Raw genomic sequence first — 142,369 nt, 5'->3', positions numbered from 1 at the left:
GGTGGTGGTGAAATCTTTAAATCACATTTAAAAAAGAAAAAAAAGGAAAAAGCAGACAAGGAGCCCTTACATTATCCATCCATCCATCCATCCATCCATCCATCCATCCATCCATCCCTCCATCCATCAACAACATTTAAAAGTCACAGAAAAAAAAAGGAGGAAATGGGAAATAAAAATATGATAGAGGGTAAGGGAAAACATAACAGAGCAAAGATGTGACCAAAAAAGTAGCTGGTCCCCATACATAGCTGCATGCATGAAGCAGTTTTCCTCACTTGCTGGTTGTAGGCATGGGGAAGGCTGCGAGCAGCCCATTGGGCTTGCAGTGCTTGCTCTGAAATTTGCCACTGAACCTTGTCCATGGCCTAAAGCAAAACCAAAAAATAAATAAACAAAAAGAAAACCAGAAAAGGAGTGAAAATGTTACACCACAATGTTATGTAAAAAGAGAAGCACAGCTGGAATCATTTAGAGAAGATTTGGGGTTTGTCCTGTGACCCATTCATCTCTGCGGTTTTTCTCGGTACTGATGCAGTGTGAAAAATGTACAGCTGTACTTCCCTTCTTAAAAATAAACATACAGTCCTAAGCAGAAATCGCTTGGTACACAAGGGAGCCAATTCTGCCTGATGTCACCTAGTAGTACAGGCAGGAACTTCCCCAGAAGTGCCATCACTTTGGTCCCTGTGAGAGCCACGTATGGAAGATGACACACTGGGACAGTGTGATCTCACCTGGAACTGGGCCATCACACCCTGGATACAGCACAGGGCCAGAGAGGCTAGGTCTGGACAGAAGACATGAGCCATGGCACCCAAGGAAATGCAGCTCCTGCAGCAGGGTACCAAAATTTCTCAGGAGCTCAGCAGTCCAGCAGACACCTAAACACAGGGCTGGTTTTTCCATAGCTCAGCACCATGCTCTTTGGAAAACCTGACTCACAACGTTACAAGCAACATCAGCAGCTCAAACCCTGTTATTTATCTGTAGGACAACAATGTCTAGAGGCCCGAGGCGTGGCGTAGCATTGCTCTGTCCAGGCACTGCACAATCCTGCTGGATGTGAGCAGTAGCTCCAGGAGAGCTGACCTGGCACTGGCAGCTACCATCAGCTTCCCAGGAAACTCTTGAGCAGACGTGGCTGCCCGCCAGCCTGAAGCCATCCCATTTCTCTTTTCTGATCAATAACAGCACTGCAGAGAACATTGAGCTTTGAAACCACGGTGCCAGGCTCCAGCAGCTCGGCTGCTGTTGGTGAGGCATCCCAAGCACAGGTCTCTTGGCTTAACTCCAGCCCATGCAGATTTAGCCCTGCTAGGTTTGTATGACAGACAAGACAGACATGGGCAACCAACATATTTTTCTATGGGTCATGTATGTGCTCCCAATCCTCCATCAGCCCTTGGGGGAGAAGCTGCCACTCCCTCCCTGAGCTCATATTTTCTTCATCAGGAGTTTTCCCCCAGCTTGCACTTAGGAAGGCAGCATGGGCTTTCATTCATGCTGTCCAAGGCTTCCTGAAAAGTTCCAGCTGTGACTTCTCGTATACACAGACATTTAATGGGGACTTTGTAAACAAAGCTCATGCCAATAGGGACACAGCCAAAATTCATCTGGCATCAGTTTCACAATGAAAGGAGCACAAAGCAAAATAAGGAGGGGGCTTAATCTTTTAACAGGGAGAGAGAGCTGACTGGTAGCCCTCACCCCAGGAGGGGACAGACATTGTTTAGTGACCGGCAGCAGTGATTCCACTGCTCAAGAAGCCCCAAGCAGAAGGAAATGCTCTCTGCAAAGGAAGAAAGGGACTTCCTCAAACAGAGAAGAGACAGAAAGACTGTGGGTTTGGACCAGTGTAGCATATCAAGGTCTAGATTTACTTCTGGTTTTCCCCCCACCCCAACCTTCCCTGTGACTTTAGACAACCTGTTCTAATCTTTGCAGAAGTTGTGAGTGTTTTGTGTATGCACAGAAAGGGCCAGGGCTCATCAGCCTGGCAGACAGGCTGCATGCCCACCTGGTTCCCACTGGTCATGCCAAGGACAGTGTGGCACCACAAAGACATGGAAAGGAGCCCTGACCAGAGTAAAGCCACAAGCAGAGGCACCTCTTGCCTGAAACACTTCAAAAACCAAAAACATCTCATGCTGCCATCATGAGAGGACTGAAGTCAAGCTCTGAAAACACAGAGGAGCTGTCTTTCTCAAATCAAACAGTCCTTCCCCATTCCCCAAACTTAAATGCACAAGAGAGGAGACTGATAGCAGTGCTATCAGACATCATAAGTCTTTAAACCCATCTGGCCTGGAGCAAAACAGACCAGAAGAAGAAAAGCCTTGCTGAACCATAACTAATAGCACAGCAAGTCCCTCTGATCCAGACACAGGCTCTCAGCCCTTTCACCAAAATTATGGGATAGCTCCTTAGCTTACTTGAGTCAGCAGGAGCACATGGGTTTCTGTGGAAAGGAGGAACAGTTCCCAAAGGATAAACATACCTTCATGCTTTTTGGTGAAAAAAGTACCAAAGAAATAAATACTCATAGTAACCTGTTAGCCAGAAACCTGTGCTGGCTAACAAGATATCTGAAAACAGGCCTGCAATTCAACTTTTGGCAGAAAATGAGCAATAGAATAGGTCCTTGTTTCAAACCCACACCTGTAAGACAGGTCTTGGACATTTATTACCAAATGTGAAACTCTTAGCTCCAGCTAAACAATAGAATTAAGGAAGTAATTTGAAGAATTACTTATTATATAAACACTGAAGTTTCAGAATACACAGTTGGGAACAGACACGTCTCCAAGGGCTACAGTTCATGGGTAGAGATCCCAAATCAATATTCGCTGTGCACAGCCAGCCATCATCAGCTTGCTCACGTTTGCCTTGTGCCCTTCCCAGTCTCTAAGGAGCAGAATATAAGAATAAGCCTGTGCTATCAGATGGAGATTTTTGGCTTCCTTGTTTGGGGGCAGTGAGACTGCCCACCCAACTTCATCTCACTGCAGCACACGGACATTTGAAATTTGCTTTTGCCCCACAAACAGGAACAGTTCTCTTCTGATTCATGCTGAAAGCGACAGGGGATTTTCAGAATTATGACAATACAAGACGTCATCTTCCTCTGCTGGCAAGAGGGAGTGAAAATTATTGACCTGATTTCATAAAAACATCAGCATGTGTGTGGTGTGTGTGGTCTGTTACTCTTCCACACTCCTGTGGTTTCTGGGCACACAGCAGCAGCCTGCCTACTACAAACTCTAAAGCAAAATACAGGTTGGGAAACTGAAAAAGTGGAAGAGGAACAAAACATAAATGCCTGGACAGATATGTATCCACTGTAGACCAGCTAACATTTGAATCAGAACAAAAGTAGTAACTGAATAGGAAAACATTCATTTCCTGTCCTTCTAAACCAGCAGTAATGTGAGGCACAGGAAGTACACATGCTCTCATGTTTTGATTTTCAAATAAATATCAGATGAAATGACACCAAAAAGAAATTGAATAAGTCTGGGAAAGTCCTTTGTTTATTTTTTTTTCCTCTGCTTTCCTTTGCATAGATGGAAACTTTTGGCTTATTTCTACATTTGCAGAGTCACTGAAATAATTTCAATTGTACCTGAAATTCAGGTCACTACAAACTATTCAGCAACTGGACTGGAAAATATTTTTATTACTTAAAACCACAGGTTACTTCAAAATTGAAGTGTATTTTCTCCTTAAAGCATTTCAACAAGACAAAAAAAATAACAAGACCCAGTGCACAGGTATTAATGTCTCCAGTAAAGGCATAAAAATAATTTTTTTTAAAGTTATTTTTCCTTACATAATCCACACCCTGCCCTCAGCTCACTTTCACACTACTGGACCTCATGGCACCTTTCCAAAGCTCTTCACTACTTTAAAGTGCATTGAATTTAACAGACTTGGTGCAAAGGCACTGTTTTTACATTTTTCCCTTATTTTTCTTCAATTCCTGATTCAGCCTTGGGTGACTTCCATTCCTTTTCACTCCAATTTAATGTATTCCAGAGTATCATTTCAACTCTACACATTCAAAAGCAGCTTGTATGGACCCACTGACCTGTCTCTGCTCCACTGTTGGGAAGAGGGAAGGAGCAGAGACCTCTGGCTGGGAAGGAGCCAGCCTTGTGGACAGCAGGCAGTGAATCAGAGGTGAACTCATCTCCAGTAGTTCACACCAAGCAGCAGCTGCTGGAAAGTTTCTGTTTCACAGGCTTGCTTCTCATGGATGCTCTGATCCTGTGGGGTCTTAAGGCTAACACTGAAAAATCCCATTTTGGCACCATGAGGCAAAATACAAGTAACCCATGGATAGCTGAGGTTGTGACACACATCACCAGAAGCCAGAAATAATCTGATTTACTCCATTCTGCTCAACCTCAGACAGATAGATAGCCAGTGTGCACCAAGCACTCACACTGATAACCATCAGAAAGGATAAGTACAAAAATGTAACACTGATGACAATGTTCCAAAAGTCAGCCTTGCATGTAGAGAGCTAGCACTGCTCAGGAGGCACCAGCATCTTGAAGGAAATATTCAGCAGCATCTTGCTCCCTGCATGGTCTTCTCCCCAGTGCAGCAGGTTAGGGAATGTCTTGTGAAAAACAGATTAAAAGACTCATACCCCAAAGCAGATTCTATCCTAAAAACTAAAACTAAATTCTGGCCAGATTCACTTTTTGAAGATCAGAATAGGAAATGGGATGGGGCCCATTGTCCTACAGGCTTGTTCCTGGAGAGTTCTTCACTCTTCCAGGCTGGGGTGGCATCTGTACTGACTGCAGCCTGCCCACATGCCAACCAATTTTTCTATCAGAGGATCCCTCTTCAATGTGTTTACTCCCTAGTCAGTGCTGAAGCACTGTCAGCTTCTTTACATTCATCAGATGGCAGAGGTATTATTGCCTTTAAAACTGTGAGCACAACCTCTGTGCAAGGTTAAAGCCATGGCAGCTCTACCTGGGCCAGCAGCAGCAGCCCTGACAATCAGAGTAACTCATCTCTGGGGAAACCCTGATTCATGAACCAGCTATTCTTAAATTACAGTGCAGACACCTCTTGCTTTTAGGAAGCAGCTGAAACGTGCATGTGTCTCACCTATTTCAAGGGAGCTCTTTCTGAGTAATTCTTCCCCAAATTAGTTTGCAGCAAGATGGCTCACCAGGGTCTCCTACGTCATGTAGTAGCATGCAGTGATGTTCTTTGTCAGACAGCACTTTCTGTTCTTAGAGAGAGAGAAACCAAGAAGATCACTCTCATTTTTCTAAGACATATTTATTGTAAGTGATTTCAGCAGCGTTGTAAACTAACTTCAGAAAAGCAGGTTGGGTGATTCAACCAAGTCAAGCATCTCGGTAGTTACTGATTTTCCCTTTGTTCTTGTCACTTCTTCCTTTGGAGGAATTTATTAATTTTAAAAGTGATGGATATTCTTCTATTTTAGAAGGTTAAAACCAGACAGAATTGGGGTTTTCTTACCCTTTTGTGCAAGTTAAACAGCCTCCAATGGGCACTGGATTTGAAGAAGCCTGCTGGAGCTGGGGGAAAAAAGCATCTTCCAGTAACATGAACATCCTGGTATGAGAGGTGGAACCTGCCTACACACAAGGCACTTCTCTAGCACATCAGAAAGAGAAAGTGTGAGTTGAAAAGGCAGGGTAAGTGCAATATTGAAAAAATATCCTTGAACCAGTCTGCTTTGGAATGTACTGCTCAGCATCCATAGCAAGGCAGCTGGTGTATGGGGGTCTGATCTCTGTCCTTCTCATGGAGGAGCTCAGCTAAGCCCTTCAAAGCCTGGCAGTGCCCACATTGGCACCTCACACTCAGTCTAATTCTCCTCCTTCTCCCTGCACTTGCCTGTGTATCATGCCAGTCTCCTGGCCTCAAGCAGAGGCTCTCCAGCAGCCAAGCACTGCGAATGGGACTGACTCAACAGATCTGTGGGGATTGCTCTGCACACCCACAAAAGAAGATAGCGAGGCTCATTCCATTGCAAAATCCTGTCTCTTGCTCTCCTCAGCTCAGTGCCTGACTCCTCTCCATGGCAGGACCAAGGAAGTGGCTCTTGTCAGTCAGCAGGCAGCACTTCCAGCACTGCTACAGCAACACAAGCTCTGAGGGAGGATTTGTCACCTCAAGGAATTGTCACCTCACCTCCTGCTTGCTGTCCACAATGCACCATGCCAATCCTTTTCTGAAAGGGAGTTATAAAAACCCCTTCCCATGCAAGGAAGGAGGAAGAGAAAAGCTTCAGGGTGAGCTGGTGGTTTGAAGCAGGACACAAAGTGATCCCTGGTCCACCAGCAGCTTGCATGCCAGGCAAAGAGCTAGAGGATGAAGGGACAGTACTCCACCCCCTGCTCCCCCACCATGCAGGTTTTAGGGCTCCTGGAGCAACTCCAGGCCTGTGTGGGCCTCATTGGACTGCTACTAAAGGAAATAAGAGAAGAAAGTGGCCGACAGCACAGCTCCTGAGCTTGGATTGATCTTTCACTTCATGTTGCGGAGGTCTGGCTCCTCTCCCTGCACACCGCTCTGGTGCCACTGTCCTCACCTCATCAGGAGCTGCTATGGCTGCTGCTCCAAGATTCTCTTCCCTCTCCAGTTATACAACTGCCAAAGCTCTTGATAAGAGTGTGAAAACTGCTATTGTCTGCCAAACTACTCAGATGTATCTGCTGCAATGATTAAATATTTTGCAAGGCCTGATCATTTTTCTGCATAAATCTGGTTTAGATGAGAGCATTTTTCACCACCTCTGGGAAGTGAGCAGAACATTCATGGAAGCAATTCGTCAAGTCAGGGTGAAGTTCTCTGGCCTTACTTTGACCAGCAACTCCTGCAAACCACATTAGGCATGTCCAGAGAGAGATGAGGTATCCTTCAACAATCCCACAAACACCATCCCTATCAGAAATAATGGAGTTATGAGATTGGTAACCCACTGGGCATTTTCTTCTTTTCCATCCTCTGCTCCTGCCAGAACCCACTCCTCCCTCTCTGTCATGGTGCTGGTACTTCAGCATAGCCTCATGATTCACAAGCACATTAGAGCCACTGAAAGAGCTGTCAAGGGGAATCAAGCCTGAGCACTGCTTCAAGGCAGATCTGCATTCAGAGCAGCAGGCTGCATTTCAGCCTCTCCACCTGCCACATCCACAGGTGTGTTTGCAAATTTGTGTGTTTTTGGAGGAAAGTTCATCCTTGAGTCAGAAATTCATTAGGCCAGTGTTGAGATAGTTTGAATCATCCCAGTTTGCTATGGCCAGCTTATTTTCTCCCTCAGAAGCATCTACGCATGAAAAGTTTTGATTTTAATTCAATTACCAAGTGATATATTTTCCTGCTGTGATAAATTATGACCTTTCATCAAAATGTGCTTTAAAAGTTTGCATTCCAGGCATCTTCTGAAAAGGAAACTCCTTGATATGTGACTTCTGAGTAGAAGACAACAGACTCTAACCATGACATCTTCTGCTATCTGGAAAGGAATCTCCCACCCAAAAATTAGTTTCAGATGCATAGAGACCACTGGTTCCTGATTAGCTACTTGTAGAGGGAAATTCCAGTGTGCTCCCCTTCTTTGCTCCTGCTAAAACTTAACTGTGAAAGCCTCACCCAGAATACCAGTTAGGAGGAAAAGTGCAAGATGCAGCTGTGATATCTCCCAAGTACCTTAGGGTCAGAGAGGGTCAAAGATCAACCCCAGAAATTATATATTCAATAATGAGAAACTATGGACTCCCCAGCAACACAATTGCTGCTTTCATCACAAACAAGATAAGCAACTCTGAGTTGTGAAATATCTTGTTTGACACTGAAACAAGGAAAATACATAAGGATCACAGGCAAGAATTCAAATGGCTTTGGTTGGCATTCCTCATAGACTTGTCACACAGCCTATGGGAATCCAAACAAAGACATCAGTGTTGCTTCCCATCAGATGCAAAGTCATTCTGCAAGTTAAAATATCTGAAAGCTCAGGGTCCTCTTAAACTACCATAGGCACTTGAAGATTTGCTGCCTTTTCCTCATTCACCATTTAGAAATACAAACAGGCACCTTCCCATGGCTGCAGACAGAAGCAGCTTCTCATGTTTCCAGCCCAAAACTGCTTGGGGTACATTCCGCTGCTACACATCACAGTCCACTCTAGGTCTGGAGTTATGGAAGGACGAGACTTCCACATCTTGCTGTGTCAGCTCAACAGCTTAGCACCACAACATGCTCATAACCTGCTTTCCTCCTTAACACACTGCAGCCCCAATGGGTTCATTCCAAGAGTTTAAACAGCTAAACAGGGCTGCTTTCATCTCCAGTGGGTTACAGATAACAAGTGGTTTTGCTGGCAGATCAAGTCAGGGCTTCGTGTTGTCTTCCTGCCCAGTAGCTTGCCCTGCACCTCATGCTGAGGGCAAGCTCTCAAACCACCAGAGGCAGCTGCTTGCTCTAGGCAGGAAGATTGTTCCTGGGAAATGCTCCCAGGGATCCCACCACGACACACCGGAGAGGGCTGTTGCACTTGCAGCTTCCTCCCTCTGGCACAGAAGCCAGTGGGCAGGCAATGGTAATATCTTCCTTTAGCACAGCTGGTTCAAAGTGAACTTGCCTTAAATTATAACTGAGTAAGCAATATGCTTATCAAGATATTTTAAGGCAAAAAAATAAGGCTTCTCTGAAGAAGTAATCAATTTATAATCCAGCTCTTTCTTATACAATTACAGCTTAAAATTGAGTTTTGAACTTAGAGGTCCTTTTGTTCAAGATTGAAACGTCACTCTTTACACAATATTAGCTTTGAGCTATGAAGTGAATATATTATCTAAGCTAGACAACACACTGATAAATATCTAAGAGGATGGGGCTTTTGACAAGCACAATTTCTCTTTTTCCACTGATGCAACAGAAATTGCTTTTTAAAGTACTGTCTAATATTGTCCAAACTGAATATGCATCTCAGACCCCTATCTTGAGGCACACAGAATAGATGATCCCTAGTTCCAGGCTCCTCCAGTGATTTGCAGATGCTCCACATGCTCATGACACCCACAAGGTGATCAGTGACTGTCACCACCAAGTGTGGCATGCAAAATTCCACAGTCTCTACCCTTTGATGAACCATGGGCCAGACACCACCAGGCTCTGTCAGGGAGGCCATTTCAGAGTTGTCAGTGGCCTCCTGAGGCACAGACAGCACCTAATGTCAGTTCCCCAAGAATGAGCTGCTTCACAATACTGACTGTAGGTAAAAAAGCCTTTGTCTGGAAAAACCAGACCAAAACCAGCCAAATAAAAATGCGAGTGAGGTTAAAAAGCAGATGTGCTTGTGAAGGGTTGGGGAGGATCATCACATACTAATCTTGAGCTAATTTTAGGCATCTAATTTAAAGGCTCGTATCAGCCCTAGGGAGTCAGTAGAGTATCCAGAAGGTGACTAAGATTTCCAGAGCCCACCACAGGGTTGTGCCCCCCTGGGTGGTCTGCCTGCCTGCACCCCTGGCACCTCTGATGGCTGTGATTCTGCAGAGAAGCTCCCACCCTCTAGAAGAGCATCATGTTAAATTGAGGCTGCAGGAAACAATAGGAAAACACACAACACCCAGACCCAAAGAAGTTACCGTGTAAGCAGACTGGTGATTGCAGAACTAAAGGCATATGCTTCCTCCCAGCTTTACAGGAGCCACTTTTTAGGAGGTGAGACTTCATCTAACCACCAGTCAAGTTCCTGTCCAGGATTCACATGTTCCTATCCCAGTTTAAGAAACAGATATCAGATGCTGGACTGCAGCCATAAAATCATGCTGAAGAACCTTCTTTTCAGGAATAAACATTATTCTCTCTAGGCTGGATTTAAGCTACTCAGTTACAAGAGAGATATTCATTATCAGTGCCCAAAGCACCTACTGGCATGTGCAAGTTTGTTTTTCATCTCTTCTGTGTACACATACACATGGTCACAGCTCCTTTCTCCCTCTCCCAGCAGCACCTGCAAGCACAGTCCACGGGCAGCAGCCACACGTAAGACAGCTGATCTGTGACTGTCACCCTCAGGTGTGGCACACAAATGTGCAACCCCACAGTCTCTGCCATTCAATGAGCCACAAACCAGATGCTGCCAGTCCCTGCCAGGGAGACCATTTTAGAGATGTCAGTGGAGGTGATCAACTGGCCACCTCCTGAGGCAGACACAGTGCCCTATGTCAGTCACCTTCCCCTGGGACACTCTGCATGGATCCACAGTGTGAGAGAGAGGAGAAGAAGGATGACATTTGATCTATCTGACTTAGAGACTTACCACTGTAAGGCAGGAAAGGCTTTTTTGCCATCACAAAGCTGGTCAATGCATGGAAAGCCCTCCTTCCACAGGAAAAACCTCAGCAGAGATGCAATGCAGGGCTCGGCATTTGGTATGACTATGGTGAGCCCTAGAGTTCCTGAGCCCAGAGGCAAACTGTTATCCTGACTGGTCTGGACCATCCACACTCTAGATGAATGTGAAGAGTACGGGAATGCAACAGAACTGCCAGCCCCTTTCCAAAGTGACAGAAAAAAAAAATGTGGAGGAACAGTGCACTGATTTGCAACAAATCACCTTAATTACCCTACAGCCTGCTTAAATAGTGAGAGCTTCCCTGGAGCACATTCTGGGTCTCCAAGTGCTCATGAAACAAAAGCCATTGGTGTTTCCTATGTCTTTTGGAACATAGCATGTTCCTGCTGCTATTGTAAAACAACAAGGGCTGGCAGGAGTCAATGGAGACCTGCCATTTCATATCAGCTGGGAGGAGAGCACCTGAGTTGCTAAAGTGCTGTTTTTCTCACATGACTGCTCTGTATGATAAAACTTCTAATTAACTGCATAAATGCTATGGGAAGACTCTTTTGCTAATTATTTCTATACCTTCAGGCAACAGAATAAAATCAATATGTAGCAAGAAAATGATAGTTAAATAACCTTGGCAACTTGTGTTTCAGGTAAATTAACAGCATGGCAGCAGATGGGAATGCCTTCACAAATCAGGGTGTTGGTTGAAACCAGGCTTCAGATGTGTGTCACCCACCAAAGCTGCCTCTGCCTCCTTCAGTACAGCCTCACAACTCCCTGCAATGGGATCCTTCAGCCCCCTCCTTCACAGCTGCACTGGGGAACCTGCTCAAAGCAGAGTAGACTTGCTACACTTTCTTGTATTGAAAAGTCTAGACTACATTTACTTGCTTCAATGCCACTGGAACAGCCAAAAGGAGGCTAAATTATCTTAGGAGCTATGCAACTGGCACAACATTTCTTCTTATTCCTTACAGGCAAAAAAGTTTTAGGATTCAGTCATGTTTGTGTAAAACCAGGACTCAAAACAGTACAGTTCTATTACCCCTCATCCATAGTTACTTTTCCCACATGCAAGGAAAGACGAGATTTTAAGGTTTAAACCCAAGGGATTTGTCATTTTGGATCTCTGTTTTACTGCACCCACTTTCATCATGCTTGAGGGGATCTGTGTTTCCAAGAGCCACTGAAGGTCTACTCAGAGCTGGGCACCCAACCTGGGAGCTGCGCACATCTGAAAGCCGTAGCACCTTAACTCTGTTTGTCGGCCACAGAGCAGTTTGATTGATCTGGGAGTGAGATAACGATTTACAAAACAAAACCACAACCACTTGTTAGCTGCAAGTGCCTTCATATAGGCTGCATTAATTCAAATGTGAATTAGACATGGAAATGCAGCCGAAGCGCTGGCTGGCTGCTGCCGGAGCGGCGTTCCCTTGCAGACTCAAGTCCCATCCTGCCGCATTCCCATGCCAAGCTGGCAGGGGATGGAGCCGGCAGTGCGCGGGAAGGCGCATGCACAGGGCATGCCTGGCAAGCCCGCTCTCATGACTAACGCTGCGTTCCTGCGATAACAGGCTCGGCCACCTACACAACTAGCCCTCGGAATAAATGCTGCGCTGCACGGGTTCCCATGAGCGGCAGACTGATGGGAGAGCGAGATAAGCCTTCGCTGTCGCTCTCACAAGGGGTTTCTAGGCCTGGCCTATCTTCTGGATCTCACACACAGCTCTCGTAACTCTGTTTGCTATCAGGCATTTTGGTCAGGTCCACTGCTTCACTACCGAGGCACTGCTTTTGTCCATACCAGTGTATCGTTCCCAAAAATCCCCCATGAGCACAAACTGCAGCAGGGTAGACAGGAGAGCACAGTGAAACCCACTCCCATTCAACCACAAAATCACATCCAAAAAGACACAGATTTTTCTGACCTAGTGCTTAGCAGCCTCTACCTGGTAAATGCATCGTCCCCTTCCACCTTTTCCCTCCCTCCACAATGTCCCAGACTGATATACTTTGAAAGGCATATCGCATGGGTACAGTATGGTACTGTCATTACACACAAGAAAAAGCCTTTGCAGCTCTCAAATCTTCAACAACAGAATTTTCGTGGCTTTCAAACCATCTCAGTCAGGCTTGTTCACAAGAATGAGTTTACATCAAAGCAAGCTGTCAGCAAAATTGCACTAACTGGCACAAATCCGGCACATCCAGCAGTTGGTTTTTCTGGCACTAGTTGTTGCTTCCATTTCCTCCACACTGTGCTCTTGGCAAAGTAAGCTACTCATTTGTCCCAGGTCCTGAACCCCTTAGGATCATTTCCACAGTCCATGATTGGCTAGCTAGGAATAGCCATGTAAAAATTACTGCTTCCCACACTGGGGGTCACACCTCTGCCAAAGAGGAGTTGAACCGCCCATCCACACCTGGGGAGGGGGAAAGGGAAAAGCAGGGAAACCCTACAGAGAACAAGGGTGGGTTAAGGAGGAGAGAGGCATTCCATAATCACTGGCACAAAAGGAGCTCATCCTCCAAAATACATCATGCATTTGGAAAAGCCCACAGGGTTTGGGGCCAGTGGGATCCCAGCATGGACTGGATAGGCAGGAAGATAAGCTAAGCAGGGAAACAGATACAAGGCTGCAGGCAGGGTACACCCAGAGGGACCAGCCCCAGAAAACAGACTGGTAGAAGGAGCTTTTAAGTTAGGTTTTCTAATGCCTGCCATCAGTGGGCAATGATTTGCCAGCATCCACTGAGCCTAGGCTCTGTGCAGGAACCAGGGGGACCACCATAAAAGTCATGGGAAGATTTATTTCTCAGGGCCCTGTAAACTAGAACCACATCACCTTTTTTTTTTTTTTTTTTTGAGGAGCCTCCTTGCCCTGATATCTTTAATTAAGAGGGTTGTGTGTTGTTTTCCTTTTACTGTGTGGTAGCTTTTATCTAACAGGTATATGTAAAAAGTGTGCCTGGGGAAAATCATATTCATGGGAACAAACTTAGCAAAGCCACTTTAACCCAGCTGCTTTTTTAAGAAGCACCTGAGGGCAAACCCTTGAAGATATTTATGCTGTATGGTGAGTTAGAGGCTTCTGAAAACTCCCACTAATCCCACTTCCCTTTATTCCCCTGGGTACAAGCAGTGGGAAGCGCCACTGTCCCCCTGCTCTCAGTCTAGAACATTCATAAGGAGCTACTTTAAAGCCAGATGATGGGCTCCACCCTCTAAATTGCTGAGGGCCCCAGCCCCTCACAGTAAGTTGTGAGTGCCCCAGCAGCTCAAGGGGTTTGAATGTGATTGTGAAGCTCATGCAAATCTAAATATCTGCATGAAACATTAACGATGAGCACATTATGGCTACATCACACAGGCCAGGTACACATCACCAGGCTGGGGGATTTTTGGCCAGAGAGGCTGTCAGTCTGCAGTTGGGATGATGCAACCAGTGCTGGCAAAATGCAGCACAGCTGGTACCACAGTCACAGAATCCCAGGATGGATAACGTTGGAAGGGACCACTGGAGGTCATCTGGTCCAAGCTCCCTGCTCAGTCTGAGTCCCCCAAACATATTACTCAGGATTGTGTCCAGACAGCTTCTGAATATCTCCAGTGAGGGAGAGTCCACAACCTCTCTGGTCAACCTGTTCCAGTGCTTGGTCACCCACACAGTGAGGTGAGTTCTTCCTCATATTCAGGTGGAATTTCCTATGTTCCAGTTTCTGTCCCTTGCCTCTTGTCCTAGCAAAACTACAAGAGAAACAAAGATTTTATGTTTCGGCTGGATATTAGAGAGGTACAGGGAATTTTTTTGCTATGCTTTGTCATTCCTTTAGTATAATATCAATTTGCAATGTCATTTCTAGATTAGACTTTAGTTCTGTTAAAAAACTATACAAGCTATCTTAAAAGTTTGATCCAGCTCCTCATTAAGACCATGTGAAAAGGGTTTTCTGGATGGATCACTCCCTTCCTAAGCAGCTCAGGTCTGTTGTGGAGAAGACTTATCTACATCAGAAGGAGGGGTAGATGTAGTCACAGTGAATAACATAGTCCTGTTGCCACTTTCACCAGCCTTAAGCATTCAGAAATTAGGGACAAGACCCTTTCCTCTCCACAGCACAGATCTTTCCCACACCAACTGAAAAAAATCCCCACGAGGCTAGCTTGTAAATTCAGGTCTTCAAGAAAAAAAAAAAAAGAATTTAGAATAACAAAATCAAAAAAACCAAACATCTGGGCGGTTTACCTCCAGGTGCCTGTGTGTGGGGAGTTTTCCAGCCACAACCCCAAATGCTTTCACCACAGCCCTGGGGGCCAACAGAGCTCCCACTCAAGAAACAGAGCAGGGCAGGCAGCTGGTCAGCAGCAGTTCCTTGGCAGCCCAAACCCTGGGCTGCAGGGTGCCAAGGAGCAAAGATGAGCAAAACCAGCCCAGTGCAGCTGCTGTGAACTGTGACCCCATTTACAGAAGTTGGCACGGCTGTGTGGGATGCACTGGCATGTTTTTTCCATCTGTGGACAAGAAGCCCTAAAGAGAAAGGGAGGGAGAGGAGGGTCCACTGGGCATTTTTTCTCAGTGGAAGTTGGTGAAGTTAAAAATTGCCAAGAACAGGCCAAAAATAGGGAGGGTTAGACAATGTAAATTCAGGGTGCATCAGGCAGCAGCTCTAGCACAACCACCTGTATGGCACTGCCAGTGAGGGGAGAGGGAGCTGGGGTGTGAGGGCCCCACCAGCCCCACTGCCACTGGGTTTTGCCACCTGCACTGCACCCAGACAGCACAGACCTCAGGAGAAATAGTTCCAAAAAACTTCCAAAAATGCATACAGGCCCTTGCTGCCATGCAGGATCATGAGTCTGCCCCCGTGCCTGTGCCTGGGGCAGCACTAGGCTCAGTGTTTACTGCTGGGGCATGATCCCAATCCACACAAGCCCTGCCAGGATGCACTGTCACCTGGCCGCAGGACTGGCAGCATTGGGGGAGCAGCAGTGGGGTGCAGGCTGCTCCCTTCAGCTGAGTGTACTGCAGAAGGGGAAGGTTTGATCTCACCATCTTGGTCTCACTGCCCCTGCTGTGGGGCAGGAACAAGTCCCAGAGCCAAGCAAACCTGTGGTCTGGTCCCTTACACATGTGCCTTGCATTCACATCTCTGATATGAAACAAGCTCTGATTTTCTGCTGAAAATTCCAGAGGAACGAGAGTGGTTCCTTCAAGACAACTCCCTTCAGTTGTTTTCCTGTGTTTCCTTTTCCCTTCACCATGGCACTTTCCCTGCCCTTTCTCTGGTTCTGGCACAGTAAGATTGGAGTGAGAGGGAAGGTGCAGAGGTGGGTTTTGCTGTGACAGGGACATTTCAGACCCTCTCTAGCTGCCAAGTCATTTGGACATGGGCATGTACCATGCCCTGGCATTCACTCAGTGCATGGCTGTGCTTGCCACATGTGCAGCACCAACAGAAGCAGACAAATCTCCATGCGTAGTCTGCGTGTGGGAAGGGAGTAGAAGAGCATGAATGTGATAAAATAAAACCATTGAGTACTCACACTGCTTTCTGTGTCCTCATTTACACTGCAAACATGAACAGCCAAGGCTGGTCACTTTGATTTTGGCTAAGCTAAGAAACAAAAGGAGTCAGGGCCGGAGGACAAGGGCCAAGCCTTGCTCCCTGCAGTCAGCCTTTCTCTTCTCAGCCAGGAGATTGGGACCCATCTGCACTGCCCAGGGGGACAGCCCCCAAGGATGCACTGCCCCTGCTGCCCCAGGGCCAGGGCTGTTCTCACCAAGGCACCACTCTGGCAGTGAGGTAGGTTGCCTGCCCAGGGGACATGCCCCTGAGCCTGCTCTGGCCCTGCTCCTGTGGCTGGTGCAGATACAACTCTTTTCCCTCTGTTTTTGTGCTGGACATTTCACATAGGAACCTCTGGGGACCACTTTGGGAGCCCTTTGCAGCTCCCATCCCTGCCTGGCGGTTCTGAGCCTGCAGCATCACCTTTGAGATTATATGAGCTTAATTCTTACTGAAACAGGCAGAGTAAAACTATCCTATAGACCCCCTTGCATTGCTGAAACCAAAGGTAACAACCTGGCAACACAAACAGACTTCACAAGAGGCCCAGAGCAGCTGATGCCATTCCAACACCACTTCTCTATGGACTGGACAGGGAGCCTGCTGAGGTTTCCAAACTGGGATACCAAAAGGCGAGGATGTGGATATTGGCCAGGTTGAGCATTTTGACACAGAAGGTGGAACAGTGGAACTATTATCATTATTGTTGTTGTTGTTGTTTAAAAAGTACCCGTTCCCAGGAGGACTCAGGAGTTTCAGTCTTGCTCTGGACTCCATATGTAATAGGAGGATGTCCCAAAGAGCTGCTCAGCTCACCCCAGAGCACAAACTAGCAGCTCGAAGTAGCACAGATAAAATCACAGCTGCAAGCTTTTATTTTCTACCCCCAGCCTGGTGAGTCAGGAATGAGCATGGCTGGGCCAAATCTCCTAAAACAGGCACAGGAGCCCTTCTTGAGATGTACTTCTAGTTGCAAACTAAGAGGCAGTGGCCTAAATCACATATCCAGGTATATAACACTGCAAAACACCTCCAGCACAATGTTATATGTCAAATGTCATTCCATTGAGAGCTTTCATATCAAAGGGCAAATGCTGATTGAAGAGAAGCAGAGAAGTGCAGCAGAGAAGTAAATAAAAGGAAAGGTCTTAAGAGGCTTACAGCTACCCTGGTATAAAAGAATCATCTTTCAAGCTGATAAAATATTGTTACATGCTCTGATAAGAATAATCTCTCAGGCTCTGATAAGACTACAATGAGAACAAGCCTTTTACAACACAGCATTAGTGAACCACAACCCCATCCTGCCCAGAAATACCCTTTCTTGGTGCCGCTTCATTTTGTTCTCCAGTGGGGCAAGGACTGAAAAGAGCTACTGTAGCTTTCCTCCCTGTCTAGCAGGGACACAGCCAGGAAAGGACTCCGTGGACTCCACCCTATTGAATATGGAGCAATTCGCTCCAAAGCAACTAAAGCATGCAAATAATTGCATTGACTTCAAATGAAATTATTCCTATGTGGAAGTGCTCTACTGAATCAGGGCCAGGGTGCTTAGCACTCTGGAGTATCAAGTCTTAAAAGTTTTGGAAAGCTTTAAGTGAGAGGGAATGGTTTGGGAAATAGGGGGGAGGAAAGTGGGTGGGAAGGAGTTCTCCCACTGAATAATAGGTCAATTATCTCTGAAGTCTGTGATGGGTACAACTAGATAGAAGAATGTTGGAAGGTCTGAATCTATTTGGACATTTGTGTTAACCATGACTTAGCATCCCAAATCCACACTGACCCAAAAACTGGACTGGCTGTATGATTAGGAATTTCAGTTTGGAAATACACCCTGTAGCAGCCTATGCACACAACTTAACTTCTTTATTTCCTTATTTCCATCACAATGCAAGAAAATATCCAGTCAGCCTGCTGTTCTTGAAGGAATGGGATGACTTCCACAGCAAAAAAAATGACTGAAATCCTTCATGTCCCAGGCTGAAGAAGGTAGATACTTTTTATTGAGTGAAGCCTGAAGTCCATGAAGCTCCATGAAGCCAATGAAGCAGAAGCACCTACTCAGGCACTGGGGGACAGCTCAATAGCTGAGGCCAGGCTGTTTTGCTGGGTTAATCACACTGACAACAGCACATACAGGGATGGCTCCCCCAGAGCCACTGCTTTGGCAGGAGGGAGCAACACAAAAGCCCCGTGGAAATGACCGTCTGAGCCCAGTGCCACACAAGCATTTGGCTGCAGATATCCAAAGCAGCCTGTGGGTGAAATTAAGGAAAATATGAAGTGAAAATGGAAGGCTATAACTTGAGTTTCCTGCGGAAAGACCAGGAATATTCTTTGCTGTGTTACACCTGTGAAAGGTCTCCTCCCAAGAACAGGGACATACCAGCCTCTCCATTCTCAAACCTCTCCCAGCATCACTAGCTTCCTTCTGCCCTAACAGACACTAGTTGTGTGCACTTCTCAGGTCTGATCCCAGTTTATTCCAAAAACAACAGATGAAAGGCAGCAAGTATTAAAGTAAATAGGAGTTTTGCTCTCAACCACATTTGGAGCAGAATTTGACCCAGAATTAAGAGGACACTTTTTACTGGGGATCTAGCAGGTTTCTGATGCTGTTCCAGTAGCTCCAGGAGGCACACCTGCTCTTGGATCTGCATGGCAATTTCTGTGGTTTGGCCACTGAGGAGAGTTTTATATTATTTTTAAACATTACCATTAAAAACAAGGAGCTATTTTTCTCTTTTCTCTTCACTTTTCTTTTTTTTTTTGCAAAAAGCCTGGACGGGACTGACTAACCACATAGGTGACAAAGCCATACAGAAAATATTCTCAGGGTTGTACACAGAACATATCTCCCACAGTTGTTCTGGATACTTCACCCAGCCTCAGCCTCTCATGCAAGAGCCCTTCCCTCAGCTGCCTGCCTGCTGCCTCTCAGAACTGACCCCACACAAGCCAACTGCAGCAGAAGACCACTGGTACATCTGGTGTGATTCCAGGGGACCTCTCCAGCCTCTGTTCTGTGTTTCTGACCCACTTCTCTCTCATTAATCATGGGAATTGAATGGCAGCTGATAGACTCTGAAAGCTTTTTAATCCACCCATTACTATCCCATCTTACACAGGGAGAGTAGGCACAGCCATGTCACAGAGCCGGGCTGGGTAGGCTGTGGTCTGGTGCTTCCCACCACTAATACCCAGGATATGTCTTATGTTTTGGCCATTGCATAAAGGACATGAGATGGCATCTGCTATAAATGACCAAATCAGAAGTGGAAACATTTATGAAAACATAGGAAGCCATGTGATACTGAGTTGATATTGAAGCAGTTTTCCACAAGTGTCGCCAGTAGTGCAGAGGACAGCTCACAAGTCCTGGTGAAACAATCTTGTATGATGTGCCTGCTACAGGAGTGTTAGGCCAGGAACCTGGACAAAAAGGAGAATCTTTAAGCCATTTAATATGATTTTAAACAGCTTTGGATAATAGCAAAAGCATGTGAAATTATGCTTACACAGGCATCTGAAACAATTTCTACATAAAATGTGGAGGAGACAAAAAAAGAGCCACATATTTTAATCAGAAAAAAAGGGCAGAGCAAAGAGTATTTCACACCAAAAGAAATGAAACCCCCCTTTCAATATAACTTACCTATGGCAGGAGCTCAGCCCCTGGGGAATTTACTGCCATTACCTGCCTTTCACCAGGATATGGAGAGCAGTAATAGCCGAGCAGGTCATTCCTGCCCGGGAGCCGGCAGCAGGGCTGAAATTGGACCCAGTCATTTGCGTCATCATCAAACAATTAGTAACTGCTTCAGGTACCTCAGGCCACCAGCCAGCGCTTTTGAAAACGTCTGTGGCCGGATAAGGACTGTCATATTCCTGATGTCAACACCGAGGCTTTGCAGTGAACTCTGCACCGTCACGTAAGGGCAGCCGGGCTGGTGGAGAGAAACACCCTCCCAAGGTAAAGAACTGCTCAGATCTGGCCTGCTATCTTAGGACAGATTTGGGACTGCATGGAAGGAAATGCTGGGCAAACTCGTTTCCCACCACTAAGCAAATTTGGGCTCTGGTGGGGATTTCCACTGTCAGAGGCCATTAAGGACAGGGAATCACATTCACAGACCAAATGTCCACAGCTTGCTGATGCTCACTTTGGCCAGTAGAAATCATAACACTGGAGGTGCTCCTTTAGCCAGCTTAGTTTTTAGCATTTCACAAATCAAACTTGTTGATAAGCCATTTCTAGAAATAAGGACAGCAATAATGTAGAGAAATTTAAGCCAACAGGGAAAATTAGTTGACATTCTCTGTAATCAGACATTTTCATGATTCACCCTAGATCCAAAGGAAAACACTTCTATTATGTGTCACAAGTCAGCCAATTCAAATAGCATCAGTGAGATGTGACGTGTCTCTCTGCCTCAGCAGCAGTCAGTTATTCATTTCTCCATCATCAGTTAGACATCCAGAAAAAGCCTGCCAAACCTTTGGCTCTGAGGGAGCCATCCCTGTATCTGCTGCTGTCAACATGACAAAGAAACTTGGCAGACCCTAGTTTTAACCCTACAAAGACGCAAGTGTTTGTAAATCATATACCTAGGCAATATTTTGTACAACTTAAAAAAAAAAAAAAAAGGCAGGAAAAGATACTATTACCACCATTTCCATCAGATGTTCCTTTGGAGAGACTTGGATAGACCAAATAAGAGCTTACCATCTAGGTATGGGGAAGTCTAGGGGAGGCATTCAGTGGATTTTAGACTTTTGGTGTTGCATCGACTTGCTACACCAGATGCAAAGGCGTCACTGTGCATCAAGGACATGGGAGACACAGAAGTAGGTGAGGCAGGCTGAGGACAGCAGCTCTCAGCAGGATGGATGCAGCAGAATTGACAAGCCAGAGCTCCTCAGATATTGCTTTTTTTGTCCACAATAACAAAACACCAAATATTGTCCGGTGACTAACTGCAATTCGTGTAAAGTTTATTTCACTCCAAATTCACAGTTTCCCATTAAAAATTACATATCACTGGCATTCAGAGATGCTTTGGTGGGAGATAAGGAGCAAAGGATCAACTACCTAGTCCATATGGATAAAAAGAATAGTCGGAATTACTGCTTTAAAAGCATGGAAGAGTTACTCAGTTCCTGGTTTGGGTTTTATAATAATCCCTATTAGATTATTAGTCATCTGATCTCATAGGCAAGATAATCCTGATTTTCACAGTTTTTGGATTACATCTCTAATAGTTTTCAGGTCCTGGCCTCTGCTGTCTTGTTTACAAATAAATCCAAGAAAAAATGCTCATAAAATATTAAACAAGGCAAAGGAATACAAATACTACAGAGCTGGAAGGAAAACCATCTACTTAGTAACACCACCATTTTCCAGTAATCACCTCCAAATTAAAAAAAAAAAAAAAGTTAAAATGTGAACATATTAATTCCAGATCCCTCATACTTGCAACCCTTAGATGTTTTCTGTGGGTTAAGTCCATTGATGATGTAATGGTCTGGAGCCAAATGGAGCTCAGACCTACCGTGGTCTGGGTTCCACCTGTTTTTAGGTAAACCATGACTTCCTGCTGTTAGGCATATCCGTCTTCCAAGAGCCAGAACACAAAGATAAACTGTTTGTTTTTATTGCTTTGTCATGGCTGAATTACACTGTCCTAACACCCAGACTCAGCTCCAACAGGCAGCTAAACTGTGGCAAACAGCCTGGGTGGAGAACTGGGCCAACCAGGCTTGTCAGCCCATAGGTGCAAGTGCAAGAGCATATGTGACAGATAGACAGGGTGTGATGTAAAGGTTCAGAAAGTATTTCTGTGCCACATAGGGAATCTTTAGAGAAAGGAAGGGAAAAGAAAGAGAAGAGTGAGCTGTCGCACTAAGCTACTAGTGCCTTTCTCGAGAGGACCTTGTATCACTGCTGTTCTCTTCTTATCACAAAAGCCTCTGTTTGCGGAACTCAGAATATAAATCCACATTATTTTCCATCAAAAGAAAATCTCTCTGCAGGTTAATGGCAGCACTCACCTGCAAGCACAATCTCACAAGACTCCATGTGTCTAAACATCACCTCTAACCCTCCAACCCCTTGGTGTAAAGTAACACGACAACAGCTAATACAAAGCAGGCTGTGAGAATGAAGTCCATTGCAGCCCTGCCTTGTTACTGGAGACCCCTGCACATGCCTGGAGTCACAAATCAAGGCATTTACAGTAATCAGAGAATACCTATGCAAGCATGGAGAGATCTCTACTTAGCAAGAAGACATAACCTGAGCTAATAAGGGGGAAATGCATGCCCCTTAGGAAGATCTCTTCAGTAGCAAGTAATGAAATTCATTTGATGCAAATGTAAGCCCCTATTAAGGAATAGAAACGAGACATTGCTTGTGCATTTCCAAACCAGCACAGCTATTTTTATTTTCATTTTGCATATTTTCACAGATTTTCAGATGTTTTCAGCTGTCTGGATCTTACTAGTGACTACATCCTTGGCATCTTGTCTTTTTATGCATTGATTGGTTTGGTGTCATAAGAAGAGGTGCATATGTGCATTCTGCCTTTTCAAGTATCCAGTGTCTCTATTTTCCATAAGGAACAAATTCCTATTTACCAGTTCAAGCAAAGTATCGAGGGAGAAGGATGACCTTCATTTACTGACAATGCTTTCGCATACTTTCTCTGCTTGCTCTAAGCCTAGAGCTAAGTTCTTTCTGGGTAAATATTTTTCCATCTAAGAAACCTTTTTTTCCATTACATGGTTATATACACTGTTAGCAAACCACGCTTTAATTGGGAATTAACCCCTGCTGGAAATGAAGAAGTGCATGAAATGCTGGGAAAAGGAAGTATCTTTTAAAGGAAAATATCTCAGCATGAAAAAAAAAATTAAAAAAAAAAAGAAGGGTGAGAGTGGGGGTGGTCAATTGCTTAGCTTAAACTGACTGGAGTATTAGTGAGCATTTGCTGCCTCCTCCACTAGATAATGTTACCTGTAGACACCAGAGAAATAGACCATCTAATTGTTTCTCATCAATTTCATTTTATAGCTTCTGGCCTCGAGGATGAGGTGGGAGTTAAGGATGGCAGCGAAATCTTACCAGTATCCCACACTAGTGGACAGAGTGGGTGAAGACCTCCAGAGGTCCCCATCACCTGCACCCAGCACCCATCATCAGTAAGTAGCCAGTAAGAAACAGAAAACAGTGCAATGCCCAGGAGTGGGAATGGGAGCCCACCCAGTGCTCCTTTGACAAGACCTGAAACACTCCCCAGCCACCCAAACCCTCCCTGTGTGTGGCCATGGGCCCCCATCCTGAGCTCTGCCTAGCTCCCAGTGGCCAGGCTGCACACTGGTGTCCAGACAAAGCCATGCTCTGTCCCCAGGCAGTGCTGACCACCACCTCTTCTCTGTTGTATTGGCTGACTCGTTGCTGGAGTTGAAGCTGTGTATTTGTTATCACTCTTTACTTCCCAAGGAAACCAGAAGTGCAGCAGTCCAGAAGTTTATATGTTGAAATGGGAAAAAAACATATCAATACAGGAAACGACCAAACAAAAGATCAGTACAAAAGATAACCAGAAATAGCAGGCTATGTTTTCAGGAGAGCAAATGCAAAGAATTAAGTTTAAATCATTACATTCTTATTCTGCAAATAAAAGAGCAGTTTCTTCCACTTCAGTCCAAACAGTTTATGAAGCCAGCATATCACACACAGTAGCAGCTCCACCTCAAGAATTAACAATATAGTTCCACAGATATGTGTAAGTGTATATAAACACTTGCATTACCCAAGGTACATGTGTAGCTTGGATTATATGGGATTGTATAATGTTGCTTGCTCTTGTTCTTTCTGCCAGTCCACCTGTTAAGCAGAATCCAAATATTTATGTGATTGCATGTTATTTCAGCTAAAGAGCTGTTAGAAACATCCAGCACAGAGCACAGACAGGGCTTATTTATAATTCATACAAGTATTTTCCCCTGGCTGGATCCCACATGCTGCCCATTTGCAAATGCAGACACTGGATATCAGTTTCAGAAATGGGTGTGTAACAAGTTAATATTATTTAAACTCCTAAGGCTCACACTTATTTATTCTGAATGGGCAGAAATGAGCTAGACTTACACCAATATAAGAATTCATAAAAGGCATTGATTTGCTTTAAACCAGAATAATTAGGTCAAACCATCTACCCTCTGATAACTACATGATCACCCAGCAGCACTGATTTTGACAGCGTGGAAAGAACCTGGGGCAAGATACCATCTGAGTTGTTCAAAACACAGGCTCACTCTGCAAGACACGGCTGGTGCTTGCACAGCTCCTGCAGCCTGTGATTCACTCCAGCTATGCAGAATTTCATCTCACACCAAGCTATCCTGGCCACCAAACACAACAGTTGTGTGCAGAGCCAACACTGTGACGTGACAAAATGGCCTGCCATTGCACTGGTCAGGCAGCTCTGGTTTCTGACACAGCTTTATGAAGCCTTAAACTACATGGCAGGTTAGCAGAGTTTTTCCTGAAAAGCAAAGAGGAAGGCATGCTGATTAAGCAGGAATCCTGCATCTGGAGTCCATGTAAGAACTGGAGCAGGAAATCTCTAACCCTTTAGAAAGCCAAATAGATACAATATCCAGCACATTGCCAGGCTGCTCTGTCATCCTTCCCAACCTGCAGTGATGTGCCTGGAGACACCCAAACTCAGCCTCCACCTGCAGAGGAGCCCTAAGAAAGATGAGTTTGCCACAGCATCAGTATTGAAGTTGGGGAAATACCCAATCTAGCAACAAGAACATCACCCAGCCACCAAGAGAAGGATGAATCACCTAGTTCACAAGCTACATGAAACCTTGATTTATTGGTAAATTGTGACAAGTGGGCTGGGTTCTTCATCTCTGAACAGGCTGTGCTGTTCAGGCAAACACCCCCAAGCATCATTTGAGATGTGAAGTGCTGGTGCAGAGCTGCTGAGCTCATTGATGGGAAGGAACTGGCTTCCTCAAGTGTGGTTTTACTCTGAAGAAACTGCCTTGAAAAATTACCATCCTTCCTCAGGCTGTGTCTCAGCAGAGTGAGTCAGAGTGTAATAGATATCTTGGATGACTGATATAACTTTGCATGGCCAGACACAGGCAACATGCTGAGCACACTCTGCATCCTGAGATATGGAGCAAGACCACCCACCCACCCCTAGGACAGGCTCCTTCCTGATGATCCAGGTGGCACAGCTATGCTTCATGGAAGCAGCCTTTCATTTTGGACTGCTTTCTATTTAAAGCACCTCCTTCTGATGCATCCTGATGATTTTTACCTTGGGACATTAACCACAAAAGCAGTCACAAACAGAACACTATTAAAATGCAGGAGACCCAATTTCTGCTTCGCACAACACAGGGAAATTAAAGTAATTTGTCACTGTGATTTCTTTGGAAGCTGGATGTTCAGTCCTCAAGTGAGAGATTGTAGCAGGTATGGAAACACCCTGAGTGTGCCACCTCCCATAACTGAGTTAATAGGGACTATAAAATTTCCTCTGAAGTGTCTGGTTTTGGTTCCCTCCAGATCCACATCCATGGTCAGTGGTCCGAAGCAATGGATTACTATCACCAAAAAGTATTTTGTTAAAAGCCACCTGGAAGAGGAAGGAAAATGCAAGTCCTCAAGTTAGCTCATTTTTTGACTTGGATGTCTGGCTCACTTTTCCCCAGAAGGAGAGGTGGTGGGATTCCCCAGCTGGCTTTTGCTGTTAAACACCAGTCTTGTCTGCACATTTTTTTCCCTGAAGGCAGCCAAGCTAGAAGAAAAAGACTTGCAAAGCAGAAAAAAACTGCTTGTTGGAGACCTTGTTTTGCTGCATAGCAAAAATACCTGAAATACTTGGAAAAAATGTATTCTTGCTTTAAAAGAAAAACCTGCAGATTGCCTATCACGGTTCAAGGAAAACTAGTCAATTATTTATTTCTTCATTAAGTTCCTGAACATATTCCAAGGAAATCTACTGACATATGCAGTGTTTTTAATGTAGCCAAATTAAGAAAAAGGAGAATACTACAGGTCTCAAGTCAGTAATCTCTTTCTTAAGACATAAACTACCACAATTAAGCTGCATCTCAAGAATGTCCTCTTTTATATTTAATTTTAAAATTTTAATTAAAGTTACTTTCCTTTAAAATTTCTGAAAGGAAAAGAAATGCTTGAAAGTGGGACATGACTCTAAAAGCAGAGGGGAAAAAAGCACTGCTCCAAACTAACTTCAGATCAAGTCATTCTCCTAACTAACATTCTCCAGCTAACTCTGGGGTAATGCTGAGCTAGCAAGAGCAGCAGTCTCTATAAACCATTCACTCTCCATTTACATGTCAGGGTAAGGAAAACAGAATAGGAAAAATCACAAGCTTATATATGAGGTCTAATCTTCTTAAGAAACCAAGAGCTGGGTTTTTTGTCCTTTTCTGGTCTTCCATCTTGCCTATCTTTTGTTGGGTGCTGCTTTGGAACACACACGTCTATGTTATCCACGCTTGTGGCCCCCACTGGAGGCTCACAAAAATAAATGCAAGTTTCTGGTCTTCCGTCTTGCCTATCTTTTGTTGGGTGCTGCTTTGGAGCAACACATCTACGTTATCCATGCTTGTGGCCCCCACCGGAGGCTCACAAAAATAAATGCAAGCTTTAGTCAATTCACAGATGCAGAGGGAAGCCCAAGCCCATGCTTGAGGGCTTTGATCCATGAAGATTCCTCAGCAGGCTCTGTGGCAGTGCCAGACACAGCTGCTGAGCGTGCAGATCTCAGGGCTGGAGGAACATCCCTGCTGGAGGGGCAGCGAGGGCTTTGGCCAGGGTTTGCACATGGTGCCGTGCAGACAGGGGGAAGCCCTGTGAATCAGAATGGGCACTTTCCCAAGGGCTTCTTGGGATATTTACAAGTCTAATTCTTTAAGTGTAGTTTACTCAAGCATGGCCTCTAGCAGAGCTGCAGGCACACCACCCCCTCGTGCTCCACCTTCACATGCCTCGGGCGACCATCCCAGCTCCTGGCCATCTCTTGTCCCAGTACACCCGCATCCCAGGCTCCAACCCAGCGCCTGTAAACGCCTCCACTGTCTGGGACCCAGCCCTATCCCTCGCTTTTAGGAGCCAGGAGGTGCCCACACAACCCCTTTGCCACCAGCCATGACCCATCTCTGCACTCTGCAAGTGGGGATTGAGTGGAAAGGTGAGATAAAATTTGCCCTCCCTTTGTACCTGGTGGAAGTGTTGGACCCACCCGTAAGCACACTGATGGACTTCTCTGAGCCACCCAAAATTCTTCAACAGGACTCAACCTTACTGCCACCCCGTCCTCAGCAGACCAATGTTCCCAGAGATGCCAAACTCTCAGGAGACTGTTCAGTGCTGTACACAACTGCAGACAGGGAAAAACATGAGCTCAGACCTACTGGCTGACAGAAAGAAAGGCTGACAGTGGTGAAGTACCCTGTGCAAGGGGCCTAGACTGGGCTGTGGGAGGCAAGAGAAAGGGGAGAATCCCAAACCAGCACCAGCACATCTACAGGGGAGGGAATCATGGTGCTGGAACCAAGTATCTACATCTCCCACCACAAACTGATCTTCATCAAGCACATTTCTGAGTGAGGAGGAAGTATTGGTACAAAGCATGCTGGTGGGGGAAAAAAATCACCCTGAAAATTTGGGCAGACTAAGCAGAGCATATGAATCTTTTTCTCTGAAAACCCCATCAATGCCATTTGACAGTTTGCTCAGCCCTCCAAATTGTTGCTGACAGTTTTGGGTTTTTCAGCAGAATTAGTCATGCTGTAAATTGTTACTCTTGAAATGAGAACCACAATCACCAGTTTATCATACATCTAATTAAAACAAACCTAAGTATTTCACACTATATATACACTGTGGTGTTCATGTGCCAAACATCAAGATACAAAATACTTTGGAGTTCATATTGACGTCAGCTTTCTGCTTCAATCAACATTTACCTTTTAGGTCAATACATTTTTTGTTTGCCATAACAGAAGCTAGAATCAACATGCTTATGCATGTAATTATTTCATTTAACTCTTTCGGTGTTTGAAATAAAGTTTGTAATGAAAAGGCAAAGCTGAACACAAGTGTGCAGTGGCTTTGCCTGGCCTTTTGCTCAGTTAAAATCAGAAAAATACTATTGCAGGGCTGTTATCTGGAAGAATCACCTTGTTCTTTGCCAGCACTGGCACAAAATATACAACAACATTGCCAGTAATATTAAATACCAGTAATAGCCCACCTGAATAGCCGGGAGACAAACATTCAGTTATTAAAAGCGATGGTACAGAATTGCCTCATTAAGCCCAGTAGCTCACTGTTTACAATGGGCTAGTGCCAAAAGAAGAACAGTTTTACAGCTTTTATTGCTATTGTCTCAGTGCATTGAAGTATCTGTTTTCAGATAACTTACAAAAAAACCCCAATTTTAATCAACATGAGGTATTTGAACTCTGTGGCCACCATTTGATCCAGCCCTGCTAAGTAGGAGAATGTATACTTATCTGTTTGGTTTATACAACAAGTAAACTTCTTATACTCTGCTGCTCTTGCCAGCATTACCAGTGCCGGCTGGAGAGCTGGTGGAAAAAACATCTGCCCAGGGATGGATGATCTGTGTTATGAGTGCCACAAAGGCTGGAAACCATGACCACGGGTGCCAATGGCTTCCTCAGCACTGCCAAGCCAGGGGATGACTTTGTGTCTCCAGATATCCAAGTTCAGAACGGGCTCAGGATAAGAGGAGTGTGTAGGAATGGTATAAAATGTGCAGGCACAAAGTCACATGTGCCCTGCCAAGAAGTACACACACATATTCACATGGGAGGCTGGTTGGCAGGCTCAGTCTCTTGCTTTCTCTCTCACATGTATATGTATATATGCATATATATGTAGGTATACATACTTATATATGTGTGTGTATATATTTATCTTTTTTCTGGGCCACAAGCCTTCCTGCAAGCCTAGAATTGTCAAAACCCCTTTCACTGGCCTTACTCTAAATTGTTGACAAGAGCAACAGCTGTTCAGGGAAGTGAGGAAAAGACATGTGTGTACAGCTGGGAAGAAAAGGCATTCATGGAGAGAGGAGCAGGAGCTTTCACCACTCACAAGTAAAGCACACCATTATGGAGCTGCAGTACCCTCTGAATGGGGTAACCAGGAGTTTCTGGGCAGCTCTGTTAGCCTGTTAGCCTGCCTGCTTTCATTCCAGAGTGGGAACACCATGCCCAGTTTCTCTCTGCAATGTGGGCACAAGGTGTTTCAGTGGCTGCCTGTGTCCAAGACAGAGCCATGAAGCCAACACTGGAACTTCTCTTGTGCAGCACCAGTTCTACACCTCCCTGCACTCATCCCCATCCCAATTACAGCTCCTCAAAGGAGAAGGGAGGAGGAAGGTCAGTGTGCTCCATTGCAGACTGAAAATAAAGATAAAAAACATGCACAATTTTCTATTAGTACATGAAAGACAAACACTGTTTGCCTCACTCCCCAGTAACTCACTACCTTAATGGCAGAAGATAGACAATTAATAGTGTGGCTTCCGTGTTCAATCACGTTGGGGGCTATGGCTTTAACCCACTTTAAAGCAACTAGGCCAATCATTTTATGAGGCGTGGGAATTGTTAAATTGGGCTACCCCTTCTGCTTTATACAATTGCATGAAGGCTGGTATTGTGGAGAGGCTTTAATGAAGGCCTTATATAGCTCTAGGTCAGGACATTTGCATTTGTGAAGATTACATTGAAGACACAAGAAATGAAACAGCCTGAACAAACAGCAGTGTTTTCATCTTTAAAAAAAAAAAAAAAAAAAAAACCTCACATTCCATCCGTGGGAATATGGTACAAGGGACTGGGAAACAATAGTTTCTATTTCCAGCTCTGCTGTCAACTTTCAGGAGTCTGACCTTAAGCAAATCATTTTACTCTGGAACCTCATTTATCTGCCTCGGGTGTGTAGAGGCTCATTAGTACTCTTACTAATGAGCTTCATATAATCATATGCAAAGCACAGCATTTTAGTAGATTTTGGGAGAGTAGGATTTGTAAAGCCCTTTGAAATTCATGATGATGTAGATATGTAAAACCCTGCCTCTTGCTTGTTCTCTCTCACACACACTCTCTCTAGGTGATAAAGACAAATTCCATTAAAAAATTTCAATTCCCAAGCACAAACAGTGTAAACCCAAAGTCCAGTTCTTGAAGTTTTATTACTTCTTTGGAATAACAGCACGAACACAAAAGAAACACAAACAACAGCAGGATACTTACAAACTGAAGCAGTTGATCCTGGGCAAGCAATAAAAACCTATACAAAGTTGAACTTTGGATTACATGCCATGTTGAGTTATTGAATTTGACAAGTTAATTTGTTCATTTCTTTGACCTGATTTATACATCACTGTATACTTGCAGGTTTCCTCCTCTTCACGTGTTTCTTTTATACTTCCTACCTCATTGTGGCCTCAATAGTACAGAGGCAGTCACCTGCTCTGAGTATATGATTGCAAACCTGTCTTTTATTAATCTAATTGGTATAGGTAGGAAAAAAACAACTTGTCATGCCTACAGCCCAAAACCAAAGAATTGCCCTATTCAGAAAAAAGTGTCTTATTTTTTTTTGCATTTGTAACAGCTTGTTTAATGAAATATTATGTTTTTATCTACAAATCTTATCCATCTTTTGTCCTTTTGTGACAAAATACCAGGATAAAAGCTCTGACTTAGCCTCCTCACTGGAAATAAGAGGTGTACAGGTTTTGACTGGGATATTTGCTTCATAGCAGCTCATACAGGGCTATGTTTCAGATATGTGACCAAAACAGTGTTGAGAGCACACTAATGTTTCAGTTACAGCTGAGCAGTGTTTGTACAGCATCAGGGACTTTTCTGCTCCTCAGCCTGCCCTGCCCGTGAGTGAGCCAGGGGTGTATCAGCAGCTGGGAGGGGACAGAGCCAGGACATCCGACTCCAACTCACCCAAGGGATATCCCACACCTTATGCTGCTGTGCTTCCAACACATGGGCACCAAGGAGAGCCAGTTACACCTCCTCTCTCACAGGCAGATGTACACCCTTGCTACTCAGGGAGATGTACTCACACCTAAAATGGAATCCTTTCCCGGGGAAGAAAAAAAACCAGATTTGCTGTAGGAAAAGTGGCCAGAGCAGCCCTGTATGAGGCCTCAAGGCTGTGGTGAGCCACAGTCACCTTGCAAGTATAGCCCAGCTCTTTGAGAGTGAGGAACAGTGTTGGAAGTTAATTGCAATGGTGTGGAAATTGTCCTGGTTTGTTTGATGCAAGCTTTATGCACACTAATTATTTGCTTGGCTGGAGATTTTGGGTGTTAAAAGTAAAGGGAAATTATATTTTTCAGTGATAGATGAGCAAAGGTCCCCTTGGCAACTTAGGTTTTGCTAGGGCAAGGAAGCTGCAGGAAGACCACCACTTTACAGGAGCTAAAATCAGATTTTTATCACTGATCAGTTTTCTACCATTTGTTTTTTCATTGAACATAATTGCATTACTTTGCATTTATCCTTGGGTAAGGCAAAGTTTAAAAGTAGGTAAGATTCGATTTAAGAAAAATTAGGTCAGGCAAGGAGGTTGAAAAGCTCTAATTATAGCCTTGTCTTACCAACTGACTAGTTTTGTTCACCCTCTGCACTTGCTATAACCTCTCAGAAACACAAGGAAGGCCCTCCACACCCTTCTACAGACAGTCAAAAAACCTCACCTCCCTTCACATCCCCACGAGGCTCTCAGGATTTCACCATATCGGATCTCAAACCACCACCCAGATCCAGCAGGCTTCAGTGCTCCTTGAGCCAGCATCACTTTGCCTTGATAGGCCAAACAATCTCCAGCACAAGCCCCTCACCATGCAGTTTGGGAGAAGGTGACTGCAGCACAGCAGCCAGCTTCTTCTACCCATCACCTTCCTCCCTATGCTGCTGCTCTTCCATCCCCAAGATACAGGGCTTGTGTCTCTTAATGGGACCCCAAAGTTGTCCACGGGATCAAACCTGTGAGCAGACACTGAAGGAATCCATGTTAAAAATAGCCCCTCAAAAAGAAAGTGCAGGGGAAGAGCCATTCAACACCTGGCAAAGCCAGGGAGGTGGCATTCAGTGGGAGTGGGCATGAAGAAGGATGGGGCAGACCTCGTGTCTCAACCTTTATCCCTGCAGGAGTCAGAGCTGGGGTCCATTCCCACCACTTTCTGATGTCCTCTGTCCTGCAAAAGCTGGCACCAGCGCTTGGAAACCTTGGATGGATCAGGGCCAAGCCTTCCTTGCTGGAGACAGGTCGTTCACTAGGGGCTGGGCACTCTGCTCAGAGAAACAGTCTTCAGGACAACAAGATTTTTTCTCCCAACCATGTGCAGGCACCTTGCCACCACGTCCCTCCCCAAAACAACATATCATTGAACCACCCCAACCAGCGCCCACAGGAAGCTATGTATGACCGACACGGGGACAGCACTGGAGCAGTCACCTGGACTGCTGCCAAAGGAAGCAGACAAGCCCAAGCATCCAGCAGCCAAGAGAGAGGGTGCTGCTGGCACCCAGCACCTCAGCAGCCTTTCCCAGAGAGAGAGAGGAGACATGGCAGAGCCTCTGCATCCCCCACTCTGCCCAATACTGAGCTACCCCTGCTGCCTGGGACTTCTCCTGGGAGAGGACTCCCTTACTACCTCCATGCCACAAAGGTGACAACTGATGTCTAAAGAAATGTCAAGAAAGCATTTAAGGCCTCTCATCCCCCTAGGATGGCCATGCCAGGACCACTCCTAATGCTGTAAAATGGATGTGACCGAAATGGAGAAATCACAGCTCCCCTTTGCCCACTGCAAAAAAACATCTCTTTCCTTCCAGACAGGAATGAACCAGTGTGGGGTAGCGCCATCAAAAATCCCCGCATGGCTTGCAATTACCCACACAGTTTTGTTGCCTACTTCTGGAGCCAGGACTGACTTTGGGGTGTTTCCTACCTCTCAGGCCCAGGCAACAAGCAGGCCCACCCACTCCCTCCTGAAGGGAGGGCTTGTTCCCTGCTGGGTGCATGAGCTGGCTCTACATGCATTTACATGCCTTCTGATAGCACCCAGAGAGTCACTCTTCCAAAATCCCTGTGCTAGAGACACTGGGAGTCTACTGTGATGATTAACACCAAACTCAATTCCCATCATGCAGACCTCTATCCCTGTGCCTGCCTCAGGAATTTGCACACAGCTCCAGGCTGAGCTGTGTGTGATGATGAACTTTCCCTTGCAGAACTAACAGGATGTTTTTGCGTTTTGGCCCTTCCTGTGCACTCAAACACACATTTCCATGGACAGCTTTGCAAGAGAGCACCTTGGGGTCTGAGAGCATCCTCCTGGAGCCAGCATCCCAGGCAAGCTCCTGCATGGACACAGGAAGTGTTTTGCTGTTCCTCTGAGAGTCGGAAAGGTGAAGACAAGAGATTTTAAGAATGAGTCTCTGCTTTCCCCACCAGTGAAGATCTCTTTCACTTGCACTACTCTCTCTCCCCCTCCAAAACATGCTTTGGCTCACCAGAAAGGAAAGAAAACCAACAAAGAAAATGTGGAACGGGAGCATAGCAGCAGGGAGTGCCAGGGCCCTGGCCTGGCAGAGCAGAAGAGAGCAAGCTGAGCCATGCCACCAAGAGCTCCCAGGTTCCCATCACCTCCCACCCGCTTCCTTCAGAGCAGGCGTGCCGCTCGCTCCACCGCGGTGCCAAGGCCTATCCCCCCACGCCTGCCCCTCCTGCTCCTCACCCATCCCAGCCCACAGCGTGCCAAGGCACACAGGCACTGGGCTGCAGCCAAACACACATTTTTTGGAGCAAATTCATCCATCTTCTGCTCAGCAGCCCGGTCTCCACTTCTGCAGTTAAATGATCAGTCTCACAGCCCAGCCTCACCCCAGCCAGCACAAGGCACTTGAGGAAAAGGACACCCTACACTGATGCTCCAGGGCTCCTTTCAAGGACGTTGTGTATCATACAATCAAAATGGCCAGGCAGTTCCAAATCTGTTTAGTAGGGCCTTATTTTCTGGTTAGCATGTGTCTTGTGGAGAAAAAGCAAAAAGCTGTCTTTAACACAGCTGGAGAACACAGAATGCATTGTGAGAGTGCTGCAGTTGTGACCTCTGTAAGAGCCAAGCAGGAACTCCTCCAGCATGTGTCTTGTGGAGAAAAAGCAAAAAGCTGTCTTTAACACAGCTGGAGAACACGGAATGCATTGTGAGAGTGCTGCAGCTGTGACCTGTTCCAAGCAGGAACTCCTCTCCCACCACCACAGGTACTGCCAAGGTGCTATTGAGCTAATCACAAAAAGAGGCTGGTGGTATTAGAAACGGGACACAAGGAAAGCTACAAGGGCTGCAGGGTCTCTGTACATTGCTTTTTCCCTAAGGCACCCTCACTTGGAATGAAGTTTCCAGCTGGGCTGACCGACTTGGAAGCTGAACTTATGTTTAGCAAGAGAATAGGCCTAACACAAACTTCCCCACTGCTTTCTGATAATGACATGACAGTCAGGAGCCACACCTAAGGAAGCTCTTCCCGGGCTTGTTGCAGTCTGCAAGGTCTCTGACAGCCTTGGCAGAAGACGATGGTTTTGGGCAGAGAGGGACTGAGCCATCCCCTCCTGGGATGACCCTGGCAACAGTAACCTCCCATCTCCTGGGGTACAGCTGGGGTACCACAGGAAGAGCTGGGCACCACTCGCACTCTCAGGCACGTTTCTTCACAGACAGAGTAATTTTCACATGGACATCTTGAGAGTCTGCCGAGATTTATTGTTGAGGCACAACACATTGTGCAAGAGTCCCTGTGAGATGTGGCAGAAGCTGGCAGCTGCCACGGCACTGTGGAAGGGAAGTCAGAAAGCTGTGTCCCCCATCTGAGATATCACCAAATTTCCATACCTTATGTTATGCACCTGATGTGTTTTGAAGGGACAAGCCACTGGCATACATCCTGGTGATCCAAGATGTTATCACTTTGTTAAGAGAAAGACTGAAGATAGGCAGATATGGACATGCAGGGAATATCTTGCTTTAAAAAAAAAAGGAAGGTGGGGGGGTACAACTTTCTGTGGGAAACAGTCTCCCCACAGGAAGAAGTAGAGGTTTCTTTTAAGTGGGTTTATTTTTTTTTTAACATTACAAGAATTTTGTTTTAAAGGAATGGTGTTTCACCTGCAAAACCAGAGTTCATTTTATCTCCTCCCACTCCTCATTAATTAACCTCAAAGAACATTTTTACAATAAAGAGATACAATATTAGTTAAACTAATGACTTACACAGAGAGAATCACTCCCGTAATCTTGCCGAATGCTTGGAGCAAGCAGACAGGTCCTGAGAACTGACAGCACTGGCTGGAAGAAATGAGACTCTTGAACAAAGGTTGCTTTGCAGATGGCTCCCCAGAACCAGCAAAACACCCTGGCCTCACCAGCCTCTGTCAACTGCATCCATGAGGCACATGGCCTAGGCCATGAAACGTGGCACAGCAAAGAAAACACTTCTGGGCAAACACAGACAGCAGCCGGAAATCTTCGTGCTCCAGTTTTGGGAAAGAAAGGGCAGCACTGTGGAAATTGCTGGCCCCTGTTCTAGACAAAGCCCCATGTGCAGCGTGGGCAGGAGGGTGAGCTGCAAGCTGTGCCAGTTTTCAGCACAGGTGAACAGAGAGGCACAGAGGCTGCAGGACTTCTGGCACCAGCACATGAGGGACAGAAGCAGGCACTTGACATTTCAGCAATGGGTTATGACCACAGGAATTTGAAAAAGAGACTAAGATGGGTCAATAGATTAATTCTAGGCTCATGAACAAGGTTTATCTGTTTCTAGGTTTGATCACTTTTCATTCCTCTTCTAGTCTCCTAAGTTTCAGTTCTTTTTCCACAGCCAACACTTTAGTAGCAGCCAGCACAAGAGGAAATGCGCTGGTGGTGCTACAAAGGAAAGCTGGTAGGATTTTGGGAAGTTAGCAAACGTCAGGAGAGAAGATGGACACAGCAGTGATGCTGGAAATGGATTCAGTTCTGGGAACAACCACACAGAGCACAATGCAGAGTGGTGATGGACACTGAATGCTGTAGCAAATCAGTAAGCCTAAGCTCCATAGAGGTGGAACACTCAAAGGAACCAGGAGAGGCAGGATCTGACTGCCCAAGCACAGAAACAGTGCTCCAAGCAGGAGCCTGAGCACAAAATGTGAAAAGGCCAGGTTGGATGGGGCTTTGAGCAACTTGCTCTAGTGGAAGTTGTTCTTGCCTATGGCACAGGGGCTGGAACCAGATAATCTTTAAAGTCCCTTCCAACTCAAAGCATCCCATAATTCTGTGGTAAGCAAGTACCAGAGATAGATTTGGTGGACTGAATACAGTAAGATGGAGGCTTCTGGGAGCTGCTAAAGAAAAGGGTCCCCAAAGAGTCATTAGAACTATTCTTGAGATAATAATTGTTCTCAAAATGAAGTTTGTCAGCAAAGGGGAGGAGAAATTTGCAAAATGCATCCCACCAACGGAATAGGGACACAAGCAGAGAAAAGAAACCAAAATCCCTCTCAAAGCAAGAAACAAGAGGGATGGGGAAAGCTGGCCAGAGATCAAAGAATGCATAAAAGCAAACAGAGAAGAGAAAGAAAAGCAATAAAATAAATTGATTAACACTCTCCAGTGCCCAAAAAAGGCAGGTAGAATGTAGGTTGTGAAAGAATAAGGCAAGAAGGACCTGGCGACCAGAGGGTTGCAGTAGGACCATAAAGGCTAACAGGAAAGGACAGGAAGGATGGTCTATAGTATCAATGGAAGATACGAGTGGATGGGGAAGCAGGAGTAGGAAAAGATGAGAGAATGACCAAGACAAGCCAGAAGCAAAGCTAATGGATTTAACAAAGGCACAGAAGAGTCTCTACTAGTATGGCAACCCTAATTAAGAGGATGTAGCACTAAGATATGATGGCAGCAAATAATTAAAGGTTGTTAAGAGGAAGTAATTTAAGGCTAATAAGAGACAGTAATTTATCAGGAGCCAACAAGAATAAAGAGTTCAGGAGCAGTAAATGGAGTAAAACAATGGAGTAAAAATAAACAGGCAGAGCAAGAACCAGAGCCACCAGCTTGATAACAAGGACAATGCCACAGCAGAGCATAAAGTCTGTACACAAATGGTGAGCTGCTGATGGAGTCCCAGATGGAGTCAGGCCTCCTCCCTCTCCTTATTCAAATCTTCCCTGAACACCCATCTGCTCCAGGAGGACTTTGGGAAGATATCAAGCCAGTGATCAGGGAAGACGCATCTTTTTGAAGTTGGGCCCCTGTTGCACTTGTGCCTGCACCCAGCATCTCAAACAAGAGCTCTTGGGGCAGAGGTTGTCACAAGATCCACACCACATATGGGGTGGACAGGGTGGGAACAGACACGAGGTTGGAGGAGGGCGGCAGCCGCCAGTAGATCCCTGAAGGAAAGGGATCCATTGTTGGGCTTGCAGAGGGAGGGTCAAGGGATCTTCATAGCTGCAGCCCCAGCTATGGAGTGACAACCGAGCTCTTGCCTGGAGAGCAAAGGACCATCCTCCCATGGGAGCAGGGAAACAGGAGTCCAGGCATCAACCTGGGAGCAGGAAGGCAGAAGGAGCAGGCTACCTTCCCCACAGCTGTTGCTGCATCTTTACACCACCTTCCTAGAAAGCACATGAAGCTTATTTAGCCACGTTCCTGGTGCTCCTGCTCTGTCCCGCTCACACAAACAGGTGACTGCTACTGTCCCTGCAGCAAGGATACCTCTCACTCATGCCCAGTGCCCAAAGCCAGCCAGACAGGAGTGCACACCCATCCCACTGCTCTCCACATCAAGGATACCTCTCACTCATGCCCAGTGCCCAAAGCCAGACAGACAGAAGTGCACACCCACCCCACTGCTCTCCACATCAAGAAAATCCTAGTCCTGAGCCCAGACTGCTCCACGGGGAGCGAGTGGCCAGTGACCGCGTGACTGCTCCACGGGGAGCGAGTGGCCAGTGACCGTGAGCCGGCGGCCAGGTTTGCTCCAGCGCTCCCTCCCGTCGGCTGTCCCCGGGCTCAGCCGCAGCCACCACAGCCCAGCCTGCTCTGCCAGCTGGGGACGCGGGGCATGGAAAGGAAGGGCTGCCCTGGAATCAAGAGACGCGCCTTGAGACATGGATGCAGAGAGCGTGGGAAAGAGGCTAACGACATTCACGTTCGTCAGGAGGCAGATAAAACCACGGCAATAATAAAATTTCATTATGACAGCTAAGGAAGAAGAAACAAAAATTCTTTGTTGACTGTGTCTGTAATAAAGTACAAAGGTACCTGCCTTTGCACTACTGGTTGCACAGACAGGTTTCAGCCCTGGGAGAGGACTAGAACTTGCTGGTGCATTGTATGCTGGTTTCCAGGGGGCAGATCCACCCTTTTCAGTGTTAACACTCCATGACACAAGGTACGTGCCTTTCCTGGGGTCCTTCTCCTTATGGTAAAAGAGATCAGAGATGGCAAGACTTACTATTTCACACAAATGTCAAGATTTATGGATTTATCAAAAATGAGGGAGAACATTGGGGTCCTCACTGAGCGCCAAGGAATGTGCTTCATCCTCATTAGGCATGGGAGACTCTACGTTGGCAATCATTCTCAGGACAGAAAACCATTAGAAACCCAACTTTTATTCTTCATAGTGCTTTGGTTTTCACTACTGCATTCAATTTGCAAATTTAAGAGGATAGCATGGGAAAAGTTTCTATTTTTAACAAAAGAAGGTAAAAACTTCTAAAGTAATGAATTACTCCTGGATAAAAAGATTCATCTTCTTGAAAGAGTTTTGCTGCCTTATATACTCCCACACAATACATTTTACATACTTACATTTTGCATGCATATATATACATACAATTCTCCTACAGAATACAAAAATAAATAGATCTATATTATAAACTTACTCTACATATGCATGTATTTTATTCACAGACATGTGTGAGAAAGTTTGAGAAAATGAATAATCATACCAGCCTGAGACTAGAGCCACAGGCTAGAACAGAAGTGGATAAAAGCTGTGTAAAAATAAAAATTAAAAAAAAATAAAAGCAGTAAAGCATCCTGTCCTATCTGCTAATTTTTAAATACTTTCTTTTTCCCTCCCATGTTTATTTTTGTTAAGAGAGATCCATCTATCCCAGTGGCATAGTTATTTCCTGATGAGTCATCCATGTCCTGAGCTCAATCTCCTCACCTCTATCCCAGTAGGAAGACTTGTTTCATATAGCTCTGTCAGAGCATTCATGGCGATGTCTTAAGTGCCATTAAAACCTCAAACCACTAAGACAGACGCTTATTCCTCAGTTTGACTCATTTCCCCTTTTATTTTTTAAGAAATCCATTAATGACCAACCAACGAAGTTTCATGACTAGCTTTTCAAAATGTCTTTACATGATTTTGTCTCACTTATAAAAGGTTTCCCTAGTTTCACCTCAAGTGTTCACAAAAAGCAGCGATTCTAGAGTCATGGGTCTAACACAGAGTTCCCTGCCATTGCAGCATACTCAGTTTGCTCTGGTGCATTTTTTTCCTAATCTGGGTCTACTTTTTCTCTTCCTGTTCCAGCTATCAGGGCTTAGAAATGTTAAATTTTTCAGGTGAAAAAGCTCATTTTTGAGGCATTGTCCAATGGCTGCTCCAAACAGCCTGGTAATCCTAGCAGTAAGCAAAAGCAGTATCACAGGCAGGGTCTCCAAAGTGAGCACATAAAACACATGACCTGAACATGAATGACCTACAGAAGGATCATGAATAACCAATAGATCAGTCATTACTCATTGTGTTATTTGGCAAATTTAGAAAAAGCAGGTATCTAGAAGGATAATTGCAAGCTTGCACAGCCTTTGGATGGAACTCCTGTGGTTCAAGTCTCTTCAGATGAGCTTCTTTCCTTCTCCCTGCATCAGGTTTCTTATCTAGCCGATGGGACTGGTGATTACTACTGGCTTTTGAAGCCACCTGGAAATCTACTGATGAATAATGATAATGGCACACAACTATCTTGATGGTTTTACTCAAACTGCTCCTAAAACACTTCCCCTCAAAATGAACATGGGCTGTCACTGGTGACCCAGTTCTTACTCCTACACTGTACATCCAACTGCAGCACAGTGCAAAGGACACTGTAAGCACCTCTCAGGATCTTTCATCACTGTGACCTCAAACTTCCAATTCTTCCTATAGAAATGCCAAATTTGTTGGCATCACTTACTGGGATGTTTTTAGTGGAGTCAAAGTCCTTGGGTAAGGACCTGTGTTCTGCCTGTGGATAAACAACAAGATGTACACGCTCAGCTCTTCAGGGTTGATTGGCTAGCCATGAATAGCAGTGTTTATGGAGTCCCTGTCCTTTTGTATGGCAAGCCTGGCTCTGAAGATTACGGGGCAGCTCCGGACCTTCCCACAAAAGCCTCAAGATAAGATTGAAGGTTGTCCTAAGGAGCCATGGACTGAAATGACCCAAGTGTTCTGCCTGTGGATAAACAACAAGATGTACACGCTCAGCTCTTCAGGGTTGATTGGCTAGCCATGAATAGCAGTGTTTATGGAGTCCCTGTCCTTTTGTATGGCAAGCCTGGCTCTGAAGATGATGGGGCAGCTCTGGGCCTTCCCACAAAAGCCTCAAGATAGATTGAAGGCTGTCCTAAGAAGCCATGGACTGAAATGACCCAATTTCTATCCCTCTCCCAGGCTGAGTCAATGGAAAATACTCAGCATTGCTGAAGAAATCTGTTATTTGGGGCCAACACACAGCATTTGATACCATGACCTAGCTTAGAAAAAGATGGTACCCACTGTGGTACCAACAGGTCATCTGTGTGGCCCAGGTCATCTGAACAGAACTACAAGCTTTCATTAAGCACATGCAAAAGATGCAAAAGCATCTCTGCACTGCATCCACCAGACAGGTCACTCACTCTTCAGTCTGCCTTGCAGCCCAGACACATCTAGAGAACCAATGTGCAACTTCTTTCAATTGTCTGCTCCCAATTCTAAATCTAAAGCACCACCTTAGTCATCTTCCCATCAGGCCTTCTGACTAGCAAAGGGAAAGGGAAAAATTTCACCAGAAACTAATGGGAAAAACACGTGTGAAGTATAGGTAACTTCTTTCAATTGTCTGCTCCCAATTCTAAATCTAAAGCACCACCTTAGTCATCTTCCCATCAGGCCTTCTGACTAGCAAAGGGAAAGGGAAAAATTTCACCAGAAACTAACACGTGTGAAGTATAGGCTGGTTAATACAGCAATCACTTTCTCAAAACAGTCTAGATCACATTTTCAGAGCCAAGAGATAAAGAGGTAAAGCTTATTAGGTCAAAGAAAGATTTATTTATTGGGACAGCCTCAACAACAAAAGCTGAAAACAGACACTAGGAAAACACTGCCCAAGATATTTCACTCTTCTCCAGCAAGACTGAGATAGGTACCTGGAGAAGAAACCAGTGTCTAAATTCCACTATTATAAGAGAGACAACCTCAGGTGTAGGACTTCGGCACTAATGTGGATCCCAATTTCATTAGTGCTGCCTTGAGATTTTTTGCTATCAGGAAGCAGATCTAAAGAAATACTGCCAAGAATAGTGAGGAAATTTTGCCAGGAAAAGAGCTGACCATATAGGGTCTGTGTAAGATGAGCATTTCCTCCCAAGCCATCAATATCTCAGGCCAAGAATATCACCAAATAGATAACAATAGAAAGATTTGAATGTGTTGAAATACCAGGTCAATTTTTGGCAGATACTTAATTGCAGGAGCCTGTTCTTTATATGTTCACTGCACTTTAACCAGCCTCAGTTCTTTCCTTACACAGGAGAGCATTAATATTTTTAAAAGACAGGCCACCAGACAAGCAAATTGTCAGGTAAGAAGAACAAGCAGTTCATGTCATATCCTCACAGTCAGTTCTTCCACACCCAACCTCTCTACGAACGTATTTCCTGGGTGTGTTTTTTTCTGATAAAAATATAAAACGAGCAATAAATGTGGGAAATGTACATTTTCCATCTCCAGAAGGGGAACATATTCGCAAATCATGGATTGCCACCTTCCACAACTCCAGCCGGATGAGTAGCCCACAAAAATCAAAAACCAGCCCTTTACTGAGGTTTGGCTTACTTAGACAAACAAATCAGAAACATCCTGGGAACAAAGCACCATCTGTCTTAATATTCCTACTCGGAACCAAGCCAGTCTCTTGTCTCTACTGCAACCAGTGAAATAAATGGTGAGCCTACATCCACATCAATAAAAGCTATTCAACAGCTGCAAGAATCATAAGTTATCAGGGAAACACTATTAGTGTGCTAAATATTTAGTGTCACTTGGCCTTCAGTAAAAAGGAATTGCTTCGATTAGCCAGTTAAACTGGGTCAGATATGCCAGACCTTCCCAAGATCATAGGAGAGAAAAATGAGGCAGTTAGAGCAGGGATGCTTTCTTGTGAAATTACCTACTGAACTCTCCAGACAATGAAATCATGCTCCGGGCAGATGAAGTTTCAAACACTAGAGCCTCCCCCTAGGAATCTTCTAACTTGGAGTGCTAGGAGTACCCCTTCCAGAAGGGCACAAGTGCCACAGAAAGCACCACACTGCTTGCTAAATGCTCTCACCTCCTTCATGCTCAAGCACTGGCTGAACACGTGCCAACCTTACAAGCCCAGAATATTTAACCCCCATGTGAGATGACTCAGTCAATGCCACCCAGAAAGGAGTGCCAGGCAGCCAGATCAGCCTGATCTGAAGGGCCAGAATATCTCATCAGCAACTCTTTCTCTTGTGTAATCATCTCTTATAAAGAAAATGAAAATTAACTGGAAACAGTACTATCAGGTTCCATGCATAAATAAAAAATGTTATACCCAAGGCAGGGTCACTTGCAGTGAGAGGTGCAGATGACAGCATTGTCAACACAATCTAGACAAAATTAGCTATTCACATAAAGAGAGGCCATTTCATCTTTGCATATCCTAATAAGAAATTCAATTCTGTTTCCTGCTGCCTGCTGTGTGTGTGGTACCTTCATCAATAACTTCCAGCTCTCATGATGGAAGGGAGTTCATCCCCACTCAGGTTCTTTGGCATGTCTTGGCTCTGCAGGACTGTCCTCAACCACTCTGCTGCTCCTTACAAGGAGGCTCCTCCACACCTCTGGGCCTCTTCCAATTCCCACACTTTCACTCTCACCACAAGCAGCAGGCTGGACAGCAGGTTCATACAGTTACATAGAAGCCCTCTCGGTTTTCTTCCTTTCCTACAGATCCCAATGCTGCATCCACTTTTATCTCAGCTGTTGCCATCCCTCCAGCTCCATCCTCAGCTGGGACAGGCTGTGATGACAGCTCTTCCCCCTGAAGGGTCACTGCCAGCTCAGAACCATCTCATCACCACCTGTGAGGCTGACAGCCCACCCCCATGTGTACGGCCCAATTTCCTAACAAAGACTGTCACCTGTGCTAGAGTGACACTTGTGCCTGAGCTGATAGAAGTGAGGACCACGGCAGGGAAGCCCTGGAGGGAACATAACATGGTCAGAACTGCTATCATTCTTTCCAGTATGCAAGGACAAGTGTTCAGGTTCCAACCTAGTGACTGTTAATTTGATTTGGGGCACACCTACTACGTTCACAGGCAACACAAGTGCACAGTGCATGATGCAGAACACCAGCATCAAACAAGAGAAAGAATAACCAGCATGATGGTAAGAATTCGTTTCATCTTAGCAAATGGCTTTTCAGCCTCACACTATTAACATGCTGAATCAGTTTTACCTCAAGCTTGACTGCGTCATTATTTGTATCACACACAGTAACCACCAGAACTAAATGAGCATGTTTATTCAAACACAAGTTACACATACCCCTTCAAGAAATACATTGCAACTAAGCCTTTGCATATCAGATTTTTTCATTTAGCTTGTCTACAAGACATACTTTGCCAAAACAGCATAATCAGACTAATTAAATGGTTACAACAGAGAACTGCATGTGATGAAAAAAACCAGTTTAAGAACAAAGACCATACAGAGAACATATTACTGGATTACAGCCCAGCATGGATCATTCAGAAAATGACAGGAGGAAGTTTTATCCAAGAGAACACAAGTATACAGCATCATTAATATACATTTTCCATTCATAATTATTAAAAAATAGAAAACTGTTAATGTCAAATATTACTTTGCTAGCCACTATACCTATAAGGTAAAACCATAAATGGACTAACTCTGCTTAGGAGATGGAAAACTAAGTCTCTAGAATTAACTAGAGCCCAATTCAGAAAGCTACTTATACATGTGCTTAAGCCCCACCAACTAGTAAGGCTTAAGCCCAACCAGTAAGGCTTAACACATTGAAGTATTATAATTAACATTGAGAGATTTCAGCATGCATCAACAGTGAAGTGCAGGCCAAACACTTGCACTGAATCAGGATTAAAAGTACAAGTTACACACATACTATAAAAATAATGATCCTCCTCTCTCAATCTATTGTTCTATCACAAGACAAAACCCCTACTGGGTACAAGAAAAACTGACACAGTCCCCTGAATAAGCACAGCTTTTCATGTTTTATTACACAACTCCAAAAGTATGCACAAATCAGTGCCAGGGACAATCTATCATAACTCTACTTTCCAATCTCAGTCTTTCAGAACAACAGAATTTACCTGATTTGCACCAGTATAGTTTTATAACTCTGTATGCAATTTGCAAGTTCAAGATCAAGGAACTTGTTTCTTCAGAGCCTTCCCCACGTGATCAATAGATTCTTAGAACTATACAGCTGTACAATAATGTCAGTGACTATATACAATCCTGCACAAGGTACTGGAACAAAGCCGCAAAATTACATAAATAATGTTCAACTTCAAAAATATTTAATTTCTCTTGTATTTAAGTGTTACTAAAAACACAACAAAAATCTCTGCAATTTTGACCTGTATCAGCACTCTAAAATTAAAAAAAAAAAAATTCCCAAAGAATTGCCCTTGTCTAGATCTAAAAACACAACAAAAATCTCTGCAATTTTGACCTGTATCAGCACTCTAAAATTTAAAAAAAAATTCCCAAGGAATTGCCCCTTTCTAGAAGTTATCTGTATTGGCCGTTTAAATAAAATCAGTCTCACCATAGCTATGAAATACAGAAAATACAGGTAGCCAGGAAAATGTTCCACATACTTGGGAATGAAGCATTCCCTTTTGGCTGGAGGAATTTGATTGCTGGGTTTGGGGCTTTTTTACTCTTACGTAACCCACTATATAATAGTGAACAAAATACTTTTGTTTCACAGAAACAACTAACATTTGCCCACACCAGGCAAATGCTCTATTTACAGATAGATTAGGACTGCCTGACTGACAGTGAGTGTAAGTTGCTGAACTCCAAGAAACATGGAGCCTAAAACGGCGACACTCTCTGCTGAATCGCCTTCCCTTTGAGGATACGTCTTATCTGGAGAAGAGAAAAAAGACAGAAACATCAGTATTCATCATCTTGAACTGAGTTCTGAAAGAATCCCACCCTAGATCCAGTTTTGCATTTATTTATCCAAGCCTAGGTCCCGAGTTCAGTTACACCACAAGTGATCCCACTGTACAGCATCTGAACTAATGAAAGGCAACAGTCAGCAACCCAGCCGCGCTTAAGTTACTAGTCTTAGGTCAAGAGTCAGTTTTTCATCAAGGAGGAAAAAGTGATTTTCTACATCTGTTACTCAGGCCTAAGAACTGTCATTACTAATTCTGACAAGAGCATGAACTCAGGCCATACTGAGATGAGCAAGAGGAGTATTGCCTCCAGTATGTTGCAGGGTTACAGAAACAAAGCCTATCTCAACAGGTAAAAGCTTTTGAGATGGAAAAAATAACATGGAACCTAAAATTTCAGGTCTGCATATTCTGCCTGATCTTAGTGTTGAAGCTGAAGATCTAAAGAATAAAATGGTATTTGCTAAATCTTTTCCTTGAAAGCTGCAACTCAAAACCCCAAAGAAACTTCTGGCATGGAACACAGCTTTTGTGTGGACAGGGACTGATGGAAGGAGAGGGCTGCTATGAGTTTTTTTACCTGTTCCCCTACAAGGCCATCAGGAACCAGATGAACTGGCTGCTCATTCTCCAAGTTCCTGGCGCTGGGATCGGCTCCCTTGCGCATGAGCAGGCGCACAGCATCCAGCTGGCTCACACGGTACTGCAGGCTGGCCGCCACGTGCAGGGCTGTGTTGCCATTGTAAGCCTGGGGACCACAAAGCAACTCCATGAAGGAAAAGTGGGGCCATGAGCCTCTCTTTCTCTATCTGTATCATAGAAAAATCACCTTACCTTTGCATTAACAAAAGAGAGATAGTTGGGCAGCTCCAAAAAGAGACGAATGAGCTCCAGGTTTGCTTCTTCTGCTGCCAAATGTAAAGCGGAGCGACCACTTTTGCGATCCTATCAAAAAAAGAAACTGTTTAGTCTTTCCTGCAGGTGTCTCACCTATCCAGGGGGAACATGCAGACAAATAAAAGTAGAAAGCTAAGCAACTGCAGAGTGTTGAGCAAACATACTTGCACTACAATTCATCAAAAGTGAATCTGAATACATATATTTTAATATCAACATCTAATGAACAATGGAACCTGATCTCATCTGTAGGTAAGCTTACATAATGTAATATTTGGTATTTTGGCTAAGTAATGGTCTGGCACGGCACAGATCTGAACTGCACAGGTAAGCAGTTTTTAATTAAAATTTGCAGTTCAAGAACAAGGTGTCATCAGCACCCTACTACTATGGGTACCTCAGAATGCTCCAAACATATTCTTAGTTTTACAACACTCACTCACTGCAGCCAGGGCAGCATCATTTTTAGTCTAGAGATTAGACTGTCAGCTCCCTCCTTCCCCAGGATTCATTTGCATTGATAATACCTTGCTCTGAATAAATGGAGCATTCTCATCCCATCTGGATAAATTAAGCTGCAGGGAAGCTTTCAAATTAGTCTTCTTCCCTTGTAATAAATGCAGCGTGGGAGAAAGGGACATAGTCTGCTTCCACATTCTCTCTGGCACTTCAGACTAAGGCATTTTACTCACTTTTGCTTCAACAGAGGCTCCCATTTGTATCAGGATCTTGATGGTTTCTACCAGGCTCTTGTTTCTCAGCAGAAGCTCCTGGACCTCAGGGGAGTGAGGTGGCTGACAGTTCTGCAGTTCATGCAGCACAGCATTATGGGCCAGAACTGCACAGTGCAATGCTGTCAAACCTGAACATAAAAAAAAAAAAACCCCATAAAAATCATCAAGAATGAACAAATGCAATACAGAAGTACTGACTGGCTGCTTGTTTCAGAGGTTGGATAAAGGAGCTTCTACCCCCATTAAGCCCAGGGATGGTTCCATATTTGTAGGTGACAGTGACTGGTCCCAAGCAGCCTGAGATCTGGACTGTCCATCAACAACAGAACAGTGAGGTAGCAGCCTACTGTGAGCTCTCAGCCAGCAGATGGTGAAAGAATCAATTTCTAATATATTTTTGTACAAACTATACATTAGAAAGAGCTGTTTTATGGAAAAGGGATCCAAATAGAACAGCTTTCTACTGCCAGATTGTGGCTACTGTATCCACTGACACAATGCTGGCACACCAATGTTTTAACAATGGCCAGTTACAACCTATACTCTCCATGCAGCAATCACATGTAAGAGGAAATCACTCCTGACAGACACAGACCTAGCACGTTTTCATCTAACATATGTCAATTGCACCTGTAAATTTCCATCTGAAAAGGAAATACTGCATTCCCATCAGTAGCTATAAAACACTGTACTATCCAGTAACTCTGTAAATTATAAACTCTTAACTACTCACCATCATAGTTTGTTGCCTCAAGGTCCACATACTGATTGCTTCCCATAGCTCCCTTTTGGATTGCCTACAAAAGTGGGAACAGGTACACATTTAGGTCTTATCCAAACCACATACTGCTTCAAATTTGTTTTACTGTCTTACTGCAATAGCTGTAATAAAGTTGCAATGAATAACAGCATCCCTGGAAGTGTTCAAGGCATTCTGAATGAGCCTCTAAGCCTCTCTGGTCTAGTGAAAGGTGTTGCTGAGCACAGCAAGGGGGTTGGAACTAGAATTTGTACAAACTATACATTAGAAAGAGCTGTTTTATGGAAAAGGGATCCAAATAGAACAGCTTTCTACTGCCAGATTGTGGCTACTGTATCCACTGACACAATGCTGGCACACCAATGTTTTAACAATGGCCAGTTACAACCTATACTCTCCATGCAGCAATCACATGTAAGAGGAAATCACTCCTGACAGACACAGACCTAGCACGTTTTCATCTAACATATGTCAATTGCACCTGTAAATTTCCATCTGAAAAGGAAATACTGCATTCCCATCAGTAGCTATAAAACACTGTACTATCCAGTAACTCTGTAAATTATAAACTCTTAACTACTCACCATCATAGTTTGTTGCCTCAAGGTCCACATACTGATTGCTTCCCATAGCTCCCTTTTGGATTGCCTACAAAAGTGGGAACAGGTACACATTTAGGTCTTATCCAAACCACATACTGCTTCAAATTTGTTTTACTGTCTTACTGCAATAGCTGTAATAAAGTTGCAATGAATAACAGCATCCCTGGAAGTGTTCAAGGCATTCTGAATGAGCCTCTAAGCCTCTCTGGTCTAGTGAAAGGTGTCGTTGAGCACAGCAAGGGGGGTGGAACTAGGAAATCTTTCAAGTCCTTTCCAACCCAAACCATTTGATTAAGAGGACACTTACTGTTTTGGTTTGGTAAACTAGAGGATTCCCCCAAAATTACTCAAAAATGTTGATGAAAACCTTAACGAGAAATTCAGTCCCACTTTAAGCTGTATGTGCAGACGGACTCACAAAGCTCCCCAGAGAGAAAGCTAAAGGAAGGAGTGGTGTTTCCAGAGTTTCTCAACACAGCTAACACCAAGGGTAAGAGTCAAGGGCTAGGGCAGAGCTGTGCCTGCCTGGCTCTTACCTGGAGGACCTGGGCATGCCCCTTCTCAGCGCAGACATGCAGTGGCGTCCTTCCCCAGCAGTCTGTGGTGTTCACTTGAGCCCCCAAGCTAACCAGGTCCTGCACAATGAGATGCTGATTGGCAGCCACAGCAACCTGGAAAGCACTCTGCAAACATCAAGAAGAAAATTTAAGCTATTAGTCATCTGATCTCTAACAGGAAAGAGCAACTAAAACAAATAAAAACCCTAGCTACCTGGTATTATTTAAGCAGTGATTATGAATACTAAGGAAGCCAGGACAAATGAAGCAGAGCACATAGTTTTACCAGCTCAAGGTGATCCCAAGAAGTATTAATAGCTCAAGGTTAATATTAGTATGCAGGCTAAATCTTGGGGTTAATATTAAATAAGCATTTCACCACATCCTTCCCAGGGTTCAGACATAGAGAAGCACCCAGGTGCACACAGCAGGTGCAAAGATTTTTTTTAGATCCTCACCTGGCCATTGTGCTCTTTAATATCCAGCATGTGCAGGGCAGCCATCTTCCTTGCAAGAACATAGGAGAGTGCTCGACGGCCCTGGGCCACAGCGATGTGGAGGAAGCTGCAGGAAAAAGGGGCAACAGAGTTACACCACCACACACAAAACAGGGCTCAAGACAGCAGAGAACCACATGTACAGAAGGGGTGCTAGGCTGCCAGCTTCAGACCTCCTCTGAAGGTAGCTAAGACAGGAACATGGGTATTTTCTTGCCAGGGCAATCTAAAGCTTCTAAATTAGAATGTTTTCCTCCCTGTTTAGCCAAGTCTTAAAAATAAGCACCTGAAATTAGAAAATACATCTGCTCAAGTGTGCTTGGCATGTGCATGGCAGCCATCAGCAACACCACACCTTTCCCTTGATCAGCCAAACCACTGCACTTGTGACACAAACACTGCTATTGAACTGCTTCACTATAACCCACAGTCTGCCAAAACCCAAACAGAAACATTCCCCAACCTCCCACAACAGAAACACCAAGATAAACGGCACTCACGTGTCTCCATCAGCATCTTTTGCAAGGAACTGGTCTTGAGAGATGTTAGCCAGTTTGTTCTCCTCCTGTTCCACTTGCCACTGAAAAAATGACTTTCCCAGCTGCGTCGTGCTTCTGGCAACGTTTTGGTCAGGCAGCGAGCCATTCAGAGTAGCCAAAGAGATGCTGCGCTCCAGACTACCACAGAGGTTGCTGGAGAGCAAGCTGAAGTTGGGGCCATGAGGGGTAACCTCGGCCTGCGGGTGGGCACTGCTCAGTGACTGGAGGGGACCGGAGATGCTGTCAGAGCCTTCAGAGTCATTCAAGAGGGAAGAGAAGCTCTGTGAAGGACAGTACGGCAACTCGTGGCTCTCAAAGGTGCCCTGCTGGTAGGCAGGAGACTGGTCACTGGCAACAAACGGCCTGTAGTCCAGGGAGGCATCTGAAGGATAACTCTGGGACAAATCTTGGTTCTGGGACGCAGGGAACTGGTAATGTTGGGGTGGCTCAAGCATATGCTGGCTGGTGTGGTCTTGGAATGCTTGGTACTTCTGGGACGGGGAGAAAGCCTGTGTTCCCGGGCTGTCCTGGTACTGCTCAGCAGGCGAGTCGTGGCTGGAGACCGAGTGCAACCAGCTCACCTGCACCGTGTTCAGGGAGATGGGGCTCGACTCGTTCTTGATGTTTATAATGTTCTGAAGCAGATCAGAACTGCTGTCGCGCTTCGGGTCAGTTTTATGGGGCTCCTCCATGCTATCCATAGAAGTTGGTGTCTGGGGTGGGGTCTGATGGTGGGGGAAAAGAAACAACACAAGGCAAATCAAAACAAGCCCCAGAAAATTAGAGGTATAGTTGTATCTGGTCATACAGATCAAACTAGTTTCGGATCATACAAAGCAAACTGAAAAATAAAGGCACAGAAAAAATTACTACACACTTACCAGGAGATGTGGGTGAACATTCGCTTGGCGTTTGAAAGAAGGTCCATCAGAAAGGAGTTCAGGAGCCTTTCTTTTGCCACTGTGGCCCAGTATGTTCTTCAGTTCTGGTGAAAAGAAAATAAAAAATTTAGAATCCATTTAGAGATTACTCTTACAATTGATTTAAAATGTTGCTGCAGGGTATGTATTAAAAAATGGTCTACCTGTGTATGGTTCATAGTTCACCAATCCTCCTTGTGCCTGTTAAGAAAAATCCAAATTTTTCTGTTATTATAATGCTATTTCTGGGGGAAAACAAACAAAAATAAATAAACACAAAAAACAATCCACCCAAAAAACCCCAACAACAACAAGAAAGCAGCCATGACTTCCTTCTATAAACACAGAATATATCTTAGAATAATTCTAGTACGTGGTTGTTTAACCCTAACTTAATTGCTTTTAATTAAGGTTAGAAAATGGAAATAGTTTAATGAAACTTAAATAAAACCCACTGTTTTTCTTTAGGCTTTTCAAGCCATTTGTTATAATACCACAAAACTCCAGAAAATCTAGAGAAAGGCATTATTACTTCCAGAGACCAGAGGATTTTTTTGAAACATAAATAACCCAGCCAATTTTACACTTCTTTAGTGTCATGAACTTTCCTATGCAAAAATCTTCCTCTGAAAACACTAATCTAGGAAGCTTTCAAACACACACTCAGAAAAAAAGAATCTAATCAAATCAAAAACACCCTTTCATCTTTTCCGAATTTCCTGTAATTTTGGTCCTTTCAGACTGAAAGGGCCCACTTTTACACTCTGTGCTTTGCACAGAGACACAACAGCATGACAAACAAATCTGAGAAAAATCCCTAACCCTTCCAATGAATGATCTCATTCCAGCCAACACGGAATTTCTGTGGTTTCGCAACACAAATGTATCTTTATCCAGACTCCCTTTAGAAAACAAAGCTTCGCAAGAACATTTTTTAATGCCTCCTTCTCTCACGGTAAACCTTCTTTCTGATTTCTTCCCAGCTGCATTTTTCCATTATGTGTTGAAAAGGAAAAACACTGATTCCATCCACAGCAGATAAAGCAGACGCTCATTTCTAGCATTACCGCAAAGTGCTTTCTTGCCAGCTTCAGCAACCATTAAAATCAAACCTGCCAATGCAGAAAGCTGCCGCTTACCTTGCTTTCCTCGGTGGCAGGACCCGAGGACATCTGCTTGCTGCTCCTGAAATGCAGCAGCAGCTCCTTCACCGAGTTCTTCACACGGACCCCCTGGAAAGGTCCTCTGTGCTGCTTTCCTCCCCCCATGTGTTGTTCAACTGCGGAGACATGAAAGCAAAACCCGAACTTAGGCCACCTATTTCGTTTACGTTTCACAAATAATACATATTAAAAAAAATCTTTTAAAAATTAAAAAAAAAAACCACAAAAAAAAAAAAAAAACCAGAAACAAACTAGAAACTCCCGAGGAAAGGCCCCCAAAGCCTGATCTAGCAGAGGAGCCAGAGAGCTGCTCCGCGTACCCCTTCGCCATTCCACGGCCGTGCGGCTTCCCCGGGACCGCCGGGACCGCCCCGCCGCTCCCGCTCCACGGACGGGAACACCGCGGCACCGGGCACGAAGCTCCGGCCAAACGCGTCCGCTTTTCACGGCTCTGGCACGCAGGAGGATCCCGGCCTCGCCCCCGAGGGCACGGAGCGGGACCCGCGGCTCCGCGCTCCCCCCGCCACCCCCCGGGGCCGGGGCCGCCGCGGGGACCCGCCGTACCTTGCAGCGCGGGGCGGGGGCCGCCCCGGGGGTCCCTCCGGCCGCCGCCGCGGCTGCTCACCGAGAGGTCCGAGTCGGATCCCGGCGAGCCCGGGGCGGAGGAGTGCGCCGGCGAGCAGCTACCCTCGCTGGAGTGGGGCGAGGCCCCGTAGAAGTAGGCGAGGTTGATGGGGCTGCTGAGGGCGCCGCCGTCGCCGCCATCGGGCGCCGCGTCCCGGCTGCTCTCCACGATCACTGAGCGGGCGGCGGAGCGGGCTCTGGGGGCGCGGGGCCGCGGCCGCGCTTATACGGGGTCCGCCCCCCGCGGGAGGGGCCGCGCCGGGCGGGGCCGCGCTTCCCGTAAGGGAGGCGGGAGGAGCCTGGCCGTGAGGGCCCGCTGCCGCTCCCTGCGGGATTCCGGGTGGGAATCGTGGTCTGGGGTGCCGCCGCGCGCCTTGTGGTCCAAGCTTCCCCCCGTGGGCTTCGCGGGATGAACAGACTATCCTGAGCTGGAAAGGCCGCGTGAGGACCATCGAGTCCAAGTCCTGGCCCTGCCCGGGACATCCCAAGAACCAACCTGAGAGCGTTGTCCAGATGCAGCCTTGGCAGCCCTCACTCACAATCCATGCAACCATTGATTGCCACCCTCTTATGGAGCTGCAGAGGTGGGAATGAGCAGAATGCCCCTCAGCTTCCCACCGCTGCTGGTGCCACCTCGTGTGGCCATTGGCACGCTCCCTCACACTTCGCCCCAGTCCTGCCAGTCCTTGGCTCCAGGACACAGGCATGGAAAACAGAGACTTTTTGGTCATGTGCATCCCATGAGCAGCATCCAGCAAGAAGGGCAACATGAGCAGTTGCTCACAATTGAGATGAGTCATCTGTGTTCCTCTTCCCCAGTATGGAGTAGGCAGGGGCAGACCAGGAGTGATTTTGGTTGTGGCTTGCACCATACTGCGGTGGCAAGAGGCTCTCGGTCGAGGCCACCTCAACCTTCCTCTTGGAGAGAAGCGGGAAAGCGATACGATGCCAAAACAAAAACTGGGCGAAACCATGCGATTACTGTCAACAGTACTGAGTTATTACCAATGTTCGCAGGAAGGCTTCTCAGGTTTCTATTTTTCAAACCAATATTTCTACTTTCCCATTTCCACTCACTTGTATTCTGTTGCTCTACCTGAGCAATTTTGTCCACAAGGTTGAGATTAGGATGTTTTCAGCACTGTGGCTGCTCCAATAAATATGTAGTATAACAACATGGTCTTACATGGTCTTTCTAAAGTATATTATGCAAACTGGAGGTCTATAATTTATATGTTTTAATTGTATTGAATAGCATGGGTCAGGTGCAAGATGAAATTATATTAATCAGCCTACGAGGAGGCAGGAGGGAATTGCTTTATATTATTCAAATATTTCTCCCACCGTCAAGTGAACGAAGAGTTTTGCTGAGAACTGTCTAGGCAGGTTTCTGCTCCAAAGATTGTTGTTTTACACCATAGACTGAATCTATGCCGCCAGAGTGAAATGTGCAAGCAGAACCCATAAAACAAAATCAGATGCCAAGTAGTGGCAGAACTACCCCAATAAAGGTAAAAGTTCACTTGTTCCCTGAGCAGAAACTCACCCCCAAGCACACCTTCTCCCTCATTTAACAAAGCACTTTACGCAAGTGAGGATTTTTTAAATCAGGCTGTGTGTTTTAAACAAGCAAAGAGATGGGTCCCAGTTCTCCAAACCTCAGACCTCAGTTATGATACCTTAACCTTTGGCAGATGCTTTTCTCCTCATTGAAAAGCACTTGGTGCTCAGAGATCTGGAGCTGGCACGGCCCGCTCTTTACACATTTGGTGGCTGTGAGGAGGACCCACAACTCAGCTTTCCAAAGTGGATCCAACTGATGGACCTTTTCATTCTCATCCCTGCCAGGGAGCCCAGAAAGCCTCTCATTTCAATCTCACAGGAGGGTCTACAGCTACTACAAAATGCATCTTGTCTTTCAACAAGTGGATGGTAATGCAAATCTGAGAAGTTGATAATCCAGAAAATTAGATTTGTCACCACAGTTGCCTGCCATTCCCTTTAAAATGTTGAGAGTAAAAGAGATTTCAAACCAAAAGTGTCTTTGTCTCATTGTAGTTCTTCTGTGTCATAGAAGGTTCCTAAAACACATGCAGGCAGGGACAGGCAGCACCTTTATCCTTGCTATTCAATAACAATTTTGGAATGGATTTAATTGGAGATTAGTCTCTACGTATGAATGAAAACTCTTCTATAAAACAATTTAATGACTTTGTGTTTGCTTTTTTTCCCTAAAGATGGCATAGAGTTTCTTTTTCTCTTCTATTCCAAACTCTCTACTCTCCTGAAGGCTGAATTGCTGACTTGATCTCCTTTTACCAAGCAAAATCCATTTCAGGCAACAATTTGATATCTCAGCTCATACTTGTTTCATCGGTGACATCTTATTTATCAGGGCTCCTGGCATAAATCTCAAAGCAGATTAAGGCAAGTCTAATTCCACCAAGCTCCATAACAAAAGGCTCTTTCAAAAATATACACACACCCATTGGTTGCATAAGATGTGCTGGCTCACAGCAGCCCTGTGTTCTCAAAGTATTTCTATGAGAGTTACTGGTAAATTATTGCTACATCCACAAACTGTAATTATTAATGCTGCAGACCTTGAGCATTAATGGATTTTGGGTTTTGGCCCAAACACTACGTAACATCTGTGGTGTCCAAAACCCTGTGAGGCATCTTCAACCAAAGTAAGTTCCTCTGGGGGAGGGTGGTGACCAAAGAAAAAAGCACTTGTCACCTCGTCTCCTTGGGAAGGCATCCAGTTGGTTTCAGCCTTATTTGGCCGAGCTGTAATTCAGTGTAACCCACCAACCTCAGAGCTGGGGAAGGCTGCGAGGTGAGCACAAGGCACCACCTCAGCTCCCCGCTGTGCTGTCTGCCCACGTTTTTATTGCACCGTCTCCCTACTGGGATGTATCAATAATGCCAACTAGTGGCCGCTAGCAGCAGCATTTGTCCCGAAACCACTTTTCTATACACCTGCAAAAAGTGGGATAAGCCTATCTTGGTATCTCAAATAACAACAAAAAGGAAACAGAATGCACTTATTTCTGAAAACTCTGTTTCTTCCCTCTCCTCAGAGCACAGCCCAGTATTGTAGCGATAAAAACAATCAGTCTTGGTTTAGGTTAATCCAATATACTTGATTTGTTAAATAACTTTGGAGAGTGTGACTTGTGCACACCCATGAGCTACTTCATGGGATGCGGAAAAACTTTTGTTAAGAGCAAAACCAAAATCCACTTGTCTTGAAGCTTGTGCTTGCTGGGTAGGGGTCTCATTACAGAAAGCAGAGGCTGAATACCAACACCTTAGACTTTAACCACCTGCTAAACATCTAGGCTAACCAAGGTCATGTTTATCCCCTTTGCCATCCTAATCAGAACAAGCACAGAGAAAAGATGCAGTGTGCCTGCACTGCTTGGTCCCTGGGGCACGTACTGGGGTGAACGCTATAGGGAATGTAGGCTTTAAATAAATAAATGAATGAATAAAGCAAGCCCAGTAAGTGGAGCTTTGTCTTCCCTGTAGAGTAGCACGTAGTCACTCTGCCAGGCACACTGTATAACCTCCCTCTGTGAATGAGGAACATGCCAGCTCTCAGAGCAGCCCGTGGTTCGGCAGGTATGGGAGCAGATCAAATCTCTCCCCTCACTCTCTCTCCCAAGCAGCAGCATGGAATAAGGGACAGCCTCTCGGTGAAGTGTCAGAGCACAAACTACTAGAAACAAGAACTTGGTTTTGCAACACGTTTCTGGAGCAGCATGACCTCTGTGGTATTTCTTAAACTGGACATAAAAATGGTAGTTTACAATCCAGTTGCTTAATGCAAGTGAATATTTGCGGTGTTGATGTCAAACATGGCCTATTCTCCACTGGGTGTAATTGAGGCTCCTGCTGCACACTGTGAGCTGAGGTGTGCAAACACCACTGCCACACCTCTGCACCCAGCAGCGTTTCCAACAGCACACACCTCCCAAGCCGTGCTGCTCAACACTCACTTTGCTTCTAGACTGGCATTGAGAAAAACAGAGGTAAAAATCTCAGGAACTATTCCACTCCTAGAATTCACGGCATTGAATCCACTCCTGAATCCTAGAGCATTCAGGGTCTGTACCTGCATTTGCTTTAACGGTTCTGGAGAGCACTTGTCAGCAGCCTGGAAGAGGTCCATGGCACAGTTTTACTCTAAAAGCTGGTACAGAGGATTTAGTGTTCCTTTCCTCTTTGCTATACTTGTATTGCTACATTTTTCCTAGACTTTGGTCTCCAAGACTGACATTTTGGGATTAACATGAACATCAAAAGGGGGCATGTATAATTCTTCATATTAAAGAAAAACTTAAGACTTCTCATTTAACATATTTCTTTTGGGTTTTACTCCTTTGATCCAGAGAACACCCTCAATTCTGCTTTTTTTCTCTCAAGCCATCTGATATTTTTTTTAAAAAAGTAAAATTTAAAAAAAGTGGGTTGCTCCTAAGTAGATCCTTCAACACTGTGTATATAAAACAGCTGAAATCAGTACAGAAGAAACCCTAAACCCAGCAAGTGTTGCAAAGCTGGCAGAGAGGACCTGAGTTCTGTGAAAGCAGTTTCCTTGTATATATACCTCGAGTCTGGGGACATTCCTCCCAACATACTCACTACCCTGGTTAGTCATGTTTTCTCAGCAGCTTACCTATCTCATTAGTTCATGAGTGCCTTGCAGCAGGGAAGAAATACACACACCACTGATGTCACAGCGTGTAAACAAGGAGCAGGAGGCCGTTTCCCCATAGCAAAGGACAACGTCATATGTTGCCTATCCTAAAGGATACTGTGTGTACATAGATGAGGTAGAGAGTGCATGTTCTTGCCTCAAAGTACATGGCTTGTTGTGGTATTCCAGTTCAGAAAGGGAGTTGGCACATTTCTCAGTGCTGTTAGGGAGACTCGGTGTAGGTTTGGAGGGGTCAGCATCAGTTTTCCTTGTTGCTCATGCTGAAGACATTTTTCTTCCTAAGCCAGGTGATCAACCTGGGCCAAAACCCAACATTTATAGCTCACATTAATTTCATGTTTTGCTGTCAGGTGCAGGAGCGTGTGTTACAAGCACGGTAGATGAGCTGGACTCTGGTGCACTTTGATTTCAATGTTCCTACCTTCCACAAACAAGGACCACTTCAACCACCTGTAAAACAAAACCACTGTCTAACAGGGACTGCAGAGCTGTCCTGATGCACATTGCCACGCAACACTTCAGCAGAGGAACGGGGGAAAAAATCTCAAAGTGAGATTTGAACCTAGAAAAATATGATTTTTTGAACTGCTCTCTACCTAGACACTTGCATTCCTAGACTCAGTTTGTGTGTATTAGCAGGTAACCTAAGACTAAGGTTGCCGTACATCCAGATTTCTCAAACATGCATTTTTCCACGCAAAAACATTGTCTAGGCAGATTTTGAAAACTTTTGCTCTTCTTGGACATGGCAAACCAGTCACATCTACCAGACAGCGGGTCTAACAGCTGACCAGTTCAGAAACCCCAGACACAACGTCAGTATTTATACAGCCCACCTGTGCAGCACTTGCATGGCAGGATCAACACCTGCAGGAAGCCTCAGCACTGATTTGCACAATCCTACACATCCTGTGTTCATACCATCAGCTCAAGGGTGCAGATTAACAAGCAGGAAAGTCCAGGCAGAAGCAAGACAACCAGTAAAAAGCACTTGTAGCATGTTGATGCTGTAGAGTTCATTGAAGGGAATGCCCTCATCTAATGTCTGGAGCTTATTTCACTGTGTTTTCCAGCTGATAGAGTTTAAATGCCTTCAGTTCAGACATCTATTCACTAGAGAAATGCCAGCTTTCAAAATACATGTCTGTCTGACCATTGGGAAAGTCCTGAAACTCAGCTACAGAGCTGTCCTCCATTAGTCAGACAAAAACTCAATAAACAGGAAATTTTCTCATTGAAAAAAATACCTAAATCAAGGCAGACAAATAAAATTTTGTTATAGCAGGGAAAATGTTAGGTTGCTTCCAAACAGCGATTCAAAAATTTTCCTGGTGTTTAGGATGAACTGCATCTATAAAGGCAAGTTTTATCTTCAGTTAAATGTGTGCTGGAACAGCTGTGACAATACCTCTCCACCTATGGGTCAGAATTTGCTGTTACACAAGTCTCAATCACAGATGTCTGCATAAAAGATACAAATATCACAGAAAGAATCCAAATACTCTGTTCTTTCTATTGACTTAACAGCCACCTGCTACAGGTTTAGAAAGAAATCCATGACAGCAATGACAACTTCACAGTAATATGTAAACCGTGCACGAGTTAGCATAAAACATCAAGAAAGTTGGAAATAAACTCTTTGATTTGGTGGGGCACTGTGCAGAGCTCTGTTCCCAGGCGTTGGCTCCCTCCTCCAGTTCCCAGCTGGGAAAAGACACCTTCCAAAGCCAGACACATCCTGTCTGACAGGACGCTGCTCTCCACAGAAGCCAGCCCATGGATGTTTAAGTTTCCTTTTAATTTCCTGCCAATTTCTTAAGAAGAAAGCAAAAGTAAAGGCAGCTCTTGTTTCTGCCTTGCACGTTTTGTCTCAGGAGTTTGTGACTGGGAACACACAGGGGTTTCCTAGCAAGGTTTCTCAGCAGCACCATCAGGACTGAGTTTTGCTGCTCTTGAAAGTCCAGGTGAGAAGCAAAGCCAGGTCAGACCACCAGGGCTGCAGCAGGAAGCAAAGGGATGGGATTGCTCCTGCCACCCTGCTGCTCCGAGGAGCCCAGGGATGGGAAAGGAAGCTCCCCAGTGCCCAGGACTGCTGCTGCAGACCTGTTTCCAGCAACTGATGATGATAATGATGACGATGATGATGATGATATCCCAACCACGACCTCCAGAGTGGCAGGCTGCAAGGCTGCCCCAAGCAGCCCAGGGCTGGGCTGGTGCTTGGCCCCCTGTGACAGAGGGCATTTCCTCCCCACACACACCCTGCTCCCACCCACTGCCACCAAATGCAACCGGAAATGTGCCTTGCTGCAAAGAAAGTAAATAGAAGTCTAACAAGCAAAAAATCACTTGCTGGAACGTGATCACCGAGCTGATACTGGAGTTTTGTTTGGAGCAGAAATATGGCCCCTAGATGACATTTGTCCCTGACTGCTGGTCACCCAGTCTGGCTGAGGGAGAGCCCAGGGTGTCTCCCTTTCCCTGTCCTCTGGGTGTCTGTGTGCCTCCAGCAAACCTCCACGTCTCAGCTGAAGTCATCCATCTGAAGTACATGCAAGATACCCACCCCCGGCAGCACACACGTCTCCAGTGTCATCGTGGCACACACATGTCCCCAAACATTTGGGGTCTGAAAACCAGACCCCATTTTATCCTCTGCAAGACTCTTCCTGCTGAGCTGCCCTCCTTGCCTGCTAGAGACAGGCACGGTTAATGAACCGGGGTGCTGCATAATCAGCCTCATGTGGTAAGCCAGGGAAACCCTCGCCAGGTGATGAAAAGAAGTTTATGGTTTGGTTTAATAAACCCCTTAGCATAACAAAATTTAAAGTGAATTTGAAGCTCATTAAACTTAATTATTTTCATTCCCACCGATTTTTTTTTTTAAATTACAAGAAAGTAGGTGTAGATCCCTATTTTTGTATCCTTCCCTGTGTTGTCTCTGCACCTTACAGTGTACTCCTCTCCTGTTGAAGCTGGCAGGTTCATATGCTGATGGTGCTCTGCTATTCCAAAATTACTGATAAGCTGCCAGGAAGGAATTGTAATTAAGATTATACAAAACAGCTTTTTTCACTAACAATGTTTCTTCCATTCAGTACTCTCAAATTAGCTTTCCATCCATCCATCCTCTGGAAAGCTATTTCACCCTCCCCTAAAAATGCAGATTGTTTCAGAGTCACCCAGAACAGCTAAGCTATTTAGGAGTATTTTGCCGCCAGATTCACCAAGGGTTTTCAAAAATCACACTATTCTTTGTCCTTTCTTTGCCCTTGGCTGTTACCCATTACCTTTCCAAAAGCCAACCATTCTTCCATACTAAACCCCAAAACACACAGATTATTACAGCACAAGCCACTTGTGAGGCTATTACAAATAAAATAAAAAAAAAAAACTTATTAGAAGCCAATATTGTTTCAATCAATTAGGTTTTCTAAGCAATAAATCAAATAAAATTATACCAGCATACCTTCATGTTGGAGGAGTGAAGTTAGAAATAGTTCTATGGAAAACAAGCCAGTTCTTTGCACCCCATTGCCAGCTGAGCATTCCTTATGGCCATGCCTGTGTGAATGACTGAGAAGTTCCTCTGAGGTTTAAAGGTGTGAAACAGAGAAGCAGTGGTAAGGAAATTTTTCTTCCCCTCCCTCACAAAAGTCCTGCTTACTTTGGTTTTCTGTTCACAAAAAAAAAAAAAAAAAAAAAAAAAAAATTAAAAAAACCCCACCACCCCAAAACCCTAAATAGCACCCCACAAGTTTCTTTCAGCTCCTGGCTGAGTACCCACAGGGCACCTTCAGAGCAGTGGCTCACACACCACTTATCTTTTGGCTCTGGTTAACAGGAAACGGGGATGTTGTGACATGTGAGAGGAAGCAGGGTGGAGGAGGACAGTGGCGTGAGCATGGCTCCCTGGACTTTTTCTGCATGGTGGAATTTCCCAGGTGGGGTAAGCCCTGGTTGAGGACATTCCCCTGTCAAAGAGGCTGGCAGGAAATCCCAGGCTGGTGTAACACTGCCAAAAAAGGGTCCAGAAAACACTGATATGAGATAAGAACAACGAAAAAGTGCTGTGCAACAATGGGGTGAAGAGAAACCTGCAGGTACAACCCAGTGGGGTTTCCTGCCTGCCAGGGTCAGGTTCTCCTTGCCCACCTCCTGCCTGCAGTGCTGCCCGTGTGGCCACAGGCATTCAAGCTGCATCTCACTATCCCTTTTCTGTCTTGGCACTACTTGGGTAAACTGGATAAGCAGGTGCCTGCATAGCATTCACACAGGAAGAAAGAGAAATCCACCGTCCCACAGGGGAAAAAAAAAAGAAATCGCTCCAGCCTTTGGGAGGTGGTGCAGGACAAACATCTGTCCTTGGCAAATGGCTGTCTTTCAGCGGGATTTTGCTTTCAGAAAGGCTGGAATGAGTTTCAGAGGGTGTCAGTGTGAAAACTCCATACAGCCAGGAACCTGGTTAAAACAGGAAGGGGGATATGTATAAAAAAAAAAAAGGAAAAAATAGTCTCATTTTTCACAGATGTATCAGGTGTGAAATAGTCACCTGCTCCAGCAGATAAAAACAACCTTCAGTATAAAAAAGGTGTCCTGAATTTTCCTAAAATGTGAGTAGATCCATCTTAATCAAAATCCCTTTTCTTCTTTCAGCAGCAGCAGCATGGGCCAGGACTCACCATGCATATCAAACATGGTGACCAAGGACAGGACACCCAAATCTTTTCAGAGCAAACACCCATAACTTTCAGTGCCTTGTGTTGCCCCTTCCCAAATGCAGCTCACTGATACAATTTCCAGCAGCTGGAAGTTGGACCACTGTGTGTGTCCAGTGCCTCCTGCACTGGAACATAGATGTTAAAAGAAACAGGACATCCTCAGACTTTATCCCCGCCCTTGCCCTGCCCCAGCAAGCTGCAGGGGGAGGAAGGACAGAACATCTCCATCCCAAAGGTGATAAATTCAAAAACCTTCCCCCTGCAGGCAGGAAACACTGCGTGGGCTCCATCTTCCTGTTCGCAGATGTATTGTATCACTGGAACATGTTCAACTGATAATTGTATCACTGGAACATGTTCAACTGATAATCTTGATGGGCTTGATACTTCTCTTTGAAATCAGGATGGTTTGTTCCAGCTGGGGCTGGTATTTGTTTGCTCACTGAAGGCCCGTGGTGGCCTCAGTCTTGTCCAACACGTGCCAGGGCGGGGCCTCATCCGGACCCTTGCCCTGCTCTCTCCTGCAGCAGCTGTGAAGCAAAACCTGCTGCCTTTGGGGACCTGAGGGGCTCCTGAGTGCCTTCACAAGGTGTCAACATCTCTCTTTGCAAACAGGGGAGGCTGCAGCCCCAGAGGCACAGATGGCCCAACACCACGGGCAGTAGGAGTAGCGCCTGGAGCACCACGCAGCTCATCCATTCTGCCAGCTGTCACTGCCTTTGGCGTTAGAGCAGCTCAGGTGTTTTGACTCCAAAAATCACAGGGGACATTTTTATCGGCTGAATGTGTGATGGAGGTCAGCCCCCTCCTGGGCACCACTCACCTGTGCAAAGAGGTGAGTACTTGCTGCAAAGAAAAGGAAAATCCAAGTCTGACAAGAAAAAGAAGGACAGGAAGAGTAAAAATGTCGTGGCTGATGTTTGGCAGGTCAGGATGAAAAGTCATTACTCCAGCCACAAATGAAAATATCTACTTGTAACAATGTTTGTTGTGCACAAGAACATGGGCAACAGGACATCAGGAAGAAATGTGCTAACATAGGGAACCTACATTTCAACCAGCAGATATGAAACTTCTGGGATTGGAAGATACGCATATGTTGAACACATTTTACAACAATGTATTTATAATATCAGCTTGTTACTGGAGCACCTGATATTTTTTAATTGGATTTTTAAGACAGGATATTTTTTCAGTGAAGTAACTTACTTTTATTAATTTTACTTCTCAAAGCAAGGGCAAAAGCAAGGCACAGAAAAAGCAAATAATAATAGTACACAGGGGAAAATACACAAATGTGGAGCAGAAAGATATGAAACCATTAGAAGGAAGAAACAGCTAGAGACAGAAATAGCTGCCTTGCCAAGAGCAAGCGACAATTCCCTGAGAGAAGCTGACTCAGAAAAGAGGGCAGGCAGGACTGGAAAGCATGACTCACCCAGCTCAGGGAAAACCAAAGGGTAGGAAGGCGTGGAAAGAACTGACTGCAGGATGGCAAGAGGGGAAAAACCCTGTAATTTGTCATGGTTCTTTCACTACAGGTACTCCTTGTGCTATGCCTCTCACCTACTGCACTCCCACAGGCATGTCCCACCTGGAAGCTCTTCCATGAGGTCCTTCAGAGTGAGCTGCCACCCCACAGCAGAGGAATACTCCATGTCATATAAATACTCCTGGTCATTGCAAACAGCCTGCAGCAGAGATTGAGGGAGAAAAGGTTCAGTCTTGTACTGAACCAAAAAACAACAGGTGCCTACAGACGGCCCAAGCACAAGGGCAAAGGGTGAAAAGCACTTGTCCATTTTCAGAACTGACCAGGGAAGGAGAGAGTAAAAATGGGAGGGGACAAAATGTTTAATGGATGGCTGACCCAGAGAACACTGACTGCCACAGCATGTCTTGCTCTCACACCACACACACTGCTTAATTTTCTACGTTGCAGAAAGAAGTAACTTGAGAGATACTATTCCAGCCTGGTAAATTTTACTCCTCTTGATCCTTTTGTGGCTTAGGACAAAAAAAATCAGATTTAAAAGAATATTTTCGAGGGGGGAAGAATCCTATGAAGCATAGTCTTCAACCTAAGAGTTATCAAATCTATGTCATGAACTGATTTCACTCACAAACTTCAAGTCAAAGAGCCTCAGTGGTATTTGTGACATTTGTTTTCAAAACACAAACTATGTAGGAGTTAGAAAACAAACCACCACCAAGACAAATATGTTGTGGCTTATGTTTTTCGTTTGAGAGTCATCCCAGACTCTTTTTCAGTGCCTCAAAGCCCTCTTCTGGCCACATTCATTAAGGGATTAATCTATTAAGCCCAAGCTGACACAGTTGGGATGTGGGGGCGGACACGTTGCACTTTCACTTAGCTTTAGTGACTTGCTCACTCTGCATCTGGGGCTCACAGAAAGTAACTCACACACTCAATTCTCTAGCATTCGCCACAAAAATCCCTCTTTCCCCTTCCAAGCAGAGAAGCTCCTGTACAATTCACCATGACAGACTCACAGAGCAGACCAGCTTGCATCACCCTAGAAGGGCACTGAATATGCCCACAAGAGGCTAGTAACACCAACAGTGAAGGAGGACACAGTAATTGGGACAGGATTTTAGAATCACTTCCCAGATACAAGCTAGGTTCCCTTACATGAGAGTTCAGATCTGGGTGACAAGCACTGTGATGAATCAACAGTTCAGGAAGACTCAAAGATCCAGATTCAAGGACATAAAAACATTTCCCTGGTTTCAAATACATTGATCTTGCACTGTAAATAGAACAGCTAATGTTAGAAGTTACCTTAAATACTGACAAATGGGGATGCAGGGCTAAACCATGGGATGAACACAAGAAGCCCCATTCCAACCAGATAAGAAACCATGTATTTTTGGCTTTTTGCCAGCCCTGGTGAGCCTCCTGTCTCTGATGGATGAGGCTCAAGCCTCTGCCAAGCAACCTATGCCATCTCAGGCAGGTTACATGCCTCCTCTGAGTCACCACAACCTCTGAGGAGCACAGATGGCACATGATGAAAACCTGCCTGTGCACTCCTCCTTAGCTTGATTACAAATGCTTTGGGTTTCTTTTAAAAAGTTCCCCAGCTAGGATATCTGTCACATCTACAGTCATGTGAAAACACAATACACATGGCTTCAAACCAACTGCAAGCAGAGTTTGGAACTGTACTTAACATGATTGCTGTGTCATCGCTGTCAGGAGGGCATAGAGGAAGAGGTGGGTGAGCAGCCTGGGTGGGAAGAACTGTTCCTTTTTTAAAACATGTGGAGCAATACATCTATGTGCATTCTCAGAGGAGTGATTCTGTCCCACACAATTGGTATTGCCTTTGGAAATCAATCTCCACATGACCAAATCCCTGACCTTCTTCCTCTCATTGGTGTCACAGAGCAAGATCTTTGTGTGTTGTTTTACTTTTAAGTACATCCTACTTTTTTGCTTCCCCTCTCGTCACTCTCATTTCCCCTCTGAAGAGGCCTGGGGCCTGACCTAACACCACACTGAAAAGCAGCTCATACTTTCAGCCTCTCTCGGTCATTTTTGGCTGAGTGAAGGCTGATGTAGGTTGGACACGATGGCAGCACACTTCAGTACAGTTTCCAGAGCTGAATGCTGGGAAGAAGCTGCTTTGCCTTTGCCCTGTCTCCTCGGGGCTGTTGGGACTGGCCAGAGCAGGCTCTGTGCTCAGGAGCAGTGTGAGAGCAGCACCCAGATCACACCCCTGGCCCTTGCCCTACCCTGCCCCCTTCAGCAGTGAGCACAGAATTGAGAGGGGAACAGAAAACCGGAACAAATACGTGGCAATAGTGCCTCAGCACTCTCTCCTAGCTGTCAGGACTTTGTCATTCAGGGATTTTTAGCCTGGTCAAACAGGATATTTTTGGCTATCTACGTAAGGAATCAGCACAAAGGGCATTGCGCCCTGCTTGCTACTTTCCTGCAAACCCTGGCTGCAAGCTAACTCCGAGGCAAGCCAGTGGACATTCCCCAAATCCTCCACCCTTAGGCCATCCCAGAGACTCCCCAGTCCGTGCCAGGCAGCCACTCTCCCTCTCCCATGGCCCTGCACACACAGCCCTTGGGCTCACAGGACAGTGCACACACAGCCGCCCCTGCAGGATGCCCTACAGCCCTTGAACACGCTGACTGACTCACAGGACACACCTCTCCTCAATTTTTCTTCCATTATTTAAGTAAAAACTGTTCCTAAAAGAGAGCAATGACTATGCTTCATCTGTCTTCACCCCTTTTTTTTAAATGAAGTGGTTTGAGGATGTCCTGTGGGTCAGTTGGGCTGTGAAAACCCTCTAAGAAAGAAGCCTAGGTTATGTACGAGCTTTTATGATATGTCAGGCCTGACACACCAACAGAGAGAAACATCAGGGTGCTTTAGTGCTAGGTCTCATGTTAGGCACAGATCACCCCTCTCCAAACACAAATCACATAAAAAAAATTACTTAAGAGTGAACTCAATCTATAAACTGTAGCGTGAAACTCCTACCCAACACACAGCACAAAATATAACAGGTAAAACTAAGGGAATTACTATGCAGCTATAAAAATATAAAGGACGTGTGGTTACAGCAAACAAGATAAACTGAGACAAAATCAAATTAAATGGTTCAAGTAGACTTGCCCTCTTTATTAGGAACTTTGTTTTTCTCTGAGCTTTTTGGCTATTTAAATTGTTTTTCTGATCGCATCAGGAAACAAGACAGTAGAGCCTTCTGTATATTGTAAGCATTACAATAACATACATATATTAGAAAAAAACCAAGTTCTTTCTCTAACATACAGAGTTCTTCACTGCTCCCAACAGAGAGTAAGAGCCTTCCTAACAGTCTAAATATACATTAAATTATCTGGAATTAAGGAGTAAGTGCTTTATAAATGAAAAACACATTTGTGACTGAAGTTTTTTGCTGTTACTTAAACTGTAATGAATGGAAGAATGTTCTAAACCACACTACTGCAACAAAACCAAAGCAAAACCCCAGTATCCTCCACCCCTCTAGAGGGCAAATTCAAACCATCTTTGTCATGAAATTGTCACCTGCAGTACATAAAAAGTTGTACAGACACTTGTGGTAAGCAAAGTTTCCATGTTTAATTGCTTACCTATAACAAGTAAAGCAATGAAAAATGGTAATTTAAATCTCACAAAGCAGTGCTACATTTGCAGATGAAATTAGAAGCAACTGAAAACTTGAAAAAAGACAAACTTTTGCTTTTTATCCTCCCTTCTCATCAACAATTCAACTAACATTTTTACTAAATTTCTAGAAGGAAGAAATCAGCCTAAGAAGATACACATGAGAAACAAGACTCAATATTACAGTGCAACACTAGTATATATAAAATTGAGTTTACTTACTTTATAAATAAATTACTCTGAAATCTTCTAATAAAAACCATAAAAGTAGTTTCTTTCACTGGAATTTGAGAGAGCTGGATTTTGAATGAAGAAATTTAAAAATAAAAAATATCTAATGAAAGATTAATAATCAAAACTATCAGTACAAGAATGAAAATATAAAAAATAAGACATCTTCCTTTCAAAAGAAGAAAATGCACAGAAAGGGAAGACAGGGCTTTGAAAACCTTGTGAATTAATTTTTTTTATGTTGAGGAAGATACTTAACAGATGCTGAAAATTTCCTTTCCAGTCCTGTTTCACATTAAGTAACTTCAAAAATAACCAACACCTTAACCTAAGTCCCTATTAAAATCCATTTAGAAGTTTAAAGAAACTGTTTTAAAAATATTTTATTGCTTCTGTGTTTGCATATCCCATACATACACAACTGGTAACATGAGATAGATGGTAACAAGATGAGAAGAGAAATGAAAAACCATTCATAGATCACCTGAATGACATCTAAAAGCACAGTGTCCCCAAACATGGGTAAATCCTCAGATTCTTCATTTCTCTTCCCTGTCTATTTTAGAGCCCCAAAAAATAAAATCTTGACCCTCATTCTAAACCAACTGGCAATTTCCCTGAAGTTCATTACCAATAAGTTAGTTCATCTGTTATTAAAAAATTAATCTAATTAATCTAAAGGCTGAGGTTCTACCAGAAGGCAATTAGACACCTTTTCTAATAGCAGTTCTGTTCTCTTTCCCTCAACTGTCCAAGTACTCAAAAGAATATTTTCTTCTCTCTCTGTGCTTGGTAGCTAACAGTGATATAAAGCTGCTGTTGAGGAGCAGTAGCAAGCACTACAACACCCAGAGAAGACACATGCAGCCACAACATTTTCACACACAATATGGCTTTATGAGTTAAACCTAATGGTCAGTCCACAAATTCAGTCATTTCCTTCAAAGAAGTCTGAAGTCCTATTTCCATGAGCATTATTAGGATAGAGTTGTTATTCAAGGATGAAAGACTTTACCTATTATAAAAATCACAACTGGAAAAGATGAAAGTTGATTTTTTATTGTGGTAGTTTATTTTCCCAGACCTGAATTGGTGTGGCCTCTTTTTAGCAGAGGATAAATTGCCATTACTATATTAAAGTAAGCAATAGTTACCTGACACTAATGTATGGGCAGATGCTGTGTGAGGCAGTTGTCAGTAGGAATCAGCAAATAGGACCTCTTAACTGCTGATTAGAAAAGCTGAGAATAGGTGCTATTTCAGTGTACACAATTCCTCCAGACATGTTTAAACATTTTTAAATTGTAAAGTTTACAGATGGATAGTACTGATGCCTTTTACATGCTAAAATTATTTGTATTTGTTTTTAAGCCACTTCTCAGTTGCCCTTTAAAATGAACACAATAAGGAACACTGTTGCTGTAGCTGGCAGCATTGGCTCTCACAGGGCTCTGGCAGTAACAGCACAAACTCCCTTAGGAGAGCAGCAACCCTAACAAGGAGTGAAACCTTGCTAACATGAAGACATTTTGATAATTTCACCCTGTGCAACCTGCCAATTTGCCTTATTAATCTTCTCAGTTTGCTCACAAACTCAGCTTGGTTTTGACACAAGCCAGTGAAGACTGGCTTTGGCCTGAGTGGGACCAAAGATAAGACAGCATGGAACACTTCTCTGCTGTTTAATTTGGGAGTTGACTTTATTACAAATTGTTTTCAAAGTGCTTCTAGTTAAAACTGTAGACAGGCTCAATCAAGTAAGCAGCAGTGAATGCCAGGCCAGGAGGCACAGAGCCACCAGCTGTCAGCCCAGCAAACCTGGGTCTGTGCCAAGCAGATGGATCAAGGCAGCCCTGGGCACGCTTGGCTTTTCGGTGCAGGGTGTTCCCCCTTTTGTACTGGCAGCAGTGAAGCTCATGAGGAAATGACAGAAGTGCCAGACCCTGAAGAGGAGTCACTGTGTGGCCTTGACCACCAGTGCCAAAGCACACCAGGGGCCCTCAGGTCACTTGGCCTCCCCGTCCAGATTTGGGGACATGTCAGAGCCACTATCACAGCCTGCCTTCCCAGGACCATGAGGGAACAGCTGGCAGGCAATGGAAACTTTCATTGGCAAATGAAACACTTTCACTGGTAAATGAAACACTTTCACCGGCAAATGCTTACAGCTTCAAGTAGGCGAGCCTGCAAGTTGAACTTGCAGAAACTGCCTGAGACAGTCTTTGCACAGAGGTCATAAAACACACATATCCTAAAACACTAATGACAAATCAAGAAGCAGACTGTATCAAAGCTCAAAAGAAATTCAGCAGTACAAAAAACCAAACTAAATACCAGCTATTTGCACTATTTAGCAGCTGTCTGTAAATAACAAAAGGTACCTAACTAGCGTGCTCAGTTAAATTTCAGCAAATTCTTCATGACTTAATTCTACAGATATTGTGATTGTGCTTCTTTATTGGTGACTTTGGTACACTCTCCTCATGTTTCTAATTAGGACTTTGAACAAGAACAGACACTGTGCTTCTCTGACACACAACTGGAGGAGACATCCCATAAGCTCTGGAATGCTAAGAGAAAGACCATTTCCAAAATCCTTCCCAGGGTTCACACACTGAGCAACAAGACCCTGGCAACAGAATCAATGTCACAGAGATTAAATTAGGCATACAGTGCAGATAACTAGTAAAGCTAATAACCCAAATAGTCTCTTATTGAATCCTGCCAATTTAATTTAAGGTGCTCTCTAATAATCTCAGGTATGAATTATAAGCTTGAAAGAATCAACCTTGCAGGAAGATGTAGCCTGAAGAGTCAATTCCTCTTTACCACCCTTTCTTTTACCACAGCTGCCCAGACTTTAAGGCCACCCTACTTATCCTGCATGCAAGTACAGTATCCAGAGTTCTTCCTTATCATCCAGCCTCACTCCACAGCTCAAAAGAGCAACTGTACTTGGGCTATAGCAAAAGGTGACATAGGGATACCCATTTGTGCTAAGTTTGCAGAGGACACACATAAGATAAAAATGCATCTATTTGGTTCTTAACAATTACTTCATTAGGGTGCAGCTTATGCGGCGAGTAATGAGCCACACACATCTCCCAAGCATCCACAAAGTGCACAGCAATTCCTGAGAACATTTTCCTCATGACAGAATCAAGCTGAAAGGAATACCAGTCACTGTTGAAGAGGCTCACTTCTGGCCCAAGCTCCTGAACGTTGGCGGTTCTGATGATGATGGAAGTCTTGGGGCTGCGGTCCAGCAGCTGGAGAACGGCTCTGCGGATGTTCCTGAGGCGCCGGATGTACACTTCCACGGGGAAGGTGCTGAAGTGGGACCAGATGGTTATGGCCACCACGGTGTTCCTGCCGCCCACGATGCTGTTGAGCTCGTTGGTGATGTAGCGCAGCTCGCTGCTGAACACCGTGGAGAAGCGGATGGGTGGCCCGTGGCAGCGGAACTTCAGCAGGATGTTGTGCTTCAGGTCCACTGACATGAAAGGGCCCACGTTCTTTGGGCTGCCCAGGTTAAATTCCACCAGGTCTGAAAGCCCAGGAGCAAGCGTTAGTGAAAGACGGCACAAGAACTTCAAGCTGTCAACAAGATGCTTGGACCACAGGGCAAAGTAGATAAGGAAATCTGAACATATTTCAAAGAACTCTAAAACTAAACAGAAGGCGAGCATCTTTTTGAGAGTGGAGTTTATGGCTGTTGAAATCTGCAGGACAGTACATTTGGATTTCATAAGGCTGCCAATGCTTTTTTCAAGTTTCCCAAACTATTTTCTTCTCTCTTGTAAAAAATAAGTTTTCCAGATAGTCATGGTTTACTCTCTGAATCCAGGGTTCCCAAGATCCCTTTTAGCGATTTTAGGACTCCAATAAATTTAAAGATTACTTCAAGTTGTAGGAATTAAGGCAGTTCCCAAGAACCCTTCTAGCAATTTTAGGACTCCAATAAATTTAAAGATTACTTCAAGTTGTAGGAATTAAGGCAGTTCCCAAGAACCCTTCTAGCAATTTTAGGACTCCAATAAATTTAAAGATTACTTCAAGTTGTAGGAATTAAGGCAGCTCAAAGACTGTATTCCAACACAACTGAAGTAGTTCAGGGGAAAAGGATGACGGAGGCAGGAATATTTAATTGTCTACTGAAATTCTTCTACTTATAATGATGAATAATGAATAATGAAAAGCACCCCAAAACCTATATATATATAGCAGTGGAGGTGTTTTAGGACTCCAATAAATTTAAAGATTACTTCAAGTTGTAGGAATTAAGGCAGCTCAAAGACTGTATTCCAACACAACTGAAGCAGTTCAGGGGAAAAGGATGACAGAGGCAGGAATAATTGTCTACTGAAATTCTTCTACTTAAGTAACTTGAATAATGAAAAGCAGCCCAAAACCTATATATATATAGCAATGGAGGTAATTTGCTTCTTCATTCCAAAATTTCTCCTGTGACTGGGATGCTGCAAGGTCTTACAGAAGCAACTCAAGTGATATCCTGCCATGCCTCCCGGCATGGCCACCTTAACTCATGACCACAGCAGCAGTCCTGTTACAAGGACAACTTTGAAGATACCTGGTGGCCCCATTTACAAGGTCTACATGTTTTCAATGTCTGCTCAAACATTTGACCATCTGCCAGGGCTTCTGATGAGGTTTTACCTTTCCTCTTCCTTTGTTTTGTCACTGTCACTCAGTAAACCAGCTCTGTATCTGACATGTGAGAAATAAGGCTTTGTAAGTGTCCTTAAGGACAAAGCTAAATTTAAAAAAAATTACCTGGAACAAATGCTGTCAAATATTCAAACCACTGCCTTATTGTAGAGTCTCCAAACAAGTGGATGACTTTTCCTTGTAAGCATTCAGTTATATCTTCTGATTTGTTAAAATTACGGATCCAATGTGATCTGGACCTCCACTGGTCTTCATAATAATAACCAGAAGGGGAAGCTGTGGGATCTTCAGGTCTGTCCATACTGCTTGAATCTGTAAGAGAAAAATCCTTTGAAATTAACATGCAACCAAAGCAGCCTCTATAATCTTCACTGGCATGTAGTCAGCAACTGCTGACAAGAGCTGGGTGGCCGATTGTAGTTCAACTTGGTTTACATTAAACGGTATCCTTGCCGCTAATGTAAAAGCGTATCTGGCACCTTTCTCCCTGCTCAGTGGCGGGTGTTTGCCCGGCAGACAGGAGCGGAGGCAGGGATTCCAGCGGAGCATCTTCCCTGTCCTGCCGCGGATCCCAGCGCCTGCCGCGGCGCACTGCTGCTCTCCAGCGGCCGGCCTGCGCACGGCAGCGCTCACAGAAACAGCCAAAAAACCCGAAATAAACCCACCAAAACCCCCAAACAGATCCCCAGAAAACTACTCATACGGAATAACACATACCTCGGCACTCTGGAAGAGTTAAGTCTGAACCATAATGCCTCCAAATCCAGAAAATGCCAGAATTTAAGCTATGACCAAAAAATGGTGTATGTGCCCTTTGAATATGAAAATTATTATCCAATTCCATGGATTTTGTATGTTCTGTCTGCTATCTAGCCCATTTCCCATTTACTGCCTGGGAGCAGCTACACATCAAGGAACCTCTGTTCCATAGGATGCCTTTTTGCCTTTTTAACTTGAAGTAGTTGAGCAATACCTTGCAAGCAAAGGTATCAGGATTACAGGAGATTACTGGAAGAGAAACTGCAATCTCATGGTTATATCAGCCAAATATTGTCATATTTCTCTTAGTAACCAGGGTGAGATTGTACATCAAAGTTCTGTAAGGCTATTTCAGGTTCCTCCTTTGCCATTTGTGTATTCAAATACCTCAGCTGAACAAGCATGGAGATCTTCCCCAGCTGCATGGAGCAGACACCTCCAGCTGTCCAAACACTTCTACTCATCTTGGGGTGGAGACTGCTAAGAACAGTCCACGCCCTGTCCCAACTTACAGCTGATTAATAAAGCACACCTTGCCGTGGGCAAAATCATGCCAGGGACTGTTCAAATGATGTAAAAGTACAAGCACCAGAGTTTCAGAGCCCAAAAGCATCCTCTGGTAGATGCTTCATTGTAACACAGAGCCAACCATAACTATCTTTCCTAATAAGCATTTTTAATTGCTCTTTTTCTATTCAATATCCTCTGCATGTTATATTAGTAGATGTTAACCTTAGAGGTTAGAGGATGCTAACATCCTTAGACCTCACAGGGACAATAAAAAGCAAACTATTATTACGTTTGTATAACACAAAAAATATAATCACAGAACAAAGCTATCAGAAAATTCTGTCTCTGGATGATTATTTAAATCTGACAGCAAGAATAAGGAAGAAAAAGAGAACCCAGCTAATAATGTGGATTCATCCAATACCTATAAACAGGAGAAAGGAAAAAAATGCTTTCACATGGTCATGCGTTTAAAGGCTAATTCAGAATGTGAATTCACAACTTGAGTTTTTTTCATTCTAAGTTTTGATGCAAAAGCAATTCAATTTTTTACCTTTTAGATGGATTCTTATATATATATATATATATATATATATATATAACAGTGGTGCTAGAACAACCTTTTGGTGCCCCACAGTAAATCAGCATTTCAAGTCTGTGTATAGTATCATATCAGATTTGGCCCAGAATTCAGAATTGGCCCTTACTTTGAGATTTTATAAAAGAGAATAAAAGCTCCAATCTGAAGTTAAAATACAAGGATAGAAATAAAAACTTGTATTTCAGAAAAAGGTTTTAAAAAACTTGATCTATATTTACCACCACCCAGAAAAACATCTAAAAAAAGAACCACAGCAGAACAATGAGTTTGTGTGTTTTATCAGTTCTAACAAATCCACACATCCACTAGCATTATACCAATGAGTTCAGTTTATTTATTCAGGGACTACTGTACTTGAAAGGAATTTCCCTGAGGAAATGTGCTACACCTATTAACCCTTTTTAACCCAGCATTAATTGTGAGGACATTCTAGGCAGGCCTTGATCATTCTTAGCTCCCAGAAGAGAAGTGACAATCAAATATTGAATTTGCAGCAGTTTCTGTCAGGAAACATACAGGATAAAAAAAGCAACAAAAAGACATCAGATAAAGGATCTGGACAAAGAAAAGAGGTGGAGGGTAAAATGCTGCAAGCCTAGGAGCAGAACCATATTTTTTTAGTGAACAATAAAACTAAAAGCAAGAAATGCTGTAAGTTGCCTTCTACTCAGACTTTATTGCTCAGGTCAGTAACTCTCCCTTAAAAGTCTGTTATAACCTTACAAAAAAAATGAAAAGTTTTCATTTAAGAAATAATTCTCTGTGTGTCACATTTTATGCAGACTTTTTAGGAGCATAAAAAGCATGCTTTTGGATGTGAATGAGATAAAACCTCTAAGTTCATTTTAGTACAGACTGTCTTTGTTTTGTTCTTAGAAAGGGCACAGAACAATTAGGTTCTGGTTCAGAACTGTAGATTCTAACATCCCGTGGTAACACAAATTATAGCAATACTTAAATGCAAGTTATCAAAATCTGTTAGACAACATTCTTAACAAAGAAAGAAATTAAGAAACAGCACACAGCTGTTTTCATTAAATTGAGAGTTTGATGACCAGTTACTCTAAGACATTTTACACTGTGAGTAAATGCTAGTGGAAATAAAAGACATTTTTGGCAAGAGAACAAACTTCTCTCTTCTTTTTATTTCTTTTTTTGCTAATAATCCCATTTATGTATGTAATTTCAGAAAAAATTTCACTATTTCTGAACTTGTATTAAAGTTAACACCCAAAAGCCATAATCATCATCTCAATAGAAATCTGATACTGATTTTTTTGCCATGCTAAAAACAAACCCTAATTATTATTTGATGCCTGTTGTTCTTTTTATAAATTTAATTATGAATTACAAACAAGAATCTTATGCAGTTCGCCTTACCTGTAAATGCCTTGGCTTTTACAATGACTGAATCAGGTCCACTGGGGAGTATCGGCCTTTTGATATTCACGTCACTTCAACAAAAAATGAACACAGCAATATTTGTATAAGTTACTGTGAAACTTGAAGGTAATATTAATCTAATTTCTTTTCTTACTCCACTTCAAATAAACACACAGAACTACAAATTTTTACTCTTAAGTTTACTCTACTTCCTATAGCTGGATTCATTCCACATTTACTTTGAGACCACCATTGCTATTCTCGATCCAAATTCAAAATTTCATGGCACTGACACAAATCTTATGCAAGCTTGTACTGACACAAATCTCAATAAAGCATTCAAGCTGTCAGAGGTCTGCAGGAAGCTTTTGGGGATTTGCCCCAAAGATGTTCCCAGCTTGCAGAACTTCTGGGGACAAACTACTGCAGGGGTACAGGGCCACAGCAGCAGCTCCCAGCTGACTTGTTCTGTCTAAGATCTTGTTCTGTCTTTTCCTAGTGTTTTGAAGAGAATACTTGTCTTTTTTTCTCCATTTAAGAAATAAGTTATTTGGAATTTCTTTAAGCCACTTTGGTCAAGGATCTCAGCTGAATGAGACAAACAAATAATCAAAACTAAACCAAGAAAAACACCTTTCCCATTCCCATATGGAAACATCATCAAAAAATATAAGCTATATTTTACTGGTGGACTGGCAGAGACACAGAAAGTCAAAAGACCCACTTACAAACTTGATATGGAAGAGCCAAAAAAAACCCCACTGATGCTTACTTTTTATTTCTGGTCTTGGTTATGAACACGCATACATACTTTCCTAAATTACACTATTTGGAACTGCTACCCTAAAATCTTTCCCAATTTAGACCTCAAGTGAACATAGTGCCAAAAGACTTTCCTACAACATCTTTGTTGGACAGCAAGGCATTAGCCTACAACTACAACTCTGACACTACACAGTAACTAATTTTATCTAAATTCTGCTGTGTAATTTCATACAGAAGCAGTTCTGTCACACATATGCAGGCAATAGGAGATGGTTTGGGTTTTTTTTAATGCTGACTGCAGAAATAAAATATGACTGTGAAACTAATTTAGTTTGACACTTGAAATAACATGCAAAGATCATTTCCATTTGCATGGGTATTGCTCAGCAATTTGTTCTACCAGGTGTTTCCTTTATGAAAATTTTTTCTAAGATTTGAAAGTCATATTGAACAACAAGGAACACATTTAAGAAAAATTTTGATGAGGACAAAAACAATTGGTAATTTCTGTAAAAATGAGCCTAAAACCCAGATCCTTTTTGGCTAGTTTAAATTTGGCCAAAAATGTTTCTCAAAGCATTGTTATTAATATTGCAAGTGTAGGTACGGAAACAGAAAATAAGGAAACAGTCCCCCAAACCACCACCAGATTTAGACAGCATGCTCTTGTGAAATTCAATAGGGTTGAATTAAAAGTACAGAAAGAGAACTACATGCCAAGTTTCTTTAAGACTGCTGTCTAAGATTCTTGCACAGCTGAATGGAGGAGAACAGACGATTCAACAACTAACACCATACATCTGGTCCTGCAGATACACTCCTCCTCTAAGACAATGTGTCATATTTAAGCAATAGGCTAACGTTTGTATAAAATAAACCCAAACAAAACAACTTGACTGAATATATATAAATTCAACAACATACAAACCTTTGGAAAAAGAGGCTTTCCTCTTGTGTCAGAAGGCCTTTCAGATATCCACCTTTGGCATGGTTGATTCGGCTGGCACAGGACAGTTTTTGAGGCTTGTAACAGAACCATGGCTCACCCGTGTAGAGATCTGTGAAGTTACAGACTGGGAGACCTCCAGGCAAGCAAACATTGCACTCTGTAGTCTCTGAATACCTCCCAGACTTGAATGAGCTTTTGAAATAGACTCTGTCTGGCCTTTCCTCTCGTAAACGCAGGAGGACTTGGATTGCTTCACTCGGATGGACAAGTGACACAGAAACTTTGACCTCTCCTGGCCAAAGCAAGGTAAAGAAGACTTTGTAAAGGCCATTATAGCAATCTACAATCCTTCCTACTGCTCCAGCTTTCAGCGCAGGAGAGTGAATTCGTGCTAGTAAATAGTCTCCACCATACTGCTTGGGTTTTCCTTGGAAATCCTTCATACGAACGAGTACCTCTAGCTGATCACCCACCTTGAAGAACCTGTTGGGTTCCACAATCACAAAGTCACTGTGTGCGGGATCAGTGCTTTGTGCAAAGGCGATTTTGCCATCAGGGGGCTTTGGCCACTGTATTGCAGCAAGCAACGATTCCTGCTCCGCTTGTTCCCTTTTGGACAAGGTCTGCTGCGTGTACCCACAGTAAGGCTTCCTGGTGGTTTTGTCTTTCTGTGCCAGAGAATGCTGGACATTGTTTTCTGTTATCCAATTCGATCCTGAAACTGTGTCATCATCCAAGTGCTGGGGAGAAAAAGATTACCTGAAGCTGTGCTATGAAATGAAACACTGGGAATAATGGATACTTTGTCAGGAAATTATCTCAAGAACCAGGCTTTGCTTCACAGACCTTTGAAGCTGAGCAAATGAAGCAACTTCACTAGAAGACCCACATCTAGTACTTTGACCATGAGATTTCTAAGGAAACAGGTGGGCAGCCTGTAGTTATTGTGCTTTGGCAAACAAGCATTTAAAGAGATTACATCCAACGTATGGCAGTGTTTCAGGTACCAGTACACTCTCCAAATATCAGCAATGTGAAAAAAAATGGCAAAAGGTTGCATGAGTAAGTTATAACTCCTGTTTCCTTTTCTTCTGCAGTAACATTTTAGTCTTGGAGCAACATGAGTTCCAATTAGCTACCCCATGTAATGCAAGGAAATGCATGCTTCCCAGTATTGTAGAGGTTGAAAGAAATAAAAGAACAAAATCCCAGACCCACCTGGGAAAATGAATTCATGAGCCAGTTGGCCAGCAAAATAGTGTAGGACAAGCTAGGACTAAACAGGCAAAAAACCTGCTTGTTTATTTATAAGATTTTAAAATCTATATACAGCTTCTTCTAGCAGCAGGCAAAGCATCCCCTAATCACACAAGAGTTTAAAAATTAAAATACTTAAATACAAAACTAGACTAAGAGAGAGGTCTTCTGGTGCAACTTGATAAAACTGTATTTTGTGAAAAAATATCAGTGTCCAAAACTCTATTTGCATCTAAATGACTGCAGATACCATCATCTTAATGACATCACATAATTTTGCAGGTTTGCATCAGGAAAATTTTAAAAATAGCACAGTCTAAGACTCCAGAGGTACTCATGAGACTTCTAATCACCAAATTAAGAAAAACCCCTTCAAATACACACAAAATCAGCAGCTAATGAGCAATTAATTACTAGGTAAATACAGTAGGACTTATCCATAGTTCTATTTCATGAAGTAGGAAAATAGTTTTTCAAGCAAAGATTAAAATTATACAGTGTACCATTCATGTAGCATCAGATGATGTGCTCATTTAGATTTGAAAGATTGCTAAAAAATTCAAACTACATTATTTGAAATCTTTAAAAATACCATTGTACTTACCAATACCAGTGTTTTTCCATTTACTTCCTCCTTAACTAACTGCTCAGTAATATACTAAAAGCCACAGCACTTTATTAAAGTCTTATTCATTGTTACAAACCTTTCTTAGGCCATGGAAATATCAGCAGTGTCTTAAAATCATTTGAACCACATGGAGATACAACATATTTATTTAGAAGAAAGGTAAACCTAACAAGCAATAGAAACATATAGGCTTTTGAAGTCTGAGACATAAATTGGTTTTGGTCAGCCTTAGAGTAAAAGGATGAGCACATGAGGATGTAGAAGGGATACACAAAATCTTCTTTGTTTGATATCTAAGTTAACTGTAAAACCTGAAACTGTAAATTGCTACACTGTAGCTCTAAAGCATAAATTGACATATATCCCTCCATACACCAGATGTTAACATCACAATAGAAGCTTTTGCTTCAGTTTCATATTCCCACCCAGGATTTAATAAATTTTCCCTGAAGGCCATAATTCATAATAATTTTTGTTTTCCATCCCAGCAAGCCAAGCTGCAGCAAGCCAAGCTGCAGATGTATGTTGCACATTACTTTTATTAGTCCAGTAAATTTCAGCCAAAGCTGAGAGTGAATCTCAGGCACAGTTTGACTTTAAATCTTGCCTACATACATTCTTGAATTAAGCCAAGTTTCTCTTTTTGGATATCTTCACAACTTCTTCCCATCACTTGCTCATGCATACATATATATATAAACACAGCAAATACTGCATGGAAATATTTTTAAAAGTTAGCGATATTTTTAAAAGTTAGCGATATGCATGCATACATATATATATAAACACAGCAAATACTGCATGGAAATATTTTTAATAGTTAGCAATATATTTTGATGTATCCAATAAGCCAGCAACAATGTCTCAGCAAAAATATTTATGTATTTTCCTAAAGAGGAGGGGAAAGGGAGAATATGTGTTATGATTAATTGTTATTTTCAGTGTAAATGCCCAAGAGAAAGTTTCTGGTTTTCAGTTGGTTCTTCAGGTTGGTGGACATGGGAAAAACAAATCCTTTCAAATTAAGAAGAGATGGTAATCTAAAACAGCTTAAAAATGGATGTATCCCTAATTTTAATCTTCTATAAATTTCCTCAGGGTTTTTTCCTTTCTGTCAGAGGTGTAGAGATGCCATTTCTGCCCTAGCTAGGCTTTCTGAAGTCTTTCCAGAGGCATACCTATATCTTTCAGTGGGAAAGGGGCAGAGAACACCAAGCCAACAAACTCATTCAGAAAACAAAATATGGTTTGAGATCTCCAAATCAGTCCACATACACAGATTTTTAGCAGAGCATAAGGCCAAAGCTCTTCACTTGTAGGCAGCTGAGAACAAGGACATGCACTGTCACTTCAACATCTCCAGGTTATGCTCCACTAAGCAGAATAGATCATACCACAAATATTTCCTCAGCCTATCTTCAAAGGGCCTGAGGGGGAAGATCCATGAGCTTAGAAGCAGAGCTTCTTCAACAACCTGAAGGACCATTCTTTCTCCAGCATCCTTGTTCATCTTTACAGCCCTCTTTCAAGCCCAACAGGACCCTGTATTGTTGCAGAATTATAAGCTTATGTGTGAAAATAAGCTGGACCATGTATGCTATTCACAGGAGAAAATATTGCACAGATTCTCTTTGCCAGTAAAGGCAGAAAAAGCTTCAGAGTCAATTAATACACCAAAGATTCCTGACTGGAATATAAAAGCTTTCCAAACCAATCTTCCTTTCTTAAGTGTTTCCCAGGCTCAGCTCCAAACAAGTACTTAAGTTCTCCTGCCCCTACGGATACACAAGGCCTGCTCTGAGGAAAATAATTAGTTTCGTTTGTCCCCACCCCATTTCCTACTCCCTCCTGGCATTTCCAAATCTCTCTGTTGTTATACTGAGACTGTGCAGAATGGAGGGCTTTCTATTGTAGTTAGTAGCTAAACTAAACAACATTTCTTTATGAAAAGCAGATAAAGAGGATTTCTCAAGAGTTCTCTTCCTTTATGACAGAGATTCTTTTAGTGTTCATTACAGGCTCCATGTTGGATAACACCTGCATTGCTTATTTCCATGTGTACTCCATTCAAGGTGTCATGTATCTTAAGTGCAATTCCCAAGGCGGGTTGTTTGTTTGTTGGGTTTGAGGGTTTTTTTAATTGTGTGGGAGGAGTTAGTTTCATTTTTTTTGCCTTTTTGGGGTTTTTCTGTCTTTTTTTAATTTACTGCATTTTGAAGCTAACCAGGACCCAAATGTGACCACAAAGTAATTTAATGGCTATCTGCCAAGTAACACAGGCAGAACAGAAGAGATTACGTGGCAGTTAAGCACAAATAAATCCACTAGCAATTCCTGCATTAGAGATGTCATAAAAAGGCAAAAAAGGAACATGTACTTTTATGAGAACTAATGGAAGTTTCATTAGTTCAGCTCATCTCCTCAGCTTTTGGCATTCTTACCGCCAACTAGACAAAAAATATACACAACACATAGATTAACCCAGGCAATAATGCTCTCAAAGATATTCTACATGGTAACAGAGTACTTGGGAAGATCTGCAATGAACACCTGTGTGGCAGCAGCTCTCTGGCCACAGAGAGCAGGTACAGGCCTTCCCAGGCATTTTCCCTGGGGAAGGCTACGAGAAGCTGTGAGAAAGCTCAGAGAAATAATTAAAACAATACTTATTTCCACTTGCTGCACCTGCTGCTAGGCAAATGTAGAATGTGTTACGGAGATTTTTTTACCAAAGGGTGGTGGTGTTTTGGTTGGTTGACCAATGAGGTCAAAGCTGTATCAGACAGGCTGGAAGGAGTTATGGGTTTCTTAAGAATATAGTATGGAAGAATAAAGCAATAAATAATAAAGAATAAAGCAAGAAGGTTCAACCTTCTACATCACAGATTCAGTGCTAATTACACTCGTGTCAGGGAGACAGACCCCTGCATCAACACACGTGTCCTGAGTTAAACACCACAGTGTAGGGGGCTGATGAAAATGTTGAGTATTTCCATTGCTGCTGAAAAAGGGGAACTCCACCTCAATGCCCAGTATCTTCCACCAGCTGTTAACTCCTGCCTTGGGCTGAACACCTGCTGCAAACCTGAGTATGTCACTGTCACTAGAGCAGGAAACAACACAGGAGAGTCCCAGGCAAAAGGCACAGTGGGGAAATAAAAGTTCCAGGAGATAGCATCTGAATCTGAACAAATATCAATTCCTGAAAGGTCAGTCATCTTATATTCAGTAATTTTATACTCCAGGTACTTTATTTGTTGTCTGTGACAGATATGAAATCAGTTCTCTATCATTACCATCTCACAGCACTGAGTGGCTGCTCTAAGTGTCAAAAGCCAGTCTTCAAAAGCCATCACATGGCAGTCAAATGTTCCAGAAATAATTGGAATAAGATAAAGTTATCTTTTGCAGGCACCTGCAGTTTAGCAGCAAGGATTTAAAACTTTGTTACACAGTTATTTTGTTCAGTTTCAGCTATCTGATTTCATACTCTCCTGGCAAGAAACTTCCCTTCTCCCCACAGACTCTCTTCCTAGGTGCTTTTAAATAAAGTACCATTCACAACCAAGCCCAAAGTGTTTCTGTCACCCTAAAGGCCACTGGTACAAATACATAAACCCTCCTGCATCCTGAGAGCATGATGTTTGGGCAACATCCTGATACTTCACAAAATATTACTCTACATTTTATCTTTCTGGCCATATTCACATAAAAAAATTCTAATAAAATAAAACCACATTTCTTCTGGTACTATATGATCAACCATGTGATCTCAAAGGAATAGTTATTCCATAATAAAAAGCAAAGTAAATAAGCTGGCTACCAAACTTTTTGTGAACAGCTTGTTCAGTTTTTTAAACACAAGGTAAGAAAAGTAAAATCCTTACATGGGTATGACTACTGGGAGGGTGTTATCAGTAGTTTAAGAAATTAAGAGAAAACATTCCAACATGAAAAGATATAAAATCCTAAAACAAAAAAAAAGGGACACTATCTGACAATTGCCTTAGATCTTGAGCTTTAGCCAGCTAGGTTGGATGATTTAGGGATGAGAAGTATGTCTGATGCATTTACAAACACATTCTCAACAGTAACCAACAATAAGCTCTGCTTCCAGAGCCTGAACAGATTTGGTTACAGATATTCTGTGAAAGCTTTATAAGATATTTTTCAGGCTTTGAACTCTGACTGAAAAGAATCAGCATAAATACCTATATTAGACTGCCTGGAAAACTGAGCCAAGACAAATACAGGAGCAGGTCCATTCAGAAAAGTCATGACAACAGAAAGGGTTAGAGTTGCATGTTACAGTGTCAAGATTTATCAGCAACACAATACTTAACTGAGGTTAGAATAGCAGTAAAGGGCAACAAAGCCACAAAGACACTTATCATGGACAGTGGCCAGAAAAAGCACAGAGCAAACACCCAACCTGCATTTTCCATTTCACTCTCAAAGCACTGCCAGAGCCCTTTAAGAAATGCAATCTTAAAATAGAAAGAAAACAGTTTAAGATTCTAAATATCAACACTCCTCAGGCAACATCCTAGGTCAAAACCCAAAACAAAATAAAACCACAGAAAGAGAAAACAAAAGCTACCTCCTACAAACAAAATGGATCATGCTAACTTGAACCAAAAGTGCATCAAACACAATATTTTGATTGCCAATAGTATTTAACAGCAGGTATATGGGAAAACAAAACAGATCAAACATGCTGTGCCATTTCCTCTTGTACACTTAACACACTTTCTAGCACTTTATGGTTTAGATTTCTTAAACATTAGGGTAAACATCTTAAGATCTAGTATCCCCTAATGGACTTTTCTTCTGTGCATTCATACAAATTTTTTTAATATATGCATTTAGTAACTACAAAGACTTACTGCAAAGGCTTCTGCAGCTTTGCTGCAATCCCTAAAAATATCCCTGCTTCCTTTAAAATCAGCATCTGCAGTTTTTATTTAATGTGTCCACTAGTACTGGAATATGTAACAAACACTCATTCTTGAGTTATTGATCCTGAATCACTTGTGGTTTTAGACTTCCTAAATGTCTTCCTTACCCTTACATGATCCTCTTCCAATTCAACTGTATTTTGTGTGGGGGCTTTACAGCCCCTCTTTTCTCTTTGGGATCATTTCATTTGGGCATCACTAGCCAGGAGGAAGGAAGATTCTGCAAGCAGCATATACACAACTAAAAAGCATAAAGCACTTACTGACTGGCTGACATGCACAAAGGACAGCTATAATTTAACAAGGTGTTAGGCTAAGCATTACAATGCTCACCCACCAAATGCAGCACTGGAAGGCCTGACCAGGCAGGCAGCCAGTGGGCAGGGTCAGCCTCCAGGGCTCCTGCAGAGATCCTCATCCTCCTTGACTTTAATCTGGCGAAGGCCTGACCAGGCAGGCAGCCAGTGGGCAGGGTCAGCCTCCAGGGCTCCTGCAGAGAGATCCTCACCCTCCTTGACTTTAATCTGGGGTTACTGACTAAGCAGTTTGAAAGTACCTCTGCACTGAAGTGATAACTAAACTGAAGAAATATGCAAGACAGACACAGCAGAGGGAAAAAGGGAAAAGTAAATAAAAATTGCATCAGTACAGGCCGGAGATTAACGAGGTAGTGACAGCTCTGCAGAAAAAGACTTAGGGATTGTAGGAGACAGCAAACTCGCCATGTGTCAGCAGCACAGCATTGTGGCAGAGAATTAACTGGATCCTAACCAGATGATTGAGCAAAGTTAGAGTTTTCCTCAACTTGACCATGGTGAAGTCACACCTAGAACACTGTGTCTGGTTTTTGGACAACCCACACCAGAGTAAAGCTGGCAAGACCAGCTAAGAACCCTTGAGATGCTTGGACTGGAGTGACACTAAGGGAACCAAAGCATCTTTTTTTCATTCTAGAGAAGACCAAAAGGGAGCAGTCTTCCACTAACCACGTGGGAGTCATAGAGGAACTATTAGAGCTAAAGAGAACCTATTAAAGTACACTCTAATAAGATAAAAGGCAACTTACCTTTTGCACATAAGGCAAACATTCCTCCCTCTAAGAGGGATGCAGCATTGCAACAGGCTGCCTAGGTAGGTTGTGAAATATGAGTGTACTGAATACAGTCAAAAGTCAAAATACCCTGTTGCAATCCAAGCTAACTCTGATGCTAGCCTTTTTAGGAGGGTGTTGGATTAAATACCTCCAGACATGCCTTCAACTATGAATTTTCTGTGATTCCAATTCATAGCTAAATGCTGTCAGTCAGACAATTCTAACCTCACACTCAAAAGCCAATAATGTTGCTCAAGCCATCTTGGAGAAGAAACAGGCTCCACTTACCTCTAACTGAAAAAAGTTATGGACCAGCACCACAACAGCCAGCACTGCCATGAGCAGGCAGAAGAGCTGCAGTCTGAACGAGTCACGCCACATGGTCCATTCGTGCATTTCCCTCCCATGTTACACCTTGCCATGGCTTCCATTTGCCACAAACATGAATGGCATTTCGGCTCAGCAGAGTACAAGAGAATTCAGCTGACTTCCACTTGATTCCTGCAAGTACATTTATAAAAAGTGCATTAAGTCTCAAAATGTTACTAGAATTAAAGTCAAGTTTTGCACCAAAAGCTTACAAATGGTGGGGCAATAACTAGTACAATAGAACAATCAACACAGATTTATTTTTTTTAACTAATCTGAACAGCATTGTCTATCGTGTTACATAATTCTCTTGGATCTGCCAAAGCAAACCCTTATCAGAAAGCTGGTCTCACCTGTAGTGGATACCAAAAACAAAGGCAAAAGAAGAGTGCAAGATTTCATTCTGGCAATCAAAAAGACCAAAAGAAATAATCACCAACCTATTTATCTGTTAGGCCACACCACCACTATCCAGACATTACCAGACTGAAACTGAAATTCGTGGGTTTGGACATCTGCCACTAACTTTTATAGCAGAAACTTCTGGGTTTCAACATCTCCCATTAACTTTTATAGCAGAAACTTGCAGGTTTAGACATCTCTCATTTACATGTTTACACATTCTCTTAAGTTGTTATTAAACACTGTTTTTGAAACAACTTTGGATAAGCAAGGTAAAACTTATTTCCTCCAGTTTTCCGCTTGGGAAGAAGGGAAAAATAAATCAATTGTAGCATTAAAGAGGAGATACCTAAGAGAGTCGAGAGCACTAAAATTTAACTTCATGCATCATCTATAACATCTTCCCTGATTTGCTTTTTTATAATTCCTTTTATTTCAGGTACTCATATGCAGCTCTAGAAAATAAAAAAAATAAACTTCTGGAAAGAATACAATGTGTTGGGATTCAGTGTTTCTGGTTCTTTAAATCTAATAACAGTACTGTCTTTCATAAACTTTAACTTTCATACAATATCATTCCTTTAAGGTTGCTTGATGACGGATCTACTATAAAATCACAGACTTAACAGCCACTGATAAAGTTCTCAATGCTTGTTCAGAATGACTCTTAAACCTTCCTTTCTTTCTGAGAAGGACAATTTTGATGCAGTCTTTTTGCAAGCAAAAAGGGCACCATGCTTACAGAAGCTCTAAACTTGGAAACAGAAAACAGATGGCAAGGAGAGGCACTCAAAAGACAGCAATCTCTCCAAACCCAATATCCTCAAAGCAGCATTACTCATACAACCATGCACCAAGTGCAACAACATAATCAAATGATTACATAAACTTTGTATAACTTTCTATAAATAGTATAACTGAGAATTTATACAATTAAGATAATATAAAACATAGTACCTATACTTTTAAGACTATACGAAAAATGCTGTGTAAATTTAAATGAAACAATGATATATTAAAGATCAAGATTAAAAAATGAATCCAGACTAGAAAACTGAAAAACATTACTGGTATAACCAGGACAGCCTCAAAATAGACCACACATCAAATTGCTTTACAAGGATTATAGGGATTATAACTTCAAATGCTTTGCTGAGAATTAGAGAGATTGTATTTCTGACCAATGAACTAGCATTGAAAGAGCAAGACATCCATTAAAGTGAAAGCATCAAAATGCCACAGAAACACAGCTTTGCTGGAACAGTTCTGCACTAATATGAAATTCGCATAAAACAGAACCTTGGGTCATAACTTGATACTAAATAGACCTAGAGTACATGAAAATGCTAATTTAAGGACATACATGTCCATTTGAGGAAGAAAAACAAATACATTAGACAAAACCAGAATTTTCAATTCTGTTACTGAGAATTCTTTCCACATCATGAAAAGCACAAGACATTGAAATTCATATGCCTGAAGTTTCAGATGTAATTTCAGATGCCTAAAAATACCGCAAACGCTGTTCCATACATTTTTATTCAAAGTTTTCTGTATTCTGTAGATGCCAGATGCCCTAAAACATTTAAATGTATAGGTTTAGAGCTTTCTTTATGCTAAAGGCTTACTATACTGTCAGTTTCATCACAATTGATCCCAATCATTTTTTGTATAAGGGAAGCCCATAAGTACACCAAAAAGCCTTAGGACTTACCCAACTCCTGAAATGTTCTCTGAAGCCATCCACACAAAAGGCCAGATAACCTTGGAAAGACTACATTAAAAAATAAATACATCTGTAGAAATACACACAAGTATTTAGCAAGAAAATTTATACATTGGTTTGCTTACAGCGGCACAAAATAAAACGGCAGTTACGACTTTTTACCTGTAAAATCACTTCACTTTCTACAATGACTCAAGGATTTTGCTGAGGTATTTTATTCTTTTAAACTTCAATGCCATGCACTTGAATTTTCTGCTATTTTTTTCTACAATGACTCAAGGATTTTGCTGAGGTATTTTATTCTTTTAAACTTCAATGCTTGAATTTTCTACTATTTATTGCTAAGTATTACTTCTCTCAGCTTTGTTCCACGTTACGAACTTCAATGCCATGCACTTGAATTTTCTGCTATTTTTCTAAGTATTACTTCTCTCAGCTTTGTTCCATGTTACCACAAGCCCCACTTTACCCAATGTTAAAAACAAAAACGGATTTAAAGACAATTTTATGAATACGTCATCAAATTATGCCGCATGCTCCATCACAGGATTGTTGCTTGGGGTTTTTTTACAAGTTGTCAATTACTGTCAGCTCTCTAAGCCAGCAGCGTTACAAAGGCAGGTATGAGCGCAGCCTCTCCAAATTCTGTCACGCAAATCTCCAAGGCACAGAGCAGCCGCTGCCTCTGGCGATGCCCAAACCATGTCACTGGGGCACAGGGGCTTGATGCTCGCCTGGCTGCCAGCACGGAAAAAACAGACTTGCTGCTGTTTTTCGCAGATTCCGCCCTGGTCCCCGGGGCGCTGGCAGCCGCCAGCCCGCTGCTATTCCGGGGACAGCGCCGCAGCCCCCGCGGAACACGGGAGCGGGCACGCACCCAGCAGCCAGGGACGGGAGCAGCGAGCAGGAAGCACCGCTGCCGGCAGTGCGACCCGCACACCTCTGCTTTATTGCTTCCAAGGTACTTTTTAGGATGGGCGTCCCCGGGGAGCGGCACACGGCAGCCCCCGGACCGGCAGGAAGCACCTTCAGCCGCCGCCTCGCTGCACCCCGAGCGGCGCGGGCAGCGCGGCCCTGCGGGCGGGCGGACCCGGCCGCGGCCACGGGGGATCCGAGCAGGGCATCCGCCAAACCCGGCCGGCGCTCCCCCGGGCCAGGCGGCGGCCTCGCCCCCGGCCCGGAGGCGCTGGCTGTAAAAGCCCGGCTCCCGCCGCCCCTCCCTCTGCCCGCCCCTCACACGGCAGCGGCGGCTGCCGCGCCTCCGCCCGCCCCGCCCCGAGACCGGCTCTGTGCCCGCCGTGGCTGCCGCAGCCTCTGTGCCGACAAGGGGCAATGAAAAGGGAAACAGGCACAAAACCCAGCAAAAACAACACCACCGTCCCTGTAGTTTTTGAGCCGCCGCAGGTGCAGCCGAAGAAAGCAGGATGTGGGGAGGGTGGCGCGGAGCCAAGCGCTATGGCCTGGGTGGCATCACCATGGTCCCCAGCCAGGGGAGAAGGCTCTGACACCAACCCGCAGAGCAGCCCAAACGCTGCCGAGCCTGACGGCGAACGCAGCAGGAAGCAGCAGAGACAAGGCTGTGGAAAGAGAGTCTGGACCCAGAGCAGCTGCAGGGGCTGAGCGGGGAATACAGGCACTGCCCAAGCAGAACCGGACAAACGCAGCTGCACTGAGGGCAGCACTTCCAAGATGCTCGATGAGGACACGCACACAGTCACTGCTGAGCTTTGCGCCCTGCGCCAGAGCCGGGTGGCACTTTCAATCTGCAGCGCATCTGCAATTAGTTCTGTAAACACTGCATAAGTTTGGGAATGCCAAAACACTCACCTGCCAGAAAGTTCTTTGTATGAATACAGTTTAAGAGATTGAGCTTATTTTTCCTAAGGAATATGTGGGTTGCTTAAAACCAGAAACGAGAGAGAGCAGCTGAAATATTCTTGTGAACACAGTATTTTAGCCATTAGAAATTGCCTTCTTCTGTCTTCTGCCCCAGCCATAGCTATTTTGAAGAAGTGGTCTTGCCTCTATTTTTCTCCTTTCTGCCTCTTACAACAGTGGTTACCTGGTAGAGATAGAAAGCAAAATCTCAACAGGCACCAGCTTTTATTTCTATTATACACTGTAGGTCAAGAATTGAAGGACATCTATCTGGCTGTACAAGCAGAGCACATTAAAAAGACAGCATTTTGAAAGATAATTAGTACTGATTTTTCCCCCTCTCAATATGCAAAGCCTATCAGTTCTATAGCAGTCTCATTTGTCTTCACTCTTCCTTCATGAGCCATGCAGTGCATCAAATTCCCCTAGAAACTCTGCAGCTCAAAGTGCAACCTAAGGCAAAACTTGTGCACCAAATTCCAAGCATTATCCTATCTCTTAATATATCCTAAGTGATGTTGGGGTGAAGGTATGGAAGGTGACACCAATGAGAAAACCTGTCACTTCTAAGGAAATAGGTACTGCTATGCTATCTTTTGACACATTTTACATTTCACCTCCCCTCAGAGATGGGAAGTGATCCCCACACCACTTCTCTCCACAAATTCTTCAGTTATCATTATGGTTAGTCTTGATGAAGGCCTAATAATGAATGAAATATGCCTTTCTAATCTTTAACATGGTAAGCCCTTTTGCACAGAGGCCAGAAACCAATTACTCTGTGTTTGCCCCCCCTACTCTACCAAAAGCCCCCTGTAAAAAACTGTTTGGATTATTTGACAGTCAATGGCATAGTGAGGTCTGTTCCACCTCATCACCCTGCAACATCTAAATGGCATTAGTGCCAAAAGAAGAACAGCCTAAGAAGCTGTTGCTCACCTTACATCCCTCCTTGTTTATCACACCAGGAGCACTTGCCAGTTATTTTGATTTGAGTACAGAAAGCTGGATAATGAAAATAATCAGTCTTTCCTTATTTTTTTCCAGAATTATATGCAGTAAGATGAAGTTATACTGGGCCCTTGGCCCCATTGTCCTTCTCTCTCTTATCTACAAAAAAATAATCAATAAAACACAGTGGTTTTGATAATATATATGGGACTACTGAACCAATTCTTGATTATAGGCAAGTGTTGAGGAATGTTTTGGTTTGCTCCCTGAGGCAAACTAAAACCTGCTTTTGTGCTGAAGAATGGTGAGATTTAACAAACAATGCATGGGACAGTCTGCAAAGAGCACAACCCACACTGTTCCCTTTCTATAGACACCTTTGATCTGTCTCCTTTTGCTACATTACCCTTCTATCATTTCTCCAGTCTTTTTTCCCTTCCACAATCATCTGGGTCTGGTACTTCTGCAGTTCTTAGAACAGCAAGTTTCACACTCATCTTGCACACAAGTTCAGCATGGCCCCTGGTTTCAGGCATAACAACAATAAGATCTATTTAACTGTTAGAAAAACTCTTTTGCTGACCTGGTGCCATCCAGATGGTTTTCACATCATCTAATGCTTTAAAGGGATAATGCTTTTGTTAGAAGAATCATCTTACAGCTTCCTTAAGTCCTTCTCCAAAAGGTTACAGAGAAGCTCTCCTATAGGCATCAGCCTTTCCATGAACCTGCCTCAAGCAGCTGTGCTGCATTCCCACCCCAGGGACAGGCAGGAAGGAACACAGGTCTCCATTTCTTCCAGGTGGCTCTGCTCACCTTTGGGACTAAGAGAAACGCTTCCTGGTCTTCCTTTCTACTTCTCCACCAGACAATGGACATGGCCACAGCCATCTCAGCCATGGGCTGCCCAGAATAGATCTTGCCACTTTAACGCTGACACTGCTACACCAAAGGAAGAAAGCATCAGGCACATAGGAATATGAGAAAGCAGGTGAGACAAAGGTAGTAAAATAATCCTACTAGTAAAATAACACCTAGTTCGTGTGCTTAAAAATTTCCATATCTGTGAGTGAAGCCAAAGAATCAGAGACCAACAGGAAAACCAATCTGCTGTAAAGCTACTGAGCCTGGAAATGAGTAAGCTGCAATGAGGGGAGGACAAGTACATCTCTATCCTGGAGAGTTCAACAGTACACAACAGCTGGAGAGCCAGTCTGGGCTCCAATACCACATGCATGTGCCCAAAACTTCAGGTTGAAGGGGCTGTAGGAACTACTGATGGAAAGAAGAAAAGTGAATCCTGGTTGTAGAGCTTCTCAGTGTCTCCTGTTTCTCCCCAGGTCACCCAGACTCTAAAGCATAAGCAGTAGTAAGCTGCTCAGCACATCTTCCATGCACTTCCCACACCAGAAAACATGCTGCTAATGCTCAAGGGACTGGATAACTTCAGCTGGTGTAACAATGGATAGGAAGAGATTTCCCAAAGGCTGCTGCTTGAGTGCAGTTTAGCACAATGCTAAGCAAACATCCCTGACTGCTAGACTGCTGCTCCCCAGAGCAGTACATTGTCTGAGAATTTTTTAGGCTTTTCTAATGGTTTATGGCTTTCAGTCCAACACATGAAGACTTTAAACACAATGTGCCAGATTTTACATTTTCCAGAGCATTCTTTATGATCACAGGCTTCTCAATTTTCACAATTTAAAGCATCTTAGAAGTCAGAGGCAACTTGTTTGATTTGGGCACCCTGAGCACAATTTTCTGATATTCCTTCCCTTGGTGAACATCATCTTGCACGTACCAGAAGGAGCAGCTATAGTGGTTGTGGATGAAATAGAGGTAATTTTCTTCACAGTGGCTGTGGTAGGTCTGTGGTTGATTTGTGCTGAAAACAGTGTGATAACATAGGGCTGTTTTAGCTACTGCTGAGCAGTGCTTGCAGAGCCAAGGGCCTTCCTGCTTCTCACACCACCCCACCACCTGGGGGCTGGGCTTCACAATAAATCCTAGCATAGGTAAGGACTTTCAGCCCATAAAATTAAAAGTAACTATTTCCATTTGATCAAAATGGACTCATCCACTAGCCATCCCTTTATTTTCCAAATCTAGCCAAAGATTTTAAGGTCTGATATTATTACAAATATGAATAAAAACCCGGGACTAGAGTGAACGCAAAATGCTATGGTTACTATCCCTACAACACACAGCACTTAAAACTTACCAGTACAGCTGTAAGGCCTTTAAAAGAAAAGGCACTGCTCTTCTATTTTCAGATCTGAAGTGGAGTTGCTTTAGCTATGCCTATTCTTGATTTTTAAATAGAGTCCTGGAATGAGGTGGAAAGGAGCTTAAAGATCACCTAGTTCCAACTCCCTTACCATGGGCAGGGGCATTCCTGCCCATGGCAGAAACCAGACCAGATTGCTTAATGCCCCATCCAACCTGGTCTTGAACACCACCCTAATAGTAAATACCTCCATAGAAGAGTCCCACTTAAAAAAAAAAAAATCTTTTCTTTGGTGTCATGAAGTAGAAACACACAGTAAAGAATAAGAATTTAAAATGTCTACAAACCTCCACGTGTTACAAGTTAAGTGAAAACAAGTTAGCTATGTTGTTTCAGTTTTGTTGTTTTTCTTTTAAAGTAGAAACACTGAGTAAAGAATTTAAAATGTCTACAAACCTCCACGTGTTACAAGTTGAGTGAAAACAAGTCAGCTATGTTGTTTCAGTTTTGTTTTTTTTTTTTCCCTTTCAGAGAACTGTGTTGCACTGAAATATGACTTTCATGTATGTCTGAACTCATCAACTGTTAAAACCTAAAAGAAGTTTAATTAGCCTTTGTTTAAGAAGAGAGCAGGCATCTGACCAAACCAAGAGAGGCAACACCACATGTTGCAGTTGTGTTTCTCTTGATAAGCCCTTAATTCTCTCTCTAGACAACTCTGTACAGAATACTGCCACATCTTTTAATTTAAACACAGCAGGTAATTAAGAACACAAAAGAGGGCCAGCAATGGAAACAAAGGGCTGCAAATCACAAAGACCAATTTCAGAGTTGTTGGTGAACTCATCTCATGTACCCTACTACACTCTTACTGTTCTAGGCACTGGAACAGTGGCCATCAGATGTCTTAGCTGTGCCAAGTAAAGTTATCTTGTCATCACTTGCTTTCTATTCCCGACCTTCCCATCTCCAGAAGAACTCTCCAATTGTAAGATTAGGACTATAGCCATAAAAGTCAATATAATGTACACCTCAATTTTCAATAAATGTACAAATAATTTATTTAAAATTCAAAACTCAGCAATACAAACAAAATACTTAAGAAACAATAAATCCAAAATGTAAACACTTATAGAAAATATATGAACTGTAGCAATTTAACCACCCACCATTCTTCACAGAAAACAGCAAGAAATAGAGAGACAAACCAATACCCAATTGTTCTTTTCTCCTCAAATTCTAGTTTAGAGGTAGAATACCACTGTGAAAGTCTCAAAAAAATTAATTCAGTAGAATTATGCTACAAATAAATTTGGCCCCTATACTTATAAACGTAATGAAGCCAGAAAAAAAGATCCTTACTGAGAGCTCTTGCACAATAAAATTTGGCATGGCACTTTCCAAGAGATAAAGCACCTTTCCTGATAAATACTGTTTTATGTTCTTGTAAGAAAGGGATCCTGTGCTTTTCCCATTACTGACAAAGAAAACATTTACAAATGGACAGACCAACTTTTTGGTAGGCATATAGAAAGCAAGTGTTTCTCAGTAACTTGTCCTAGAAAGCCAATCTGGGGGAAAAAAAAGAAGTGTAACTATTAAAAGAAGACATTTTGAAAGACTTTATGAATACTTGATGCATACTTATTTGGGTGGCACAGTCCTCAAGGGGAGGGGGAGGGAGCTAATACAACAGGAGAGGAAAAAAAAAAAGGAAGTGTCTTCTCCACTAGCAGGGAACTGACCAGTTTTTACATTTTATTGTCATTCAGTCAGTTTCCCCTAACAGCTACAATTTTATCCTCTTAGGAAAAAGTGTATCTGTGTGAGACACACTAGAACATCAAGTGCAGTAAAAATTACCCAGGTAATCTCAAATGAACATATACTCCATTTTTGTTCATCAGATAACCTGCTACAAGTAGAAACAAAAATTGGAATTCTCCAGACAATATATATATAAATTCATAAAAAAAAAACAGGAACAGTTTACAAGTTCAAATACAAACATTATTTAGAAAAAAACCCAACTTTTTAATATAGAGACTGGCTGCTAAGTGCATTATTTAAACTGCTGCATGCAAATAGTGGAACCTATGGTTGCTTAAGAAAGTTAACTATCAACAACTGTTAGGCTTCTGCAATTTAGTTTAGCAAGGATTTTCTCAAGTATTTGCTGAAGGACATTTGTGGTTTAGAAGCAGCAAAATAAAATCTGCCATCTTAATGTCTTCTTGCTTTATGGTATGTGGAACCACTTGTCCCAGCCTTCAGAAAAAGAGGCAAAAGAGTAATTCTACCACAGACTAGCTGAAAACAAGGTTTCATGTGCCAGGTACCACATTTGGGGCAAAACTACTTGTGTGATGCAGTTTAAATAGTCTGAGCTATATTTATCTGATTTTTCTGAAGTAAATTAAAGAAGCATTTCAACTGTACTCACAGCAGAGCTGGCAACATTACCTGGCAAATAACCAAGTGATCTCTCCCACTAATACTGGAGGATCAGCCCAGGACAAAACACAAGAGATAAGCTTTTCTTCTACAAAGTACATTCTTCTGCTGATCATGAAGCCTTTCAAAAGGAAAGAACACAATATTAACACAGGAACGTTTCAGGTCTATTTTAGGCCTTGCAATTTCTTTATGAAATTTCCATCACCTCCAAAAGAAAACTGTGCATCCCTACCCAGCTAAAAGAATATGACATACCTAGATTAAGGAAACTAACTTAAAGATGAGTAAATGCTAAGCCTATATTAAACTATGATACTTCCACATCATGATTTTTTGAAAGTTCAAAACAGGGCTGAAAGAAGACAATTTTAAGTATATATCCAGTTTTACTCCTTATTTTTCCACTGTAATCCCTCATTATGTCTTTCCCTGCATGTATTTTAATGGTCAGGATAAAAATATTTTCTGTATATACAAACTAATTACATTTAACTAATCCAAAACTTCACCATTCTTTGATTTCTCTATATTTAGGCAACTCATCTTCTACACATGCAAGATACTTTTAAGAACATTAGAAAAAATTTTCTAATATTTCACCGTTTCCCAAAAAAAAGTAAGATAAAGCTGAACATTTGTCGGTACATGCTTCACTGTACCTGCATAAAACCATTTTTTGTATATACAGGTTACACATTAGTAAGGACAACAGCTGACCTTAGCATTAGTTAAAGCAAGTTGTCTTGTCTTTGTGCTTGCAAGTTCTAATAACAAAAGGAAATACCAAGAAACATCTAGGGCTTCCATAAAAAAATTTACTTGCACTAAGTTTTCCCCCTCTGACAACTCCAAAATTAAAGTTGTTTTACCTCTTACTGTGCAGCAAAAGTGACAATCCAAAAGAGCAAAATACATCTGCTCCCTCAGTGTCTCCAGAAAGAGAAACAGTTATCCAGACAGTGGTCTAGTTTCTTCCAGGTCTTGCAATAAAGCACTCTGCCATGAAAGAGAACTCACACCTGACCACTGCCTCCAGAGTACAAGATCCAGAACTGTTTCAAAGACTGAAATAATTCCTTTTTCAATATGCAAAGAAGTCTCTTTGACGTTTGGGGGTTTTATAGAACATATTGGCATTCAAAGAGCTACGTCCTATGAACTGTAGATCCCCAGGCATGGCAGATTTAAAGCCAAGTTCAGCACCTTCAGAGGACGAGTGTATGATCCTGTGCACTACACACTGCTCTGCCCAGGTAATCAGACCTTGTGATACATTAATGCACCTGTACCATTTTCAATACCCAAGCACAACTGCACTCTAAGATCTAATTATGAATATGGTCATGCTGCAAATGTGCTGTAACTACATTCAGTTGGAAAGACATCACACTAAGAACCTACCAGTTCAGTTGTTCTGGGTTTTCTTTAATGCTCCCATATATGCAAGGCACAGTCAAAGGTCAGCCTGACTGCAGAAACAGCTCTTTGGAGAAGTTGGTGCCCTAGAACTTTTTTGGGGTGGGAGAAAAAGAGATGATGGCTACTCTATACAGAGAGGCAAGCTTTATTCTTCCAAGGTGAACTTCACCACTGGGAACATGGCTGGTACAAGTCCAATACACCATTTATGTTCTAAATAAAGGATATTTTGAGGCCTCAAGCAGATACTGGCCTCATACCAAACTCCTGAGTAGTGGCAAATTTCAGCTTGGAACCAAAAGCAGACATGCAACCAAAGCTTTCACAAAACTAAATTATTTTACATGGTAACATGGCCATAAGTCCTTTTAAAAGAGTGCTAGTTGGTTTTAGTGACACCATAGCATCAGAAGCTAGCCTGTGGATCCAGAGAATTACAATAAGCATGTATCTTTGTAACTAAGAAGTAAACATTAGCAAACTACTGCAACACTGGGCTTCCAGTACATGTTGCAAAATGCAACGGACCCCTGTAAATCACAACATCAACTTTTATTTCACTATTGTCCATCAGAAATCACATGGCAAAACAGATCTCCCTTATCACTGATGAAGTATACTAAGATACCTGATTGTTTTCCATTAAAAATCCCAACAGAGCAATGGCTGGATAAGATACAAAGCCTGCTGCTTTCCCAGTGTTTAAGTGAAAAGCATAGCCTAGGTATCTCAGCATATTTGCTAACAGGGAAGAAATAAAACTCTTTATCCACGTTTAATTAAAATGTCAACTACTGGACATACTGGGGAAAAAAAACTAACCAAAAAATCCAAGAGAGATATTAGGAAATGGTTAAGTCATGGCATTTGCTTTTAGTATTTATACCTTTAGATAGAAGTAATTGTGATGCATCAAACTCACTAATGTCTAGAAAGCCACCAAATCCAAATCCCACACAGACATTAGCATCCTAATGGAGCAAAACATATACCACCAAGTCTGCTGCTGTAACCCAGCAGGGCAGTCCTGGAAGTGACGTTCCCACATCACATGCCCTTCTGAAATACTTACTTAGTCCTGGCTGCTACTGGTTCCATTTTAAGTCCTACCTGAGAAGGCAGGGAAATTCAACCCCAGAGCAAACAAAGATCAAAGCTTGTTTGAAGCTCCCTGAGGTTTCTCTCCTGTAAGTCCTGGTTTCAGTGGGTATGTAAATGATCTAATTCCTCACCAGCAGCTTCAAGTTATTTACAAAAAAGTCACTGACTCGGACACTGGTTTTCTGGAATGCATCTTTGATACACTGACCAAGTTACTCTTGTTTAAGTCAAAAGAAGTCTGAAAAGCAACTTTTCATCTTTCTCAGAAGGCTGTATCCTGCCTATGACAGGATATACTGCCTGTATTGACTCAATTTCTTCCCATATTGTTTTCTTCTCTTTGCAAAATAAGAACTTAATCTTTCTTTGGAGGAAAAAACCAAACAAATACTTACTAACACATTCACCAAAGTGAATTTACAGCAAACACTACCACCACCACCCAATCTTCAGAATTAATTTAATGGAGGCCAGTTATTAGGATACCAGTTTTATGTTTGAAAATAAAGTGCATCATGATCGTCACTGAGAACTTTGCTGATTTCAGGTTAGCATAGTTAGTGTCAATCCTCAGCAACATCAACCAAATAGTAATTACAACATAAATTCATAACATGAGTCAAAATCTGAAACAGCACATATGAAAAATAAGTTCTGTATAAACAGGAAAAAGAAAGAAGAAGTGAAATGGAATCCCTAGTCCTTTGTGGAAATGATCCTATTATACAGCTATCCCAACATGCAGCATCTGAAACGAAGAATCACAGTCTGTTTGCTTCCCTTCTACTATTCCTGAATTCAGTTTGTAGCTTTCTGGTGGTGTCTGACAGATTTCACCTCGGACAGGGGAAGATGTGTCTTGAGGGAGCTCTACAGAGACAGTATCAGAGGAAGAATCTTGGCTTTCTGCTGACACAGACGTTTGTAGACAGCTGCCCTCCAATTCCTCATTGCAATCTGTGTCTTCATCAGCCTCTTCCAGCTGCTGAACAGATCTTAAATACTGTTCTATCAGTCCATTGTCCTGCACATTACTAGAGCTCTCTTTACTTTGCCCACACTCCCCAGGGCCATGCTCTCCATCTGAACAACACGCTAAAACAAAATTGCCACATTGTTTGATGGTTTCCATTGAAAGGGAGCTCTCACTTCCTTCAGCTAAGCTCTTTTCAGAACTACACAGTTCACTGGCATGAGTCTGATCAGCTGCAGAAGAATGAAAGCCAGAATCTGGGAACTGCAACGAAGACTTTTCCTGAAGAGCATCCTCACTAGCTGGAACTAACAAAGCAGAACTAACAGCTGGTGGGGTTTCTTGCTCCACTGTGGATGACTTAAGAGGTGGTTTGGATGAACATAAAGGATTGGCTGAAGGGATCACAGCACCACCTAAGTTCTGCGTCACTGAAAGCTGCCATTGTTGAAGGGATTTAACCTGTAAAGAGAAAAATTAATTATGAGATGCAGTTAAATGTATTTTGATTTCTAGTGGATTTCTTGCATTCAGCACACAAGCTCTAGTATAAAATCCAAGACCAAGTGACAAACAAAGGTTTCCTCTATCATTAGGGTAATTTTGTCCTTCTCACTGTGAAATCATGGCTTTTAAACCTACATGCCAAACACTGGCAGAGCACACAAGCTCCCAATTCAAGTACCTGAAGAAAAAGCAATCTGTTCTTAAAACCAGCAAGGACCTATCCATTTTTAAGAAAACAACCTTATTTTTGGAAGAAAAGCTTATTAAAAGGTATATTAACAACTTTCCTGCCTCAAAAATGAGTTGCTCAGAAGCAACACAGCTTGATATCATTTCATGTGCCATGGGCAGTTACATAATTCTTCACAGTCCTGCTTATGTTTATTTAGCTTTTCCTGCATTTTGTCTTCCTTCTCACACCAGGCCACTATTTAGTCTTTAGTAATAAAACCAGTGTTCTTGCACTAATGTTCTGAGGGTTATTTTCCCCCACAATATCAGTATAGCAGACAACACAGCAGTAAGAGTCTATTAAACCACCCAAATCATTGGAAAAACTGAACCATATTGACTGTCTCTACAGGATCTACAGTATGAAATAATGCAAATTCACATACAGGCACATTCAAATTCAAATTCCAAATTCACATTTAAGCAGAAAAACAAAAGGACTAAAATTACTTACCTGGTTCCAAAGAAATTTGATAGCTTCCTCCTGTACAAGCCTCTGCATTTTATCTTCCTCTCTTTCTTTTCTCAGTCTGCAAGAACACACATCCAAAATTTATGCAGCTTAAATAAGCAACATTTGGGTAACAAGAGCAACAAGAACACATCAAAATGCCTCCTTATATAACAGCACTTTTGAAAGATACAACAGAGCCTAACATTAAGAAATTACTGCAGTCTGGCTTGCCATAAATACCCAGCTGCTGACTTCAAGTTTCTTTTTCAGTTACATTTAAATTCTGCTTCCTTTTACTGCAGCACATTTGTTGGCTTGGCAATAATGTGTCTTTTTGCAAACTGAACCTGAGCTCTTATTTTTTCCTGCACAACCATCACCCCCCTACACACACCACATAGTACTTCTTCATTTCAAATTATGCTGTCCCACTGATATATGGATGGAGTACCATGTATAAGCATTAGGATTTTCTATAGGGTCACTGAGCACTCAACTTGATTTACAGAGCTTTTGTCACTTGTGATAGTGAAGAAAAAGAGCCTGTCAGACTGACTGATCCAGGCTGATCCAGAAAGATATTAAGTAAATCCAGAATTTTTGGTTGACAAATTGAGGAACTTTGGCCACGAACATGGATTCACAGGATCAAAAATTAAAACAGAACCAAATACAGTCACATTTTAAAATTGTATCATACAAGGTAGAGGAAATCCTTTTTACTAGCAACAGAATGACTCTCCATATTTACACTCAATTTATAGACACTAATTGTGACAAGACAAATAAAAAAAAATCCCACTCAGCAATTTCTATTCTGAAATATGCAAGTCCTGCTAAAATAGGAATAGAAAAATGTGTTCTAACCCAATCCACTTATAGAAGGCTCTTTGAGAGCATGAATGTGCAAAACTGTTTTTAGTTAGGAACTGATCCTGTAATGTAATCAGTTTTATGTTTCTGATGCTAGGTTCTACTGTGAGTAGTTGTATTATCTATATCTGTTCTGAAATACTCTGGAATTATGGTTATATTCAGACTTGCAAATACAGCATGACCTCAACTTACTTTTCTATTTCAGCTGTTAAGCAAATGATATGCTCCTGCATTCTGTGTAGTCGAATTTCATTCCGCACTTCCTTGGCTTGAGGATGGTGGTTCCTCGTGTAAAATCCTCTCCAGGAAGCTTGAAGCTTGGTAGCTGCTTCAGTCATCCTTTGCAGTTCAGATGCACCTTGATCAGCTGGTGCTGCACCTTGCACAGCCAGTGAACCAGACCTTTCTTCTGTCATCTGGTCAGGACAAAGAGTTTTTACTCCTGATTCAGCACCTAACAAGGTGCTGGGGTGACTGTGCAGAGCTCGGCCTTCAGAGGCCCCTACAGAGTTGCCAGTCTTTGCAGCCAGGCCAGCTGTTACCAGACCAGGAGCAGGCACCTGCAGGATTTCTTTGATATTCTCTTGCATTTCCACACTTCCTGCTGCTCTGTTAAGGTGCTCTCCTGTAACAGACAAAGCTTCTTGCTTTTTAGTTGTTTCCCTGTTATTAATATCTCTCACACCTTCAATCACTGTATCATCATCATCTTCTAGGCCCAAATTGATTCCATGTAGCTTCAGGTCTGAAGCAGGAGACACTGGAGACAATCCTGAAGCAACTGGCATGAAAGTAGACTCTGAGGATAAAAGGCTGCTGTTTAGTTTGTCTTCATCTGTCTGTACATCTTCGAGGTGTAGCTCCTTGGGAAAGCTTCTTTCATGAAGAAAAGTGTTCTTTACTGCATAGGAATGATCATTGTTTGCACTTGGTCCAACCCAAGAATTCCTCTGGATGACAGGTTCTAGATAGGCAGAAATGCACGTCATAGTGAGAGTATTTCAATAATGTTAATAGTTTGTTTAATTCATAGGGATTCCCAATTTGGTTTTGACAGTTAGCACCTGGGTGGGTAAGATGATCTAACATGTTAGTAATGATGAGCATTATTTCTGTATCAGGACAGTATTTACCACAGTAAACTTGGCAAACACTTGGGTACAAGAAATTACACAAACTGCACTTCCTTGGAGAATAAACTTGTATAAAATGCAAAAGTCAAAGTAGTAACTCGTATTTTGTTGGACAACCAGACTACTAGTATTGCAAGACACAAATAAGCATGAACTGGATTTTTTTTAGAAACAATGTGTAACTTCAGTTGAGAAAATAGAAGATCAATTAAAAAAACCCGTAACAGGTTCTGAAATTCCTTCCACAAAGTTACCTATGCTCAAAAGAAAAATATTTATTTCCACAGGTTAGACCACAGGTGTAGATAAGCTACTTACCCTTTTCAAGAACCATTGGTGATGGCTGGGCCAGGCCACTGTGTTCGTGAGCAACTGGCACTGTTTTGCTCGGAGCAGAAAACGTACGTGGTTCCTCATTTTGGTTTTCATGCATCAACTGCCTCTGGTGGAGTCTAAGCACAGAGTGCCAACAAAAGATTTTATGCTTCATTTAAACTTTCTTTTGTACAGAAAACATCTAAAAGAAACTATGAACTATTTCAAAAGAAACAAGTGATCAAAACATTCTAAAGGAGAGCCTTGTTATGCAGACTCCTAAACACACAAGACACTAACAGAACTACTCACAAAGTAAGAAATTGTAGTCTTTTCCTGCTCCCCTTCCTCCAGCCCCTCTTTCTTCACTACATGTAAAAAAAAAACCCAAAAACCAAACAACCAAAAAAACCCCATCAAAAATAAAAAACAAATTGTAGTCTTTTCCTGCTCCCCTTCCTCCAGCCCCTCTTTCTTCACTACATGTAAAAAAAAAAAAACCCCAAAAAACAAACAACCAAAAAAACCCCATCAAAAAATAAAAAAACCCATAACAAAAAAGGAGAAAAAAACCAAACAAAAACCAACCAAACAAAAACGAGAAAAAGCCCAACATGCAATTCTGACTATAGACTGAAAACCATGAGGTATTTCTACACACAAAGAAGGCATGCAGATATTTTAAGTGTCTAAAGTGGAATACATTATTTGTGTAGGTATAGAGGAGTTTGAGGAATGGTGGGAGTATCTTTTACATTTCAAAGTAAGTAATTCAAGGAATAGGTGCTCCTGTTACTAACAGCCTGAAATCCTAGTACAAATCAACAAATATTGCCACACACACAAAAAAAAAATCATCCTTTACAAACTCAGAGAACACACAGGTTGTTTCAGGCCAGCTAAATTAGAAGCTCAGGAGACAGAGGACAAAGTCAAGCTGTCCTATCAATCATACATGCATGCGCATATATACGGGTGAGGATTTGGGAGGATTGCTTTTTCTACAACTTTAAAACCAAGAAAGAACATCCCAACAATTAAAAAGTGGCTAATACACCAGTGTAACTAATAGTCCTCATTGACAATTAGAACAAAAGCTAGGCTCCTTTTTGAAGTTTTCATAGTTTTTTTGTGTGGCAATAAAAAAAAATCCCAGTGCATAGTTTGTTTATTTTAATCACAAATTACTTTCAGTATCCTACAAAGCACAGACTGAAAAATATGAAGGCATTTTCCCCTAGATGGCTCAGAAAGCACAAAAACACTTTTCCTGCTGCTGCCTTGCCTCTTATTCCCATCTAGGACACATCCTGTACCTCCACGGCACTTTGCATCTCCAGCCCTCACTGTTACTTTGAAATACTTAAAATGAAATCTTAATTATATATCTGATGTGTTAGATGTAGTAAGTTTCTTTCTTAGAGAATGTAATTGAGAACAAAGTTCTCACCTTTGCTTACTCAGTATTTTTTCCAGTTTGGCATCCTCTTCAGTCTGGAGTCCAAATGCAGATGTGAGAGGACAAACAGTAGCCAAGTACTGAACTAGCTGAACATGCTGCCCAGGTCGAAATGATCTTCCTTTCCCTTGACTGTAGAGCCACTCTGCTTTCAAACTGTTAGGAAGGGGGGAAATGGTTTTAAAAATGGCACCTTTAATAAACAGCATAGAAACAGTAACTCTGTTTTCACTACAGTTCTTCCAGTGGGTACCTACACTACAAATCTAAGAAAGACTTGGAACATGTGCAATGCCCAGGGAAAGTGCAATGTCATTATCAGAACAATGAATAATGTACTAATTCACTTAAGCATCGACGAAACAAAACAAGAAAAACCCACTTGTCCAAAATTGTGAAGTCTTTGCTTTGTGTGTAGTCTCTGTGCACTGAAAACACACTTGTCTCAATGAACTTAGCAGCAAAGCTTTCACAGAAACAGAGAAGTTCACAAAAATGTGCAAAACAGAGCACATATTGCTAAGAAGTATTCAGCAAGTCTGTTTTTCAAGTTAATTTCTGCCTGAGATTATTTAATATAATACATCTACATGTAATAATATAGTTAATACAGAACATCCCATTAATCATGAAAAAGAAGTCTAGAATTCCAACAGACAACTTTCCTGGGAACTCACAGCATGTTATGGTAAAACAGAAATAGAATTGGTTTACCTTCAACCAAAAGAAGGGCACCTTTTTATTTTAGTAACAGGGGAAAAAGGACATTCATTTCCTAGAAGGTTATGGTAAAACAGAAATAGAATTGGTTTACCTTCAACCAAAAGAAGGGCACTTTTTTATTTTAGTAACGGGAAAAAAGGACATTAATTTCCTAGAATATGTTAGTGTCCTGGACTGGAATGTGCTTATATTGGATAATATTTATGCTTGGACTGTTCTGATGTCAAAACTTTGTCATGCAGATATCATAGTGATATAACGAGCACAGTGATACAGTAACAAGTGATTTGAGCAAAATAATATTTAGCTAATTCATAACAAAAAAAAGCCAAATCTAGAAATACAAATCATGCTTATATAAGGGCAAGTTAGAGCCTCCCCAAGGACAACAGCTTTAACTCCTGCTGATTGTCACATTCTGCAAAGCCAAAGAGGCTGTAAAGAAAGGGTACCAGACCACTGGTGAACTGCTACCACACTTTTGCTTTGTAGAAGTGCTTCTGCGATTTGAGCAACAAAACAAAAGCTTAACCTCAGACTTCTAAGCAAACGAAATAATAATTCCAGTGTAACAGATGAAAAATTTAGCTAAAGCAATTTTAGCTTAGCCAAACTTCATGCAATAATTTTAGAGATTTAATGATACTATTATGTCACCTTTCCTTCTGAGAAATCACAAATCCATCGAGAACTTTAAGGTTCAGACACCAGCTGACAATATAAGGCCTGTAGTCAAAGCCAGGGACAGACGGTGTGGCCATCACACAAGGATTGTTCATAACTGACAGCTGCTCCAATTGGTGAAGAGAGGCCAGGAAACAAACCTCGAGAAAACAAGATACATTTGTTAACTGAGCAAAACATTCCACATTACTCCTAACTACAGCTGGACAGCTTGTGCAAAACAACAGAATGACAAATAAATCAAAAATCACATTCGATTTTTGAACACAAAGGACTATAAAGGACCTTCTATCAGCTACTGCCATTTCCCAATAATTCTTCTGTAAATGCTATTAGTCCTTGGAAAGTATTACCTTCTCTAAAAATTTGGGAATGGGGCTTTATGTATAGAAAGGTGTAGTATGAATCCAGTTTACTACAACAGCTGTTGGATTTTGAAAATAAACAAGGAAAAAAAAAAAGGGCAAGCCAAAAAGTTGGAGAAACCCTGTCCTGTTTTGAAAAGAAATTATTACCAAAAAATTGTCTTCTGACATGAAATCCAATCAAGAGTTTTGGCTGCTACTTATAATAAATCAAACAAACAAAACAATAAAGACAAAAGTCACAGGCAGATTATTTGTTTTTCTTACACATTTTGAAAAATATGTCAGTGGCAACAAGTGCAATTCAAACCTCTGGTCTAATACCAGCAGCTGCAGAAACTCTCTGCAGCATATAATCAGCTCAGCTTTCAACTTTTAGACAACTAGAAAAGATTAGGCCTAAAAGTAACATCCTTGAATAACAAAAACATAACAGAAAAAAGGCAAATTTCTTTCCAGACTAAATTTTAGAAGACACCACTAGCTTGTGCAGCTAATGCAAATATGGTTATTACATATAAACAATTAAACTATTAGAAGTTGGGTTGTTTCAAAGAAGAGAGCCCATTTTCAGTTACAACCTGAAAAAAATTGTTCAACTTCCTTCCTTCAGTCTACCTAAAGACAAGATGATCTGTCTTCTGTATCTTACCTCATTTAAGTCTCTGATTTCATTTTCTGCCAAAGAAAAGACAGTCAAACTCTGAGGTAGGCAAGAAGGGGCAGTGCGAAGTGAAGTTATAATATTTCCATGTAGCAACAGAGTCTATAAAATAAAAACACATGATCAAATAAATGTTTGATCAAAATCCACAGATTTCCTTTTCAGGTATCACCTGACAAAAATACAGTGCCAAAGAAGTATAAGTAAGACTTTCTGGTCACAGTTACAAAAAAAGTATTTGGAAACTTTTTTCTCTACAGTGTGCATGTTGAAAGAGTTAGAAGTATGGTTTTTTTGATTCTTGATAGGAGACAAGAGAACAAAGAGTTATGAAGAAGATATCACCATCATATCTTTATCAAAATCATCAGAGTGGCTATAGAAAAATCACTGCCTGAGCTCCTGAAACTTCAAAACAGTGAAGAGAATATTTACACACTTCCCTCTAGAAATTACAGTTAATGAATTAAAATGCTCCAAGAGCTAGTGTTCAAAGAGTGAATGTCTAAAGGCAGCAATTTTCAAAGCAAATTTCTTTGTGAATAGAATGCAATAAAAACAGAGATAGAACATCTACCTTCAGTGAGGTAAGCTTGGAGAGATCACCTAATTGAGCTATGTTATTGTCTGACAGATCGAGATGCTGAAGAGACACACAGGAATTGATTTGTTCGATGGCCTACAAAAATAAAGAAATCAGTTACTCACAGTAACCTTTTTTAGCTAGTAAATAAAGCCAGATATCAATAATTATAAATTCTTTTAAAAGATAAGCTGCCATCTTCTATTTCATAAGCCAGTAGACACAAAATATTAACATTATTGTTCCAATCAAAACATATTCAGATTTCTTTGCTGCATTTTCCAAATTTCTATAACACAAGATTCTGGTAAATGCAACAGACTAAATACTTTACCTTAATGTTATTTCCTGCCAAATTCAGCCATTCCAGGTGCACCAAATCCTTCAGCCCTTCCACGTACCCAATACTATTATGGGGCAAGTTGAGCACTCGGAGCTTGGTCAGTTTTGCTACACCCATCATTCGCACCAAGCGGTTGTTGGCTACAGAGAGCTGCAGACAGACACACAAAATAATCAGTTTTAACTATGCAGAGTAAGGTTTTACTTCTAGTAGTTAAAAATCTACTCCAAGAGATACTTGTTCAATCTACATATTTAATTTTCAAGTAAATGACATAGACAAAAAAAACTTGCAAGAGCCAGAAAATAAATTACTGATCAAAGAACGTGAGTCCTCACAGCTCACTCCACAAACTTAAGAGGAAATTCTCCTAGCAAAGCTAAATAAAGGAAAAAGAATGAGGAATTGTGTCATATGAAAACAAGGTTGTGATATCAAAATTGCCAATTCATTGTGCAAATTGCTGCCCCATTCCTGGTATAAAATTGCACTTACTGTCAATATGGCAGAGGACAAAAGGTATTTCACACAATTCTCAAACAGGTCCTGTGCTAATAGGCCTGTAAACCACAAGCATTTTTTAAAGTTTTTAAAGTCCTGACTAGACACACACTTCAGTAACATGATCACCAAGCTGGCAGTACGGTGAAAGTTTGTTGTAGCAACAAACCCCACCTCTGCCAACTCAGTGTAGCTGGTCTGTAGAAGTTATCAAGCAGCTTCCAGTCTATCCAGAAGAACTTTCACTGATAATACAAAGTTATATTTAGGGTTACAAACCTCATGTACTCAAAAACTAAGAAGTGTCAAAATTTGAGTTATCAATGACTTTTCTAAGTGTTCTTATGATGTCCCTCCCCCATTAGGATTTATTTAGCTAATTTTTAGTTACAGCCCCCTCCACTGTCAACTGCAGACCTTCACTGAAAGCAAAGCTTTCTACTTTAGTCAGCCATCATTTCTTTTTCTGTGAAGACAGTAAGTGCTAGCTTACTTCAATTACATAATATGACCTGAAGCAGAAGATGCTAACATCACGGCACGATTATTTGATAACAATTTCAAATCAAGGAACACTGACCTGCATCAGATTCCTGCATTTCTCCAAGTGTTCCAATTTAATTATCTGATTTTTGTCCAGAATCAGAGTCTGAGTGTTAGCATCACAGGGCAAGGTTGGACCCAGTTTTTGCAATCCTTGACCTGAGCAGTTGACTACCAAGCCTTAGAATATAAAAGGAGAAAAAAAAAAAACAAGAAAAAAAGAACCACAAAGTTTATATAAGAGAACATGTATGGGAAAAGCAAAGCAAGATAAAAAGATTTGGTTTATAATAGATGCAGGTAATTTGGGGAAATGGATTAACTTTCTTTTCCATGTAAAAATGAAGCAAATTACTTCAGCTTGAACACTTTAAGAGTAACTGATCCAGTTACTGGAAGATGTACATACCAGACACTGTCCCAGTTAAGAACTCTGGCAGAGTTCTTTCTTCTGGGAAAGTCACAACAGATCCTTTGAAGTGAGATACAGCAAAATTCTGGCAGCTAAATTTAAAGGTGTGATCCTCAAAACCCCCAATTTCAAAAGAAACTAAATTTTAAAATTCTTCAGAGAATTTAAGTTTTGAGCAGCTTGACAACTAATTATGTGTAAGCATTCTGTCTAAATTAAGAAGCCATTCGTGCAGCCATACTACAGTACTGGGGGCATTGGGAGGAACAAACTGTAAATTGGTCAGCATACCATTTACTTAATACAACACACAATTCAAATGTTCCATGCAAAAAGGGTCACTACGTAAAGTTAAAAGGCAAACATTTGCCATCTACAGGAAGCTTGAATCACTGGTACACAAAGTGACACCTGATAATCATAATTTTCATACACTAAGCCTCTGCTGTGTATTTGATGTACAAATATCACTGTAGTGCTTCTCCTCTTAATATCTGTTCAGTAAATGCTTCCTTTTTCAGTAACATATCCCAAATAATGTTCTCACTATATCAATATAATGCACATGTTAATATTACAGTTTATAGGTTTTTAGGGTTTAGTTACACTATGGTTGGAGACAAACATTTTTTGCATACTGTTTTGTCAGCTAGAGAACATGGATTTCTAGAAAAGATGTCTGACGACATTTATCATATTCCCATCGTTTTTTTCAAATCCATGGTTGCTCCAAGAGCTTTGGAGAGCAGCAAGGCAGAGCCAGCAACCATCACACTCCTGTCTTTGCACATTCAGGGAGAAAGTACCACTCGTTTCTCACTCAAGCAGTCACTTCTGCAACTGCTTGGTCACTTTAATTGACCAGACAAACTTTGCATCTGCTCATTTACCCAAGGGTTTGTTACAAAAATTCACAACTGACCCCTCCAACCTAGGAGAGAGGTAAGGACCCACAGAACTGAATTGCAAGAGTAATGCTTTTATTCATGCACATGAGGCGTCCCATTCAAACTGGGGCACTTGGAATGTGGCTTTACACACGGTTCTCTTAGATTTCCAGCATTCAAGTATAATGTGATCCGATGGCTACTTAACACACACAACTATTTGCAAAGAACCTGTATTTCTATGGCAACATCATCCACCTGCTTTGCTATTGAACTGGACATCCCTGCAGTCAGACTTGCTATAATCATTTCTCCATGATGCTGACAAAGGAAGGTTTTCACAGCGGTGTTAAACGTCCTAGGGTGCTGGCATTATTCCCTTGTCTGGGGGTATCCTTTATGAGCACCTTCAAGGTTCTGAAAAGCATAGGTCCCTCTTTCAACATTTGTCCTTCTTCTCTTTGCAACAAGCTTTAGTTTGCTTGCTTATGCATGGCAGTTCAGTACACAGCATGAATTATATATACACGTGTAACTCTAGAAAATTAATATGATTCCATTCTATAAAGACTCATTGATACACCTGGGCAACGAGTTTTTCCTAATAGGATATCAGGGCCCAGGAAAACATTTCAGAATTGCTTATTTCTCGTTTGCCAGGGACCAAGGAACTACACCCTCAGAAGTGGCCCTGTCCCCAAGACCTCTCAGCCCTCCCCTCTAGGGAAAACGGGCTCTATATCACTCAAATCCTCGCCTATAAAGGTTCTACAAGGCGGCGGGACCCTCCAGCACGATGGACAGCCGCTCCGTGCTCCGTGCCCCGATGCAGAGGCGCTCCTGAGGGCGGGAAGCGCCGCCCGCGCCGCCGCCCTCGCCCCGCGCTGCCCCGGCCGCTCCCAGCCCCGCGGGCCCTCCGAGGCCGGCTGAGAGCGGCGGCAGCCAAGCCCCGAGAGGAGGCCCCGCACCCCTCCGAGCCCCCCGGCGCCTTTCGGACCCGCAGCCCCCGGCCCCTGTCCGGGGCTGCCCTTACCCGCTCCGGCCGCCTCATCCCCGGCCCTGGCCGCAGCGCCGGCTGCCGCCATGCCCCGCGCTTGACAACACCGCCAGGCAACCGAGCGCCGATGGGCTGGGCCGAACAAGCTCCGCTACGGCAGCGCCGCGCCTTTTATGCCGGCTAGAGCGGCGGGTGCCGCGTCCGGGGCTGCGCCGGGGTAGCCCGGCCGGGCGAGCGCTCCGTGAAGCCGCGGCGGTGCGGCCGGGGCTCCCGTCGGGCCCCGCGCGCCGCTGCCGACACCGCCTCCCGGCGTGCCCTCCGCCTCTCCGGCCCCTCGCAGCCGCCGCCATCATGAAGTGAGCGCCCCGTCCGCCGCCATCCGGGGCCATCCGCCGCGGGGAGGCCGCCGCGGGGCCCCGGCCGCCTCCCCCGGGCACCTGCGCCCTCCCCTAACTCTTCTCTCCCGCGCAGGGTCGAGCTGTGCAGCTTCAGCGGGTACAAGATCTACCCGGGCCATGGCCGCCGCTACGCCCGCACGGACGGGAAGGTGAGGCCGGGGCGAGCCCCGGGGCCGGGCGGGAGCGGGCCCTGCGGAGGGGAGGGCCCTGCGGAGGGGAGGGCCCTGCGGGCGGGAGAGCGGCCGGGCGGTGCGCGGGGAGCGGGGGCCGCGCCTCTGGGACTGTCCGGAGGCTCCGGTAGTGCTGATGTGAGGTCTGCCCGAGTCGTTCGTATCGAGCTGTGTGAAAGCAGCATCGGCGTGCAGTGCCGTGGCTGCTCCGCAGGAGATCCGTGCTGTGCTGTAGCTTGGTTTTAGAATGCAGTTTCCAAAAGGAGTCTTAAAGAAGCTGGTGTAATGTACCACAATTGTGTAGAAAATGCTGCTTAGACGTCCTGCATCAAATGTTAAGATTCGCTGGAGCCAACAGCTGGTCTCCCAAATTAAGTGAGTAGAAATCTTTAAGGTAAAATTGGGTGGAGAGCCCTTTCAAGCTGTCATGTCATACGCAGACAGGGTTGTCCCTACCTGTGAAAGGACGGCTGTGCTTTTGAGTGTCCCAGTACAGTCATCTTTCTCTCTGGAATTCCCAGCAAAATGACCAGGAGATTGACTGGTTGAATTCTTGTGAGCGCTCCTGAGAATTAGGTTGTACTTTAAATGGAATTATATAGCTAATAACAAACCAGCTTGCACATTCTGCCTGTTGTTTTAGACAGACGGGTTAGTGTCACTATGCAAGGGGGAATCGGGTGGAGCATTGGTCTCCCTGTGTTCCCTAGGCCAAGTTTTGAGTCCCTCCCACACACAGGAAGTACATTGTTGCTTGAGGACAGACACTTGGAAAGTGATGCTGGACACAGCTATTCATGCTGTGCCTGAAGCACACAGCAGCACTGGATGCAAGTGGTAATTTGAACTTTTTTTCAGAAAAATGAAGATACTTCAGAATCCCTTGCAAGACTTCGGTTTGACCAATGTAACAGAAGACAAAACTTGAGATTTCTTGAATTATTTTACAAAATTTTGAATAGTCAGAGCGGTATTTAAGAACTCCAGAAACAACAATATTGAAAAACACTGACTCAAAGAATACTTAATGCAAACTGTGATAATGCCTGTCATGGAAACAAAGCTTACACAAAACGTTTTGCCTTCCCAGGTTTTTCAGTTCTTGAATGCAAAATGTGAGTCTGCATTCCTTTCCAAGAGAAACCCTCGTCAGATCAACTGGACTGTTCTGTACAGGCGTAAGCACAAGAAGGGACAGTCAGTAAGTACATGCCAGCTAATGGCACTGGAATTTGGTGACCAAAAGATGTGGTCCATGGTCTGTTAGAGGTCACTTAAGTGTGCCAGTGTTCAGCAGAAGCACGACCCATGTTACCAGGATGAAGACTAGTTAATAATGGTGAAAATGTGAGTGCAGTTACATGAGTTTATACACCACTTCAGCAAAAACATTGTATTGTGTTGTAGCACTTTTTTGAGAGACCACTCAGAGCCACAGTATGTTCAGTAGATCTTAATAATTGTAGGAATGGCATGTGTTTAAAAGTTAGTTTTAGGGAAGGTGGGTAAATGCTGTTTAATATGCATACTTCATAGAAGTTTGGACTTGTAAACTTCCTCAATGGTGACAGCACAGGGAGCTGATTTTGGGGTTAGAGGGGCAGGGATGATACTCCTGATATACTCTCCTTGAAAACTTTGGGCTGTAGCTTAGCATGAGGTCTTTCCCTAGGCAGCTGTCATTGCATTAAAAGGATAAATCATGAAGGCATGTAGCATGAGGTATGCTGGAGTGCTCTTGTTTAAACTTGCACAGCAGAGGAGCTTTGGGAAAGCCCCACATCAGTGCAATATCTGTGTTCTTGTCAGTTTGGTTGATGGCTTACACTGCTCCCCAGCACCTGATCCACTTCAATAGGTGTGGAGTGTTTTCCTTTCAGAAGACACCATTGAAGGTTTATCCTTCCCCCCCTTTTTTTCTTCTGAGAGGTACAGCTGGTGGAACTTCTAACATTCTTTTAAAATACTTTTTTTTGTACTTTGCTGTAGAAGATACAGGGTCTATCTAATATGTGTGTCTCCAACACTGATAGCTGGACAGCTGGGGAGCCAACCAAGGATTGTTGGTAGTAACACACTGTGAAAAGTACAGGATGTGGGTGGAGAAGGGGCCATGTGGAGGTGGGGCAGCACTTCTCTGTACCCAACAGGAGGATCCTCTACAGTGAGGAGTAAAATTCTACTATAGTGTACAGTTTCAAACAGCTTCAGTTTGAGTAGCAGCTTGTTTTCGTAATTGTCTTTAGCCACGTATTTAACATCTTGTGATGCTAATTGTCTCTGTTTGTCTCCTGCCCTCTTAGGAAGAGGTGTTCGTAATTGTCTTTAGCCACGTATTTAACATCTTGTGATGCTAATTGTCTCTGTCTCCTGCCCTCTTAGGAAGAGGTCCAGAAGAAGCGCACGCGCCGTGCCGTGAAGTTCCAGAGAGCCATCACTGGTGCCTCTCTGGCTGAGATTATGGCCAAGCGAAACCAGAAGCCCGAAGTACGGAAGGCGCAGAGGGAACAAGCTATTAGGTGAGAAGTCAGATCAGTGGAGCTATCCCAGGCTTTTCAAATATTACAGTACTTTTCATATAAAAGCCTAAACTCTAGGCGAGCTCTGTGTTTTTATAAGATTTTCTTGTGGGTTTTTTTGTTTGTTTTTAATCTGTATATTTGTATGTAATACTGAGTAATCTTGGCAAGCGATAGTGGCAGCAGAGAAGGATTTCTCCTTGCCTTTTCCCTTTGCACCTTTGTCACTCACAGTTCCGCTGTCTCTGTAGAGATTCCTTCAGGGCATAGTGAATATCGAGGAGAAATCTGCAGTAATGCATTCCATTCCTGATCCTGGGAAGCTCTTACAGTGCTGATAGCTGATACAAGGAAACAGTGAATGGCAGACATGGATAACTTCCACTTTTTCTATGAATTAACAGGGCTGCAAAGGAAGCCAAGAAGGCAAAGCAGGCAACCAAGAAAACGGCTGTTTCTGCTGCAAAGGTGAGATGTAATAGGCAAATAGAAATTATAAAATGGAATACACCATGTTGCAACATGACACACAATTAATTGGAAATTCCTGTTTATGTTTTGAGGAAGCATTTTTGTGACTTTCTGATGTGAAAGCTCCTTGACTGAACTTCTGTACTAAAGTTAAGCATACCCAAACAGCTGCATAGAATGAATCTTTTTTACAGAATAAGTAAATATTACAGGAAATCGATTCTCTGACCTAATATCAGAAATAATTAATAGATAAAAACTTGTTTGAATGTGACATCTTCACTACTGCATAGAATGAATCTTTTTTACAGAATAAGTAAATATTACAGGAAATCAATTCTGTGACCTAATGTCAGAAATAATTAATAGATAAATTTGTTTGACTGTGACATCTTCACTGTCTAGGAACTTGGTAACAATATATTGATGAGTGCTACCATGTGTTTCATTAACACTTCTGAATTAATTCCTTATGTTGGCTTAGTGCTATGTGTGTAAACAAATGATAACATGATCCCAGTATTACAGTTTGCAGTTCTAGTCTGATCTGATTTCTGTCAAGAGTACATACAGGGATACTTTTAGAACTGCAGATGAATAGCTTCTTTTCACTCATACTTCATTATTTCTCTACAGGCCCCTACGAAGGCAGCACCTAAGCAGAAGATTGTGAAACCAGTCAAGGTTTCTGCTCCCCGTGTTGGTGGAAAGCGCTAACTTGCCAAACTGTTGGTCGTGCTGAATAAACATCTGATGGAATTACGTTACTTGTGCCATGGTCTGCTCAGCTGTGCGAGATACACTGAAGGGAATGAATCTGTGAAATGACCATGTCTGGGTTTTGCAGACTGAAAAGCATCTTCCTGCCATAAAACACTTGGTTTCTTAGACAGTCTGCTGCATTAGCACATGCTTCCCCAGTCTTCACTGAGTGGCTCAGGTAGCAGGCAAGATGGAGCTGGTATTTGAGGAGCCTTCTTGCCTGAAGGAAAAAACAGCCCTAAGTTTATTCTGCATCTGTAACAAATGACATAAAAAGAGGTTTCTAAGATCAGAGATACATACACGGTAAAAGGGGGGAAGGAAAAAACAGCCCTAAGTTTATTCTGCATCTGTAACAAATGACATAAATGACATGAAAAGAGGTTTATAAGATCAGAGATACATACACGCTAAAAGGGGATGTGGAGCAATATAATCTGTAAATTACATACAAAGGTCCTGTGTTGTGGAATGTGTGTAGGAAGATACAGAGAATCAAATATGGAGAAGGTTAAAAGGAATGGATGATTTCACAGACTGCATGGCTCTTAAACACAAAGATTCAGATGCAATTTCTGGGTCAGGAAGTTACAAAACTGAACTGCTGGAAGCTGTTGTCAGGAAAAGGAAGCCTGTGAATATTGAATGGGTTTCAAATGCAGCTGGTGTTACACAGTTAAAGCTCGTTTAGGTTCATATTTAACTTGTTGAATGCAGATAGGGGTTCCCTTAGTAATTTTCCACCCTCCCACCGCTAGAGGGATTGAAATTCCTCATGGGAGTTCCTCTGTCTGCCTGAGTAACTGCACTGTGCAGACAGCGTGCCCAGACTTTGCCAATTTTGGTGGACAGCAACAGCCTTGGCAAAGCAATGTCCTCATTTACCAGAACCAAAACAGAAACCAAACCTTCACTATTTTCTGGATCAGTTGCTTTTCTGTTGATAGTTTGAGGACTTGATTTGTTATCTTACACCAGTCAAGAAGACAGCTGTGTTTTAACTTCCTGCAGTCCCACTGGGCTTCAGTGGCTGTAATGGGCACTGTGGGTTATGGGCTACACTTAGAACTTTCCTGAATTTTAGTAAAATATGTATGGGTCTGGATGAAGGCTACAACCCATTTAAAAAAGGTCTAGCTTGATATTAATTGAATTTGCACCATGATCTTCCAAACAATTCTGCTTTTTGCTATTAAAAAAACAAACAAAAAAAGCCCCAGTGCTGCTCATGTTTAGAAAGAAATTCAAGGCTTTTAAACTGGTTAACATATTTGAAAGGAAGCCAGAAACTGGAGGGGAAAAGAGAGGAAGAAAAATTGCCTGTAGTTAGCCGGGAAGGGAATTTTTAATAGTTTAAAACTGAAGGCTGAAAACACCTCTAAATATTACGCGTGCAAGTGGAGATTATACAAATCACACCAGTGTCTTGCACAAGGTACCTGGTACCCCAAATGTGTCCTTGTGAATGTTTTCAGCTAGGAAGCTGAAAATAAAGATGAGCTTTTACCATCTTCTTGAAATACCACTAACGATATATATAGAAACTGATTGGCAGATATGACTAATTAATAAGTTATTATTTGTTAATGCTTTGAAGTCTGCAGGCTTTGGCTGCCTGGTGTCACTGCAGTGGTGCACAGAAGTGCTTCACGATTGCTCTTCCTTGATGTTTATTCCTGAGTTCTGACTGATATGGAGAGAAGAAGTAAAGAATTACATCAGGTTACTCCTCTTACAAGCTATGCACTGGGTGAGACAGGCTGTTCAGAGCAGGGCCTTATCCTGGTGTAACAGCACTTTATTCATCTCAAACACAGATGTAATAGAATGAATAATATAAGCCCTTCTGTTTAACTAATGTAATCGATCCTCTATCAAGTATTTGTCAGAAGAAATTGAGTACCTACGTTTGTCACAGACCCACAAAATAATTTGGGTTAAAAAGGAGGTCCAGAGGACATCCAAATGTGTTTGTTTAGATGAGATTGCTCAGTATCCAGCCGAGTAATGAACACAACTCCAAGGACACAGATTCCACAACCTCCCAGGGCCACTTGTTGCAGTATTCCACCACTGCCATTGTTGAAATAAGCCGAAAACCCAAACACAGAACCCTTTTCCGTACAAATAGCGCCTTTGGGCGGTGCTGCTCCCTCAGTGTTTGGGGATGCCCGCTCCAGGCGCGTCCCGCAGGTACCAGCGCAGGGGAAGGAAAGGAAGGGTCGCTGCTGCTGCTGCGCTTTCCCTGGGCGCCACAGCCCCGGCTCCTGCCTCGCGTGCTACAGGTGGAAAAGCCAGCGCAGAGCTGGGACAAGTAAAAGGCGCGGTTCACGTCTGATGGATTTTCTTTCTTGCCTCTTGCAAACAAAACAGCCCCGCCCGCGCCGGTGCTGCTCCCGCTCGGCGCGAATGGCCCTGCTCCTCCCCTCGCAGCTCTTGCTCCCGAGGCAGCTCTGGAGCGGAAGCCGCTACGGTTTCGGAGCCGGCACCGCACCGGGATTGCCCCGGGAGCGTCCCCGGCTCCCGCCGCCGGCTTTGCCCGGCTCCAGCATGGCGGCTCCGGCCTCTGCCCTGCCCGCTTCCAGCATGGCGGGCCCGCTCCGCCGCGCCCCCGCCCCTTCCCGGCCCCTCCTGCGCGCGCGCGGCCCCACCTCACTTCCGCTTGTGCAGCAGCCATTTTGTCTTTCCGCCGCCGCTGCTGCCCGAGCTTCTCCCTCCCTCCCGCCGCCGCGGGCCGCGACATTCCAGTTCCCCCCCGGGCGCGGCTCCCGCCGGGCCGGGGCCGATCCCGATCCCGCTTCCCTCATCCCGGGAGGCTCCTCCGCAGCTCGGGCGCGGGGGCGTCTCCCGCGCCCCCCCCCGCCGCGCGATGTCCAGCGAGGAGAGCTACCTGGCCATCCTGCGGTACCTGACGAACGAGCGGGAGCCGTACGCGCCGGGCACGGAGGGCAACGCCAAGCGGAAGATCCGCAAGGCCGCCGCCTGCTACGTGGTGCGCGGCGGCACGCTGTACTACCAGCGGCGGCAGCGCGACCAGCAGCGCTTCGCCGAGCTGGAGGTGGTGCTGCAGGCCGAGCGCCGCGCCCGCCTCATCCGCGCCGCGCACCTGGCGCCCGACGGCGCGCACCGCACCCGGCTGCAGACCTGGCAGGGGCTCTCGCAGAAGTACTGGTGGAGAGGTGAGCGCCGCGGGTCCCCGGGGTCACCCCCGAGCGCAGGGCACGGGACCGCCTCCAGAGGGTTCTTTAGCACCTCCGCTGATGGAGACTCGCAGCCTGTGCCAGGGCACAGGCAGCTTTACAATGTTTCCTCGTGTTCACGTGGAACTTCCCGTGTATTAGTTTATTCTCTTGGCACCTCCGGGCCCTTACTCCGTGCTCCTGACGCCGTCTGTTTAGATATTTATACACATTAGTGCGGTCCCACAGTTCCTTCAGCCTTTCCTTGTAAAAGAGGTTATTCAGTCCCTTAATCGTCTTTGTTGCCCTGCTGCACCCGCTCCAGGAGTTGTCCCATCCTTCTGCTGAAGGGATGTCCGCGTGGCCTCCCTGGCGGGAGCAGGAGGGGACTGTCACTTTGCGGCGTGACCAGTGCCTTTAAACGCCACCTCGCAGCACGTGGTGTGTGGGCAGTGACATCGTGTCACACCCCGAGAGGCAGGGCTCGCTCTGTGCACTACGTCTTGGTCAGGAAATTGTCCGAGGCTTGTCATCTGGTGGTGGTACCTTAATATATGGCAGCACAGAGTACAGCTGTCCCCTCCAGGTCTTGCACACAGCCCAGGTAAGGCAGTGACATCTCAACTGTGCCCTTGGGATAGGGTGATGATCCAGTCCACATGACCTGGGTTAGCTTTGGACCTCATTCATGCATGTGGTGGTGTCCATGTTAAAGTACTACAGCTGCCGGTGGTGGCAGTCCTGGCACTCGTTGTTTTACTTGTCTCCTTCTTGCAATGAGAAGCTGAAAAGACCAGACTAATTCTCAGCTGGGCTCTGAGTGGTGCTGCAGCTGTTACAGATGGTGGTGCCTGAACACCAATCATTCCCATTTGGGACTTTCTTTTGCCTGAGGGAATGACTTGATATCTTGTTCCCTTTGGATTTGGTGTTGTACTTTTAGCCCTAGGTATCCATTAAAAAAATAGCCTGCTTTTAACTTGCCACAGGCCCAGTGTGTGTCTGTATTGCTTCTCTTGTTCTGCTCTCTTCATTCATCAGCAAGTCTGTAATTTCAGCTTTAGTTTTCCCTATTTTCAGTTGGAGGGCTTTTGCTCTAGCTGCAGCCAGTTCCTCCAGTCCAGATCTCATTGAATTGAAGATCTCTTCATGTCAAGAAGAGATGTGGCATCTCAAAGCTGATATACCTATTCTGGATGGTGGTTTCCTTGCCTTTATCTGCATTCTCATTGTCTGCCCAGCATTGTACTGTTCTGGCATCTGCTCTCATCCTGTGCTGGAAGCTTCCTCCACGGGTCTCAGTGTAGCTTCTATTTGTCAGGAGAAGGCATTCTGTATTCTGTTGATCTTATTGGTCACCTTTATTTGCACACCCTAAATCCTCTTGCTTCTCTTACGCTGAGAATATTAAAATTCATTCCATGCTTTCAGTTCAAGTTTTATGTTTCTTACATGTGTCTCCCTTAAAACAATGTTTTCCCTGCCATTGCAGTACTCTCTGGCTGCTATGGACAGCAGCTTTGGCCCAGCTGTCATCCTGAGATGGACTTCAGCCTGGTGTGTGTTCTGCAACTGCAAGGCCATGGGCTCAGGGGCCAGGAAGGGTGTTAGGAATGTGATTTGCAGGCCAGAGACCTCCTGTCTATCTCAGATGAAATCAAGGAGATGTACAAGCTGTTGAAATGGGCATTAATATCTTAGGTTGCCTTAAGTTGCAGTTTTCCTGATCCTTGCAGAGATAGGTATTTAATGATCGTGCAAGTCATGCTCTGAGGAGATGTGAGCAAGCAAGTCTAAGTCTGTCAGCAAAGCTTTTGAGCTGTGCTGGTTTTTAAACCATAGAGGCCCAGCTGCTGTATATGCTTTTATATTGTCCTAGTGAAGAGAACAAATTTGGATTGAAAGCAATGCATGGAAAATGCCATGGGATCCAGAAAAGGACCCTGCACTTAGGATCTGTTGAGTATCTGGAATTATTTACAGAATTGCAGAATGTGCCGAGTTGGAAAGGACCCACAAGGATCACTGAATACAACTCCTGGCCTTGCACAGGACCATCCCCAAAAGTCACAAGAGTCATTCCTGAGAGCCGTGTCCAAACACTTCTTGAGTTCTGTCAGGCTTGGTGCTGTGACTGCTTCCTTGGGGAGCCTGTTCCAGGGCCCAGCCACCCTCTGGGTGAAGAACCTGTTCCTAAATCCTGTCTAAACCTCCCCTGACACAAATTCAGGCTATTTCCTCAGGTCCTGTCATTTATATTTGGTTCCACTGGTTGAAGTACTGGTGGGAAATTGATTTATTTAAATTCCAAAATCATAAGCAATTTATTTAAATCAGTGTTAATAGTACCTGTCAGTGTCATTGCATATAGCACAGTTGATCCCAGTTTTCAAAAGCTCATAAGTGAGCATTCCAATTCTTGTCCTCTTCAGGAGGAACAAGCCATTTGTGTGGGCTATATACAGAATTATATTACATTTGTCATTACCTTGGGATGATGAGACTAAATGTCTAAATACCTTTTTTTTTTAGCCTTAATAATCTTTCTAGGAGGGTTTGCTTGATGTAGTGACATTCTAAATGTTCTGTACATTTGTCATTACCTTGGGATGATGAGACTAAATGTCTAAATACCTTTTTTTTTCAGCCTTAATAATCTTTCTAGGAGTAGTGATGTAGTGACATTCTAAATGTTCTATCTCAAATGAGCAGTAGAAACATACAATGTCATGCAATGGTGTGAGAGAATCAGAATTGGTAATGTTGCATCAGAGAGGGAGAGTGTAGGTGACTGACTTTATTTCTCTTGGTTAGTATGTAATATTTTTGATTATTAATTATCGATGTTTTGCTAATCTTCTGCACAGCTATTTGTTTATTGTAAATTGAATTAAGATTAGAAGCCTAATCAAGCTCCATTAATTTTTCTTAGGTATTCTTAAGCAGGTTAAAGATTACATTAAAGAATGCAGCAAGTGCCAGGAAAAGTTAGATCGCTCTAGATCTCTCTCAGATCCTTCTGAAATGCTGGAGGAACTAGGACTGGATGCAAAATCTCATGAAGACAGTAATGAAACAGATGATGAATTGAGTAACACACCATCAATCCCAGCAGCATCCCCAAAGTCTGTGAAGAAGAAACCAATAGCAAAGCACGAGCTTGTGTTTGTAAGTAACATTGTTTACATCTGAATGGATTTGCATTTTCTATTACTGCATTCTTGGTCATGTACTTCTTTTCCATTGTTGTGATAATCTTGTAACAATAAGACTATAAATTTTGTCAAAGATATTGAATGTGTAGAAATGGGATACTGGTGTATATGTCATGAAATTAATTATAGGACATCATTGCTGGGAAATAAAGTCATGCTATATATTATGCATATAGAATCTAAGGTAAAATGAATGGCAGAATTGCCATTGCTTACAATTGCCATCACATATAAGATTCTTAAGGGCTCTGTATCTTTTCCTTAATGATGCTATACTGATATATAAAATTCTTGTTCATAACTGCAGGCTCACATGCACATAAAGCCATTTGAATTTAGAAACTTTTTCAGACTGTAGCGTAGAAAAATACAAAGAGCTGTTTGAATGTGTCTTGCCATTTTTCCAGTCTGTTTAATTGTGTTTGGAGGGAGGGTGAAACTTAAAGAAAGAAAACAGTAGTACAGTTAAGCTCTATATTCTACAGGCTTGAACTGATTGTATGGTTGCAGAAGATAATCCTTTTCTGTGTTTCAATATGAATGCTTAAAAAGGCACAATCTAAATGTAATGAAGTTCTCAAATGTTGTTTATGACAGGTTGACAGTAAGGGCCTTGTGAAGCAGTCATCTTCCAAACATTGTCTGTCAGTCTTAAACCAACTGAATCAGCAGAGGCTTTCCAATCAGTTCTGTGATGTGACTTTGCTGATTGAAGGAGAGGAGTACAAAGCTCACAAATCTGTCTTGGCAGCCAACAGCGAGTACTTCCGAGAGCTCTTCATTGAAAAGGGAGCTGTCACTAGTCATGAAGCTGTAGTGGATCTGTCAGGTGAAGTGCTGTGGGTTTCAAAGCTAGAAATCATAATATCCTAAGTAAGGAGTACAGTATTTAATTCAGTCTTTTTTGAGTGTTGAAGACAACCAAATTTTTTATCTTTTTTTTTCTTTGTTTTAATCTAAAAGTATTTTGTGTGGTTCATAATGCAAAAGTGATCACTCTGATTTTGCCTAATCTGATTTTCCATGGACTGTGGTATTTAATCTTAAAATTTCTGAGAAGCTTTTGATGGATTTTTATGTTGCTTGGACATATTTCCTCCTTGTATTAGTCACAAACGTTAAAAAGAGAACAAAATCAAATGCTTGAGTACATCAAGCGGGGATGTTGACAAGCTGCTTGGAGAGTTGTTCAGCTTAACAAATGCTAAATTGCTTCTTCTTTCTGTGAAGCAGAATTATATGTGTCTGCTTATTTCTCAGACCTGGTACATGAAAGACAGGAGCTAAAATATATGTTCTAAAAATAGCTTTGTAGTGATGAAGAGTAGTGTACAGAACATATGCATTCTGCATTGCTTTCTCATTTATTAACTGTCTCTCTCTGCATGAATAATAGGCATGCACAAACAATAATTTTCCAATGGGATGATCCAGAAGGTTCCCCCCATTAAATATTTGCTTTATTATTTATGCAACTGTGGACAGTTATACCAAATTCTTATATTTCAGCATTTCTATCTATATATCCATATTTTTATTGTTTTCAATAGCTACTTCCTTATTTTTCTTTCACATTGCTTGTTACTTAAGACCTGAGTACTTTCTGAATGTAGCAGATCCAGAAAGACTTAATTAATTCAATTAATCTCCTCTAAAAATATTGTGGCTCTCCCAGCATCTTGAAATATTCCTCAAAGAATTTTATTGTGAAAGTCTTTAAGCACTACTTCGCTATTGGAGAAGTTGTCTGAGCTTACCCACACATAGAAACTACATGAGGGGGAAGCTGTAGTGTAATTGACAATTAATTGAGTGCCAGTGATGGGCTTGTTATTTCCAAGTGCATTTTGCTCTAAATTTCAGGCTTAGCTGTATCAAAGGTGAACTGTTGTAATCATCATGGGATATTTTGGGATAATTTCATGTCATCATTATTTGCTCTAATATCTTGTTTTATTCCTGGTAGGTTTCTGCAAGTCCAGTTTCCTGCCTTTATTGGAATTTGCTTATACCTCAGAATTAACGTTTGACTTCTGTAGTATGGCGGAAGTGGCCATGCTCGCCCGGCATCTCTTCATGTCAGAGGTCCTTGAAATCTGTGAGAATGTGCACAAACAGATGGAAGAGAAACAAATCACAGTGTACCAAAAGGGAGATATTCAAACAGTAGAGTCAACACAAAATGTAGCAGGGCAGGCTGAAGTGCAGGTGCAGCCCATGGACGGTGTTGAGCAGCCTAAAGTAACAGCCAGTGAAATGCCAGTAGCTGTGAATGGAGCTCCTTCCTCTGCTGGGACAGAGGAGGCAGCAGCACCCCAGCCTGACCTCCTGAACCCAGAGCCTCTGGAGGCCACTGCAGGTGATCCTTCCAAGGCTGTGGAACGGTGTGAAACAACTGAGAATTACATCAAGATCCAGCTGGTGGAGAGCATTTCAAACAGCCTCTGCAACAGACTCAGCACTGAGCCATCGGCTGTGGAAGCCATGGACACACAGAGCCAAAGGGAAACTGAGACAGTTCAAAATCAGAGTGATACAGCACATGTGGACTCTTCTTCTGAAGACTCCTCAGAGACACTCAAGCAAAAAAGTGACGAGCAGAGCAGCTCCATTTCCCAGCCAGAAAGCCTTGCTTCCAGCCAGGATGATACCTACAAAAGCAAGCTTCGGCAGCGTTCTGTCACTGAGGGGGGATACATCAGGCTGCATAAAGGAATTGAAAAAAAACTGCAGAATAGAAAGACAAATCCTAAATCTGCAGTGCAGCAGGTATTCTGTCATTAGACTTCATAGTTACCAGAGTAATTTCTAAGCTGTGACAGTTGGGCAAACAAAATCCCAAAAGCATTGACTTGGTATCAGTATTCCTTCCATATTGAAGGTCCTTAGAGTGCTCAGTGGTCACAGTCTAGGTTGAGTATCTTCTCACAGCTTCTCATGGTTGGACAGAAGTTGTATCATCTCCCCAAAATCCTTAATGATCTGTGAACTTAATTCTGAGCTAGCTCATGTGTTTGTCAGTCATAGATACATACATCTATATATTAGAGAAGTGAGATCCTACATTTGTTCAGACTTGACAACAGCATTGGGAATGAAAAATTTTAACATCCCACGTAGATCTTAAGATGTAGTCATGAGTCACAATGATGCATTCCTGTTACCTTCTGATTGGGGTCAATGAAGAGAAAGCTTCAAAGAGCACTGCTGTTAAAAACTCTAGCACCTGAACATACTATATGTTAAATAATTGAACTAGTTCCAGTCACAGTTTTTTTTTATGAAACAGTCTTATTACTCTTTCCCCTTTGAGCACCTTTCCAAAGGAGTCCTGACAGTTTTGCCTACCAGAGCCACCAGTCCCACACACAGGAGAGTAATTTGTTATTATTTCAACCCCCTGGTAGATAGAAACTGTAGCATTAGTGTCTTTTTACAGATGGACAGCTTAAAGCCCAGATGCTAAAAGTAACACAATCAAAATACTTGAGCAACCTATTTATGCTGGTTGGAGAGCACTGTGGTTTTGTTCTGTTTTGGGAAGGGGAATATTTACTTTTGAGAATAGTTCCTGTTCATGTATTTTGCAGTTTTTACATCCAGCTCCTTGACAGATGAAGTGCACAGACCTATGGAGAAAAGAAATTGGTTTGGATGATTGCTCAGGATTGGACTCAGGAATAGGTTGCTGCTTTCCTAACTTGTTTTGTAGCCTTTAGTGTTTTGTGCATCCCTCAACTCCCCCTATGTCATGGGATGTCATGTAAGCTTTGGGAATGAGACACTCTTGAGTTCCCAATTTTGATGCTGGGAAGAATAACAGGAAAGAGATTACAGGAAAAATGCTTCTGGTTTAAATTACAGTACTTGCATCTGGCATGGGCATATTTGGGATGAGGTGTGCTTTGTAGGAATTAATTTTCCTAGCTCTTACTAATCATGTACTGAATAAAATTATTTTTGTGCTTCACAATTTAGCTAAGTTTGCATAAGATTTCAGAGCAACAGGAAAATGTAAAAAAATACATTAGAAAGTTTTCTCTGTGTCAAAACATAACAATCTTAACAAATGTCTCATTCTCAAAATAGCTTCATATGGGAACTTGCAAACTGCTTGATATCGGCACTTAGAAGAAGTGACAGGGCAGCTTTGGTAATTTAGCAAAGTGAGGCCTTGATTTCATAAGGCCTTTCTTTTATAATTCTTCTACCTGTCTACAACAGTTGGGAGAACAGGATGAAGAAATTGGGATGCTTGTACTTCCTTCCCTTGCCTTATTCTCAGGAACCCAAAGGGGACACACCTGATACAGGACATTTCAACCTGATTAGAATTTGGTTTCTAAAGAATTTGGCAGCAAGTTTTTATAAAGGAAGATGAGATTATCAGCTCCAGGTAGCACTGCCAATACCACCTAAAAAAACCCCACTAGTGCCTTATTCCTGAATAAAAATCTCTGGGAAAGCTGGAATGCTCTCAACTTGATAGAAATCCTGACTGGAAGTATTCTGTGATTCTTCTGTACCTATCTGTAGCTGTCATTTAGGCAGTTACTCAGGGCTGAAGAGTTCATTGTCCCTGAACTGGTAAGTCACTGTGTGACCATCATCTTAGTAAGTTTATGCTTTTTAAAAAAGAATGGTTTTCACTCACCTTGAGATCTGCAGTTTTGTAGTGAACTGAAATGAGGTAACTTTCAAGCAGCTAAGTCAGCTGAGGCATTACAATATTACAATTAAGAGGTATTACAGAAACACAGATCAGCTTTTAATACAAACTTTCAGACAAGGTGTGAAGTGCAATGCAGTAAAATTCATTCATAGTTTCTGTTTTTCCAACTTAGGTTGCCATGAAGCTGGTACAAAGAGGGAAAAAAATGAAACAGCCCAAAAGAGACACCACAGAAAATAACGAAGTGGAAGCACAGCACAAATGCACTGACTGTGGAATGGTGTTCCAGCGGCGCTATGCACTTATAATGCACACACTGAAACACGAAAGATCTAAAGAATATAAATGCCCAGTAAGTTGAGGGATTTGTTGGGTTTTTTTTTTCTTCTGTGTAAATCTTCCTCCTTATGAAAATTAATTCTGTAATTGTATTAGTAATTATTTTATATTGCCTTTTTTGGTATATATATTTATTTTCCTTACCGATTTCAGAGTTGGATGTAGCCTTGATCTGGATGGGGTGAGGTAGAATGGAGTGCAGCCACTTGGCCTGACAGTAGTGTGTGACTTGCTGCTCAAAACAGTGCTAGCATGGGATTTGCTTTTAACCCTACCAGTAAATGAGTGTTTAGTCTACAGTGGAAGTTAGTCTCACTGGGGGTGGTTCAAGAAGTAGCCATAAAATAAAAATTCACAACTATTCATTAACCTCAGACAAAATGGCTGTTGGAGTTGGGTTATAGATTTAACTCATCATATTACTGTACTTAAAACATTTGATCACTTCTGTTTGTTTTGTTTAATAATTCTGAGCGTTACATGCAAAGTAAGGTTGTAATATTTTCTGTCCCAGTTGTGTAAGAAAGAATTCCAGTACGGTGCCTCCCTGCGGGCCCACCTGGTGCGGCACACGCGCAAGACGGAAGCGAGCGCTGCAGCTGCAGGGGCCGAGGGGACAGGCGTGTCCTCGGTGAAGGGGAGAACCAAACGGGAATTCGTGTGTGACATATGTGGGAGAACTCTGCCTAAGCTCTATTCTCTCCGAATACACATGCTTAAACATACAGGTGTCAAACCCCATGCATGCAAGGTAAAGTCCTTTTGCTCTCTGATCAGATTAGTAATGTTCTCTGTTACCAACATTTTGGTATTGATGCTCTGCCCTAAAATTTATGTTAATCTTGGTCACTTCACAATAGGGAAAACTAGTGTAACATTCATGACAAAATTGCTTGTGGTCCAAGAGTGAGAAAACTAAAATGAATACGAGCTGTGCAAGTGCATATTCTTCTGTCTAGAAGAATGTCTTCCTTTGATTATTCCTTTTTTTTAACAGACCAGTCTGTCACTGGTGCAAAATCACAGGCTTGACCATCCTAGTTCCCCGGAAATACAGGAGGTTTTGTGCTGTTTGATGTTAAACACCTATTACATAATTAATTTTATATGTCCTTTTCCACCACGTGTGGATTTTTTTAGGTTTGTGGAAAGACCTTTACATATAAGCATGGATTGAAAATGCACTTAGCTCTTCATGAAGTACAGAAACAGTTCAAGTGCGACTTGTGTGAAAAGTCTTTTGTCACAAAAAGAAGTCTTCAGGAGCACATGAGCATTCATACAGGTAAGTGATGAGAAAGGGAATCCTTTTCTTTTGCTTGGCTGTTTTATGCTACTGAACTTTAATGTTGTTCTCCAGTGTCAAAAGAAACTGTTTAAAAAAATAAATGGTAGTTTGTTCTTTTTCCTCTGGTCAGGCAGGTGAGATTGAGGTAATTAGTAATTTTCTGGGGCTAAATCACTAAATAGTTTAGTGTTATTATGCAAATGTTCTATACAAGAGCAGGGAATTGTGGTTGGTCTGTTCCTGTTGTTTTATGTACGTATTTAATGCCTGTATCATGTCGATTCAACAAGAAAGAGGCTGGAATGTTCTAATGCACTTAATCTCCCCACCTCTCCTTTTAGAGGAAAACATGCTAAGTTAAATCTCTCAGGATCTCCATATATGTTTTACAAGATTTTCTGTACTAATACTGACATTTTGTAAAGCCTAGTATTTTGAAAGATCTTAGCATGTGAATGATGGCAATATAATAATTCAATACAAGCAGAGTTTTAAAATTGTAATTTGTTAAGACTGTCTGTGTTTCTGGTTTTCTGGGCTGAGCAGAATCAAGAGAGATACTCAGGATAATTTGTTCCTGAAATTAAGGAATTTGTATTAGTAGTCATCACTCCCTTGTTAATGAAATGGAGCAAAAACTTTTATTTTAAGGTGGTTTTCCACAAATGCAAGATAAAAGCAATGCTGTGTTTCTGAAGAAGTTGCATAATACATAAGCACAGGCAGTTGTGGTTTTTTTCACACAAGAAGGCAGGTTTTTAGGCTGCTCACTTTTCCTCAATAAATCATAGTTGCAGCAATGTATCTATGTTTAAATACATGAAATAAACTAATTTAGAGTTGCTACTCCCCCCTTGTGTGTTATTACATTAGCACATACAAAATACACTTAAAAATCCCATCAGTGTGTAATTAAACAAACTTCACTTTGTAGTACTGCTCTGATTACTTAAGGTAAGTTATATATGTGTTAAAAATCTGTCTCACAAAGCACTCCAGAGAAATTAAGGCCTGGCTTGGTAACATGTTTTGTTTTGTTTTTGCTAGGAGAATCCAAGTATCTTTGCTCCATCTGCGGAAAATCTTTCCACAGGGCATCAGGACTCAGTAAACACATAAAGAAACATCAGCCAAAGCCTGAAGTTCGTGGATATCAGTGTACTCAGTAAGTCAGGTGATGGGTGGTTTTGGTGGGCTTTTTTCTTTGTATTAATGATCCTAGTAATTTTCAAGATTAAAAGCAGCTCCTTGTTATAACGTAAAACTGTTCCATTGGCCTGGGATAAGACTTGGAAAGCGTGAGAATAAAACACATTTTTGTAAATACATGTGCTGGAGAGCAAAGGCTTGGTTTTAAGCTGTTACCTAGTTCTAGTTTCTTGCAGCTGTTCTCATTAATGACTTTGCACTGTAATTGGTGCTATAATCAGTAACCGTGTGGATGTACAGCTTTTTTGCAGGACAGACAAAAGAGTGTAAGGTTGTAAGAGGCCAAGGGTCTTCAGGCTGGTTTTGCCCTCTTTTAGTGTGATAGTGGATTCCAGTTGGATTTGAAGCTGTAGAGTCTGCAATGTCCTGCACTTGTGTTCAGTGTTTGCTGAAATTTGGCTGTGTTTAGGAACATTGCATACTGAGAGTCACTGACTGTTGCAGTTTTCTTGATTATAAAACACATATGACCACTTAAATATTGCAATAAATGACATTTGTTTTTATTATGAATGGCATTTATTATTATTTACATGACACCATTGTGGACTTTAGCAAAGCAGAAACTGTAACTGGAAAGTGTGTTCTTAGTGCATTAGCAAAACATGGATACTTTTTCCATGACCAAGCAGACTGTAGGGAACATTTCAAGTGCCCTGCAGAAGGACAAATAATGTTTAATTTTGGAGCTCACAATGAGGTCTCTGGGAAGCTCTGTCAGATATTAAGAGTGGTACAATTTATATGATTGCCTGTAGCAACTCAAGGTTTTAAAGAAAGTGATAATTGAAAGAGTTGTTTAAAGTATCTCAGTGCTGCTTCATACTAGCAAAAATAATATTTTCTAAATTATCAAAACTTACTTCAGTTCTGTCAACAGTGTTTTTATTTAGTGATTTTTAATACTAAAAGCATTAATTTTAAAAACAAAAAGAACAGAGCTAATACATTGCACAGACACTGTTTCATGAAACATACTATGGAAGGGAATTTTAGTTCTGAAGGTGAGATATTTATAGAACAGAAAATTTTTACTCAAGGCACTAGGGCCATGGATGCAAGAGATCACCTTGACAGAGAAGATATTTTGACTCCTCAGCTTCTTCAAAACAGACCCAGTCCTTGCTGCTTCTCCAGCAAAGGTCTCTGCTAAAGATATAATTCATGTTGTCAACAGTGGTTTAGAGAGCTTCACTAAGCAATAACCAGACTTCAAGTTTTTAGTTTGGTGGCTTGGAATGGAAAACTACCTTTCAGGCTTCAGTCTGAACTTCTGGCTGGTTGAGCAAAGCTGACCATCAATTATTTTCCTAAAATGTTCCTGGAAGTTTTGCAGTGAAGTGTGTGTTTGATTAAACTGCAGTAATGCATAACAGTGTATGGTGGTAGTTTGAGTTTTATACTTCTCTAATGACTTTTCCAAATACACAATCCTCGAGGAAAGAGTACCAAGTGCCAACCCCAATCAAGCCCCTGAGACGTCTTTCTGATATTTTTTATGTGGATGTGCAAACTGAGGATCTCTTGAGAGCCCCATTTGAACTGGAGAGGTGAGACTTTCCAGCCGAGGAGGAGGAGGAGGTTGTTTGGGTGGCTCAAGGACTGTTACCCTTTTTTTTTCCTCTCCAGAATACCCATTATTCAGACAATGTAATAGCAAATGTTTTGTTCCTGTATGGAAGCTTTTCTCCTCATTTTCTCATTCCAGTGTTTGATACTATAGAAGGTTTTTGCCAGCACCTTTGCTTGCTAGCATTGCTCTGCCTCTGTCCTTTCTTGAGTCATGCAGCTGTATGTTGTTACATGAGGAAGAGAGACAGATGAGCAGCAGAATTTCTTTCAAAGGGAGAAACCAAGTTTTTGATTAGACCAAACTCTGTAGTCTTCATACCAAAAGGAGCTGTATAGCCATACTATGGCAAAGTATAAGTGAAGGAAAACCATAAGTTAGCCTGGGTTAAGATGTGTACAAGCAGCAAGCTAAAGAATAAGTATTGATACTTTCAGATGCTTTCTTGCAGGATTATGAATTTGGGTGTTTTTATTTTATAAAAAAAAAACCCTACATTAAAAACAACAAATTCCAGTTGATCTTTGTGTCAGCCCTCTTTGTTTAAGGAAAGAAGCAGCTGTTACTGTCCTCATGTGTTTATATGGTATAATACACATTTCTAATGTCTCCCAGTTGGTTTGCCTTTGATTATTCAGCATTAAAACTGCAGAAAGAATATAGTTACTCATAACAGACAAAAGGGTTTCAGAGGTCCTCAAGTTTTATTGCAGGCTTTCAAATAAGCTGCTGTTCTTTTTAATTTTTCCTACTTCAGAATGCGATTGTGTTTTAAATAAATCCTGATGGTGCAGTAGGTGTTCTCAGTCTTCAGTTGCTATTAAAGAAGAGGGTCCCAATGCCTTTGAAATCAGTGCTTTTCTTGTATGGGATGCTAAAACATTTGCTCTTACAGGTGTGACAAGAGTTTCTATGAAGCTCGGGATCTTCGGCAGCATATGAATAAACATTTAGGTGTCAAGCCATTTCAGTGTCAGTTCTGTGGAAAATGTTACAGCTGGAAGAAAGACTGGTATTCTCATGTAAAGTCTCATTCTGTCACAGACCCTTATAGGTAAGAGGAAATTAATTTAACAACTGAAATGTACTAATCAGAGTGAGGCTGTAGAGATCCACAGCCTGTCCACAAGGCACTGCCTAGTCCAGCTTTGAAGTACCAATGGATTGATGGTCTCTGGGGTCTTGAGTACTTGAGGATTGATGAATGGTGATTTTACAGAGTGTGGGTTGGCTGCTAACCTGGGGCACAGTGCTGGAACTAAAAAGTGAGGTCATTAGAGGATAAATACAATCAGTAAAGTTAGAAACTTAGGTGATCTCACTTCTCTAGAAGGGTAAGTGGAAGCTTTGTGGCTGTGGATAAGAGGAAATGTAGTTGAGTCCAACAGTATTATTTCTAATTATGGAACTACTTACCATATAAGACAGTATTGCCATTAAATTTTGCCTACTGTAAATAAGTGCATTTTGGCTTAAGATATAAATGTGCAATAATGGTTCTAATAGATTTCTCACATTAACACATTTTAGATGTAATGTATGTGGAAAAGAATTTTATGAGAAAGCTTTGTACAGAAGACATGTAAAGAAAGCCACACATGGAAAAAAAGGAAGAGCAAAACAAAATCTGGAACGAGTTTGTGAGCACTGTGGAAGAAAATTCACACAACTCCGGGAATATAGGAGACACATGAACAATCATGAAGGTATGTACAACACAAATAATCATTACATCCCTCAACCCCTAAAAACACAATGTGCAAGGGGCTAATTGTTTGTTTGAGTCTGAGTAATTGTGTGCCCTGTCTGGCAAGACATGAAGGAGTTTTTACAGATTCTCCAGTTTTATGTGAATCCTGGTTTGGTAACTTGCTGTCAATGATTCCCAAAGGTTAGTGTTGGGGGAGTTTCTAAAGCTCCAGTCACACACAGGGACTGTGCCAGTTTGTCCTCAGTACCTGAACAGAAGAGGAACATTGTTACAAGTGGCTAAGAGTGCTAAATCTGGCAAAGAATTGGATGCACTAAAACATTCTCCATTTTCAAAGGCACACACAGTTAACAAAGTACTCTTCAGATAGGAGAATGATTGCCCTAAATTTAAAAAGAAGAAAAGGACCAATATTGGAAGTTGATCAACTTCTTCATTTATGACAAGTGATAAGTTGTATGATATTTGGAGAAAATATGAAAACATTTTATGTTTCTTGTTAAAGAATTATGTGCATTTTTACTTTAGATGTAAAATGTGAAATTGATTTTTGAGTATTTGGTTCTTTCAGCTGTGTTGGGAGTCTATATTCTCCTGTCCCAGGGCAAAACCCACTTTTTTTTGAAGCATGTCTCCTTTTAAAGAGCTCTTAAGAGTAAATCTGACAGCTATCTAACTATTGAAATAGAGATTTTGTTTGTTTCTAAATAGCAAAAGTGTCCCATATAGGTACGTAGCCTAAATCTACAGTAGAATAGAGATTTTGTTTGTTTCTAAATAGCAAAAGTGTCCTGCAGTAGGTACGTAGCCTAAATCTGCAGTAACTGTCACAGAGGAAAAGCCAGTAGTGAGATGGTGAGTTTGTCACCACCCACACGCCCTTCTAAATAGCAAAAGTGTCCTGCAGTAGGTACGTAGCCTAAATCTGCAGTAACTGTCACAGAGGAAAAGCCAGTAGTGAGATGGCATTTGTCACCACCCACACGCCTCATTAGGCATTACAGACCACAGAACTCAGATGTTATGAAGGAAAATAAGATCATACAAACATCAGGTGATGTATTTGAACATTTGCAGTGAAGAGAAGGGGTAAAGCTGTAGGTGTACAGAAGGATTGACAGAAGCAAAAGGATGACTGGAAATGCAAGTGACAATTTCTGTGAAGTAAAACATTGTCCAGAAAGGCATCAAAATGATCAGAATTCCATTAAGCATTGTGCACTTAAAATAAGGAAGAAACTGCATTAAAAGGAATCTTGAGAAGTTTTTCAAAGTAAAGTGTTGGATTGCGCTGGGCACTTGTGGAGAATCTTCTCTACTGAATGCATTATGCTTGCACTGTATTGTTACACAGAAATGGAGAACAGGATCTCTCTCTTACATGGCAAACATCACAGTATTGCTCTGTGTCAGAACCCAGAGCATCCCTCTGGGTGCCCTGGATGGCCCAAGCCCCTGGCAGGGGGCTGGGGAATCCTGGCAGGAAGCTAAAGACACTTTGGATTTCAATCCTAACCCATGGGGCAAATTACCAACCTTGTATGAAGAATTACAATCACAGAAGTTTAAGTTGAATGATAATTAATTAATTACAGAGTGAAAAGTGGAATTTTGGGGATTTTATTATAGGTGTCTAGGAGGCAAGATGGAGGGATTTGGACGTTGTCCTTCTTCCTTCTTCCTAGCCTCCATATTCTGGGCGATGTTGGCACATATGGATTGGTTTAGGATAGAAGTAGACAGCCTAACATAGGTGATAGGTATTGGTAAATAATGGTAAATAAAGTACATGTAGTTATTAGTATAAAATGTTGACACCAGCTGTGCTCCTCCTCACTGCTGTTCTTGCTGTCACTGCTGCTCCTGTGACCTCTGCTTGCCTGCCCCACGCAGGTGTGAAGCCGTTCGAGTGCCTGACGTGCGGCGTGGCGTGGGCGGACGCGCGCTCCCTGAAGCGCCACGTGCGGACGCACACGGGGGAGCGGCCCTACGTGTGCCCCGTGTGCAACGAGGCCTACATCGACGCGCGCACCCTGCGCAAGCACATGACCAAGCTCCACAGGGACTACATACCCTGCAAAATCATGCTGGAGAAAGACACCCTGCAGTTCCACAACCAGGGCACGCAGGTGGAGCACGCCATCAGCATTTTAGCCTCGGACATACAGGAGCAAGAAACCGAGATCAGCTTTGGTGCTGGTGAGGGCGAGACTGTGGTAGTGACGGGAGAGACGCTGGAAGCCATCGAAGCAGTGGCAGCTACTGAGGAATGCACGTCAGTCTCTACCCTTTCTGACCAAAGCATCATGCAGGTGGTAAATTATGTACTGGCACAACAGCAGGGACAGAAAATGGCTGAAGTGACGCAGGCCATTGAAACTGTAGAAGTGGAAGTGGCCCATGTAACAACAACAGAGTCGATTTAGTGTATGAGAGAGCAAGAAGGGTGAGGTTCTGTGTCTGTGAGAGCCAAGTGTGTAATGAGTTATCTGAGGCTTTCACTGTTTTCAAATGGTTAATCCTCAGTACTGAATGTTGTGATGACAGAATACTGCACCATGCATTAGATGGAAAAAGTACCAATACTCCAGTGTGGGCCAAGGCTTTGAAAGCTAAGATTTCTATGCTGGCTGTAACTTTAAACAAAACAAAAAGGTTAAAATAATGTTTTTGTGTCATGAAGCATCATACTGTAACTTTGAAAAATTAAAAACATATAAAAAGGCTGCACTAAAAACTAGAAATGCACAGCTATTGGTAATTTTTTGTTTGTTTTGATGTGCATTTCATCAAGTTTGTGAGCAAATTTCCTGTATTGGATTCTGTCTGTTGACTCCCAAGACAAGGGAGGTGGTAGAATGCTTTGTGTAGGCTTGCGCTTCATGTGGCATTCAGAAAAACTGAAGCTTTTTTCTCTGGGCAAATGCACCATTGGTAGTTAGTGAATCCCAGTTTGGAAGAACTTACTTAAATTCCAGGTGCGTGGGTGGCTGGTTCAAGGTTCAGCAAAATGCTGTACAATGTTTTATAGCTAATGGGCAGGGATCTGCCGAGTCTGAACAAGATGGTTGTGAATTGAAGTTGGCCAGAGGACAGCCCACCACAGGGAGGCTGCTTAGGGAAGTAAACTCCTTTTCTTTTGTGAGGGAGGAGTTTGCACTGCAGCCTCTGCACACAGCCACGTTTAGCTCCACGTTTAATTGGAAGCTGTTGCCAGCATTGATGTGTGAACACAACGCAGGCAGCTTTGTGAGGGATGCTTCTGGTTTTGCTTTACGTTTGATGTAAAAACTGTCAAAGGAAAAAGGTCTAATGGCACACTTTTTCAGGAACTAAGTCCAGGTCGTTATGGACTGATGTTGTCTTGTACTGTATTGAAAGGAGGAACCCTGATAATTCCCAAGCAGGACATATGACAGTATCAGGGTAGGGAAATAGGAAAATCTTAGGATGAGGTAAAACTTAAATTGTCTCAAAATTACCAGAATCTCTAGAAGACTTATTACTGCTGCTTTAAGAGAAATACTTCTAGGGCCAGTTGATACCTGGTGTTACACCACATAGCTGGAAAAATCCTTAATGGGTGTTCCTGCACGTAAGTGTGAATGACACCTGTGCTTGGCCCAGGTTTCCGTGTCCCTGGTTTAATACCACGAACAGGGCACATCTTAATCTCTACAAGGTGTGGGTTCCTTTGTTGCTGCGTGTTTTATTTTAAGCAAGCAGCATGTCTGTCAAGGAAACTGAAAGTGCTTTGCATGTGAACAATCAGAGCTGTAGTCTTTAAATTCTTCTCAGTCTGTAGTGGTATCATGTTTTCTAACCAGGACAGCAGTAAGATACCTGAGCAGCCAGAAACTTGTAATATTGCAGGGTAAATTTCATAAATAAAGTGACGTGCATATAACTCTGGTACCTGTGAAACAGATCCACTGAACAAAATTTCAAACCCTGTGGCAAAGTAACCACCTCATTTGAATTAGTATTTCTACTTTTCATCGTATTTAACTATGTGGATATCTGTCTACTAAGCTACAGAATGGACTGTTCTTTTTATACTTTGCAATTCTGTAGATAAGCAGTTGTTGAAAAATTTTTATGTTTGAGTCGTGGATCCAAATTAATTTGTAGATGCCTATTTCAAAAGTCAGGGTCTTATTTCAGAGAAATAATGTGGTTATTTATATATCCTGCACCCCTTTACAATTGTATTATTTTCTAATTACCAAATGGAGTAAAACTAAAATGAATATTAAAAAAAAATTACTGTTAGCTGTAACTTGAATTTTGTATGGTAAAGAATCTGGAGATAGCCATCCTGCTTAAAATTAAAATACTGCCATTATGATGGAAACAGATTTAAAAGAGCACTAGATAAACTTGAAAACTTACTTCAATGTTTGTATCCTAAAAATAATTATGTATTACTAAAGTGAAGAAGTGTTCAAGGAAAAATAGCTGTAAATAGTGCTAGAACATTATTTGTATATTTAGTGTGTTACCTTACAAAAATAATATTACCAGCACCTTAGTTTAATCTTTGGTGCATTTATTTATTTGCCCAACCTATGGAAGAAGCAAAAGTGAATCTGAATTTTGGAGCTTTCTTATCCACTGTCAAAACGCTTTTACTGACTCAGTGATCTGCTGTTTAAAAACAACCACCAACCAAACTGATAACAAAAGGTTGTTTTCTAAACAAGACTCGGCCAGGAATGTCAAAGCTGAATGTTGTGGCACCCCTTTCTTAACATGCTGTGCCTTACCTTTTCAGAACGGTGTGAGGTAAGTGGGGAGTGTCACTCTCGGCTTTGCTGTTCCCATCTCTGAGGGGTTGCCTTATGTTTTTCTTTGGACTTCAGCACTTAAGACATTCACTACCCTTCTGCGAAAGTCAGACTGCAAAGGTGCAGTTGGTATTTGATTTTTTAAAAAATAAAGTTAATGAGAAGTGTCTGTTCATTAAGTATTCCTAGTGAATTCCTGTACATAATGAATCAGATTTGTACATTCTGCTGTTTTTATTTAGTGTTAGATGTATAAAGTTATGGTTATTTCTGTCACCAAATAAACTAAGCTCTGCAATGAATTGCTCTTTCAAGAAACTTTCTTTTTCTCCAGGGAAAGAAGATGTTGCATATTCCTCTGCAATATTTCACTTTCCATATACAGACAGAGTCTGGCTTGGATAGTTCTGCTAACACCTGTTTTTTAATTCTTGCTTAAGGCCCAAAGAGTTACGGTGTATGAGGAAGGGAAACACTGCCCTCCTCAATTGTGTCAGAACGTGGCTGTACAAGAGCACAGTGCTAATGAACACTGTGGATATTGGTACTGAAATTGCTTTGGCTGCAAGATGAGGTATCTGCTGAGCCCCCCAACACCCAGCTGTAACCATTCCGGTTTGTTTCAGACGTTATTTCTCTTGACTTGGGTGTACAACACTGCACCCCAAAGCAAGCACCAGCCAGCACTTCCATCTTGGCTCTGCCCTGGGATGGATGTCTGAGAAGGGGTTGTGGTGTGGAGGCTGTCCTCCAGTGTCAGTCTCCTGGCTGAAGGATGAGCTGTACAGCTGCCTCCAGCTCTGGGAACAGGGTCCCATGCCTTTCCCTTTGCTGAGTTAAGTGGTGCTTTTAGATGTGGAGTAGTGCAAGCTCTTCTTGTCGTGGCTTTAAATTGTACATGTGAACAGGTTTGGAGCTGCCTCCAGCTCTGGGAACAGGGTCCCATGCCTTTCCCTTTGCTGTTACAGGAATTTCAAGGCAGCACCGATGTTGCAAAAAGCCTGATTATCTTCTGTGGTTCATCCTAAGGGAATGCTAGGAGCTTCTGAACTCCTCTGTGAGCCCCTGTAAGTAACCAAGCTAAGTCTATAAAGAAAAGTGGGGGTTTCAGAAGGCTGAGTGCTGAAGGAGTAAGGTAGGCTTCTATTGAGCAACTACTGCTCCACAGGGATGCAACTACAGATGTACAGCAGCCAAGTGATGTGTGGATAATTTTTTGCCCCGCTTTGTTTCTATGGGAGTTACAACCATGTCATTCCTTGCTGTTAAAGGAAGCACCATGAATTTCTGCAGCCCCAGTGTTTAATGCTAACATCCAGGACCCAGTCTTACAGTTGTGGCCAACAATGTGGTGGAACCCCCCCAGCATCTCTGGAGCAGCTCTTAACCAAGGTCTATTCTCCTGCAGAAAAATTGCAGCTGCTGCAGGCGAGAGGCCCTGGTCACTGTTGTTAGCCTCAAGTGCAGGGCTGTTGGGGAGCACCCTTACAAGGCTCGAGTGACCTTTAAAGGACTTAGCAGAAAGGAAATTTTTTTGTTCCCCTACGAAAAGTTTTGTGCTGCAGGCTTTGTCTCTCCTCAGGGGTCAAGTGCCCTGCCTTCCAGCACCGCTGAGTTAAGTGGTGCTTTTAGATGTGGAGTAGTGCAAGTTCTTCTTGTCCTGGCTTTAAATTGTACATGTGAACAGGACTGTCACACAAGCACCTGAGTAACAGAACTAAAGCAGCCTTTTAGGCCCTTGTTTCACAGTTACCTGTACAGCGCCTGCAGCTGTAGATGGCAGCTGCTGTGAGTGGGGACACTTCTGTCACCAAAGCACTGCTGTGATTCTGTAACGAGCTACTGAGCATCAGCCAACACCTTACATGCAACTAATCTTTACAAATCAGGGGATGCTGGGGGGAAAGGAGAGATATTTACATTTTTATTATAACTTGCATTAACTTTAGATTAATAACTTGTACTCCTCGGAAAACATCAATATGGACTCATGACTTCAAGTTTTAGTTGAGCTCTTGCTACAGAACCACAAAGACTTTTTGCACATCCATCTCATCAGGAACTCCAGTCCCAAGAAACAGATGTAAGAACTGAGCCACATGCCAAGCAGAAGTTTTCCAGACCTTGTTCCATGCCACTGCAAGTCCATGCTCTGGTTACCAGCCACTCCTGCCTCCTCCTTAGCCAGCCTGAGGGGCAGCTGGCATTGGAGTGTCCAGACCTCACAAAGCTGCAGAGGTGTGGGCAGTAAATCTTGGGCTCCACCACTGCAGACTGCTAAATGCAAGTCTGCAAACACAAATGGAGCATGCTGTGTCCAGAGTTAAAGTGTAACAGTTGATGTTCCGTGCTTTTAATTCCATGGATAACTATGCACCTACCCAGAGGCAATGGCTCCACATTATTAGACATGAGCCACTTCCCTAAGTAAGCACTATGTAAGATGCCAGTATTTCAAAATTAGACAACAGTAGATCTTTTTGTTAATGAAAGCTGAAGAAATAAGGGATGTCTTAATAGGATAAGGTAAAAAAGCAAACTTAATTCTCCAACATTTATAGTGTTCTAGTGAGTCATGACAGAGATACTAGACAACAAATTCTGGTGAGTTTAGAACATAACCTTCCCTTTTGCAGCTTAAGAGCAGAACTACTCAGCATTCCTCAACTTATATAAGGAATTCAAAAACACCAAATCTCTTTGCAGAACACCCTTTAAAGCTACCAAATACACAGACAAAAAGCCTCGAAACCCTGTAGCTTCTTCAAAGATTTTTCTTATCTTACAGCAACCTATAAAGAGTTCTAGTGACCATGAATTCCAATAGTTTAAAACTTGTTTGCCTCTTCAGGAAATAGAAGTTACGTTTTCTCAAAAGCTGACTCTTCCTGCCAAGTCTCTTTGGAAAGCCAGCTTTGGTACAGCCACTGGCAGCACACGGAGCTCAGCAGAGTACTGTGAGTTCTGATAAGGGGTGCTCTACAAGCCTGGCAGCCTGGAGATGGAGCTCACCAGGCCTGATGGCAGCTGTGGCTGCTGCCTTGGGGCTCCCAGGAACACCACAGCCAAAGTTTGGGATTGAGTCATCTCTGATAATGGCTCAAGTTGGGAACTGGCACCCCTCAGTCACCTTAGAGACAGGCTGGGGACTGCTTCCTGCGGATAAAATCTCCATTTGGAGAAGCTGGACAATGCACCTCCCATGCTTTAAAGGAATGAAATTAGGCAAGGGCCACACCCAGCACTGCCTGAAACATGCCATCACAGTTCACTGCACTGTTTGGTGGAGCTGTTTTGTTTTGGAATCTTGGGAGGGCACTTTTCTTGCCTTTTGGTTTTTTTTTTTTTGTTTTGTTTTTTTGGGATTTTTTGGGGGGTGGGGGGCTTTTTCATTATTTTAATACAGTTAGATGAGTTTGGATCCATTTGCAAGCCAGCAGGCTCAGAGCAGCCCAGCTGCAAGACAGCAGAGAAGGTTATGGGTAACTGCTCCCACCTTCACCTTATGTCATCAGTGTTCTGCAGGCTGCTCAGGAACCAATTCCTGTTAAGCAAGCATGAGTCCCATGGGATAAAACCACACAAGCTGGCATTTCAAACACTGACAGGCACACACAGTGTGCTGTACTAAGCAGTTCAAGGTCTCAGCATACCTCCTGAAGCATTTCAGCTAAATCAGGTCATTTATCACGAGTTTCAGGATTCTTGAACATCTTTAGAAAAAAAAAAAAGCCAAACCAACTAACAAAAAAAATCACACAAAGAACAACAACAAAAAAAAGGCTCTCTGCATACAATAACCATGACTACTCTAACAAGAGCCTACAGCTTCAAGTTAATCCCAGCTACCATTTACCTTGATGATATTGTTCAGATCAGTCAGTTTGTTCTTGCAAGTGTCAGACATTAAACAACAGCAGACAAAACCCAGCTTGTTTGGCACCCAGTCCTGAGGAGACTGAGGCCATCCTGATGGATTTGCTCCAATGAAGCCCAGAGAAGGAAGAGAACACTTGCACTGGGTGAGGCAGGATCACTGCTCACCTTCAGCTGAGATTTAGAAGTTGCTGCAGTCTCTCACAAGGTCTAGGTTTATTTAATGACCATGGAAGTAAGAAGATAAAATTTTTGCTCTCTCAGTTGCATGGAAGATATTTCATAGCATGTCTGCCCTTCACCTAGCAATTTCTTAAATGATTTTGAAGTACAAAAATTCTAGGTATGAACATCAGACAAAGATATAAAGAAGGTGGTGGTAGGTTAATTAAAACAAGGAATAGAACTCTGAGTCATTCTTATTTGAAGTTCTGTTTTGCTTTGTTCCTATACAAGTGATTGATATAGTATGAACCAGCTACTGAGGAGCACAAGAAAATAGCTATTCACTATGGATTACCACTATCTTAAAGGGATTTATTTAAACAAACATAACCACATGTGATGAAAATAAGTGAAAAGTTTGTGTTGCCTAGTTCCAGTAATGCCCAAATTGGTTTTGGAAGTCCTGAAAGTCAGTTTTGAAAGTGTGTTTTAAATAAACCAAATATTTCTGCTATGGAAGAAAAATAATGTATACATTTTTATGTTAAGTTTATAACAAGGCTTTTAAAAGAAAACAGTTACAGGTATTCAACTGCATCAGACTTCAAAAGAAAAGAAGATTACACATACAATACAAAAATACAAAAAAATATTTTTAGAACTTACAAACTCAAAAGTCTAAGTGGTCAGAGCTTTCCTAAAATAAAAATAATAATAAAAAAATACATTTCAAGATGCACTTTCCTTTCTGCACTTGCAAGTTCAACTTTCACAAGAAGACAGTTTTAGAGGCAGGATGAAAGCAACTAATATATTGAATGCTACAACCATTTTCCAGCTGAAATTAATTTAGTGGTTGACACTATCAGGTATTTGAGTTTAAACGAACCTTATTTGGGGTATGGGAGGTGGTGCTGTTGGGGCAGGTGGTGGTATTGCTGTTGATAATGTTCTATTTAACCAGTTCTGTTAATAAAATGTTTTTACAAATAGGCAATCTAAATTAGACTTAAACTTAAACAGTCACTACTAGCACTGAAATCCTTCAGCACTGTCCTGCAGTATGGAAGCTAAGAAATAAACTGACCAGATTCATGTCACTGCTGAAAATCACTGCAAAAGGAAGACAGGCAGGAAAAGGTCAAATTTTATTTCTGAAGCTGATACTTGCTAGGAACAGCAGGACTGCAGATACAGAATTCTTTGACCTGATAGTGTCCACTGAGGTCATAGGCATCAAGGCATTTTGTCTTAAATGACAAGACAGGGAAAGTGCATCTTAGATTTTTCATACTTAAGCAGTGAGTTACTGATTTTTGGTGTGGCTTTTATTCCTTCTAGGCATAGTAAAGAAAAATATTTCAATCAAAGGTGAAGCTTAATGTACATTAGCTTGTATTTTTGGTGGTGGTTTTTGTGTACCACTAGGAAATGCTAACAAGCACTACTCAAGGCTAATGATTTAAAAGGAGCACACTGAAAATACTGATTTACCTTTGTAATGAATATTCTTTACAGACTGTATCTAATATACAGACAAGGCCCATTTCC

The 142,369-nt window shown here is 42.7% G+C and overlaps 8 protein-coding genes and 1 long non-coding RNA gene across 13 annotated transcripts in view; 3 read left to right on the top strand and 6 right to left on the bottom strand.

The window, feature by feature from the left end:
* Positions 1–17,778: 17,778 nt before the first annotated feature.
* Positions 17,779–19,710, bottom strand: LOC120513392. Its single transcript, XR_005630263.1, has 2 exons — positions 19,587–19,710; positions 17,779–19,363 (listed from the first exon to the last, which is right to left on the bottom strand). It is a non-coding gene; the product is annotated as an uncharacterized LOC120513392 (long non-coding RNA).
* Positions 19,711–45,106: 25,396 nt separating this feature from the next.
* NFKBIZ (NFKB inhibitor zeta) lies at positions 45,107–61,231 on the bottom strand. 4 transcript variants are annotated; one of them, XM_039732836.1, is made up of 12 exons: positions 61,059–61,231; positions 52,216–52,355; positions 51,241–51,277; positions 51,038–51,141; positions 50,118–50,881; positions 49,579–49,684; positions 49,100–49,246; positions 48,546–48,609; positions 47,160–47,329; positions 46,405–46,515; positions 46,151–46,318; positions 45,107–45,535 (listed from the first exon to the last, which is right to left on the bottom strand). In XM_039732836.1, the coding sequence occupies exons 2-12, from the start codon at positions 52,342–52,344 to the stop codon at positions 45,482–45,484; spliced, it is 1,854 nt and encodes a 617-aa protein (XP_039588770.1). In that variant the 5' UTR covers positions 52,345–52,355; positions 61,059–61,231; the 3' UTR covers positions 45,107–45,481. The 4 variants fall into 4 exon arrangements, with proteins under 4 accessions (XP_039588770.1, XP_039588773.1, XP_039588769.1 ...); XM_039732839.1 differs by lacking the exon at positions 61,059–61,231 and adding an exon at positions 52,804–53,053; XM_039732835.1 differs by lacking the exon at positions 61,059–61,231 and adding an exon at positions 52,865–52,998.
* On the top strand, positions 52,366–52,955 carry LOC120513373 (proline-rich protein 2-like). Its single transcript, XM_039732750.1, has 2 exons — positions 52,366–52,400; positions 52,484–52,955. The coding sequence occupies exons 1-2, from the start codon at positions 52,366–52,368 to the stop codon at positions 52,953–52,955; spliced, it is 507 nt and encodes a 168-aa protein (XP_039588684.1).
* A 5,709-nt stretch (positions 61,232–66,940) lies between the features above and the next one.
* Positions 66,941–87,985, bottom strand: NXPE3 (neurexophilin and PC-esterase domain family member 3). The gene is made up of 7 exons (XM_039732773.1): positions 87,967–87,985; positions 87,793–87,852; positions 85,596–85,808; positions 77,351–78,111; positions 75,655–75,728; positions 72,510–72,716; positions 66,941–71,262 (listed from the first exon to the last, which is right to left on the bottom strand). Exons 3-7 carry the CDS (start codon positions 85,701–85,703, stop codon positions 70,712–70,714), a joined length of 1,701 nt encoding a protein of 566 aa, XP_039588707.1. The 5' UTR covers positions 85,704–85,808; positions 87,793–87,852; positions 87,967–87,985; the 3' UTR covers positions 66,941–70,711.
* A 5,911-nt stretch (positions 87,986–93,896) lies between these two features.
* On the bottom strand, positions 93,897–110,575 carry CEP97 (centrosomal protein 97). Its single transcript, XM_039732709.1, has 11 exons — positions 110,524–110,575; positions 108,229–108,371; positions 107,139–107,297; positions 106,799–106,900; positions 106,210–106,323; positions 105,166–105,332; positions 103,777–103,941; positions 102,330–102,463; positions 101,071–101,842; positions 100,003–100,078; positions 93,897–99,272 (listed from the first exon to the last, which is right to left on the bottom strand). Exons 1-11 carry the CDS (start codon positions 110,573–110,575, stop codon positions 98,559–98,561), a joined length of 2,598 nt encoding a protein of 865 aa, XP_039588643.1. The 3' UTR covers positions 93,897–98,558.
* Positions 110,576–110,763: 188 nt separating this feature from the next.
* On the top strand, positions 110,764–114,812 carry RPL24 (ribosomal protein L24). The gene is made up of 6 exons (XM_039732711.1): positions 110,764–110,843; positions 110,959–111,034; positions 112,146–112,256; positions 113,438–113,574; positions 113,979–114,042; positions 114,682–114,812. The coding sequence occupies exons 1-6, from the start codon at positions 110,839–110,841 to the stop codon at positions 114,760–114,762; spliced, it is 474 nt and encodes a 157-aa protein (XP_039588645.1). The 5' UTR covers positions 110,764–110,838; the 3' UTR covers positions 114,763–114,812.
* Positions 114,813–114,955: 143 nt separating this feature from the next.
* On the bottom strand, positions 114,956–117,550 carry LOC120513362. Its single transcript, XM_039732710.1, has 2 exons — positions 116,715–117,550; positions 114,956–115,027 (listed from the first exon to the last, which is right to left on the bottom strand). Exon 1 carries the CDS (start codon positions 117,548–117,550, stop codon positions 116,783–116,785), a length of 768 nt encoding a protein of 255 aa, XP_039588644.1. The 3' UTR covers positions 114,956–115,027; positions 116,715–116,782.
* ZBTB11 (zinc finger and BTB domain containing 11) lies at positions 117,501–137,079 on the top strand. Its single transcript, XM_039732708.1, has 11 exons — positions 117,501–117,986; positions 120,919–121,154; positions 121,799–122,030; positions 123,168–123,970; positions 126,046–126,225; positions 126,727–126,963; positions 127,353–127,497; positions 128,548–128,665; positions 131,175–131,333; positions 131,810–131,985; positions 133,884–137,079. Exons 1-11 carry the CDS (start codon positions 117,677–117,679, stop codon positions 134,414–134,416), a joined length of 3,129 nt encoding a protein of 1,042 aa, XP_039588642.1. The 5' UTR covers positions 117,501–117,676; the 3' UTR covers positions 134,417–137,079.
* Positions 137,080–141,169: 4,090 nt separating this feature from the next.
* The window catches only part of LOC120513369 (PEST proteolytic signal containing nuclear protein), a 9,041-nt gene continuing 7,841 nt past the window's right edge, over positions 141,170–142,369 (bottom strand). For both annotated transcript variants that reach the window (XM_039732738.1, XM_039732739.1), the window contains exon 5: positions 141,170–142,369. This exon is cut by the window's right edge and continues 770 nt beyond it. The gene's annotated coding sequence lies outside the window, so the exon portion shown is untranslated.

The sequence above is a fragment of the Passer montanus genome, unplaced genomic scaffold (assembly GCF_014805655.1).
Source record: "Passer montanus isolate IOZ18808 unplaced genomic scaffold, ASM1480565v1 scaffold80, whole genome shotgun sequence".
Taxonomy (NCBI): Eukaryota; Metazoa; Chordata; class Aves; order Passeriformes; family Passeridae; genus Passer; species Passer montanus.
The sequence above is the reverse complement of the archived record's forward strand: the minus strand, read 5'-3'. Positions and strand labels throughout refer to the sequence as shown.

Bases quoted from the DNA above. Each gene is read 5' to 3' on its own strand.
- NFKBIZ (XM_039732836.1), bottom strand. From the start codon at position 52,344: ATGGGGGGAGGAAAGCAGCACAGAGGACCTTTCCAGGGGGTCCGTGTG. The intron at 46,516-47,159 runs GTGAGTAAAATG...TTTTTTTGATAG, and splicing joins GAGCCTCTGTTGAAGCAAAA to GATCGCAAAAGTGGTCGCTC. The intron at 45,536-46,150 runs GTAAAAAAACTC...TCTCTTCTCCAG, and splicing joins ATGGCCTTGTAGGGGAACAG to ATAAGACGTATCCTCAAAGG.
- LOC120513373 (XM_039732750.1), top strand. From the start codon at position 52,366: ATGAAAGCAAAACCCGAACTTAGGCCACCTATTTC. The intron at 52,401-52,483 runs GTTTACGTTTCA...AAAAAAAACCAG, and splicing joins GAACTTAGGCCACCTATTTC to AAACAAACTAGAAACTCCCG.
- NXPE3 (XM_039732773.1), bottom strand. From the start codon at position 85,703: ATGCACGAATGGACCATGTGGCGTGACTCGTTCAGACTGCAGCTCTTC. The intron at 78,112-85,595 runs GTAAGTGGAGCC...TTTTCTCCCCAG, and splicing joins ATAACTTTTTTCAGTTAGAG to CACTTGGATGATGACACAGT. The intron at 75,729-77,350 runs GTTTGTATGTTG...TTTTTGTTGAAG, and splicing joins GAAAGCCTCTTTTTCCAAAG to TGACGTGAATATCAAAAGGC.
- CEP97 (XM_039732709.1), bottom strand. From the start codon at position 110,575: ATGGCGGCAGCCGGCGCTGCGGCCAGGGCCGGGGATGAGGCGGCCGGA. The intron at 108,372-110,523 runs GTAAGGGCAGCC...TTATATTCTAAG, and splicing joins GGATGAGGCGGCCGGAGCGG to GCTTGGTAGTCAACTGCTCA. The intron at 101,843-102,329 runs GTAAGTAGCTTA...CTGCCTATCTAG, and splicing joins ACCAATGGTTCTTGAAAAGG to AACCTGTCATCCAGAGGAAT.
- RPL24 (XM_039732711.1), top strand. The intron at 112,257-113,437 runs GTAAGTACATGC...CTGCCCTCTTAG, and splicing joins AGCACAAGAAGGGACAGTCA to GAAGAGGTCCAGAAGAAGCG. The intron at 113,575-113,978 runs GTGAGAAGTCAG...ATGAATTAACAG, and splicing joins CAGAGGGAACAAGCTATTAG to GGCTGCAAAGGAAGCCAAGA.
- LOC120513362 (XM_039732710.1), bottom strand. From the start codon at position 117,550: ATGTCGCGGCCCGCGGCGGCGGGAGGGAGGGAGAAGCTCGGGCAGCAG.
- ZBTB11 (XM_039732708.1), top strand. From the start codon at position 117,677: ATGTCCAGCGAGGAGAGCTACCTGGCCATCCTGCGGTACCTGACGAAC. The intron at 126,226-126,726 runs GTAAGTTGAGGG...TTTCTGTCCCAG, and splicing joins CTAAAGAATATAAATGCCCA to TTGTGTAAGAAAGAATTCCA. The intron at 128,666-131,174 runs GTAAGTCAGGTG...TTGCTCTTACAG, and splicing joins CGTGGATATCAGTGTACTCA to GTGTGACAAGAGTTTCTATG.